Source organism: Psittacula echo (assembly GCF_963264785.1).
Source record: "Psittacula echo genome assembly, chromosome: 12".
Lineage (NCBI taxonomy): Eukaryota > Metazoa > Chordata > Aves > Psittaciformes > Psittacidae > Psittacula > Psittacula echo.
In genome coordinates, this window is record NC_137747.1 from 9,540,117 (window position 1) to 9,677,621 (window position 137,505).

Consider the following 137,505-nt stretch of genomic DNA (forward strand, 5'->3'; position numbering starts at 1 on the left):
TCCTGATTCTCCTCATGGCTCAGGATGTATTTCCTAATGGACACTTGGAATGTGCTTCCTGATGGACACAGTTCCAGGTAGGGCTGAGATGCTCCAAGTATTTTCTATGAGCAGGTAAGAGCTCACTGATCAGCCTCAGGAAATCAGTTGTGAATTGTGTATTTGGTGTTTCCAATGGGAGCAGCCTCAATAGCTCTAGACCTGCTGACAAGATACTTACAGGTTGTAAACTGCTGTGGAATGGACACTTGGAATCCACTTCCCAGCCTGAACACTTGGCATTAGCTCTAGTCTGCCACCTCCAGACATGCTGCTCCCTTTGCTGGCCTGGCCTTTCCCTGCACTGACCCATTGGTGAGGTTCTGCTGTTGGAATAGCTGGGAAAGCAAATCACACGTGCAAATAATAGCAAAATGAAATCCATTTATTCTTTGACAGACTACTGGTAGGAAAAAGCTGCCTGGCTCTAATTCAGCTACCTCTGCTAAAGGAATTCCAGTGCTGACATCTGTCAGGGTACAATGCAGGCACCAAGCAAGCGAGCTGGATGTTCCAGAACAGGGGAAGGTGTGTGGTGGCATTGCATAAATCTGGGACTCCTCCCTTGCAGGAAGGGATCAGTTCTCACCATTCATTACTTTACAAAAGAAAAATACTACTAATCCTCTGGCCCGGAGGCAGGCAGAAGGTTTGCATATATCTGGGAACAGTGTGGGACTCTTCACTTTGCAAAGAGAAAAGCAACAGGAGGCAGGCCTGAGGTATTCAGTGGTGGTAAACAGAAGACTGGTTGAAATGCCCCATTTACCTTTTCTGTTAGAGAACAAGAAGGCACTCGTTGAACTTCAAAGGCAACGTTTTCCAGTGGAGAGAAGGAAGTACTGCATTTGACTCGGGGGATCATTGCCACAGGATATTGCTGAGGTAAATAAATCTTATATTACATTTTGATACAAAAGTAGTATTTGCAGCATTGCTGGCTAACCTAACACACCTGCTGGATGGTTGGAGAGCAGTGGATCACTAAACAGTCATTCTGGGAAGAGTTACTAAGCTAAATTCAAAATAACATTCTGGAGCAGAAGGTGAGAAGCCAAGGGGCAGTCGGGGCACGGCCAACGTCCCACTGAGGGCTCCATGGCAGGGAGAAGGGATGTTCTCTGGGGTAGGCAGCATCAGCTTCACCCGAGGAGCTGAGAGACATAGCAGAGGTAGATTTTGCATTTTCTACATTTATAGAGAACAATAGTGACCGATTTCCTGGTTGATGTTGGCCTACAATGGTTCCTCCACGCTGAGGTGTGAAGATTTGCACTAATACATAGTGGGATCGACCTCTGTGTGTTACCATCTGCAGGAACTGTGCCCAGGGAAATGAGAGCAGGAGATGATGCAGATGCTGAATGGCACCAGCAGTGGGGCTGGCACTTTCCAGTGTAACTCTTGGCAGTAGGCAGGCCGTGGGAGAAGGTATGAAAAGGGGCAAGGAGCAGGGCTTTAACTTCAGAAGGCAAGGCTGGGGAGGGAGAGAACAAAAAGGCTGATGGAATCGAATCCTAAGTGAGAGGGTGGCTGACTGCAGCCAAACCCTCAGCCTTTGTTACAGTATTAGTGTTGGGGAGGATGCTTCAAATACACTGACAGAGCGTATGTGAAGTTGGGACCAATTTTTCCTCCTGATTCCTGGATGTTATCACCCTGGGACTGAGGTAAATCACACCTCGAGACTGCCTCATGGATAAGCCAAAAGGGTTCTGACCTCACTGAACTGCTGCGGTAAAAAGCCCACACAGAAACTCCTCCTCTGCTCCTCCTCTTGCGGGGCCCTGCAGCCTGTTCTCACTGACAATACTCAATGCCCCAAGCCCCAACCCAGCTTTCCCCCCCCCAGCTTTGGTTTCCAGAACAGATGCACCATCTGTCTGCCTGTGGGAGAGGTTTCAAGGGCTCTACCCACACCCCACGTGAACAAGCTCAGCTGCGAGCGCTGCTCCATCCCCTCGAGATGTGGACAGCCAGAGGGACACGCGGGAAGCGGCGGTGCAGGGGCTGCAGTGGTCCAGAAGCAGAGGGTTTCCCCATGGGGGAAGAACATGAGCAGTGAAGAGAAATCAGTGCAACCTGACTTCGTCGTGTAAACAGTGTTCTACTTCCACCAGGGATAATCCTGGTGTATTCTGGTGCCTCCTATTTTTGTAATGGCAGGAAGAGATCCGAGTTGTGTAAACAATGGCGCTGTGCTGAGTTTAACCTAAGGGCTCCGCGGAGGAGAATGAGGTGACGGCTCTGAAGTCACCGTGTAAACGGTCTCGTTGCTTAACACTGATGTGGAGTAAGCGGCATTGGGGGGAGTAAGCTGTTAGGTGATGGGTGAGAGGTAGTGGGGAAGGTTGGCCTCTTCCCCATGGCTTCATACAGGGCGGGTATCCTGACTTCTCTGTGTGGAGGTGCTGGCTTTTGGGCCAGAACTGCAGTGTGGGACCATGAAATGGAAGCTGGACTCTTCAGAAGTTTAGCCCCTGATGAAAGAGTCTCAACTCCTTCTCAGGGACAGTCCCTTCCCCAGGAGGAACACGGCAGCTCCGGGGGCTAGGGGAAGGTCAGTGCTAAGCGCGGCTCCTGATTCACAGATTAACAATTACATCAAATAGATCCAGTCTCTGAGCTGAAATCTTTTCACTGTACAGGACTGGGACTCGCAGGGGGGTATCTCCTGTTCCAGTCTACAAGTGCTTCCTCCAGAGATCAGAAACCTCCCGTCGGAAACAGCTTTGCAAAGCTTCCACACCCCAAAGGGGAGTAAGAGTTGTGCGTTTTTAAGGCTCTCCGCTGAAGGGTGACTGAAAGATCTGTTCTCCAGTGCTGTTTCCAGCTTATTGGAATGCCTGGTGGAAACGTGGCAGCGTGGTTGTGCTCAAGCTGGAGGTGAAGACAGGGGGCAGTGAATGAAGGGGCCCAAAGTTCAGTGAGGCTCCAGGAGATTCTTGAGGTTGGTGTTGCAAAGTGGTAAGCAGTGGCTGCGTCTCCCCCTGTGAGTAGCCCATGACCAATCCCCCTGAGGACACAGGTGGATTGCAAGGAGGAAGATTTAGGGGGAGGAAGCCAAGAAGATGAGAGAAGTCCATGTTAGCAGCACAGAGAGCCTCTGAAAGGTTCGCAGGGCTCTTGGAAAGCAAAGCCTCATCCAGAGGGGGTGGCTGAGGTGAAGAGGACTGAGGCTCACCAGATGAGAGAGACAGGCTGCCAGGGAAGTCTGACAAGAAGCTGTCCACCTCTACTTTGGGTAGTTTCTCAGGCAAATATGAGGTAGATCCAAGCTGATACTTTGGAGGAGGTTGCGGTGGGGAAGAGATGGGGGAAGACGACTCCAGAGGATAGCTCACTCCCATTGGAAGAGAGTTAGGAACCAAAGAATGGGGCATCCCTGAGCTCGGCATGGTTTGGAGATGAGTGCTGTACATGCCCACGGGCAGCATGCCTGGGAAGCTCTTACCACCTATCATGTCTCTGGATGCCATGCACAGGACAGGACTCAGCTCCTCTTTCACTGCAACAGAGGAGCTACAGCTCAGGAGACCCAACATGTCAACTGGCTCCGTCTTAATCTTCAGCAGTTCCTGGGAGTGGCTTTTCTTCATGTGCCTGGTGAGATGATCCTTCCTGCCAAACCTCTGGGCACAGTACTGGCACAAGAAGTCCTTCCGCCCTGTATGCACCACCAAGTGTCTCCGCACATCCTTGCGGGTGTAGAAGCGCCTGTCACAGTGGTCACACGGATGCTTCTTCTCCTTGGCTCCACCAGAAGCCCGCCTCGAATGTGCCTTGAGGTGCTCCAGCAGGACCTGGGTGCTCTCGAAGGTCTGGAGGCACACCTTGCAGCTGAGGTCCCCACTGGCCGCTGCATGCATGGCCAGGTGCCGCCTGAAGCCCAGCTTGGTGTTGTAGTTCTTGCCACACTCAGGGCAGTGAAGAGCCTCCTTGTTGGGGTCGTGGGTCTGGAGGTGGTTCCGGAGGTGATCCTTCCGGTGAAACATCTTCTCACAGTACATGCACTGATGAGGCTTCTGAGCAGAGTGCGTGGCCATGTGCCTTTAGGGGGAAAAGCAGGAAAGTTCAGGCCAGTGTCTGATCCCCAAGAGACCACGCGCTACATCCTCAACATATTACCTTGTTCTCTACACAAATCCCAAGCTGCTGCCACTGAACACTGTGCAGAGACACAGAACGTTGCAAGGAACAGGTACAGAGCCCCCCCCCCCCGCATCACCTCCACGCACAGACACTTCAGTCACCTGCTCAGCCCCTGTTCTCACTGCTGAGGCTGTCAAAGGGGGAAGGACAAAGGAAAACTTGGGAGTTTATGACAAGAATGCTCATCTGCTGCTGAGGCAGCCTCATGTCACCAGGAGGCATCAGACTGGTGGTGCCTGTGTCCACAGCCACTGTGGGCTGATTTCACTTTGGTATCTTGCCCTCTCTGACACTGTGGTTCATCTAGTTTCAAGTTCCTCATGATCACACAGTTGAATTATTCTACGCTGTATTTCAGTACAGAAATGAGAATTCTACTCTTCATGCTAGAATAACAGCTGCCACAGAAATATTCCTGCCATTAAAGGCAAGAGCTTATGAAAGTGCTGTTCTTGCTTTTCATCTTGTTTTTAATCTGGGCACTTCACTTCTGAAAACTTCACTTTCTGCTTCAATTTCCTCCTTAGTAAAACAGAAAACAGCTTGAGCTCAGGATAAAGTATTATCTGAGGTTCTCAGGAAGGCACTTAAAGAAATGCCAACTGCAGTAACATCTGGGACTCGGCTGCTTCTCAAGGTAACCAGGGCATTCCCCCTCCTCCTCCTTCTCAGAAATTCAAGCAAAGCCCATGATGGGGGGCTTTCCCCTGCTCTGGCAGGGCAGCGCAGTTCAGAGAGGCACCCAGCAGTCACCTACCTATAGAGCTTGTACTTGGAAGCAAAGGCTTTGCCACAGTGCAGCTGCGGGCAGTTGTACGGCCTCTGCTCGCTGTGAGGAAGCGTGTGAGTTCTCAGCTTGTCCACGGTCGTGAAGGAGGCCTCTGATATTTCACACTGGCATTTTCCCTGACTTTCCGTCTCTTCACCTCTTGGTCTGGGGACTAATTTCCAGCCTGTCTCTTCCTCCTCCTGCTTTGCATCTTGAATCCAGTTGGGAACACTGGGAAAAAATGCCGTCATGGCAGGTCTAGTAGAACATGGCCATGTCCAGCAGAACTCGAGCCTGCGGGTGTCTTGCTGTGATGTTGTCCCAGTGCAGTTTCCTGTTGGATCCCTCTGTGACCAAACACCCTTAATAGCAAAACATCTCCACCTGAAATCACAGAAGGGCTGGTGATAAGACTCTGCCTCCTTCACCCCTGCACACAAACAGGGGTGAGCATTCAGCAAGCACCATAAACGTATGGAGATGTGTGTTCAGAGACACGGCAACTCCCATCCCCTGAAAGCCTTTGGCTCTTTTCTCCCTTAACCTGTTACCTGAATAAATGACGTTAAACCTTTTCTGAATTACACTTCTGCAACTATTAAGAGCCAGTGTTACCTGTTACATGCATCTCCTCCTGAAATGTTGCAGATGGGTGTCTCTTTACAGCTCTAAATACCTCACCTTCCCCCCTTGTCTTTTGTGGATTGCTTCTCATTCCCTTTTTCATATTCACGAGTCTATTCTTACTCGTTCTTTATCTTTCCTTACATGGAATTTCCTTCTAGAGCTTCTCAGAGAAACCATGGTTCTCTTGTATGGGTTTTTTTCCACCCACTCTTCTACCAGCCCGACACACTGGTGAGACCATCTCTTAGCAAGCCAATCTGACCTACCACACGTGTGTCAGCGGGGCTGGGGAAGAAAACTTGCTGTTATCAGCAACTCTGCACCTCTTTCAGGAAGGCAACAGATGCTGCTTCTCTCCAGGGTGTGATTAGTCATTCTAGTCTCACTTGTCTGCTGTGGGGAAGAGGCATTACACTTTTCTACAGTAATAAGCCATTTTTACACTCACCCATTGCTAATGGAAGCTCAAATCGTTTCCTCTTCAACAGCACCTACCCCCTGTATCCTCTGCTGATGGCGGTCTATGTTAATCTCTCTTAGCAGGCTCTTCTTGAGCTGCGTTTGCCTTGCTGGTAAAGTACTGCAGTTCTAAAGGGTCCTACCAACACCTAACCCGGTAACCTCAGAGAAGAGCTCTGCCACTGAACCTAGCTGCCAGAGAAGCTCTTAAAATAGCATCAAACCCTTGAGCTCTTTCTCACTCCATGATTGCTTCAGAAGGAGGAACTTCCTGCCTGCATAGCAGCACGAGTGCCAGTTGTGGGCAGGATGTGCAACTGCGAGGGAACAAACCGACCCTGGTAGGAACCTGCACCACTGAACGTTGTGAGGAGCTGAAACGACAATGACTGTGACTGCACCATCCCTCGCAGTGCTGGGAGGGGTTCACTCGGGACAGAAACATGGGAAAACTGGATGACTCTGAGAAAATGCATCACTATGAGGTTTGGAAATATCCACTCAGAACAGAATTGGGTACAACAATGTGGGATGGGATGGGACTCCTGCCCCTCTGGTGCAGGAGTGTTGTGGCTCAAAACAGTCTTCTTCTGTAGGTGTCTACAGCTATGAATGTCACCTGTGTACAAGATGTGTGTTGGAAGAGATAACTGTTCTCTACCTCCTGCTTCAGAGCTGCACACACGTTCCAGGAGCCTCTGCTGCCTTCACCAGGTAGTTGCTGCTTCCCCTCTGAAAGAGCCCAGCCATCTGTGCCAGCTTCAAAACTACCTGGAAGAAGACAGAGTTTGAGTTTTGCTGTCTTGAATAGTGAGATGCATAAGCCAACGCCTTCAGAGCACAAACCCAAACACAAATGAGTTCAGATATGGTAATCTCTAACTGATTATTGTAAAGTTTCATCATCTTCCCTCTAAAACTGTAAGGGTCTAGCAACAGAAAGGACCTTCTCTACCTATTTAGGATCATTTCTAAGTCTAAATGCATGTCCTAGAACACCCTGACAGCTCCAGAATTAGAAAACCAAGGTGAGGGTCTTGCACCCTATCAGTGACATACAGTAGCTGCGGAAGGTTAACAACGTAATTCACACTTGGCTGGAAATCTCTCTGCCTGAGCTGTGTAGTTACAGTTGTAAGAAAGTCGATTTGTTTTCTTAGTAACCTTTTCCCAAAGAACATTTCCAATGTGCTCCTGTTCACTGGAACTCAGTAGCCACCAGAGAGGAACAATCACCAACACTTCACCCCCAAGCGTTCAAAGAACATCTTGTACCTCAGGAGACTGCTACCAGCAAACAGTTCAATCCACCTCAATTTATCTGCATGCCCACCGGCTGCCCACTTACATGAAATGTTTCTACAGTCATCAGGGTTATGCAAATTGCAGCTACAAGAGCTTGTATAGGCTGCTGGATTGTATGTATGAGATTCCAGCCACTTGTCATTGCACAGAAAGCAATGAGGTGACTGTGCTGGTACTTGGTACAAGAAAGCTCTCAGGTTCCAAAGCAAGTCCCTGGCACTGAGTCCTGCTTTCGCAGCTTGTCCCACAGTGTGGGTCAATGATAGAGCACTTCTGCACAGCTCCTGCCCCTCGGAGTCACTCTGGTGACACAGAGCAGCATTCCTCAGCTGCAGGGAAAACCTGGTGACCCAGGCTGGAACCAGAGCAGGGAACTGCCAGGTTAAAAATAACCAGGGGGAAAACTACAAAGGAGCCTGGATGAGCTCCTGAGCAAAGCGGGAACAGCAGCAGCAGGAGGCAGGGACACAGCCTGGCAGGGATCCTGCCCAGCCCCAGCATCACAGAGCTGTGTTTTCCCTTTCCTAAAGGGATCTCCTGTGCCTGACTTGGATTTGGCTGCCCCAGCTTCTACCTGCTGCGTCCTGCAGTCCCTTTGCCAGGAGCTGCTCCAGTGCTGTCACTTTTCTTCCTGCAGGGACAGAGTCTTGGCCTGGGGACTCCTGTGTTCCCTCAGCCCTCACTCCCACTTCTGTTCCGCACGGGCCCCACTGTTCTCCAGCTGCATGACTGTGGCTGAAGGAACCCACCCAGCTGAAAAGTTACTTCTTCTTCAGTTTTTCCTCTCCTAGGCAGGTCAGTGCCCCCTCAGGTTTGTTAGGCTTATTTTAAGTTGTTAAAGCAGCAATTTGCTCAAGCAGAAGGTACCAGTTCCAAGGCAGAGAGCAGAGCCTCAGACCCTGTCCCACCTCCATCCCAGCTTCTGCAGTGATCCCAGCTGTGGGCAGCACAGACTCCCTCATTCCTTACTTACATTACACACTGGCCGGTGACCACAACACCTTCAGCCACTGCAGCAGCAGCCCTTGGAGCAGGTCTTTCAAAGCAGCATTAACAAAACCACTCACTACATTCAAGGGAATTCTGACCGAGTCCAGCCCCAACCCGTGACATAAAGGCTCTGCTTCCACACCTCGGGGTCACTTGGTGGCTTTTCTGCATCTTCTGTCATTTTCCAATATAATTTCTTTTAATTAGAAGGGAGGGAAGTGGCCACCAGACCCAGACACACAGCACCAGCCTGGCCAATCCACACCTGATGGCAAACCCACTCTCCCACCACTCTGCACTTCTTGCAATGACCCTTTCATTACAGTTTTCCTACAAGCACAAACACTGACTCACCCGTTGTTACTATTCCCTGATTTTCCCTACTAAACCCACTATTTACTCGTTGAGCTGCTTGAGACCCGGTATCAGTTTCCACCACTCGATCACTTACAGATATAGGGAAAACTGTGTTTAACGTGCGTTTACTTGTAAAGCCCCGGAGCAGCCGCGGCACCTTCTCTATCGGTGTAACCGGCCGCAGCGGCCCCGCGGGGTCACTTTCGCACCTGACGGAGCCCCGCTTTCACCCCCCGCTTCCCTGACACGACAACAGCCCCGAGCCCTTCCCGCAGCACGGGCAGAGCCGCACACACCGGCACGGCTCGGGACGTTTTATCTGTGCTACAAAAACCCGCTTTTAGCACCCGCTCAGCCCCGAAGTGGCTGCAAAGGCATCAGCACAGAGCGCGGCCGTGCCGTGTGCACCGGGAGGGGAAAGGGAGCTCCCTCTGCCTCGGTGCCCCCCCCCCCCGCCTCGTTACCATGGCGCAGCCCTGAGGGGAGGGAGGGGAGAGGCGGGCCCGGCCTACGCCCCCCGCCACCTCCTCCTCCTCCTCCTCCCAGGCCGCCCTCTCCCTGTGGGGACCCCGCCGCCGCGGGCCGGGGCCGCCGTGACGCCGCCCCCCGCACGCCCCCCCCCCGCACTCACCCCGTTCCCCCGGGCCCCGCCAGGCGCGGCTCCGGCCCAGGCCCTGGCGGCCCCATTGTGCGGGGCATTGTGGGAGTGACGTCGCTCTCCCGCTTCCGCCTCGATGGCGGCCGCGGCGCGCTAGAGGGGCCATTCCGGCGGGCCCCGGGGCATGCCGGGACGGGGCCGCCCCTCGTTGGCCTCCGCCGAGCAGCCATGGCGGCGCTGCCGGTCGCTCTCCTCATCCTGCTCTTTCTCCCGGCGGTGATGGCGGCGGCGGCGGCGGGAGGCGGCGTGGCGCCCGCATGGGACGAGGCCGGTTACCTGCTCTACTGTCCCTGCATGGGTGAGGCCCTCCCGCCGCGGCGGGCCCGGTGGATACCCCGGTGAGCCCCGCTGGAGTCCCCGCTCAGCCCTGCTCTTGCTCCTCTTGCAGGCCGGTTCGGGAACCAGGCCGAGCACTTCCTCGGAGCCCTGGCCTTCGCTCGCGCCCTCAACCGGACCCTGGCCGTGCCGCCGTGGATCGAGTACCGCCACCACCGGCCGCCCTACACTAACGTGAGCCCCGTGGGGAGTGGGCGGGGGGGGGGCGCTGCGGCGGTATCCAGGGCGGGAGGGTGGGGGGTCCCCACCACTGCCCCGTGAGTGATCGGGGCCGTGTCTCTGCAGCTGCACGTTCCCTACGCGGAGCTGTTCCGGCTGGAGCCGCTGCGCCGGTACCACCGCGTCGTGGCCCTGGAGCAGTTCATGGCAGAGCTGGCGCCCGCGCACTGGCCGCCGGGCAGGCGGGTGGCCTATTGCTTCGAGGCAGCGGCGCAGAGGAGCGTGGACAAAGCCACTTGTCCCATGAAGGTGAGCACCTCCCCGGGCCCCTGCAGCCGCTGGGCCCAAGGGAAGGGCTGCCTCATCCGAGGCATTGTTGGCTGGGGAATTGAGGCAGTACTCCCCCAAACCTGTGCTGCATTCCTTGGCCGAGCCTTCCTGCTTTGCTTTGTCAGCAGCTCTGGCTGCATAAGTAGGTTTTATCGCCTGAGGCTTGACTGTGGCTGTAAGAACAGATCTGCAGCTTATCCCCTCCTCTCTGCCTGTTTCCCATCTATGGTCCAGCTCAGCTGGTTTTAAAGCACCTTTAAAACACAAGCTCGGGAACTGTGGTGGTCTCACTTTTTTGAGCAGCTTTTGCATTAGTTCTTGGTTAAGTTTCTTTAAGCTGTTCAAGTCCTTCCTGTGGGGCTGATTCGTGACAAACTGCAGCATTCCTCCCCTTCCCTCCTGTGACAGAACAGCTCTTCAGCTTGGTGCTCTTCCAGGCTCTGCTGAACAAACACTTGTCTTCTCCTTGCAGGATGGGAACCCGTTTGGCCCTTTCTGGGATCAGTTCCAAGTGGATTTCGATAAGTCTGAGCTCTTCAAGGGAATTTCCTTCAGTCCTGCGTACAAGGACCACTGGATCCAAAGGTAGTGAGAAGGTGGAAGAGTGCTCACAGGCCACTGAGCACCTCAGGAAAACAGTTGTGCTCATCATGGCAAAAAACCTCTGTGTTTTAGGGGAGAGACTGAAGTGGTTAGTGATATGATTAAATATCTTCATGTTTTTTCCAGTACATGGCATGCTCGTCCTGTGGGCAGTGCTCTCAGTAAGTTTAGGTGGAATTGCTCTGGGCTGGGGTGAAAACATAAGCTCAGCACTACGAGCTGTGTGAGAGTCTTTGCTTGTCAAAGATAAAGCCTGAGGTAAACTGTAGTACCTGTTTCCTTCAGTGGTATGTTCAGATGGCAGAACAGTTCAAATGGATCTAAATTTGGAGCAGGAGGTGCTACGTGTTCCAGGGGTTCACAGTTCCTGTCCAGCCATGACAGTAGTTGTGCTAGGGATGCAGGCAGGGTTATGTCATGGTTTGGGTTTTTTTCCTTAGGTTTCCCCCCTCTGAGCACCCTGTACTTGCCCTGCCTGGAGCTCCAGCTCAGTTCCCAGTCTTAGAGGAGCACCGGCCACTCCACAAGTACATGGTGTGGTCCGATGAGATGGCGAAGAAAGGAGACTCCTACATTCAGTCCCTGCTGCTCCGGCCCTACGTGGGAATTCACCTGAGGATCGGCTCGGACTGGGTACGGATCCTGTGCTGCTGTGACCACTGGGAACGCCCTGTGGGAATTGCTGCTTGAGGAGGATGTGCTCTGGGAGCCACAGCCTGAGCCTCGCTGCATTAATGCTCTGTGCATTAGCAAAGCCATTGGGATTCCTCCTTCCAGTGGGCTGTAGTGCTGCTGGTGGAGCTGGGGATGCAGCTTTCTCACATTTGCCATTCAAACGTGGTGTTTTCTCCTCTTCCCACAGAAAAACGCTTGCAATATGCTGAAGGATGGGACAGCCGGGCCACACTTCATGGCTTCCCCACAGTGTGTGGGCTATGACCGGAGCACTGCAGCACCTCTCACCATGGACATGTGCCTGCCTGACCTCACGGAGATCAAGCGTGCCCTCAAGCTCTGGGTGAAGAAGACAGAAGCTAAATCTGTTTATATTGCTACTGATTCAGAGCCCTACACAAGAGAAATAGAGCAGTTCTTCCAGGGAAAGGTGAGTCTGAACCCCCACAGCTGGAGGGCTTTAATAAACCCACCCTTGGATCCTGGCCCGTCACTGCTGTGGGCAGCAGGCAGGGGGTTGTGTGATGTGGTATTCCCAGGCACATACTGACATCTCAGAGTGAATTTTGTTCATAGCAATTAAAATCAGATTGTGAAACTTCCCTTCTTAAAGGTTGAAGAGCATTGTCCTGCATGTAGGAAATTTCTTCTTGTAAAAGACTTTGGTTAAATAAACCAAAGTAATTTTCAGAAATGTTTTGACATTTATCCATTCATAAATGAATTCTAGGTCAACTTAAGAGAGAATCCATTCTGTTGTATCTTCCCATTACTAATATTATGGCAAGGTGTTTTGGTTGTAATCATAGCTGACTGGAGTCCACTCTGTTCCTCCTTTCTCTGCAGGTCAAGGTTGTGAGCTTGCAGCCAGAGGTGCCTCAGGTTGATTTGTACATTCTTGGCCAGTCCGATCATTTCATTGGGAACTGCGTCTCCTCCTTTACAGCTTTTGTGAAAAGGGAGCGAGATGTGCATGGAAAACCCTCCTCGTTCTTTGGCATGGATCACCCACCGAGGTTACGGGATGAGTTCTGACTGGAATTGGAACGGGCTTCGTGGTTCTCGGGGTGCTGAGTTCGGTGCCTTGCCTGGATGCTGCAGGTGCTCTCCTGCGTGCAGGCCATGCTGCAGGGCTGCTGCACCCTCTGCTCCTCCTCACAGTTGCTTCCAGACTGTTCTGTCTGACTTCTCCTGGATTTCCAGTGTGAGGTCAGACAGAAAAGGGATTTTAAATCACATAGTTTGTAGGAAACTATCAATTTGATGTAGTTTTTATGATGTAGTTATAGAGCAATCTGTCCTTGCTCTTCAGGGCTCACCAGCACTCAGGTTGCTGCTGCTTCAGTATTTTATTCCGTTAATTTTTCCTGGAGATGTTGTGAAGCTCCTCTCCAAAAGGGACCAGAACTTCTTTTTAACTGCAGAGTATTGCCAGGCACATCCCAGTCCCTGGAAAGTGGGCACAGGACAAAGCTTAGGACTGGAGATGAGCTCTGGGTTTTACCAAGGACTGCGGTGGCCTCACTAGCCCCGTGTCACTGCAGTGCCTCTGTTTCCATTCCCCTGTCAAAGGGGACTTCACACCCATGCGTGCTGGTGCTGGGTGCACCTCTCTGCAGTCAGAGCAGGGTGTTTTGACATGATAGCTGTTCAGCCCACCTCTGTACTGAACTGGGGAGAAGGTGTTGGCAGAGACCTGGGTGGGAGAGCTTCCATAGCCAGCTGAGTGTTAGAGCTACAAGCCCCATGGGACCTCTGTAGCTGTTGTCAGGTGGAAATCCATGCTCAGAGTGAAGCTGGTTTTGAGCTGAGACTTGTAGTGTAGCTGTAGCGGGGTTGGTGAAGGTTGTATCTTGGTCTGTGGTAATGGTTTCTGTGGTCTTGGTTTTGTACTTTGTGAAGTAGCCCCCCGACACAGAGCCCTGTCTTGGAGGGCTGTGGGCAGTGTTCACTGATGGTGAACCCCTTGGTTTGGCCTGGTTATGTGTCAGTGTTGGTAGCACCCATGACCCCAATGTGGTGAGACTCAGCCAACACCTTTGGTGCGCCTGTAGCTTTATTTTCGGTCCAGAGGCTGAGCACAGACATTGCTGTTCCTTTCTAAATGCTGCTGAGGTGAGTCTGTGGTGCCGGTGCTCCTGTGCACTCACAGGGCTGCCACTGGGGGTGACCCTCGGTGTCCTTTGGGTATGGAGTTGTTTCCTCCTTGGGAATGGTTCCTGGGCTTTGCAGGGATCTGAAGGCACGAGGGGGCTGAACGAGGAGGTGTCGGAGGCAGCAGAGGCTCTTTTCACTTTGTCCTCTGTGCCGGCTCCTGGGAATGGTGGGATTCGGTGGGTTTGGGCACTGGGTGTTCAGTCCCTGCTGCTCCTTGGGGCTTCTCTCAGCTCGGTCATCTTGGTTGGTGCTTTCAGGGCTGCTTTGCCTCCTCACAGAGCCAGGGCCACCCTTCCATGTGCTGGGGGGGAAACCAAGGTTCCAAGGGAAAATATTTAGGGTTTTTTAGGTAAAAAAAAAAAAAAAAAAAAAAAGGGTATTTTTTGTACCAATAAAGCCTTGATTTTGTATTCACTGCTGTGCCCCGCACTTCCTCCATCCGCCAGGCTGGTGCCGAGGGTGATGTCAGTCCCTTTGTCCCGGTCCCTTTGTCCCGGCTCCATCCGGGCCCGGCGGGAGGCGGCGCCCGCGGCCGGTCGCTAGGGAAGGGGCGGCGTGGGGGCGGCCGCACCTGTTGACAAGGAAGTGCGTCAGAGCCGGGGGCGGGGCCGCGCCGCCGCTTCCGGCGCGGCGGGAGGAGGCGGCCGAGCGGCTCCATGGTGACGGCGCAGGTGAGTCCGGCCCGGCCCGTGTCGGGGAGCGGCGGGGCCCGCCCCGAGCAGCCGCCGTGTCCCGCTGTGACGCGGCTGTGACAGCCCCGCGCACCTGCTGCCGAGCGGCCGCCGCCGTGCGCTCGGCCTCGCCCGCGCGGGAGGCGGCGGGGCCTGCCCGTTGCTGGGCTGCCTGGGGCGAGGCCGCGGGCGGGTGGTCCCCGTTCCCTGCGCCCCGCCTGGGCTTGGCCCGCGATCCCCGACCCTCGGGTTGTGTGTCCGGGTGCCGTCGGGTCCTGCCCTGCTCTGCCCGCTGTGGCGGCGGTGGGCGATGCTCGGGTGAACCGGTAACCGGGCACGGACTCGGGGATCCAGTACCGCCCCCGCAGCCCCCCGGGGCAGGGCACACCCGTGGGTGCCGCACCGAGGTGACCGCGGGCACTGAGTGAAATCAGGGCTGCTCCAGCAGCAGCAGCCGGGGGTCTGGGGTGTGCTGGGCAGGGAGGGGAGAGGAGAACAGCAGCGGAAGAGGCGGCTGCTGGGGAAGGAGTAAGACACAAGCGGTGAAGCTAGGACATCGTGAACCCCAAATATGTGCAAGGTTTAAACTGCAAGAAGGCAACAGAGCTGTTGAAGTGGTACCTAGGGATGTGCAGGGATGGGAGGGGAGGGTTTAGGCACCGCACTGTGGAAATCTGCCAGGGATCTTTCCAGGAGGTTGAGTGAGGGGTGGCTGGGGTGAGTGCAGTGTGCCTGGGGCATGGCCAGTTCACCCAGACTTGACACAGTTACCCCTGCTTACCTCCGGGTGTGGCAGGGTTTGGTGTTCCAGGCACAACCTTGTGACTTGTGCTTTGATTTCTGTTCATCCTCTCTTGGTCATCTGGAGCACGTCTTCAGATGCATTCATCTCAGGCTTGACTTTGACTCATAGGGACCTGGTCCAGGTTGCTTTAGGCTGGAGTAATGTCCTGAGCAAAGTCCTCTCCCCATAGCAGAGGAGCAGATGGCCCAGGGGCCATCCCAACTCCACTGCCTGTTCCTGTCTGGCTGTGCCAGGCAGCTCCAACCTTGGAGTTTCTGGGGAATGCAAACACCACCGACTAATTGAGTTCATTTTCCAGTTACCCAGTTGGGTGAGTCTGAGAAGAAACAGCATTTGTTTCTTCCAGGAGACTTCTGAGTGGTAGCTACAATAATTGGAGGTGGTTCCTCATGGCTTGTTCTGAAACCAGCCAAAATCAGGGAAGATAAGTTCTTTGTGACTATAAAAAGATACTTACAAGTGCAATGGAGAAAGGAGTTAGAGGATTAGCAAGCTCATGTTGATGAGTTCTAATACCCAGAAGAACAGCAAATTCACAGTGTAAGTTTTATTCCCTGTACTCCTGTCCAAAACCAGTCTGGGTGAGGACTAGCTTGATTCTGATCATTTAGGGTTGGTCACAGTAGATTATGAAAGTGGTGCTGTTCATCAAAACTGTAGTTTGGATATTAATAACATAAAATAAATCAAGGCTCTGCTTTGCAGAATTGATGCCTAATTGAGTATTTGCCAATGCAGATAAATGAAGCAGGGTTGTTACAGGATCTTGTCCTATAAAATTGTCTCTTGTGCACCTGAGCTTCAGGAATATCTCCAGTAGATACGGAAGGAGAAATGTGTGTTTGTATGTTCAGCTGCTTGTGCTGAGTAGAGGGGGAGCTGCTCTTTGTGATTCTGTAAGACTTGTTCCTGTTCCACGTGTCCTTCCTGTGCTGGTGTTCTGGAATATGTATTCCTTGTGGGCCAGACAGCACAGTCACCCTTATTTGGGACTGGAAATTGGGGAGCAAATGTTTGTGTTCCATAGCAATCCAAAATTCCAGTAGTGGTTTGAATTCACTGGGCAGGTTGTGAAGTGCTGCTTCTAGAAGATTGTCCCATTTGGGCAGTTCAGTGCATGTGCCTCATCTTCCTCCTGATAGCTACTATGCTATTCCTGGGAATAGTGAGGAGCCAGGCGCTTCTGCTCACAAACCAGGGAAATTCCAAAGGCCCCAGTGAGGTTTCTGGACAATTCTGAAGTGTGTTTATGTGTTTTTCTCACATTGGTTTTTGTAGTACAGGCTGGCAGTCAGATCTTGGGCCAGAAATGTTACATTTCCTTTCCTAGTGCTCCAGCTCTGCTCCGGGAGTTCTCTGCTCTCTTCCTGGAGAAGCTCCTGAGATGTGCAATTACTGAGGAAAGAACAAGTAGACAAAATCTACGGGCAGTAGAATAGTGAGAATGTCCTGAGGAGGCCGGAGCTGATGCTTGCCTGGGGGTTTCAGGGTGTATTGGTCTCACATTTACTTCCACTTGTTAGAAGCATCTCGGAGCTCTCCCTGAAAGATAATTTTGAAAGGAATTAGAAATCCCGCGGCATTCCAGAAGCTGTGCCACTTGGATCTTCCTTGTAGTCGCTTTAGCAGGAACAGTCTTTGTGTTCTCTTGTAAATGGCAGCTGCTTGTGCTAATGGCTGGGGGAGGCAACAGCGTGTTTCTCCCTCTGTACAGAGAGTCAGGAGGGACTCAGATCTGTGAGCTGGGTTTATGCAACCTGAATTTAGATGGATGCTGAATCCTGTATACCTGATCCAGCGGGAACACTGGAGTAGGACCCTGGGGTGTTTCAGTAGGTGCTTGGACAGAGCTGGCTTTGGTGGGAAACCCTGGTAAAAGTATATTGCCAGAGGCAAAAATAACAGCAGAGATCTGTGAGGGGGGTTGTGCTTGAAATATCCAAAGCAGCCTTGGTTGTCTTGACTTCCTCTGTAACAATAGGAGCACAAGGAGGACTGAGAAGGACACTCATGCTCCATTGCAGGATCCTTTCACAGAGGGCAGCCCCATCCCTGAAAGAGGAATGTGAGCTCCAAGGCCTGAGGCTTTACAGAATTCTTATGAGAAGTGATATGAAAGGAGCTTAAACTCACCTTCAGAAGCCTGAGAAGGGCAAATCCTGGCAGGTGTCTGCCTCAAGATCCTCTGGTTACTTGAGCATTAGATGAGGCATAATGTAGATGACTCCACCTTCATAGCTTTTCCTCCTGCTCCCTGCTGAACACAGGCGGGAATGCTGCTCCCTGCTGAACACAGGCGGGAATGCTGCTGCCTGGAATAAGTGTCCAGGCGCTGCTGGAGAAAAAAATACAAATGAAAGGTCAGCATTGACTGGGAAGTTTGGAATTGGAACAGGCAGATGAGGAGTTCTGGGGCTGCAGGTGCACTGAGGGCAGCCATCCAGCGTTGGGGCACAGGGCCACAGTGATATCAGTGTCTCTGTTACAACTCTTTTCACTCGATTCTGCACAGAAAGGAAAGGTGCCGTCAGTTTTCCCAAGTGTGGAAGTGCAGAATATCCAGGGAATGTGATGCCTGGAAGTGGACAAACTATTTAATGGTTTTATCTTGGATCCTCACAGCTGCTGCATTAAAGATGTGCTATTCTGTAAGCAGCTCCTAGAAAGCAACTTTAAAGTGTAATGCACAAGAGGAAAAAGCATTTGAATGGCATCCCAGGAGCCACTGTCAGTTAAGAAAACCCAGGATGAGTTTAAACCTCCTGGGGCAGGATGGTCCCGGTGACACATCACACGTGAGGGGATTGTAGTATGAATGTCTCAAAATACGGGAAGGTTTTGTCAGTACCTGGGAGGTGTAAGAATTGGCAACTCCTCTGGAGTTTTGGCAGGTAGGTGAAGCAATGAAAGCACCTGACTGATCCCCTTCCAAGAGCCTGAGCAGTATGGACAGAGCAAGCCTGTACTAGATATTCAAAACAGCAGATTTAAACCAAGAAGCCTGACTGCAAAGCAAATGAACAGCAACGTATTATAGTATTTTTATAAGTAATAAATACGTTATTTTGAGAAATCATTTAAAAAGCATTATGACTATTTTTAAGGGTAACGGAAAGGATCTCTACCAACTGTGAAGGTGTGATTTGATGATTTTTTGCAGCAGAGCTTGTAGGAATGATGCCATTGGCTGGACAGGCTGTGGTAGAACAATTCTGTCTCAGTTCAGGGCTCGTTACAGTTTCCATGTTGTACATTGATTTTATTGTTCAAAATCCCTTCACAACCTAAGCATGCAAAATGCTGCTCAAATAGATGAGTTGAATCTTTTCCTTTGTGGAAAAATCAAAACTGCCCTCATGTATTCCCGCTTTGTTCCAGGTTTCTGGCCTGGGATCTTCTGCCAGTCAGGTCCCACCAGGCACAGCCCTGCTGCCATGTCGAAGCTGAAGAGCTCCGAGTCCGTGAGGGTGGTGGTGCGATGCCGGCCGATGAACAGCAAGGAGAAGACAGCCTCATATGAAAGAGTTGTTAACGTGGACGTCAAGCTAGGGCAGGTCTCGGTGAAGAATCCACGGGGAACAGCTCATGAACTGCCTAAAACCTTCACCTTCGATGCTGTATATGACTGGAATTCCAAACAGGTCGAGCTCTATGATGAGACCTTCAGACCTCTGGTGGACTCTGTCCTGCAAGGGTTTAATGGGACAATCTTTGCCTATGGGCAGACTGGGACAGGGAAAACGTACACGATGGAAGGGGTGCGGGGTGATCCTGAAAAAAGAGGGGTCATCCCCAACTCCTTCGATCACATCTTCACCCACATCTCTAGATCCCAAAATCAGCAATACCTAGTGAGAGCGTCTTACCTGGAGATCTACCAGGAAGAAATCAGAGACTTGTTATCAAAGGATCAGTCCAAGCGGCTGGAGTTAAAGGAGAGGCCAGACACGGGTGTGTACGTCAAGGACCTGTCCTCCTTTGTTACGAAAAGTGTCAAAGAGATCGAGCATGTGATGAACGTGGGGAACCAGAACCGCTCCGTGGGAGCCACCAACATGAACGAGCACAGCTCCCGCTCTCATGCCATTTTCGTCATCACCATCGAGTGCAGCGAGCTGGGACTTGATGGGGAGAACCACATCCGGGTGGGGAAGCTCAACCTGGTTGACCTCGCGGGCAGCGAGCGGCAAGCAAAGACCGGAGCCCAAGGGGAAAGGTTGAAGGAAGCTACCAAAATCAATCTCTCTCTCTCAGCTTTGGGCAATGTTATCTCTGCCCTAGTAGATGGCAAAAGCACACACATTCCGTACCGGGACTCGAAGCTGACGAGATTGCTTCAAGACTCCTTAGGTGGCAATGCCAAAACGGTGATGGTGGCCAATATAGGCCCTGCCTCTTACAATGTCGAGGAGACTCTGACGACACTGAGGTATGCCAATCGTGCCAAGAACATCAAGAACAAGCCACGAGTGAATGAGGATCCCAAGGATGCTCTGCTGCGAGAGTTCCAGGAAGAGATTGCTCGACTCAAGGCACAGTTGGAAAAACGGTCTATTGGCAAAAGAAAGAGGAGGGAGAGGAGGAGAGAAGGTGGGGAAGAGGAGGAGGACACCGAAGAGGGTGAAGATGAAGGTGATGACAAAGATGACTATTGGAGGGAGCAACAGGAAAAGCTGGAGATTGAGAAGAAAGCCATAGTTGAGGATCACAGCTTGGTGGCAGAGGAAAAGATGAAGCTGCTGAAAGAGAAGGAGAAGAAAATGGAGGACCTGAGGCGAGAGAAGGAAGCCACAGAAATGCTGAGTGCTAAAATCAAGGTGGAGTTCTCCCTTGTCACGCTTACTGAAAGCCATTTGTTTAGGCTGTGGGGAGGATGGAAGGTTTCCCAATTTGAAAAGATATTTCCTAAGTTTCCAGGGTAGAGATTTGTGTCTGGGTTGGAAGGTTTTAAAACAAACTATTTCTAGCCCGAAATTGAAAATTCCACCATTAATTACACATTTCCATATTCATGAGTCATTTCAATTGTTCTTCTGTGCTGATCTTGTAGGATCTTAAGCAGTCAGCAGGGTGGAATGAGATGATGCGCCTTTTCACAAGCTGTAGCATAAAAAATGCTTCAGTGTCACAGATCAGTAACAAGATCTTCACAGGAGAGCACAGGGTTTGGTTTTCCAGCCTTTGCTTTGCCACACGTTGCAGCAGTGCTCCATTCTGAGCAGTTACAGATTCCTTAATCCCCTAGTTTGATGGGAATTTTAAGCAATAGCGGTTGTTATAGCAGCTGCCTCGAAAGAGAACGTTAAAGGAGGGAGCTGCCCTGAGGAGCGGGTTACATTCTGTGGTCATGGAGAGCAGCCTCTGACCTTGGTTCTCCCTTTCAGGCCATGGAAAGCAAGCTTCTGGTGGGAGGGAAAAACATCGTGGATCACACAAACGAACAGCAGAAAATCCTGGAACAGAAACGACAGGAAATTGCAGAGCAGGTACGAGGAAGACCATTGGTTGTTTTGTATCAAAAGCCTTGGGCAGAGTTCCTCTAAGACGTTGTGTCAGGAGAAATGGTAAGAACATTTTCCCAGGGTGAACCCTAAAATCGATTCAATGGCAATAGTTTATCTCAAAGAAGGGGGAAGGCCTCGTGCCCTGTTTGTCATTGTATGAAAAGAAGATTTGTAATAGTTTCCTTCAAGTGCAATGACCAGTACAAATGGATAAAAATGAGAAAAGAATCTAAACATTATGTTTGATTCCTTTCATTGAAGCTTGAGCATTTATTCACCTGATTTTAGTAGCAAAATAAGGACAAAGGAGAGTTAATGCTTCTGGTATTTCTAAGGCAAGAGACAGGAAGAATCAGAAGCTAAAGCAAGAGCCCTGGAACCCAGGAAAGTAAAACCCAGTTTATTGCAGTGGTTTAGTGCTGGTTTCATGTGTGCCCCCCAGAGGTGACAGTGTGATTGTGGTGTTTAATGTCATGTGTCATGTTCTTAAGAAACGTCGGGAGCGAGAAATCCAGCAGCAGATGGAAAGCCGGGACGAGGAAACACTGGAGCTGAAGGAGACCTATAGTTCTCTTCAGCAAGAGGTGGACATAAAGACCAAAAAGCTCAAAAAGGTAAAAGAAAATGATTCCCTGGGTCAGGAATAAAGTCAGCTGGTGTGTGAAGGTGAAAGGAATGTTAACAAGTGATGACTTTGGCTGTTGTTGTCCATTGCAGTTGTTTTCCAAGCTGCAAGCTGTGAAGGCAGAGATCCATGATCTCCAAGAAGAGCACATCAAGGAGCGCCAGGAACTGGAACAGACCCAGAATGAACTTACCAGGGAACTGAAGCTTAAGTAAGTCCCTCATTGCCTGCTGTAACCTGTAACAGAGGTGGTTTCTTTGGGTGGGGAGTGGAGGGACTGTATTGCACGTGTTTGTGGAACAAGATTTAAATGAGAGAAACCTAAACCATTCCTCCTTTTCCAGGGCTGTATTAAGTCAGGGGGAGAGGAACAGTGGAGAAACTCATGTGCTAATCATGTTTCTTGTGCTCTACTTGTTTGTATGGCTGCATGCAGGCACCTCATTATTGAAAATTTTATTCCCTTGGAAGAAAAGAACAAGATCATGAACAGATCATTCTTTGATGAAGAGGAAGACCAGTGGAAACTGCATCCCATAACCCGGCTGGAGTGAGTGCACTTCTGGTCTTGCCTTGGGATGGAATTATAGGCCATAGAAAACCCTCTATCCATCAAGAACAAGGTACCCCAGTGGAGGGATCAAATTGGGGATTTAAAATGGCCCTCTAAACTTCCTAGCAGTGAATTCCCATCACATTTCTTTCCTGGTTTAGGCAGGAAAGCTCTCAAAAATAATCATAATTATTATGATGAGAGCTGTGGCTACATCCTGCCTCTCTACACAGCAAGTTCTCTACAGCAAATATAGAAAGCTGGGTGCAGCTGAGTGCACCTGCAGCCTGTGTAGTAAAAATACATAGAAATCCGCCCCTGGCATCAGATGACACAGGATGAGTACCTGACCTTGTTCTCTCTGTAGCGCTGTGCCTGCAAGTGCAGCCCAGGTTGTTTCTGCTCTCGAAACTAATTTCTGTGTGGAATTTGTAGATGTTTGAGCTCATAATCTCCAAGAGGAGCCTTTGGCTTTGGTGTATAATAGACTGAATATCTGGTTTTCTCTAGTAACCAGCAGATGATGAAAAGACCAGTATCTGCTGTAGGATACAAAAGGCCACTGAGCCAATATGCCAGAACATCCATGATGATTCGTCCTGAGGCACGGTACAGGGTAAGCCCAGATGTGGTCACAAAGTTCACGTGTTCACCTTCCTCATCAGGAGAATGGGAATGTCAGAGGATCGTTAGTTTTTATATGGGATGTGTATTTGTACAGTGTTGAAGTACTTCAGGGTAAGCTTCTGGAGGGAAAAGAAACAATTGGTCTGAAAACATGCAGACTTTGTGCTTTCACTGTCTCAGGCAGAGAACATCGTGTTGCTGGAACTGGACATGCCCAACCGAACAACGAGAGACTACGAGGGGCCAGCCATCGCTCCCAAAGTTCAGGCAGCTCTAGAAGCAGCTCTGCAGGATGAGGATGAGATACAGGTGGATGCTTCAACCTTTGAGAGCACTTCCAATAAAAAATCAAAACCCAGGTGAGTTGGACTCTCACAAGCAGGCTGACAGGAGCAGAACACAGGTACGGTTGCTGTTTGTCAGCACTGCCCATCAGTGAAGTGAAGGCTCAGGTGTAGAGCAGAGAAAGGGATGCAGGACAGAAGAGAAAGCTGAGGCTGATTAGAGAATAAATCCAGTAAAAAAGCAAATCAGCTTTTGGAAGACTTTTTTGACAAGTGACAGGTGACATTGTTGGGGCTTTTTGCTTATGTTTTCATTTTGATTTCTTCAGGCCTAAAACTGGAAGGAGATCGGGGGGACCCTCGTCAGCGGGGCCCCACAGTTCTCAGCTGTACCCACAGTCCCGGGGGCTGGTTCCCAAGTAAAACCAGCAGTTCCTCTCCAGGGCACGAACTGCCTTTGCCTTCTGAGAGCAGAGACAAGTACAGACTGCAGAGAACTCCCAGGCAGCCTCCAGCCCCCTCCCCTGGAGATGTCCTCTGCTGCTAAACTGACTTGTGCCAGTCCAGGGGCACTGAGCCCTGCAGGAAGATCTGTGCTTGCAATTCGGCTTTTGGCCTCTGTGGGAAACAGACTTTAGTTAGGAAATCAGAACTGCATGAGGTACGTTAAAGTGTATTAGAAGCAATGGGAAGCATGTGGATCACCTCACAGCATCACCATCTCTCCTCCTGCACTCGCCCTCTTGCTGCACTGGGCTTTTTTGCTGTTGGGCAATAAGAAGAGTTGAAAGTCATCTTAACAAGCACCAGAGCTCCGTAGTGAGAACCAAAGGAGGCTAAAAAGCAGAGGATCTGTTCAAATTTGACGAGGTGCTTAGTTTTTCCATTTTCCTGCTTGAAAGACTGGCATCAGCATTTGGGGTTAAGCAGCAGGTCTGGCCAGGGGGGTTGGCAGCGCTCAGCCTATGCTCACCACCAGATGGCTGTGCTTCCCTTAGAGCTGTACGACAAAAAAGGGGTCTTGAAAGCAACTTTGTGCTCTCTAGAAGGGAAGCAGTAGAAACTGAAGTCCCTTCCTTGTTTACAGACATAAGTAAGAGCTCCTCTAAACTGACCTCCTGCAGACCTCACCCCTACCAACAGGAACCACCTTGTCAGAGAACACATCTGCATACCAGTGCCAGCTTTGCAGCTCTTCCTCTCTCTTGCCTCCATCCATACCCCTGGCATTTGAAACCTGTGTCCATATGAAGTCTCTAAGCTGTGGGGTGGCAAACAGCCATTTTCTCACGTCTCCCACATGAAATATCTCTTCGTGGGAAATGTAGCATTGGCTCAGAGCTGGCTTCCAGCAGGCTCTTGGAGCTGACTCTGCTCTTCCCAGTGAGCTGGGCAGAGCACTGAGATGTGGAGCTGCCTTTGAGCGCACTCTCCTTGTAAGTACAGTCCCTTCTCTTGTGCCCAAGGAGGTTCAGCGTTCGGTACCTCTTGTGCCTCACCTATTCCATGTTAGCAGCTTTGCCTTTGCACCTCCCAGCCCATGCAGAGCCCACCGGGAGCAAAAGCACAAGTCTGGGTATTGGAATCTGGTACCAATTCCAGGGGTTTTACTTTGGAAACAAGGGAGGGAGAACTCCTGCTTTTGATGGTCTCTTTGCAAAGCTGCCCTATGAGTAAAGCAGGCTCCTGTGGTGCTGCAGGCTCGTGTGGCAGAGTCGAGGGAGATGCAGCTGCCACACTAAGGAGAGTTAAGGTGTCCCTGTCTAGTGTCTCACAGCTCATGTGTAAGTTTTAGTTCACTGTATATTGCGACTTGGGATGTTGCTTTTTCTGGTTGCTGTTGGCTGTCATTCTACAAACGCATTTACCCATTTCCTCTCCCTGACTGATGACTTCCTCCAGACTGACACGTGCGAGTGTACGAGGACTTGCCTGGTTTTAGACATGCTCTGAGGTGTGGGCTCTGTCTCGGGTGCTGGGTGTCTGCTGAGCCACTTCACCCAGGCTGCAGAGCCTCAGGGGCAGAAGGACCGAACACTTGGCACAGCTCACCTCGCATCCTGCGGGCATGGTGCCTCGGTGAGCTGCCCCCGTGTAACACTGCTTGGATTTGTGGAGTGCTTTTCTGGACCTCAAGATTAATATGTATATTAGTTTTGATGGAAGAAAGAGGAGTTTGCTTGTAATTGTGACAGCAGGCATCTGACAAATGTCTTTCAACATGGAAACCTGACATAATCTTCCTTTTTTATAAAGCACTGTTTAGGTACAGGGCCTTTTATTTGGCTCTTGTTGCATAATGTAATGTCACCTTCTTTTCCCTCTCCCCCCTCTTTCTCTCCAGCACATCCTTGTCTGTGCTTGGACATTTTAAAAGATGATTGTATGGTGTAAGTGCTCAGAGGATGAAACAAAAGGGTCCAAAACCTGAAATAGCAACAAAATACATAACCACGTACGTGTACATACCTGTGTACATGTATGTTTTATGTGACTCATGGATACCCAGGCAAATCTGTGCCTGCACATGCGCACACACTTCCTCAGTTGCTGCTTTTCCGTGGGGAATTCCATATTCAACTCACATGCTGGAAACTCCGCTTGTGGCAGGGCCGGGTCAGTGGAAATGGCAGTGCAAACCCCACTGGTCTGTTGTAGTGTTTAGCTGGTTGGTACATCAGACAGGCTCTGCTTTTAATTCTGTAGAAATTCATTAGCAAGGATGGGAAAAGAATAAACCTGGATATTTAGTCACTGTATTTAAACTGAGGCTGGGGCTGGAGGTTTGGTTAGTGTGTTCATAGGCAGATCCTCACATGAGCTTTTACTCTCACTCTGATGGGCTCGCCCTCAACCTTCTCTGTGTGGGTGCCCTCAGTGGCACTGACACCAAAATAGAGACATTGTCTTAAGCTGTAGGGAACATGCTGAGCTCTGGGTTGAAGTTTTTAGGAAGCATTCCTGAGCATTTGCCCCGCTCCGGGTGTTATCTGAACCATCTGGGCTTCCTGCAGCTTAACGGCCAAAGGCAGGAAATCAGCTGCCTCCTGGAAGGGGCCCTCGGACACTCTGTGCCCTCCATTTCTTCATAGGAATGTTTCACATCCTCCTCTTTGCTCTGATCTGTAGAATGGGATCTTTTTTAAACAGCACCATGGAGGAGTCAGCCTGTAGCTCTGGGCACAGGCACATCACGGTCAGGCATAGGAATTAAAGCACTTTCTTGAAGTCCTTTATGTAGCTCTAAAGCCTTTTTAAAACATTTGCATGCTGCTCGAACCCCCTAAACCACACACGTCCGTCCAGCAGCTTGGGCTGGCAGATCAGAGCTGTGCTCAGTGGGGTTTTAGGTGTCAGTCTGCCTTTGCTGAGCACTGAGTGCTGCAGGGTTTCAGTGAGACACCTGCAAACCTGGATCCGTCCTCTCCTCTATGTAATGGCTCAGAGCGACTCCTGTGGCTGTTTCTGCTGTGTTCAAGCACAGATTGGAACAGATAACCTGCAAACCGTGTGATTGATGTGGAAATAGAACTGCAATGAGAAAATGGGTCCTGCCTGTGCTGTGCCTGTGGTCCAGGTACCATCTCCAGCCCCTCTCAGCCTGAAGCAGGAGCCGCAGGCAGTGTCCATGTGAGAACTCCCAGCTCCTTGGAGATCTGCCCATCTCCACCTCCTTTAGGTGATCTGTAGACAACCTGTCAATAGTTCTGTCCATAGTTTTACAGCTTGTATTTATTTGTATCATCTCTTTTGTCTAGGAATGTAAAGTGAGCCTAAGATACAACGTGTAATAAAAGTCAATGAGATTTATCGCATCTATCAAAACGCAGCAGTTGTTCATTCTTAGTTTGTGAGCAATGGCAGAGCTCAGTGACTTACAGTCACTTCGGGATCTGACTTCATGGTTTACAAAGCCTGTGGTATTTTGCTTCAAAAAAGTAAATATTTGGGCAATCTGTATTATTATTAATGGCGCTGAAGGAACTCCCAGCAACCGGCGTCCTTTACCCCGGCAAGGCCGGCTCCGTGTGGAGAAGCAGCTGCAGGGCACAACCGGGGTCCTGAAAGGCGACCGGGGCCGACCCTGTCTCCCTCATCTACGCTCCTCGCGGCGGCAGGAGGCTGTTTGCGGGACAACCCCCGCTTTAACCGGAGCCCGCTCCGCGGGCCCGGGCGGTGCCGCTCCCTCTGCCACAGCCCAGGATATGGGGCCCCGGGGCTGTGAGGGGAGGCCGCGGCCGGTCCCAGCATGCCGCTCGGTGCGCGCGGCGCCCGCCGGGAGCTGTAGTCCGCAGGGAGACACAAAGCATGGGCTCTCGGAACCGCGGACTACAGCTCCCAGCAATCCTTGCGGTTTGTTTTCCTTCAAACGAGGCCCAGGCCCCTCCGCGCGCCTCGCGCTCCCGGCCCCTCCCCTTTCGGTCGCGGCGCGCGGGTCCCGCCGTGTCCCGCCGCGGCCACCGTCGCCGAGCCCCGCCTCCTTCCCCCCCGCTCCCAGCCCTTTGACCCCGGTGTTATGTCGGGCCCGAGCCGCCGCCGCCGCCTCTTCCTCCGGTAGCGCCCGGAGCCGCCCCTGCCTCGCGCCCCGCCCGCCCCGCCCGCGCGCGCCCCGCCCCGTCCCCCCCCTCCTCCGCCGCCGCCACCCGCCGCCCTCCCGCCTGCGCGCGCCTAACGGTCCGCGCCCGCCGCGCCGCCGCCCCGCGCGGGAGGAGGATGAAGGAGATGAAGCAGCGGAGGAAGAAGGAGCGCACGTGGGCCGAGGCCGCCCGCCTGGTGAGGGGCGGGGGGGCCGCCGGGGCCCAGGGGCCTGGGGCGGACCCGGGGTGGGAGTGCGGGCTCTGAGCCGGGCCTGAGGGGCCTCCTCCGCCCCGGGGCTCCGCTCGCCGCCGGCCCCTCCTAGAGTAACGGGGCGGGGGGGGGCAGGTCTTCCCTGCGGGCACGGGCTCTGCACCGGTGGCACCCCCCCCACAGCGGTTGTTTTCCTTCGCGAGCCGGCTGGGAGGGGGAGAGCCCCGGGGGGGCGGGGAAGAGGGTCCCGGGGCCGCCGGCTCCTACCGCGGGGCTGTGGCGGGTCCCGGGATTCGCTGCCCCGGGTGCTCCCCGCAGCCCGGCTGGGGCAGGGTGGGCGCCGCTCGCTGTGGGGACGGGTCATCCCCCTCTGTTCAGCCGCCGTTAAGGCTCGTTATGGGGAACTGGCGGCCCGGCCCGGCCCGACCTGCGGGCATTGCTGCCGGCAGCAGGTCCCGGTTTAATGCCCGGGGAGCGGGTTTTCCCTGCCCCAGCAGCGCCCTGGCCTCGGGCTGTGGGAGCGGTGCTGAGCCCGGGGCAGCTGCAGCACCGGGCAGCGTCCGGGCCCTCCAGCTTTGGGAGGTGCAGATCAGGGCCTGTCCTGGTCCTCTTGGCTTTGAGACTCTGCTTGCTGAAGGCTTCAGCTCCAGGGCTGGGACTGCTCCGGTTCCTGTGGCTCTGCTGGAACACTGCTGTGGTTTGACTGTTGCAGGAGGGGGCTGTTGCCCTCCATGGAGTGTTTTTGTGTCTTGACCCCCGCTTAGGAGCTAGGAGAAATAACTGAAGCATCTTGCAGGCAGTGAGTGTGAAGTTTGATGTGAGGGGTGCTCATGGAGGTGTCCAGCCTTGCTCTGTGCCAGTGGTCACCGCTGCCTGTGGCTGCTTGGAAGGAGCTCGCTCCCTTCACTCTCTGCCGTGGAGCTGGTTAATGACATGGACCTGTGCAGGTGCAGGAGGACCAGCACACAGAGCAAGGGGTGACCCAGGTCCCTGTGCTTGGCATGCACAGAGCCCTGCACATGGCTCTCAGCAGGAACAGGTTTGCGGGGCTCTAGAGTGTTTTGTTTCCCTGCTTTTCCTCTGTGTGTGTTTATTCTGGGTTTGCCTGGCCAGGTTGTGCAGTGGAGCACGTCAGCTTCAGCAGGAGCAGTGTGGTGACTCCAGCTGAGACTCGGGTCTGGTGCTGAGGGTGATCAGGATGGGTCTCGGTGCTCCTTCTGAGGAAGATTTGGTTGGCTCTCAGAGTGTTTTCTTACTGCATGCCAGGAGGAAACCTAAGCAGGGAAGCATCTCCTCCCAGCAGCCTGCACCAGCTTTTGTGTGTAAATGGTGATATCCTAGACCCACATGACTTTGCTTGAAGAACTGCAGAAGGTCAGAGCCAGGCACAGCGGGAATGGGGTGGCCGAGCACCTCACTGAGTGCTTCTCTTTGAGGTCCTGTCACTGCGGGTGACAGGGATGCTCCTGGTAGGTGACCTCAGGGGCAGAGGCAGCGTGAGGTGACCTTGCATAAAGTCACCTCATCCTAAAGGGCGCTAACAGGGGAAGAAAAGCAGTATTTAGTCTGCTCAAAGCAGGATGTGAGGCTGTGACTAAAGCAGATCCTTGTGGACCTCCTCACCTCCACATCGTGGGACAGGGATCTCTCCACACAGACCCTCTCACCTGCCTTTTGGCCAGAGCCTCAGGTGCATGAGATGTCTGAGCCTCAGCAGCATCTTAGAGCCATTGAGAACCAGAAATAGAACGGTCTCATGCTGGATTATCCACTTAGAGAGACCTACGGTTGTGTAGCTGCACTTCCAGCTCGCAGGACTGATTGTAAATCCACTAAAAATAGATCTTTATTTAACACTAGTCTTACACATGCTCCCTGTCAAAATGCTTTTAATTTTCCCCTCTGATGTGCACTATTGTTTCATATTCCTCTCGATGTTTCTGAGAACTGGAGGCAAAAGTGCTTTTCAGTGTTGGTGCTCCTGCAGAGCTAATGCACGTTCCATGCAGTAAGCCTTTAACGATTCATTTTAACACCCAGAGCCACAGGACTGTTCCACAAGTGCTGTCAGAGCTGGGTGACTAGTAAACTAGTATTGGGAAGTGCTGGCAGATTCCACAGTTAGGGGCGTAGGAGCCCTTGACCACCAGTGTTATAAATAGCAGAGATGTGGGGGAAGTCTTATTTGGGTTAAGGAGTAGCTAATGTCTGAGTTGTAGCTCCTGATGGGAGGTTGATACGGCACCAGGACTGTTGGGATGGGAGATCAGTGCTGGAGATGGGGTTTAGTGGCTAAACTGTGGGACTGAGATGAGCTCTTGGGCAGAAGCTCTTCCCTGTGAGGGTGCTGAGGCGCTGGCACAGGGTGCCCAGAGAAGCTGTGGCTGCCCCATCCCTGGCAGTGTTCAAGGCCAGGTTGGACACAGGGGCTTGGAGCAACCTGCTCCAGTGGAAGGGGTCCCTGCCTGTGGCAGGGGTTGGAGCTGGGTGAGCTTTAAGGTCCCTTCCAACCCAAACCAGTCTGGGATTCTATGATCTTCTCTCCCCAGTTCTCCCCTTAAGCAGTCTGTACACTTAATGTAGCTGTTGATTGGGAATTGTTCCCCTGAGTGTCGAGTCTTTTATCTTTATGTAAATGCTGCTTTGTGCTCAGTTTTGGGCTGTATTTCACCGGCTCTGACTGTCACAAGAGAGGCTTCAGAAGCTGTGAAGAATTCCTTGTTTTTCTGAGGAGGCATGTTCTATTTGGTGGCTCTTGCACTCGCCTCCAGTGATGTGTTCCCCTTGTCAGCGTCTGCTCCCTTTGACTGACAGGGTGACAGTTCATGAGGAAGGCACAGAAACCGCACAACCTGGGGAGGCTTTTTGATCACTGGAGGGAAAAGTGTGATGAAACTGTATTGACTGGGGGTTCAGATTGTTCATTCTCACTGATTAGGGTTTATCACTTTGATCTTTCAGCTCTTTGTGCTTTCGTTTTGTTTTATTTCAGGCTAGGTAGCTCTCAAGTTTCCGTCCCCATCCAGGTTGCACCACTCATGTTTGTGATCTTCAAGCATCTGAGAAGCCCTGTTGGGTGGATGTGATGTAGGACATTCCTTTTATCACCAAACTTAACTGAAGTGCAGAACCACAATGGCATGGGTTGGGTTTATCTCTGCCTGTGGAGGTTGGACGTGGTACGGAGATGCAAATGGTGCCCTGCACAACACTTGTTTTCTCACAAACATCCCGCTCATGCTGCTCCAGAAAGCAGAGTGCGGGGTTTGTGCCCTGCCACGGGGCTGCAGTGACTCAGTCCTAGATGTTGCTGATACAAATGGGGCATTTGGGTTCCTCCACCAGCTCCTCACACAAGTCAGACTGAAAGGCAGCATCGTGTTGCTCCTCTAAAGCATGGTGATGGATTTAGTCAGGGTGGTGCATTACTTTGGCTGTTACGTTAGGGGAACTTAAACTACAGTCACGATCTAAGTGCCCATTGCTGCTTGTCCTGGAGGCCTCAGGCCACGTCCTGTGCCCATGTCACAGCTTATTTGCTCCATCAGACCCAGAGTTTGAGCTCAGAGTCTTTTGCATTCAGAGAGCAGCGCTGTCTGCTTCAGCAGGAGGCGCGTGGTGAGCAGCTGTAGGGTAATCTGCTCCCACAGAAACGTCGTGGTTTACATCTACTGCAGCTTATTTTGGTTCATTGTTTCCTGTTTATGTGGGTAATCTTCTTGTCCACAGACATGTCCGGTCCTCTCTTTGAATCCTCGAGTTTGTGCTCCAAAATGTCCAGAAGCAAGAAGTTCCACAGGCTTTAAAAAAAGAAAGATTAAAAACTGTAATAGCCGCCTTAGTTCTTTGCACATAAGTGACAAATCTATTCATATCATACGTGAAAGGATGAGTTGGTACTGTATTGCGTTTCTAATATCTGATTTTGCTCATTTTCTGTCAAAGGCAAGCACTCCAAATCTCTAGCTGTATTTTCCCCACATCCTTTGCTGTTATTGTTGTCCTTCTCTGACAAGAATTCAGGCTCTTACCTGTGGTACCTCTCTTGAGATGGAGTGGAGATGGAATGAAAGCAGTCGCCCAAGGAGGGAGCGCTGTTGTGTTATACAGTTGTAGTTATACTTTTGTGGGCAGAAAAACAGTGGCTGCTTCACTGCAAGGTAGGAAAGTGTGTGTTAGGGAGAACATCTCACATCATTAAAGGTCACTGACCACTGCACAGTGTGGAAGGTTGCATGTGGCAGCAGCTTGGTCTAACATACATGGAAGTTGGTCAAAAAGCTTCCACTGGTTTCCTGCTGTGGGGTCAAGGCCAAATTCTGCTGCTTTTCCTCTCCTTTGTGTTTCAGTTAATCAGGGACCAGATGAAGATGAGCCCTTTGTGGTGTTTACTGTGATCTGACTGGGAGGTAGCCTGAAACTTTTAGTGTGGCTTTTGCAGATGAGTGGAGGTTTAAGGGGGATATTGCTGGATTTGAACAGTGGCTTCTGGAGTGGGTCTGTGGATGCAGAAGCACATTCTGTACGGACACGTGGTCTTTTTGTCTTTTCAGGTGCTGGAAAATTACTCTGATGCTCCTATGACCCCAAAACAGATTCTACAGGTCATCGAGGCTGAAGGACTAAAGGAAATGAGGTTAGTATTGATGATCTTGTCTAGAACACAGTGTGGAGCATGGGGGAGGCTGCGTATGAAGCCTTGTGTTGCTTTGTGCAATTCTCCCTCATCTCCAGCCCACTTTTCTTCTTCCATTTCTTCCTCTTTCCAGCACAGTCATTTCAGATGACACCACAGACACTTCCATACAGGTTGTGGGGTGGTTTTTCTTTGACAATAACTGGAAGCTGTACTTGGGGTTTTTTTGTAACATAGAGTCCCCTTTATCCATCTATTGTAAAATAGGTGCCTGTAGCAGGTCAGGCTCCTGTGTTGTGTTGTACTTAATGACTTGTATGGTTCTCTCATAAATACCTCCCAATAGTTTCTGCCATTGGGCCTAGTTTGAGAACAGTTTTTGTCTCCTCTGATGCTTCATTTCTAGAGCAGGCATCATGTTTTAGGAGACTCAAATAAGTCATCTTTATATTACTATACTGGTCTCTGCTCAGAGTTTCGGGCACCATGGTAGTGCAACTCGCCCTTTTGTGGCTCTTGACATTGTATGGAAGAGATGCCCATCTCAATGTGGGCTTCATATAGAAAAGAACCTGATAATGGAGCCTTGGAAATGAGAGGAGTGGGAGACTCTTCCTTGATTAACTTCCTGTGAGCACCCATCTGTTTCTGTGACAGTAGTAGAAGAGAAATACAGTGTCTTACAGATTGAAGAAAGTGGGTAACTGTGATAGTCCAAGTGTCTCAGTTAGTGCTGCATGGCAAAAAAAGACGGTAAAAGCAGTCTCTTGGCTGCTGCCCATTGATTGACTTCTGGGAGACCCAGATGCATGAACTGTTTCCAGTCTTGCTTTCCACTCACCTTGATTCTGTGCACTGTTTTCCACCCTGGTGTCTGCATCTCTGGAACCTGTGCTTTACCCAGCTCCAGAAGGTAAACTCATTTTTCTGGGACCTAACAGCTCAAAACATTGGCTTGTTTCTGCTCCTTACGTGTGTCTGAAATCAGGGTACAGCTGGGATTGTTTGAATCGTGAAAACTAGTGATGCCCACAGAGGTGTCATGTAGGAGCTGGTATTGTTTGGAGAGGGGTGATGCCGATGTGTGTTGCTGCATTAGTGGGGGAGCTGTTGGAACACTGGTGGTCCTTGCCCAGGAGATCCTCACTGGTTTGGATGTGGGTGGTGGTTTCACAGCTCTGAGCAGAATTCAGACAGGCTTTAATGCAGACCTCCGCAGAGCTTTGCTTCAGTGAGGCTCTGCACCTTTCCTGCATCAGTTCTGTTACTTCAGTGGATAGTTGAAGATCTACAAGCATAGGCTGTCCTCTGCTAAAGGTGATAGCAGGTCTCTTCTCACACACATAAATTACCTTGGTGCTCTCCCAGTTCTGACAAGTGGCCTGTCATAGTAAAGATCAGACTTTGGAGCATGTGTCAAGTTGAATCCCACAGAACTAAATCGCTCCTTTAAAGGTCAGTGGTTTTCCCTTGGGATATCTGCTTTTACTTCCCTGGTCATTAATTCTCTGCTTTAAGAAAAGACTGTTTTCTTCACAGCACAATTGTTCACAGGATAAAGGCAGTGATCCTGCCTAGCTAAACATGCTCAGGCTTCCCTGGGCCTTGTATAGAAACCCTTCCTGAAACTCCATTTCCTGAAGGAAATAGCTTGGTGGCTTGAGATGTTTCTCCCTTTGAATCAATACCGAGGCAGCATTCCGTGGTTGGGGGTCACACTGGTCTGTTGGGAAGGGGCTGTATTCCTTATAGGGGACACTGATGGTCCTGTGTGGCTGATGCTTGAGCCAGGACACTTGGGCCCAGCACCATTACTGAGTCCTGGCTCCGAGGAGAATATGAACTCTTTGGTTTTTCCTCATTTTGGGGAAAAGTCCTTGTTTTGCTATCTGAAGGAAGTGTGTTCTGGCTGGTTGCCGCGTGCTTGGAACGTCTGTTCAACACAGAAGGGAAAGCACTGTCTAACAGGACAGAAGGCTGGGAATTTTGTCCTAGTACCACAGATAGAGGGTATTTCTGTCTGCCGCCAAAGCTTGTGAAGAAACGTCCAAAACCCCAAGCACAGTCAGGGTGGGAACAGAAATTGTTGTAAGGGTTCGATTTGAGAATGATTTTCTTTGAAATAGGTTGTCTCAGGCCAGGGTTCAGTTTCACTTCTAATAACAACGGAATCGATACTGCTCTGATGGCTCTGCCAGGTGACTCTCTGCCTGTGTGTGATGTATTGGAAACCATGAGATTACAGAAGTTCCATCAGTGAGTGTAGGATGGTTGCTTTAATGAGGGCGTTACGCAGGACGTGACAAATTAGGGCATCAGACCTTTTATACCTAACTGGTAGCGCAGTTCTGTCTGTGGCTTGTCAGGGAGGATATACCAGAAACACGTCTGGGTACAACCCATGTGGGTTTGGGCTGAATAAATCTGGAGTTTTTGTAAAGTCAGTTGAAGCCTGAAAGTTTCAAGCAGAGGAAGGGAGGAAATGGGTCATGAACGTTGGAAACATCTAAAAATGGCTCAGAGTGACTTTAAACTGGCATCGTGCTTCCTGTTTGATTGCTTTGCTGTGCTCTCGGAGGCTGATGGTCACAAAGGAAGACATAATGCTGTTCTGGTTGGAGTGCCCATCCCCTGAAGTTAATCAGCATCATCTCTGTTAACCTTAAAGATGCCCATTTCAACAGATCCTTCAGGCTGTTTGCTTGCTAAGGCCATTTCTTGAAACTGAGCTGTTCTTTCTGTGTCCTAGTGGCACCTCTCCCCTGGCCTGCCTCAACGCCATGCTCCACTCCAACTCCCGAGGAGGTGATGGGCTCTTCTACAAGCTGCCTGGACGCATCAGCCTTTTCACCCTCAAGGTGAGTGCTCTTTACCCTGTGGAGTTCCTGCGCTTAACTGGGAGACAAGGTGTGAGTTGTGCTTGTTACATAGAGCTGAGTGTTAAGCTGTCACTGAGCATCATAGGAGCTGAATGTGCTGCATGTGAGCTCATCATGTGAGAGTGTCTGGAATTTGTTATTTCATTGGAGCTTGTACCTTTCAGCTATATTTATATGATAAATCCATTTTAAAATGAACTATTTCTTGAATTGCATAAGCAGGATAAATCCTCTTGTTCCAGTGTTTTGTGCCCACCTCAGGTAGGTGCTTATCAGAACAGCCCATGTGCTCTTTTTCTACCAGCCACAAGGGAACACACTCAACCAGTAACTTAAATTGGTCTGAGACCTTGTAGCTACAAGTAAGACCTTGATAGGAAAATGCATATTCATTCTTCTGGCGGCTTGTTTTGTGTTCAGCTGCATTCTGTGTGTATTTAGCATCACCGTTTTCCTCAGATCTTGAGGTAGATCTGAATCTGGAACATTTAATTTATTGTCCCAGTAATCTTAAATGTTGAAAACGTTTCTGGTCTTTCTTTGTATTGTTTTGTACTGTTGGATCCACTGATAAATATCAGCTTGACAGATAACAGGTACCTCAGCTATTTCATTGGCATCTTTTTTTCCTGCTGTCAGAAAATGTTGAATTGCCATATTTTGCTGAAAATAGATGGCATTGAAATGCCTTTGTTCTATACAGGTAGTAAATATCTCTCTTAAGCTTACTATTTCAATATTGGCTACTCTGATGCTCCCTGTTGTTTTATAGTAAGAATGAGATACTTCTCTTTAATAGAAACTGCTTGCTTGCAGAAAATTGTGATGAATTATTAACCCTGTGTATGTTGGCTATGTTCAAGTTATTTGTTGAGGAGGTGTCTATGAAGTGTTCTAGTAGTTCAGATGACTTCTGTTCCACTGTGAGCCCAAATACACTTTAAAATACCTTTCTGCATCAAGGATAAAAATAGGGAAGGTGAAAAAAATGAAGCTGAAGAACTATATCCGCTAAATATCCATCCCTGTTGGTTGGTGTATGCCTTGAGGCTGGCAGGGAGTGAAGCCATCCCTGTTCTGTTTGCCCCTTCAGAAGGATGCCTTGCAGTGGTCTCGGAATCTGTCTGTGCCGGAAGGAGAGGAGCTGGAGGATACAGCAGACGCAGAAAGTTGTGAGTCCAATGAAGCAAGCACTGTGAGTGGTGACAATGATGGTAAGTGTCGAAGGATGTTCATCTTAAACCATGGCATCTACTTCTGTGTCTGACTGAGGGCCCATCTCTTTCAGTATCTCTTGATGAAACCTCCTCTAATGCCTCGTGTTCCACCGAATCTCAGAGCAAGGGACCCGCTACAACCAGGGACAGCCACCGAACTGCATCCCAGGTAGGAGAAAGTGGAACTGACTGGAAGCACAGGGAGCTTTCAGTGCTGCCTGGTAGCTGGGTTAGTGTTACAGGGACTGGGTGGGCACAAGTGCCTCAATTATGGGGAACAGAAATTGTCCTTAGGTGAGGAGTTTGCAGTACAGGGAGGATCATTGGTCATTGCAGCCAAACTAGCTTCTGCAACCCGTGCTGAAGAGTCCACTAGCATGTAGCTAGTTATAGGACAAGGGGGAATGGTTTTAAACTGACAGAGGAGAGATTTAGATTGTACATTAGGCAGAAGCTTTTCCCTGTAAGGATGCTGAGGCGCTGGCACAGGGTGCCCAGAGAAGCTGTGGCTGCCCCATCCCTGGCAGGGGCTTGGAGCAAGCTGCTCTGGTGGAAGGTGTCCCTGGCTGTGGCAGGGAGTTGGAGCTGGATGAGCTTTAAGGTCCCTTCCAACCCAAACCAACCTGGGATTCTATGATACTATGGAAGGTAATTTTGAATTCTCTGCTATTCATAAATACACCTGGAGGTTTACCTAGGAGCTAGGTAGATCTTTAACTAAGGAACATTCTGTTTAGAAGTTTATTTTACCCCTCTATAACATCTTTGTTCCTTTGGTTTCTTTCTGGGCTGAAGACAACCAAGCAAAAGAAAAAGACTGGTGTAATGCTGCCACGTGTTGTCTTAACACCACTGAAAGTAAATGGGGCACACATGGAGTCTGCCTCCGGTAAGCATTGCTTTTGGGGGTGGTTTTCTCATGACTGCCCAGCAGGCTTTCAGTCAGTACTCCCTGCTTATCTGTAAGCTCGCCTGAGGGTTTCCTTAGTGCTTCATGAGAATGCATGTGACTGGAGAGAGCTGTGGATATGTTTAGCTCCATCAAAGTACTTGGTAACTGTGCAATACCCGGTAATAGGGGTAATCGCAGATAATTCTTGTATGTAAAACCATTCTCCAAGTTGGGCTTCTGCTGTTCTTTGCATGTCTTTATGAGATTGTTTTGCTTGTAGGCTTCACGGGGAGGCACGCTGACGGGGAGAGCAGCAGCACATCCAGCAGCAGCAGCAGCTCTCTGGCCCTGTGCAAAGCCACCTTGCGCAGTAGAACAGAAATAAACAGGGACCCTCCACAGCTTCTGAGGGGGATCAGGAAGCCCACGGCTGGTAAGTGCTTCTGATGGACCTTACAAGAACCATTGGCTGTAAAAACAGGCAATGCTGAAGTTGTGTATGTCTGAGAAAAGAAAGTGAAGCTTCTCCTTCAGAAAGCATCTGATGACCTTAAGGCTCTCAGCTGTTCCTCCCGGAACGTGAGTGAGATAATTGTTTAAAGTTTGTCTGGTGTGATGAGCAGCATGGAGAGTTCTACTTGAATATGACACAATTGTGACCTCCTATCAAACTTCCAGATGCAGATCTATTAATTAGTGTGATTGAGAGTCTTTCTTCACACTTGAATACCACAGTCTTTCCTCACATATCTTGCTCCTTTTGCTCTAGTAGTTTGACACGAATCTCTTGCCCACAATGCTGAAATCCTCTTGTACAACAATGGTTGTTTTATTTGCTTGTTTTTAAACTCCAGGGCAAATGAAACGCAACAGGGGAGAGGACATTGACTTTGAAACACCTGGGTCCATTCTTGTCAACACAAACCTGCGAGCTCTGATAAACTCCAGAACCTTCAATGCGCTCCCATCACACTTCCAGCAGCAGCTTCTCTACCTCCTTCCAGAAGTTGACAGACAGGTACAAGGGTGCAGCATGTGGGGGTCTCCCATCCACATTCATGTGCCCCTTGGCTGTGGAATTGCTGGAACAAGCATGTTCTGTGTATCCATTAGGTTGGGGCTGATGGGCTGATGCGGCTCAGCGGCAGCGCGCTCAACAACGAGTTCTTCACCCACGCGGCACAGAGCTGGAGGGAGCGCCTGGCTGATGGTGAGCGGCTCTGCTTGCCTGCAGGGTGGAGGAGAGGCACTCATCTAGTGGGATTTATGAGTTTTCTTTCACAGTTAATGACCAGTTTTGCCCAGCCTGGCAGTGTCTGCCCATGTTGCCCCCAACTTTTCTTCTTTTTTTCCCATTAAAATCAAAGATGTGATTTCCTTTGGTGCTTTGGGACCTTCAGAATGAAGTGGTGGGGCTGTAAAGTAGTGCCAGGGTTATCTCTTCCTCAGATGGTGCCCTCTGTCTGGTAAAGCATGGTATTTTTCAGGCTTGCTTGAGGCTGTGTGATCATTGCCCTTAAGGAGTTGCAGGCAGCTTGTGGACCCATGGCAGGGTGGAGAGCAGGGTGATGACAGCAAACCTGTCCTTCAGATATGTAGCTACTGTCTTGTGAAAACTCAGAAGGTTGCATTTGCAGAATTGGTTTTGTTTGCAACTCAATTTCAGCCTCTTGCTTCCTTGCAGGTGAATTCACCCATGAAATGCAAGTTCGAATTCGGCAGGAAATGGAAAAGGAAAAGAGAGTGGAGCAATGGAAAGAGAAGTTCTTTGAGGACTACTATGGACAAAAGTGAGAAACTACCTGATCTGTCCTGTTTTATCTGTTTATTATACAGGTAGCAGAGCTTGTTTCTGCTTTGCTGAGAAGGTGCAGCATAAAGTCCTTGAAAGATGCAGGTTTTATGTGGTGAATTGTTCAGGCCATTGCCCCAGGAAATCCTTATTGGCATTGGCTGAGACACAGCAGAAGTTTGTAGCCCATCTATTTTGTTTCCAAGTTAATTTTACTTGTTTTCCCTCACCAATCTTTACATTTTCTTATTATTCCCAGTAATAGTAATGTGGGATAGTGAGCATGTGGGTTATGTCGTTGCAGAGTGACATAATGAGATTTTGATGAGTCTCTGCTTTGTAATCTGTACATATACGAGTGGCCTAGAGTACAACTCTTCGTAAAGGATGGAATGCTTAAATCGGGACGGGCTTTAGGTTTTACCTCGGTTTTATGTTTACCTCATAGGTTGGGCTTGACGCAGGAGGAATCCCAGGAGCAGAGTCTGGTGCAGGAGGATGCTGAGAACAGGACAGGGCTCTCTGCTAAAGAGGAGGTGCGGCTGCCACGCAGGCCCTCGGCGCGGCAGAGGGACGGGCACTTCAGGAAGCGCTCCCGGGCTGACCTGCGGTGCCGGGCCAGGAGGAGCCTCTACAAACTGCGGGAGCCGGAGCAAATGGAGGCTTCCAAAGAGACTGCGGCTGTGGGACAGGAGCCCTCAGCCCAGAAAGAGACAAAGCCTGAGGTAAACCTGAAAAAAGACGAGAGGAGCCCTTCGCCTGCAGCGCTGAAGCCAGAGAGCTCCCAACTGCCCCTCTCTCCAGAGACTTCCAAGTTACAGAGTAAATCGGAAGATTCATCGTTGGCAGCTGCCAACAGAATTCCCACCTTGCCCCAGGAGAACTCTGCTCGGGAGCCCAAGGACCAGAAGAGGAAATGCTTTGAGGAGGCTGCCTCCGCGTCCTTCCCCGAAAAGAAGCCCCGGCTTGAAGATCGTCAGTCCTTTCGTAACACAATTGAAAGTGTTCACCCAGAAAAGCCACAGCCTACTAAAGAGGAGCCAAAGGTCCCACCCATCCGGGTAGGAAGGAGGGTTATAGCTGCTTGCTATCCCAGGGCTGTCATGCTCAGTACCATCAAAACATTATTAAAATGTCAAGTGTTGTCATCCTGGGAGGAGAAGTGGAAGGGTTTCATTGGTAGAGCTGCCTAAGTACCCCTGATTGCCACAGTCTGTTATCTTATTTAGACAGGCAAAGAATGGGAAATCGTTCCAAGGTCTTTGCACAAGAGCACAGTATAACCTTGACTTGCTCTGTTAGTTTGCGTTTCTGTGGATGCAGAAATTGCTTTTCCTGAAGCTAGCTGACTTGCTACAAGAGAGACCTTCAGATATGTTCTTTATCCTGCATAGTTCCTCTTCTTTGGGCAAAATCTTCATGTTCCCTCTGACTTCCCCTGTTCTGATTGGAGGTATCCATCTCCTTAGCCTCAGGGTCATCCTGATGTAGAAAGGACCGTTTTGATTCCTGAAGAATCACTTATTTGTCTGTGGGCTCTAGTAAAACAGTGTAGTACTGAGCTTTACACAGCACAGGGCAGAGCATACATGCAGAGATTATGGGGACTGTGGTGCTTCTCTCCCAAAATCAGTTTTTAAGCTGGAATTCTAAACTTTTATTGAATTCTTGCAGTAAGACTGATGACAAACAGGTGCTAATGAAATGCAGTTCAGTGAGTGGAGATGTGTGAGTGTTGGGGCTGACTGCTTTTCCCTTTCTTTCAGATTCAACTTTCACGTATTAAACCACCCTGGGTGGTTAAAGGTCAGCCCACTTACCAGATATGCCCCCGGATCATCCCCAGCACGGAGCCCTCCAGCCGCGGCAGGGCCGGGGCCCGGACACTCGCAGACATTAAAGCCCGGGCCCTGCACGCCCGAGCCCAGCGCGAAGCCGCCGCCGCCATCGGGGGTGGAGGGGGCCCCGGTGGGGGGAAAGGCCCCGATGAAGGAGGTGGAGGAGGAGAAGCCGGCGGCCGCGCCGGACACAGGAGGTCAAAGAGAACTCATGGAAAGCGCTCGGCAGATCTACAGCGAGCACAACTACTGCCGTCTGCCCGTGTGAGTGGGGAGAAGGCGGACCCTGGGGGGGCTGCTGCCGATCCCCTCCTCTCTTCAAGACAAGACTCCTTCTCCTCAGAGAGCGAGGGCAGTTGTGCTCGCTCAGGAGATGCTCAGCCTGGGGATGGTTCACCCAAGGGGCAGTTCTATGGTGCTTTGACTGGGTCATCCTTGAAGGAGGAAAGCCCAGAGCAGCCCCTCTGTGACCCACGGACCGAAACCCCATCTTGTGTTGCATCACAGGAGAGGCAGAGTGCAAAGTTGAAAAGCGTGGCTCCTCCAGTGAACGGTCTGTCCTGTTCTCAGGTGCAGGGAGCTGTGATCAGCCCTGCAGGAGATGGGGCTGTGTCAGGACTCGGGGGTGTTGCTGCCCCTGCCTTGCAGCTGGGTTATCATTCTGACGTAAAGGAAAATTACTCCAGTTGTCCTGCTCATCCGCCAGCATCATCCTCGGGCGGCAGCGAGCGCCATGAGCCAGGAATGGTCTCCACATTTAGATTTAATGGCTCTGAAACGTTTGTGAAGAAATGTATCACTGATCGAGCTAGCTCCAAAGCAGGGACTGCTGGAGTGGAGGAGGCCAGCCCTGCGCTGGGTGACTTGGCACATCTGCAGGCAGAGGAAGGCAGCGATGGCAAAGTGAGCAATGGAGAGCAGAATGCAGAGTCTGTGGTGAGAGCCTCTTTACACGGTGACTTTGTTTCTCAGAACAGGATAGACACCTCTGAAACACCTGAGCAGCCGAGAGAGAGGATCCCCCCAGCAGGACCAGAAAATGCACTTCAGCCATTGAGAGAGACCCAGCAGTTCAAGACAAGCGGAGATGAGGAAGTGCAGAGTACACACAGTGAAACAACAGACACTGCTTCAGACTTTGAAGGTGACGTAGCTGATGAGAGCGAGGAGATGGATGGATGCTTCAGAAGCACCAGCTGTAGGGAGGTGGCTGGGGAAGACTCCTCCTGCCATGGGGTTAGATCAAAATCGGGGGCAGAGAACCCGGCCTGTGTCGTGGACCTGCCGGCAGTGACAGCGATGGGCACTGCATCTCCATTCCAGAGAGAGGGACCACACACCCCACTGCCTCAGAAAGCAGCTTCTGCTCGGCCCGTGTCCTCTGTTGAAACCAACAACCCTTTGGTGACGCAGCTGCTTAAGGGGAACCTTCCTTTGGAGGAAGTTCTCCCAGTATCTCACACCAGTGTCAAGCTGGAAGCTGCACAGCCACCCCTGGACAAGCCATCAGAAGCCCTCTCCCTGAAGGTGGAGAGAGGTGGCAGTTGCTGTTTTGGAGCAGAATCTGCTCCAGATATAGAAATGAAGACGAGTGCCCTGAGCAGGAGCGATGACTTCTACTCAGTGAGATCTTCCATAGATCCCCAGGAGAACAACTGTGGATCAGGGGCACCAGTGCCTGGAGTAGAGGATGTGGAGGTTCAGTCTGTTCCAGAGAAACATTCCGAAGCTGGCTCAGCTTTAAGCTGCCAAGAGCAGCGGGCAACTGTGGGAAGTGCCTCTCAGAAGCCTGAAGATCTGGGCCCTCAGGAAAGAACCTTTTCTTCCTGTAGCTTTGAGGAGCAAAAGGAGTTGCCCAAGGTCCATCGGGTGGCACAGCACAGCCCATTAGCAAGCATCACTACAAGTCCGGAGGGGTTGAACACCTCCACCGAGCCTCGGTTTTTGTCTCCAACTGTAACTTCTCTGGGTCCAAATCAGACAGGAGGTGCCTTGGCCAATGCAAACTATGCTGGAGTTCAAGGCAAAAAGCTCTTTGGTTCTGGTTTCCCTTGCAACGCCAGTGTTCGACTGCACCATCCCAGGGCTTTGGATCAAGCTTCAGCCATAGGAACCTTGTCCCCCAGCAAACAGACTCTGGATAGGAGCTGTGCTCCAGGAGAGGAAATGCCAGGTGCAAGGGAGGAGTGGGCTTCAAAGCAGCAGCACCCCAGCACCCTGGGGGGAAGGAGGAATGAGAACGTGGTGGGTGGCAGCCCAGGCAAGGGGAACGCAGAGAACCAGAAGGAGCTGAGTGAGCCCTTGCCGAGTGTCCCGCTGGGAACAGACTTGCCGTTCTTCAGGTTTTCAAGGGAAGCAGGAAAAGGCCACAGTCACCCTTTGGAGCCTTCTTCCATCCCCTCCCAGCTCAATATCAAACAAGCATTTTATGGGAAGCTTTCTAAGCTGCAGCTCAATCCCACCAGCTTTAATTATTCATCCAACGCTCCAGCGTTTCCCAGAAGTCTCGCTGGAAGCGTGATGCAGCTGAGCCACAAAGCGAACTTTGCTGCGAGCCGGAACCCGGCCCTGTCCGTGCAGATGTTTGCTGACAGCAGCAGCGTTGACGAGATCTCCTTCAAGTGCTCCTGCAGCCTGAAAGCCATGATCATGTGCAAGGGCTGCGGCGCCTTCTGTCACGACGACTGTATAGGACCCTCTAAGCTGTGTGTATTGTGCCTTGTGGTGAGATAATGAATTATGGCCATGGGACAGATTGTATATTCAGTGTGTGTATTTTGATAACGACTGATGCTAAAGCCTGTACACAAAGTACTATTCTGTTTATAGTAGAAATGCTACTACACTTTGTTGCAGTGAGGAACGTTGACTTGCCTTCCCACGAAGATCTCCAGTGCAGAACCCTTTGGCTCATGGTTACACTCCGGTCTCGGTGGGCTGCGTCCCATTGGATCCATCCTCCTGCTTCCTGCTGTCGTGGAGATACCGACTGTGTCCTGATGCCCCTGTGCTGAGGCGAACACCCAAGTGAGAGGCAGTTTGCAGCAACCCGTGAGCCCTCCATTGAGGAACTCGTTGCATCCAGAGGAACTGGAACAGGATGTTTCTGTTTCGGGGCTGCGCCAGGTGAGGCCCTGCAGTCTTCTGTTGTCCCCTTCTGCCCTCTCCATTCTCAGTGTGCTGGGAAGCACCACTGGGCCCTTGGTGCAAGCAGAGCTGCTCTGCAGGGACAGTCCTCAGTGGTCTTTAGGTGCTACAGCAGAGCGTGGTGCCCACAAAAGGATGCTGCAGGCGGCTGCGCAGTAACCAAGCACTGCACGGAGCCCATGGAGGGTGCAAGAAGAGGGGGGAAAAGAAAGAAGTAAAAGCATTAGGCGCCAATTGAACGCCTCTGGTCTGCGGGGCTGAACTCGTGTCCTGGTGCTGTGGCTGTGCCCTGAACTGGTGTGAAGCCGTGGAGGTTCCCAGCAGCTCGGTCCTGCGGGCTCTGCGTTGAGGCCCTGAACATGTGAGCCCTTGCAGGCGCCCCCGTGATCTGTGTGAGCTCCATCAGCAAGGAAAGCAGTGGGGTTTCCTTGGTTTCCTTTTTTTATATATTTTCATTCTTGGATGTATAAAGTGAATTCTTTGGCTCCTGTAAGTACCCTCTATGCATCTGTTTGATCATGTATTTATATGTTGTACACAGTACTGGGCAACTCTGTAAATGGATGTAATGTACATAGAACATAAAAGGTTCTTTTTGTTTTCCTTGGATTTCCAGGCTCTCGGCAGTATTGCATTAAAGTGGTGTTAGTTATTAACCTGCCCCTGGAGTCGGAGCCGCTGTGTGCTGTCCCCTGGCGTGAGGCTCAACACGTGGAGGTGGCCCTGGGCTCTCTCTGGGCCAGGTGGCTGTGCTGTGCTGGGCCGTGCAGACAGACCACAGGGTGCCCGGTGCCGCCTCCAGCGCGGTGCTGGTTGTTGCTGTGACTGATCTGGAGCTTGGCTGTAGCTGAACAAAGGGGAACACCTCCTGTCCCCACTGAGAGCAGACCTGGGACTCTTCCTCTTTGGAGCACTTACCTATTAAGAGAGAATTGCCTCAGTGCAGGGAGCAGTCTCTTGTTCCGTTCAAGCAGTGTTATAGAAGAATTGTAGGGGGTTTCTTTTTCTTTTTCCTTCTGGTCCCTTTTCTAGCTCCGTGCTACCTCCCTTGACCATGCACTTGGGTTTGAACAGTGCAAGTCCCTGTATGAGATGCGAGCCAGAGGGATGCAACAAGTTCAGTCTCCAGAATGGTTTTATCAGCCTCATATTGTGGGATGGGGAGAGATGAAGGCTGGGGGATGGCCGGGAGCATGGAGGTGCTGAGGGCTTACCAAAGATGGGAGCAGAGCTGGGGCTGGCTCGGCTGTGTCCCCATGGCAGTGTCTGGTTTGCAGGGCCCTCGGGTCTGCTCATGTCTGTCCCTTGTGGTATGGAAAATAAACACTCTGTAAAAGCTGCTCTTGTGGTTTCAATCCTCTTCTTCTGCAGCCATCCCCTGCTCCCCGAGGCAGTCACTGCTGCTCCTCTCCTCTTCCTTAGCAGGGAGGCTGCAGAGCCCAGCTCAGGCACGGGGGGAGCTGCCTCAGCTTCATTGCATGGATGTTACACACTTGCAGGTGACCGAGGATGCTGCGGACACAGAGAGGCTCTTGAGAACCAGCTCCCCCGAAGGCTCCAGAAGCTGCAGAGGGGCCGTGGGATGCTGCAGGAGTGAAGGCTGTGGCTGCGGGAGCCCTCGCGGTGATGGGGTGGTGGTGATGAATGGTACTGGCCTGGCTGGGGAGGTGCCTGGGGGCAGCAGCACCGAGACCGGCCCAGTGTCACTGGGCAGCCCATGCTGCTGCTGTCACAGCTTTTGTGCTGCCATCGCACTCAGTTGCTGGATAAATAGGTCTGAAAAGGGTTTTGAAGGAGGATAACAATGTGACACTGATTACACTGTTGAAACTACCTGTAAGTGCACTGTATTGGTACGTCCCTTCTCTTTCTCTCTTTTCCAGGTAGTAAGAACAACGTGAATTACTACATTACACATCTGGGTTCTGATCTCATCGTCTGGATCTTGCATAAGGCAGAGGAGATCTGGTGGCTTGGGCAGCGGGGCTGGGCGAGTGGTTGGATCCATCTGATAATCTCTGACTTCCCTGTGCTCCGCAGTGCTGCAGCATGGCAGAACAGCAGCGATGGTCCCTCCCGGTCACTGATGCTGGCGGTGGTGCAGGAGTGCAGCAGCTTCAATTACTATTCATGGTAAGGGGTCAAAGCCAAGAACTGCTGCATCTGAGTGCAAAGGAAGCACTGGCCCAAGCGTGGCTTCATGGTTTTATGGCATCGCTCCCATGGGGAGTCAGGATTTATGTGTGTGTGAACGTCGGCCCTGGCTGCAGCCCCTGACTCTGGCAGGGCGTCTGCAAACAGGGGCTGGAGATGCCCAGGTCATCAAAACACACTAAAAATAAGGCATGCAAAAAGTGGAGTTGTTACTTAGGGAAGATTTAAACCTAAACAACCAACCCGTCTCTGTCTTATTGGGGTGCTGGAGGTGAGGTCAGGATCCGCTCCCTCTAGAGGGGGAGCTTGGAGCTCTCAAGAGTTAAACCCTGTTCACGTCCGAATTCCCCCCCAGAGAAACACAGTGATTTCCTCCCTGCTGTGGCTCTGACAAGCAGCAGCTCTGCTCTCTCAGAGGTTCTGCTCTTTGGATCCAGCTCCGTGGCAGAGCTGCCTGTGGATGGAGGAGACTGTCCAGGCGCCTGTGCCGTGGGGATGAGGCAGCAACACCAGGTAATTGCAAAGGAAGTGGTTCTGCGCTCTGCTGTGACCGCGCACCACCAATCCCCATGGCTTCCAGCTGCCATCTGAAATGGGATCGGAGCTCATCCGGAGGCTCGGCTGCTGCTGAACCCGGCTGCATCACAGACACACAGGAGATGCTGCACCCACGTGTGCTGCAGAGCCATCGCTTTGGGTCTGTACACCCGTAAGTTACTGAACATAAGAGAACAAAAGAAGGGCTTTGGACAAGGGCCTGTAGGGACAGGCCAAGGGGAATGGCTTTAACCTGCCAGAGGGGAGACTGAGATGAGCTCTTAGGCAGAAGCTCTTCCCTGTGAGGGTGCTGAGGCGCTGGCACAGGGTGCCCAGAGAAGCTGTGGCTGCCCCATCCCTGGCAGTGTTCAAGGCCAGGTTGGACACAGGGGCTTGGAGCAAGCTGCTCCAGTGGAAGGTGTCCCTGCCTGTGGCAGAGGTTGGGGCTGGAGGAGCTTTAAGTCTGGGATTCTGTGCTACTGTGGAAGGAGCGGGGCAGCCACTGCTCCAACCAGGGAGGTTTTATCTACACAGCGCTTTGAGATGAACATTTTATGGATGCAAAGGTTTATTACACTTGGTGAATAAAGCTGATAATGAAAACTCAGGTTTTCCCATGAGAGGGAGAAACTTTCCACAGACTTCAGTGAAAACTCCTTTTTTAACTCACCAAACCCAGACACTTCACAAATTAACTGTCAAAAGAGGAGTTACGCATCAAATCTGTGCCCGGCCCCATGGGTGAGTGCTGACGCTGCTCTGGTACCCGCACCGGCTTATGCCAAAAGTACCGACACGTGGAGCTGGTTTTTTACCTTTAACACCTAAATTTAGGCCCTGCTTTGGTGGCCGCTGCCACCGACGCCTCACACTGTGGGCCTGGGGCGCACCCGGTGCTGGCAGCACCCATGGGCTCGACAGTGGAGGAGAAAGCCCTTCTTGTTATACAGTGTTTATTAAGTAGATTCAGTCTTATATATGATATACAGATTCAAAAGAAAAAAAAAAAAAAGAAAGAAAAAAACCCCAAAACGGATTCCACATACTTATGAAATCAGTGCATTTAGCAAGTAATACCATGGAGATAACAGCTTGATTAACAGCTCATTGGTCTTTGTTAAGTGAGGGGAACAGGGAGTTGGCCTGTGCTAATCATTCCACGAACAGAACAGAATTCAGTTGCATCACATATATAATAGACACACATCCTAAGAATTAAAATATTAAGCCACATTTACTGGAAAAATCCACAGTATAGAACACAAATAACTCTTAGCAAGCTCGTCGAGGAGGAAGTGCTCATCTGCTTAAGAGCCACATTAAGTTGCATAGGTGCCTATCTGCAAAAATATCGTTTCAAAAGGAATCCATTGATTAAGCCATAAAGTGTCACCTTCAAAGCCGGGTTAAGTGCCATATGCTTCTACCCGAGCCTCGGGAAAGCGCCGGCTTTCCAAAGAGCCGCTTCCTTTGGGAGCCTCCCATGGGATGCGCTCCCCCCCTCACAACCCGAGCTCAGCTTGGCCGATCCCATGGTTTGGGAAAGGCTGTTCCCGATCCTGGGGGGGGGGGGGTTGATCCCTCCCGCTTCCCCGCGAGTCCCCCCCTGTGTAGTGGTGAGCCCTGCTCTGAGCTCGGCAGCTCTCGGATGGGGACAGGGAGCAGCGGGATCATCCTGAACCGATCCTGAACTGGCTCTGGGGGACAAGAGGACCCCTTGTGCAAACCCCACCGCTGCCGCCGGGGGGTTCAGGTTTGGGGGGGTCTTCCTCGGGGCGGGTGCGTGTTGGGGTGAGTGAGGCTGTGGCTGGGTTAAGCAGACGAACTGGGTGAGGTGCATCTTCCTCTTCACGAGCAGGGCTTGCGGAACACACAGGGGCCGGGAGTTCTGTACATGTAAACAGGACACTTTCACTGAGTCCAAAAGAGGAGCAAAATTACAAAGGTTCACATTGGTCTTAGGTAGATACAGGCGAAGAGCGGAGCCCTGCGGCTCCGACACAACCAAACAGAAGGTCCTAAAGCACCACTAAATGATATAAAAACCAGAGCAGGGGCAGGGCGTTGGGTCCGGGGGGGGCTACGCTACCTTGTAAAAACTCTTACAAAAACTTACAAAGGAAAAGTCTATCAACCCTCTGAGGTCAAAGCAGCAGCATCTGGTGGTCATGAACCGGTACGAGAGCCGACGGCCGCGCACGGGGTCGGGGAGGTCCGAGTTCCGTCTGCTCACAGCCCCACGGAGCAACCCGGCACGGGGCGCAGCCGGGACAGGGGTGGTCGAGGTTCAACTCAAATGCAAGAAATCAGAATCTATTTTCTCAAGCAGTGATAAGCTCCTAAGGAAAAGCCCAGCACATCCGGACCATTTGCTAACCCCGCATTCTCCTTCCACCTCTCAGATCTGCAGAGCCAGTGGGTTCTGCTCCCGCTCATTCCTTCGCCTTGGGAAACCCGGACAAGAGATTCCTGACCCCGTCCTGCCTGGTGGGAGTGCAGGAATGTGGCTGTGAAACAGTCCTGGAGCACGGAGGAGCCGCAACCGAGCTGAAGAGCACCAAGGTGTGTGTGGAGCTCGTGCCAAGAGGCTCGGAAGCCGCAGCTCCCCCCAAAGGAAACGAAAGAAGAAAGAAAGGAAAAGATCCCTGACAGGAATTCACAGTCAATCCCATTGGAGTCGGAACTCATCACAGACGAGGCTGTCACTGGGGCTTGGGGAATCTGAGCCTGTACCATTCAGCTCCAAATTCTGAGCATCAGTTGGCAGGACAGGACCGTCGGGTACCTTCCTATGGAACCACGAGCCTCGGCCGCCTTCTACAGCAGTGGAACAAAGTGTAAGAGCTACTTCACTACGTGCTAAGACAAGTTCAAAGGTGATCTGGGAACGCCAGCTAAACCGTGTCTAAATCAAACTTCAACCAGGCTGCAGCTGATGGAGGCCTCTCCGGGGTCCCCACGTGCAGGAAACGGGATGGCAAAGTTATGGCTAAAGGTTCCCGATGGCCTCTGCCAAGGGAGGCACCGGCTGGGGTGGGATGGGGCAGAGGGAGAATTCCGGGACAGCGATTGTCTCTGCCTCTGCTCCCCTGACGTTCAGCCTGTCCCAGGAGGCTGCGGGTTCACGTCTGCGTCAGAGCTTTGGGGCTTCGTGGCATTCACACAAGAATCACTATTTACATGGATGCCGAGGGGAGGATGTGGCGGCCACACCGGGCAGGGAAGTGATGGGGAGGAATGAGCCTGAGCCCGGGCTCAGGGGGCTGGGGACAGGCTCAGGTCTCACCAGGCCCCCCCATCCCTGCACGGACACGGGGGGCCGGTCCCTTTTCTCCAGGTGCTATGGGAAGTTTCAGGTTTGGGGAGAGCGGTCAAGGGGCAACAGGAGCTCCCTCCTGCTGCCCTGCAAGCGCAGCCTCAGCCCGGTGCTGCCCCTGCTGTGCTGAGGCTAAACCAGGGCAGAGGCTTTGCTTCTCTTCCAGTGTGTGGGGACTACGATCAGGTATAAAGGCTACAGAGTGAACGGGCCGGGTCCAGCTGCTGCCACCTGACTGCTCGAGCCTGTGCCAGCGGCATCAGCCCCGGAGCAGGAGAGAGGGGCCCCAAAAGACCAAAGCTGGCTCCAAAGAGAGAAAGCCTCAGCCTTTCGAATGGGGTTTGCACTTATGGAATGTCTGCCCCGGGGTGAGGACTCCTGCCCGGGCTGCAAGCAGGCGCTGCTCTCTCCATGGCTCCACAGCACATTGCATTGCTTGAGCTCGGCTCAGCACCCCCGGCCTGAGCGAAGTCCCTGGGTTTAGCAGCACTGGTAGTAGGTATTGCACTGAGCAAAACGAAGTGCATTATTGGGGGGGTAGGGAGGGGTGGTAATGGGGCAGAATGGTCATCGGATTATCGGGTTTCCACACTTTGGGCATTGTGGGCTTGTTCCAGGACTGTGAGCAGGGAGGGGGGAGGATCCTGGGCCCCAGAGAGGACTTTGTCAGTGCTGCTGCCGAGCGTTGCCTGTCTCCATCTTCCACCTGCGCTTGCTCCCCAGGCAGAGACCCGGCATCAGCTTTATTACACCCGTGCGGTTCCTAAGGGGTTCATGCTCCCGGTGCCACCCCAGGGCTGGGTTCAGGTGGGGCCGGGTGTGAGGAGCTGCCGCCCAGCAGCAGGGCCCCGGCCGCTTCCAGCCTCCTCGGCGCGATCCACGCAGCTGCGACACTCACCGTCCCCCCAGGACCGGCGCCGCCAGCCCTGGAAGAAGCCCACAACGGAGGCTGAGGTAGAGTACGGATGGTGCCCGCCAGACCGTGCTTCTCACGTTCTTTCCTTCCTTCCTTCTCTTATCTGCCATGACTTCAGTGAGTGCCAGACGTGCTTCCAGCCGGAGGCTGTGGAGCTTTGCCGAGTCTCTGCTACGGGGCCGCTCGGAGCAGAGGGCTAAGCAGGACGTTGCTCCGTGGGTCCGCTGCCAGCTCCATGCACTGGAGGCCGAGCAGCCTCGATGTCTAGGGCTGGATGGCAGCCGTGCTCCCTGCGAGGCAAGGGCTCCCCAGAGAAACAGGCAGAGCTGCCTGGGAATCAGTAGTGTGGTGATATGGAATGTGTTATTTCACAGGAATAAATCCCTTCTGATCGGACAGACAAAAACCTGGCAATCCGTACAAACTCAAAAAGAATCCATTTTCAGAAAAATAAATTACTAAGGGGAGAGGAGGGTCCATTTCTCAATAAATATGTGATTCAGCTCACCTAAGACTCGGAAATTATCTGGGGACGGGAATCTACCATTTGGGTCCACAAAGGTTATTCTAAATACATCTGCAGCCCCAGACCTCCCCAGGCTCCCTTCTGCCCTGGAATTCCCACATCCTCCCGAGCCGCGGGTTTGGCTGTTGGTACGGTTACAAACATGTCCTTGTGCCTCAAGTCCCAGGTGCTCGGAGTGTAAAAGAAAAGAGGTCTTTTGGATTCCACCTTCTAAAACTACAGGTACCCGGACGGGAGGGCGGTGGTGGTCCTGAGCAGGACGCGCCGGGAGCCTCTTGCCAGCAGGTCGGAATTGTCTTCTCGAGAGAGGAGCGCGCAGCCGCAGGAGTCAGTTCTGCTGTAAAATGAGGTTTTCCAGTTCGTCTGCCGAGCGGAGCAGGAAGGCCGCGGACTCCCGGTAGCCAGCGATGAGCTGCCGCACGGCGCTGATCTCCGTGGGGCTCAGCTGCGCAGCCTGCATTCCCCTGCTGGTGCTGTTGGACGGGGCTGTGCTCGAGGCCCCACCTTTCATGCTGAGATCCGTCGGACCTGCCGGGGGAAAGCAAGAGGCAAGCTCAGGCAGAGGAGCTTTGTCCGTGTCCATCCTGCCACGAGGAGATCCCCATGGGAAGCCCCTGCTCCCGGACCTCTCCCTGCAAAGTGTTGGGCTAAGAGCTGTGAGCTGGAGCGCTGCGGGCTGACCGAGCACCTGGTGATGCTGGAGAAAGGCTCCAGGAGGGCTGAGCTCCCGCTGAGTGGCCTGGCACTGCCATGGGACATGAGGGACACTGAGCAGGGACTGGGCTGCAGTGATTTGCAAACCACCAGGATGGAGGAGTTCAGCAGCCCCCCGAGACTGGGGGATCCCGCTGGTGACAGTGGCAGAGAGGGGAGCCCATTGCTGAGGGCAGGAGGGAAAGCATCCAGGGAACACTGCGCTGGAGCAGAAATGTTGTGGGAGGAGCAGCCCCAGCAGAGGACTTGCACACCAGGGTAATCAGCCTGCTAAGGGAGGAGGAGGAGGAGGAGGAGGAGGAGGAGGTGGCTCTCAAATGAAAGCAATTTCACTGGACAGAAAAGGCAGCAGTAAACGGAGCCATTTCCTGGCTCACCGAGGGGGAAGTTGCTCCGGTGGGGCCGTGGTTTGAGCAGGAATCGCCTCAGGTGGGGGATGGAGGGAGAAGACACTTATGGGCAGCAAACCCTGCAGGCTTCCTGCTCAGCGAGGGAGATGGGCAGCTCCCTGCAGCGCTCCTGCCATGGCAGCACAATCCTGCCTCTGAAGGGCTGGGCAGGAGCTTGGGCAAAGGGGAAGTTAATACGGGTGAAGCAGAGGTTTAGAATGCATTCAAAAGGAGCCCCGTGCTGCTGTGCTGAGCAGGGCCTGGCTGCTCCCTGGGGCTGCTCTGGGGTGGTCGGTGTCTCACCCCCAGGAGCCAGCGCAGGGCCAGGGGTGCTGGTGTTGCCCTGGGCAGGACCCATCGCTTCGGCTCCATGGATTAGGTCTCAGCAGCTGGAGGCCGGGGCGGGCTCTTTATTCAGGGTTAAGAAGCATTAGGAAGGGATGATAAGAGTTAATCCCAGACAGGCATCTCTCAGGGCTCCGGAAATCACATCCTTCCAAATCCTCACTCCTGTTGGGGTGGGCAGGGGCAGGGCAGGAGCACAGTGTGCACCAGGGCAAGCAAAAGCCTGGAGATTGCCACAGGACTGGCCAAGGACCAGCATGGGCTCTGTTCACCTGCTCCTAACCCAGTCAACCCCCTGTACCCTCCTCCTGCCTTCCTGCCCTGCAGCATCGGTCCTGTTTTCCCAGCCAGCCCCCAACCACCCTCCCGAGCTGCAGCAGGAGCCCCAACTGCACCAGCCCCGTCCTGGTCTCCCAGAGCCACCAAAGCAGGCTGGGGAAGGACGGGCTCGTACCAGCCCCAAGATGAGGGCAGTGATAGGCGCCCGCTCCTGTTAATCATTAACAGCTGGTGCAGATTCTCCTGTTATTTTGTGACGCTCCCTCCCTCCCAGTGCCACCTCCAGCGTCCCTCCACGTTCAGCTCAGCAGTTAGCACTTGCTGATGAGGCAAGCAGAGCAGCTGGGCAATGCAGGTCAGCTGCAGGAGCAGAGGAGGTTTGGGAGCAGCCCTGAACTCCTCTGCCCAGCTTGGCTGCCCAGCACCAGCTGCAGGGATCTGGAGCCTAGGATGGAGGCAATGCCGGGGGGCTCCCAGTGCAGTGTGTGGTCACTCACCGTTACTGTGGTTGCCCGTCTGGAGGGAGGCAGGCGGCTGCAGGCTGCCCCCCAGGGACCCGTAGCCACGGTAGCTGTAGTTGAGGCTTCCATTGATGTAGACTGGGTCTTGGGAGTAAGATGAAGCTGGCAGTGAGTAGGAGGAGTGGGTGATGGCTGTGGAGTCTCTGGAGTGCTGTTTATCAAGAGCGATCGGCTCGTCCTGTGTGGGGGAAACACAGACTGAGTCCAGTGAGGAGCCCAGCTCTCCTCTGCAGCACAGGGATGCCTGGTCCAGCTCCCCATCCCTGCTGGCCTGAGTCTCAGGACACACCACAGGGCCCTGCCCTGCAGCCCTCTCATTTCAGAAAGACTTTTAAAAAGCCTTGTCATCACTCAGAAATGTCTCTCCTTTTCCCCACCACCACAGGATGCTGCTGGCTCCATTCCCTCGCCCACCTCCAGCCGCCAGCACCGTACCTGGGAGGTCTGGTAGATCTCCAGCCGCATCCTCTTGGCTGCTTTCCGTGTCTCGCTCTCACAGGCAGCAGCCAGGATGTTCTCTGCCATGGCTGAGGTCAGGTGTGGTGGCGTGGGCCTGGTCTGCAGGGACACAAGCAGAGAAGACCCTCAGGAACCTGCTGCACCAGGAGCAGTGGTGCAGGGGGGGGAAGTGGGGTGGCCGCTCACCATCTCCATCCCGTTCTTCTTCATGCGGCGGCAGGACTTGAGGTAGGTGCGGATGCGCTTGCGTGCCCGCTCCTGGAACTCGGGGAACTGCCGGCTGCAGGACTCGATGATGGCCTGGATCTTCTCCTTGGGCTGCTTGGAGATGGGAACCATCCGGTCCAGGTTCTCATCCACGAAAAGGCGCACAAACATCTGCAAAGAAGAAGGGAGATGGTGGAACACCAAGATGGAGGCAGCAGGGCTCACCCTCCCCATGGAGCCCTCCTTACATTGAAGGCCTTTAGCCTCTCTGGGTCCATCCCCTCCGAGTCATTGATCTTATCGTTGTCTTCATGGTCGTCGTGGTCATCATCATCTTCGTCGGCCGTGGGGGCCCTGCCGACGGTCAGGTCCTCGGGGCAACCGCTGACCTCTGTCTTGATGGAGTCGTAGCTGCCAGAGCTGTATGGAGGGGACTGAGAGGACACAGGAATTACCATGAGCATCCCTTGCCTGCCTGCCTCTGCCTGGGGTCACAAGGAAAAACCCTTTCTCCTTGCTTCACTGCTTCTGCCCCCTTTCCTGATGTCCCTGCAACCTGGGAAGATGAACCCATGACTGGGCTTCCCCAAGCTCCAGCTCCTGCCTGCATGGGGCAGGAGGGGACATGGTGCCCTCAGGCAGCCTGTGATGGCCCAAAGTGCAGGCAGCGCGGCTCTGCCTGACCCTGTGGAAAACACTGCCTGGACCAAACAGGTTCCTCCTTGCACGGGCTGGGGTGAGATGAGCCCACTGCAGAGCCCCGGCTCTGGGGCAGCTGGGATGTGAGGGGTGCCCCCAGCTCTCTCAAACCCTCCCTCCTCCTCTCTGCCAACTGCTTGCTCAATGCCTGGGCTGAATTCTGCTGAGCAGCAGCAGCCCAGGGCTGGGGTTTGGCCAGGCACAGTTTGTGCATCCTTGTGTCCCTACAAGGGAAAGGCTCCCAACCCAGTTGCCCCCCTTTGTGCTATCCTGGTGCTGGGGAAGGAGCCACATCCCGGCCTGGTTGCTCCCAGTGTGCCATGCCCCGTGACCAGCCCTGGCCAGGGACACCAGGGCCATGGCCATCGTGTCCCATCCCATCTTCCCCAGCCACAGCAGCCCCAGCGCAGCCTGGCCGTACCTCTGCCGTGCTCTTCACGCCGTACTTGCCCCTGCTGCGCAGCCCCTCGGTGCTGCAGCCGTCCGCCTGGTAGGAGGGGGTGCCGTGTGCCGGGGCCAGCTTGTCACATAGGTTGATGGGCTGCTCGTCGGCCGCGGCCGTAAAGTCCATGGGTGCCGCGGGGCCATTCCCATTCATCTCGGGGAAGGCGCTGTCGCCCTGCGTGCTGCTCGAGGTCGAGGGGTTCAGGGTGGAGGAGCCATTCCCGCTGCAGCTCTCTGATGAGGAGTCATCTGCAAGGAAGGACGTGTGCTCACTCCATGGTGCCCCGAGACCACCTCCCGAGGCGGGCGAGCAGCTCTGCCACCACGGTGCCAACCTCCCCTGAGCCCACCAGCACATGCAGCATGGATGCGCCCCTGCTTTGGAAGCCCCAGGGCTGCCCTGGACTCACTTAGGATCATCACATGTGCTGCCAGGAACCAGGCCGGCAGGGCCGTGCTTCGGGCACCAGGATGCAGCAGCCGGGAGCACAGACACCATCATCACACGGCTCCGCTCCCTGGTCCCTCAGAGCACACCGGACCCTGCCATACCCTGACCAGGGCCGCCCGTCCCTCCCGCAGGGGACGGTCCCTCCGCCTCCACCCGGGGCTGCGGCGCCCGGGCTTGAATAAGAACTTTGGAATTTGGTCCTTTTCGGTTTCTGTTTGCATTGCAGGGAGGAGAAAGGGGCATTGCCGCTCCCCGCCAGGTCCTTCGCCTCCCCGCGCGTCCTCCTGGCCCCGTCTGGGGCTCTGGGAGGCGAGGAGCTCCAGCACCAGCAGCTCAGGGACAGGCTGCATCGCAGGGCGCTGGGGCAAGGGGACAGCACATGAGGACGGGCCCAACCGGGTGGGAAAGCTCTGAGCTGGTGCTGAATGGACACAGTGCTGGGAGCTCTGTTTGCAGTGGCCAGGCCGCCGGGCAAGGCTCCTCATCACGATGCTGCAGGAGGGGCAGGGGATGCACGATGTCCCTCCTGTCCCACCCAAAGCCCAAGTAACCTCCTGCACCCTGCATGGACACTCCTGCTCCCCTGTTTCCCCAGCGCCATCCCTTTCTCCCACCACCCAAACCAGGCAGACCCATGGCCTGGTGACAGCAAAGCACAGTCCAGCTCCTGCTTGCATTCACACCCCCAGCTCCTGGCACCATCCCTCTGCCCATGAACAGCTCCCACCATGGCAGCCTCCTGCTCCAAAGAGCAGCCCAACCGCAGCAGAGAGCCCAGCCCTGCCTGCACCCAGCCCTGCCTGCACTCGGCCGGGCAGCCCAGCCCTGGGGCCAGGCACGACATTTCCCAGGGCTCAGCCCGTTTCTTCCCCTGCCCCCCCGCTGCAGTCAATCCTTTATTTCATGAGGTGCCTCCGCGAGAGGAAAAGGGCGCACGAAGCACGTGGGGAGCCGCTTCCTGCGCCAGCCTGCGCCGAACAAAGAAGCCGCCGGCAGCGGGGAGCAGATGGCGGCTCCGAGCCCGGCCCGCGCCGCAGCACAATGGGGCCGGGCCGTGGGGCAGCCCCGGCGCACGGGCACCGGGGCCAAAGGGGCGCGGGGCCGGTGCCCGGCTGCTGCCGCCTCCTGCGCGCCACGCACCACAAACTGCACCGAGCGGCGCCGGGCGCGCTCCCGTGACCCTGCGGCTGCCCAGGACTTTGTGTCCCCTCGGACAAACGCACTTGAGGACACGAGGGACCCGACCCCACCGCGGGGCGGCGCCGCGCGTCCCCGGGCACCCCGGCCCCGCTGCCAGCACTCGCTGCCCGGCCTCATGCCCAGGCTGCTCCTCACCCCGTGAGCCTCTAAATGAGGAGGTCCCCACTCTGCAGGGCGCCGTCCCCCTCCTTTCCCTTGCACTGATGCAGTCACTTGTTTGAGCACTGACCAGAACTGACCCAGTCCCTGGGTTGGTGTCTGTGTGCCAGGCGCTTGGGCCAGCGGCAGCCATCACCTCCCCAGCATGGGGCTGGCTCCAGGCAGCAGCTCTTGCTCCCAGCATGGGGCTCGTGGGAGCCCAGCAGCCAGCACTACATGGGGCACCCCCCAGGCAACCCCCCAGGACCAGCTCTGGTCTCCTGCCATAGCTCTGCAGCCTGACCACAGCACAGGGCTGCTGCTGGCTCAGCCACAGCTCAGGTTAGGTTGAAACCTCTCCTGCCCCCGTGCACCGTGGGTGCTGCTCTCCAGCACGATGCGATGGCTCAGCCCTGCACCAGTGCGTGCTCCTCGGGGCTCTGCCCCACACGCGCCTTGCTGGGGCACAGAGCCAGCCCCCCCACTGGCACCCGGTGCCCTCAGCACGGGCGCAGGCGCAGTGGTGGCTCAGCCGTGTCCCCATGCAGGTGGCCAGGGGCACCGAGTGCACAGGATGGCGGCAGGTCCTGTCCCTCCCCCTGCTCTGCGCCAGGGTTGACGGGGCTCGTTGACGGGGCTCCCAGAGGGAGGCTCCAGCCGCATCCAGCGATGCCTCCCGCAAGGATTAAGGAGAATTATTCCCATGTTCGGAGGCACGAGCTGCACACCAGACCCAGCCATCAGCCCGGGCACAGCACAGCAACAGCGCAGCGCCAATCAGCACCCGTCCTGCAAGCCAATGGCAGCGACCTCCTGCCTGCTCTTTGGGGTGCAGGCAGCCCCCAGCACGGCCTCCCCCATACCACCAAAGCGCTGCCAGACAAGGGCACCAAGAGAGGCATCACCTAAGAGAAGACTGAGCATCCCCAACCTGCCCTGGGCATCCCTGCATTGCTCTGAGCATCCCCTCTGTACTCTTGCCCATCCACCTGCAGCCCCAAGCTCTGTCCCAGTCCCTGCAGCTCCCATCCCCATTGCAGTGCCAGTCCCACACCAGCAGGATGCTGGAGATGAGATCTGGGCCCCCGACTTCTCAAGATCTCAGCTTTTCTTCTGTGTTGCACAAAACACACACAAATCAGGTTTCTACCTGACCCTGCTGCATTTACTGATACTGGGTTTGCTACAGCCAAAAGGTATAGCTAACAAAGGAGATGTCTCTATCTGTCCAAGTGGAATAAGAAAACGAAATAGGAATCTAAAGTAAGGGACCAGCATCTACTAAAAGAACAGTTCAGTTCAATGCAAGGATGAACAAACAACAAGGTCTGCAAACTCACTCGCTACAGGTAATTGTCTTATTTCTATAGTTTTACAGCACACAAAGTGGTGGATTAATTCAGTCCTGTGTGAGCAGGGAAATGACCACAAATCCACCCTGCTGAGGTCCTTGGGTCTGAACGGAAATGGCCTCAGCAATCTGAGAGCACCGGTGTGCTCTGGTTGGTGCTGATGGGATGATGCCAGTGCTGCTGCTGCTCCCCAGGCAGCTTCACTGGGGTATCCAGCCCCCACCAGCCCTGAGCAGCGGCTGGGGCACCCCCCAGCAAAGCAGGACCTGGAGAGACGGAGCAGGAGCCCTCCTGCTTTGGATGCTGGGTTTCAGCTCCTGCTCTGCTGATGGCAGCATTGGCCACGCTCCCAGAGAATCCCATTGCAGTAAAACCCACCCAGCTTCCGAGCCCGGCGGGTTTCTGTGGAGTCCCAAACCCCACGTACGGAGCAGGGCTCCGGAGCAGCGGGGAGCGAGGCCAGGCTGTGCAGCCATCACTGTGTTCATTAGCAACCAGCACGAGCCCGGTGAGCTCCCTGCTCGCGGCTGGAGCTTGGCTGCACGAGGAGCCCCTCTAATGAGGATAATTGGGAGCCCCCCTGCTCCACCCCCGTGCCCTAATTGAAGCAGATGGAACTGTAAAAACAATGTCACTTCCCAACCGGTTTGATCTTTGCGTTGGAAAACGGAGTATTTCGTCCTTCCTTCTAATCCCCTCCATCGGCTGGAGGCAGAGGAGACCTCGGCACCGTGTGGGGGATGCTGGTGAGGCTGCAGAGCCCAATGGAGACTGCCTGGTCCCAAGGCCCCGAGCGCTGCCCTCCAAGGCCATGGCCGGGTGAGCAGCAAGGCTGGGAGGAGGCCACGGGGACACCACATCTGCATCAGCCTCAGCATTCCATCGGCATCCCCTCACCATCTCCTCAGCATCCCCTCGGCATCGCCGGCGGTGCCCGGCCCCAAGAGCAAGAAGCAAAATGGCTTCTTGGTCGTTGGCGCCGGGGAGGAGGGGATCAGTCACTTATTAAATGAATTAATCAGGGCTCAGCGTTTTCATTTTGAAGAGGCCGCGGGATTATCCTCGATTTCTGTGGTGCTGGATCCGAGGGGATCAGGAGGGGAAGGGGCGATTCCCAACACCTGCTCCCCAGGAGGTTTTCACGGCAGGGAAGTGGTGGGGTTTAACAGGCGAAGGCCACGGCCCGGCTCTCCAAAGGCAGGGTTCAAGATGAATGGGGCAAATTGTTCCTCCTCCTGTCACATCTCCAGAGCGGACACAAAACCTCTTTTGACTCACAAACAATGAGCTTGTGTAAGAGACCGCGGCCCACGGGAGCCTCGCCGCAGCCCCGCACCATGCGGTGGGCCGGGGGCTGCCCGGTCCTGCCCACGCCCTGCCAGTGTGGGACCCCCTGCCCAGCACCGCCATGGCACATCTTGGCCATTGCCAGCGTGTCCTTGGGTGCTGCAGCCACCACCGGGTCCCACCGGTGTCCCTTGGTCCCATGGACCACCACGGAGACACCAGCTCTGCTTGGCCTGCCCATGGCCAGTGGGGTGATGGCAGAGGCTGCTGCTCCCACCTGAGAGTCCCCATCACAGCCAGGAGGATCCTGCCCTGTTTCCACCCCGCCGTGGCACCGGCACGGGCTGGAGCATCCCACCACCGCCCGCCTGCAACAACAGCCAGGAAGACGAAAAGTGCCATAAATTATTCACTCACAAAAGAGATGAGAAAGGGGAAGAAGGGGAGGAGGAAAGCCTGCGAGGAAGGGACACTTGATACAAATTGGACAGACCAAGTGGGAATGGGAGCCCTGCGGGGGGCATGGCTGGGCCGCAGTGCTGCATTCACTGTGAGGGAGCAGCACCCCAGGGCTCCTGCACCCACAGCTGGGCAGTGAGCAGGAGAGGCCCCGGCTGTGCTGGCCACTGTGGCCGGGCATGGCTCACAGGGCTGGAGCATGGAGCCTGTTCCCTCCAGCCCGTGGCCTCCAAGATGCAGTCTGAAAGCAGCAGCAGTGCTGCCGGGGGCCGCGGGGCGGTGGGGCTGGCCGGTATCCAGTTAAGACGCTCTATTTCCTGTCTTCCTTCGTTAGTGCAAACCTCGTTATGTCCCAGACACAGCGCCCACCCTCTGCGCTCCCTCCCCGGCTCCCTGCCTTCGCCCATTGCCCGGGACCAGGCAGACATCTGGCCCCGCAAGACACAATGTGTGTGCTCGGCTGGACAAGGCAGCGCTGTGCGGCCGCCCCCCCTCCTCGCCATCAACGGTGCCCCCCGGTGCCGTCTCCCCCCAGCGCCGCTGCCCAGCCCGAGGGAGCCGCAGCTCCGGCCGGCCCCGGGACCTCACCACAGCCCCGCAATGGGCACCTTCTCCTGCACCAAAGCTCATCAGCCCCCGCTGCAGAAACAGCCCTGCCACAAACACGTGGTCACTTGGTTGTCCCCTGTCCTCCTGACCCCCATCCCTGCTGCCACCGCTCCTCTGGACACCTCGCTGCTCCAGCGGTGCCGGAGCCAGGACCCGGCCCTCACCTCGGTGAGGAAGGACAAGGTGCAGACCAAGCCCCTCCTTGTGCCACCGCGGCTGGCAGCCACCCGGATCCTGCCGCAGGGAGGGGACCGGCCACAGCCCTGCGCTGCCCGGGCACTGCCTCTCCCCACGCCAAGCAAACGGGTTTGGTGGCTTTGGGCAGGATCCACACGGAGCTGGTGCCTGCAGCACGGACCTGCCACCAGGGAGACCCTGCTGCCCACCCCGTCCTTCGGGCAGGGCAGAGCGGTTCTGTCACCAAGCCACTGGGCTCTGTAGCCCTCCCAGGCAAGGGACACGCTGTGGGGCTCACCCTGCTCTCTGCTTTAGATGGGGGTGCTTGATCTGGGGAGGAAAGTGGGGGCACAGGCACCGGCTGCCTGGTGATCCTCTCTGCCCCAGACTAAGGAAGAGCCCCCCTAGAACACGAACCAAGAGGGAGCCCAAGCCCCGTTCAGTGTGACAGACATCACATCCCTGCAGCGCCCGTGCTGCACCTCTCACCCTGCAGCTCTTCAAACGGCGCCAAGAGGAGAGTGTTTATCACTGGCCAAGGCCTTTGCTCGGGAGGAACAGATGTGCCTCTGAAGAGGCGGCGGAGAATGGAGCCACCAGCCCAGGGTGCACAGGCAAGGCAAGGACGCGCCTGCTGCCCTGTGTGGGGACAGCACAGTTGGGGGGCACCCGCAGAGAGGAGAAATACAGAACTAAGAAAAACAAGATAAGGTCACCCGTAGCTGTTGTAAGGCCTGGATGCTGGTCCATGACTTGTTTGGGCTCTGAGCTGGGGTGTCTGGGACAGGGAAATCCAGTGGTGGTGTCAGAAGCCCTGAAGCACTGTGGAACAGGGAGGATTCTGCAGTCTGGGCAAAGCAGGGGATGTGCAGCACATCATGAGCATCTCACCAAGTAACGGGGCTGTGACCCAGAGCTGCAGGACATGAGCCATGCCAGAGAGAGGACACTGTACTGGGGACAGCTCCATGCTGTCCCACTGTCCTCAGGGCAGGGTGTGATGTGTTCTACCTGCTCCCAGGACAGCATCCTGAGAACGCCTGCTTGTGTGTCCTTGAGGTCCCTCCTTGGAGCGCTCCTGAGGGACATCCCCAACACTCGGAGCCTTCCCAAGCAGCCGCCCCAAGGGATGCCCCCGAGGAGCGTGTGCCTGCACGGTTAAGTAGGTTAAGAAAGTCCTTTCTCCAAGGTCTGGATTAGCCACTGCTGCTCCAGGCAGAAGGGCTCAGCAGGATGCTGCCAGTCAAGTGAGGGCTGCACACAGGGACTCAGCTGGAAGGGACCTGTCCCAACACGGTGCCATGCAGCAATCCCATGCCCCCCATGCAGGGAAAGCAGATCTTACACCGGGGAGCTTACCCAGCTCTTTAGGAGGATGGGGAAGAACGGGCTGAGAGCAGCAACCCCTGTCCATGGGCTGAGCACTGCTCCTGGGTGATGGAGCTGGAGGCATAGCCAGGGATGAGGCAAGATGTATCCTATCAGCAGGACCAACTGGCTAGGAGCGGGCACAGGACACCTCCAGGGACAGTGACAGGCACAGGGGACAGTGAGATGGAGCAGCACTCAGCGTTCATCTGCTCTGAGTGCGTGCAGGCTCCTGCAGATGTGGCCTCCAGGATGTCCTGCACAATAGCTCCACTTGAGCAGCTAAGGGCTCGTGTTGATCTTGCTGTCGCTTTGGGTAGCTGCCGGCTTCCTGCGGGCCTGGGAGCTGTGAGCAACATCCGATGGGGAAGGGAGGTTGCAGGAGCTTCACGTTTTCCGTGCTGGGCCACAGGACGAGTAACAAAGGAAAATGGAAGGAGCAAGCATGTGCTCAGAGCTCGCCAGTGTGTCCTGCATCCCTTCATGCACCCGCCATCCCAGTGGGAACACGGCTGTGCTGCCAGTGCTCTCCAGTGGTGCCATCTCTGTCCCTTAACCACCGAAGCCATGAGGTCTAATCTGCTCTCTCTGCTGCTCCAAGGGCTGATGCTGGTTGCAGCATGGCTATCATGGGCCAAAGCTTACGAACAACGGGACAGAACAAGGTATTGGCTTCCATTCTAGCTGCTTTTTAGCTCTGAAGATTTAGCTGGTACCGCTGTATCAAAGCATGGGGTGATGGTTCCCCGCTCTCCTGCCTCTCTGGATTTCACACCACTCTGCTCACATGCCATAGGAGAGCACTGGCTCCTCCTCTGAAAGACCTGAGTTGGTGCTTGGTACTTTAAACAAGACCTTTTTAACAAGCCTGTCAGACGATCCTGCTCCCCTACAGGGCAGCTCTTCATTAAAACTTTATACCGTGTCTTACACTGCAGACACACTCCAGGCATCCCACCCATCAGGCAGCACTAGGCAGGAGCAATTTAGTAACTCAAGAGGACTTCCAGAGGTTGGAGAGTACCGAGTCCTGATCCAAAGGAGGTGATGTGTGACCCCTCCACAGTGCTGGGCTGCCTGGAGCTAAGCCTGGCTGCAGGGGAGGCTCAGGGCTCACTGCCACAGCCGTTGGAAGGAGGCTGTGGCTCTGTGGGGCTGCTGCTGTGCACAGTGGGCAGCCGTGAGCAGGAGATGCGGACACACACCCTGTTCTGGCAGGGAGTGCATTGACCACTCTGCGCAGGGCACCTCGGCCAGTTGGGCTCCACAGAGCACACAGGTCCCACAGGCTGGTTTAGATGATTTCCTTGGGAAAGTCTTGCACGTGCGTGGCCTTTAAGCCAGTGTAAACCCAGTAAAACACATCTGCTTCCAGAAAAAAGAGCTTTTATGGGCTGAGAGAAAAGGAAACCGAAGAGTGCTCGACACTTTGATCCATGCACATTCCCTTCCCATGTCAGTAATGTGCCTTCCTCCTGCAACGTGCTCCTCCATGACGTGCTCCTCTCCTCTCACCACCCGCTGCCCTCCTGGGTTGCTCCATTGCTCTCCCCTTCTCAGCCTCGTGTGCTTCAGTTCTGGGTGGGAGCCTCTGGCAGCGGAACTGGCATGAGGCCTCTCACCCCAGCAGAACTTGCCTGTATCTCAAAGCCCCAGTATGGGACATGGACATTCATCACAGTGACAGAACCTCTCTTCAGTACCTCCTGAAGCAGGATGGCCTGACGGAAATCCCAATCCCTGGTTTCTTCTTGATGGATCTTGTCAGTAACCCTGGGCTTGCCTTGCTTGCTCTTCAACTCCATCACTTCTGGTCTGCCAAAGCCCACCCAGTTATGCTGCTGCCACCCCTGAGGACACTGGCACTCCTCACATGTAGCAAGGGACTATTTGTGCTTTATTGCTCACCACTGAACCTTACAGAAGAAATTAAAGGAGCCAAGAAGGGCCCCGAAGAGGACACCTGCTTCTGAAGAAAAACCACAGGGCAGGAGAAATTGGAAGCATTTCCTAAGAGGGCAGAGAGAGGGGATTGAGAGAACATCTTCATTTGCCTAAATACGCAAGTCCCTTATTAAATTACTGTCCTGTGGAATAACAGTGCTCAGCAGAGGGAAGAAAACTGTGTCATACTAGATGGTAAATGAGACTTGGGAATTCAGTGGTGAGGAATAAGCCACAAGCCTGAAGCGTCCCAATGGGAGAACAGTGAAGTTCAGGGGTACATTGAGACCCAGCCAGGCTGTGGGTACGAGATGAGGCAGCTCTCGCTCGGGGCAGAGGCTGCAGCCTGGCCCCAAAGAGCCAAACACTGCTGATGTGAGCAGCTGGGCTCCCACCAGAGCATCCTTCCTCCTGTGCCGGGCACGGCCCCATGGCAGGGCCCTCACAAGCAGAAGTGCCCCTGGGTGCAGCGGAGGCAGGTTTCACATCCCCCCGAGGCTGCCTGGCTCCAGGGCTGCTGCTAAAACCAGCAGCTTCTCAAAACTGCAGCTCTGCCATAGGCTGAAGGGCCATGCGGCGCCGGACTGAGCAGAGCAGTGTCCCTGCTGTCCCTGCTGTCCCACTGCTGGCCACACAAGCAGCTTAAAGCCACCCCAGGGAGACCTGACAGCACAAAAGCCCTTTATGTCCCCTGGGGTGGTTTTCCAGTCCCCATTCTTAAAGCAGCACTGACCCAGCCTGGGTTGTCCCTTACCTCCTCCACTCCCTTCCCCTTCTCAGCAGCACCAGGCTGGGGACATGACGGATTCAATCTCTTGAGCAGAAGCTGGTAACAGCCCAAGCACTGAATCCTTCCAAGCATCATAGAGGTGAACTCTGACCCCAACTCGTACTTCTACCATTTATTTACTCGCTCTTTTACTTTCAACTAGCATGTTTCCCAGGAGTAACACACCACCTCTTGTCACCAGACACTGCCTCCCAGCCAGCCCACGTGTGCCCCCTTCTCCCCTTCCAACTGCCTGCCCTGAGAGAGGAGACACCCACATCCACCCCGCACTCCCATCACTGTTGGCTATTGCAGATCACACATTTCTTTCCTGGGGGATCCAAGACATTGTCTAAAGAGCAGCTTTCCAAGCACAGAAAGCTGTGACCTGCACTGTGCAGCCTTGGCACCTTTCCTGCAGCAGGTCAGCACCCACAGCCCAGGACTAACAGGGCCCTCCTCATCACACCCAGGGAACCACAATCTGATGCCTTAGGAAGGGATTTGGTGACCTTTCTGGAGGAGCTGGGATCTGGGTCCCTGCACAAGGACCATCAGCTCAGAGCAGGAGAGGGCCCTGGCTGAGCAGACACCCAGGGGCTAAATGGGAAGGACTGGGAGTCAGTGCTGCTTCGAAGCCTGCAGGGATATGAAATCCATCCTACAGGTGGGACACCTGATCAGAAAGGACTGGTTAATGTTTAATAGGCCACAAAGCATCCTGCTGGGGAGGCGCAGCGCGCTGACCGCCCGCCCCCGCACTCACCGTCCTCATGGCCGGGCAGGTTCTGCGGGCTGCGCATGCTCTCGTCCTGGCTGGGGCTCAGGCTGGAGTTCAGGTGCTGGTCAGCTGAGATCCATGTGGAGTCGTTCATATCAAAGTCCTCGCTGCTCACCGATGTCTCATCCTGGAGGCAAGCAGGAAAGGGTTAACAAACTGAGCTGATTTTTGTCCTCCCTTCTCTGCCTTTAACATCTCCTCACCCAGCTTCTTCCTAACACCAATCTGTCGGGCAGCTCCTGCCCCCAGGATTGCTTGCTGGCCCCTCGGCGCTCCCCATGGCCACACAGCCCTTCCCCGAGGTGGCTGGGACGGGCTCTGCTTCCTGCCTGAAGACGTGCCTGAGCAATGGCACTGTCTCTAATTGAGGACAATTAGAAAGAGCTCGCATCCTGTAGGAGCGGATGGCTGAGCCCTGGAGTTTACCCTTTAATCTCCCTCCACCCAGCTTGGTGCTGGTGAGGCAGTGGCGTGTGGGAGCTGAGGATGGAGGCAACTCCATTGAAACGGCTCCATAAACACCTCGGACTTTTCTGAGATCAAATCAGTGGCTGCAACGGGAATTCCCAGAGGATTGGCACCGGCAGGGAGCGGCCAATGGGGCAGGTCCAGAGAGCAGCACCCATCCCCATAGACCTGCACTGCCCAGTGCTGCAGAGGAGAGACAGCCCCAGCACCAAGGGACTGCTCCTCCAGCCCTCTCCAAAGGGATATCACCTCTGTATCTACGCCACAACGACAACACACACCTTGGGAAACAGCTGGGGGAGTGAGCGCCCTGGTGAGGCAAGGACACCCAGCCTGGACCAGCGCCTGCTCCCCGGCAGCATAGATGACATTCCTCTCTCCCACTCCTGCAGCTGAAAGGACATTTTCTCTCTCCCTCTCTCCCTCCTCGCTAACCTTTACAGTACTTCGAGACACAGCCCTTGGATTGCTTCCAGCGCCGGAAAGGTCAGCCACAGGATTTCAAAACCATCATCAGAAAGGCAGCACTGAGCTCCTGAATGAGAGGAGGGGCCGCAGGACCTCCCCGGCCTGAGCTCCGAGCATGCAGCTCGGGAGGAAGCAGATACGTGTTCCCGAATGAACACGGTCCTGCTGCTGATCCCTTTATCCGCCTTCCTCTCCCCGCTCCCCTCCCACAGCAGCGACCGCATCCCAAGCCCTGGGGTGCAGGGGAGCACCAAAAACGTTTCCAGAACTGCTTTCAACGGCACTTCCCTTTGATTGAAGCATTTCAAAGGCTTGTAAAGTCTCTGCTCTTCTAATTCCTCTTCCCTCCCCCTGGTCCTGAGATAAAATCCAACCTCCACTCCCTTTCCGTGTAAGAGGCAATTGGCAAGTGCCCCTCCAGCCTTCCCCTGTGCCTCACAAACACTGCCCCGGCTGCCCGCCGCTGCCTGCCAGCTCTTATTGTGAACCAACAAACGTGTTTAAAAGCCAGGTTTGTGCTCGCCTCCCGCTCCCCGTCCCTGCAGACATCTGCTGGCTCCCGGCTCGCACCCGCCCCCAGCCCGCTCCCTCCATGTGCCTCCCGGGGAGCTTCCTGGAATTTACAGCTTGGGAAGACCCGCACGCAGCAGCGGATGGAGGCACGGACGGGGCTCAGCCACCCCATGGGTGCCCACCAAGGGAACAGGGACACCTACACCCAGCCCTGCACCCAGGGCGAGCAGGGCAAAGGGGTGGTGGGAAACACGGTGTCCCCAGCTCAGCACAGCACCACTGCCACAGCGGCCACGGAGCAATCCTGCCTCTCCAGAAACTCCATCTTGTACATAGAGCTGCAAAGGTCTCCCCATTGCACACTATAAATAGTCTCTTTATTGTAAGCATTTGCAGGGAGGTAGCCACCCTAATATCTGGCCTTCTTCACAAGGCTTACTCAAGATTACTGTCAGAGCTTAAGAGACAAATGCAAATGCCAAGGTCCTTGCTGCCCACAGGCTCTCACCTGTCCGAGGAGGAGGAGCTCTGGAGCAACCTGTGATGTTTTCAGGAAGCGCCTGGCTCGGGCACAGAGTCTGCAGGGCTCAGTTACAGCCTCAGCACCCAGAGCAGAGCCTGGGAGGCACCAAGGTCTCCATGTGCTCGGGAATGGTGGTAGTGACAGGAAGGCCACCTCACATGCACACACTGTGCAAAGCGCTTCATAAAGGTGCATCCTCCTCTCGAGATACAACAACATTCGCCCACTATTGGAAATCCTCTGCCTATCAAACCACAAACTGATAAGCAATAAATGACTCAAGTCAAACACAGCTGTCACACATACAGCAGGCCAGGACCCAGCCACCAGCAGAGAGAGGAGGTGGTTACTGTGGGACCCTGCCAGGCGGCCCCATCCCCACATCCTCACTGTCACCCCCACTTCCCAGCCAGAGCTTTCCATTTTCCAGCACTGATACTCTCAGCCAGAATGCCAATGGGACAAACCTTCCAGCAGCACCCAGCTCCCACAGCACAGCCCATCCCAAGGGAATGCTGAGCAACCATGCAGGCAGTAGGTGAACCCTTCCAGCAGCAGAGAACAGCCAGAGCCAGCAGTGGGAAGTGCTGGAGAGAATCTGCTGCTTGCGGGCTTGGGGCAGCACCCGCAGCTCTGCCCATGCCATGGTGCCCCGGGAGCCCCTCACACCTTTGTGCCTCTTCCCTAGAGCAAGAGAAAGGCCCCGACCTCGAGCACAGCTCTGGCATCCTTGGCTGCATCCCTCAGCAGGAGACGAGGCCATCAGCAAGCTCCCTCCTCAGGACACATCTTGGAGACCAAAGGCTCAGCACTTGAACCTCCTCATGTCCCCCTCATGCCAGGACAATCCCAAGGACCTGAGTCCCCAGAGTGACACCCAGAGCACCAGCTCTCCAGCCATGGCCCAAGAGCACCATTCATGTCCCAGAATCAACATACAGAACACCAGAGTGGGATCAACATCTCTGGCTGGGTGGGCAGCTCTGAGTTTCCCCTGGATGCCAATACCCCGGCTGAAGGCTGAGCCTCAAAGCGCCTCCAGCATCCAGCCAAACAAGGAAGCGTTTCTCAACAGCAGCAACAGCTCTGACTCGGAGCAATACGGTAAATCTAATCTACCCTTCCACCCTCTTTTGGCTTGCAAGTCAGGCAGCTCATTCTTTTCCTCTCTGGGCTCTCAGGAGAATTCTCTCTGCTAATTTCTTCTTTCCTGTAAACAAACTTCAAATGAAACTTTCATTAGAAAACAGAACGCAATCCATTACCAGCACCAGGCTCGGGACCTGCCACCTTTTGCCCGCTTCCCCAGCACTCGTGGCAGGGATGGAAGCGACAGTGGCCGCCCCACTGGGCCAGCCCAGAGCTGAACCCCAAACCCCAGCCCTGCCGCTGCCGCCTTGCTCCTTCCTGCCTCCCCAGCTCTCCGGAGAGCTCTCCTCACCCCGCAGCACGGTCCCATCGCTTTGTTTCCAGCGGCCACGGGACTGAGCGATCAAGGGTCAGCAGCGTGCGTGCGGCTCCTCTCCTGCGAGGGGAAGTCGGATCCTGCTGGTGCATTCAGGCCACACCCAAGCACTGGAGCAGGGCTCCCGGCTCCGCGCAGAGTTTGGAAAACAACGTCCCTGCTCCTCTCCTTCTCTGCAGTCCAACATCGGCAGCTGCCCTGCAGGCACCCGCAGGAGCCAGTGTGTTCTCCCCGGCCACGCCATGAGCAGGACTCACACTCCGTGGGTCTGTCCCACTTCCCACTCCCCAGCCTTCGAGCACCGTGGGCAGGCGTCTGCGGAGCCTCAACTTCCCTCCGAGCCAGGACAGGGTGATTCTTCCTATTACAGAGCTGCCAACCCTGGGTCCCCACAGCCACCCGGCTGCGTCATGCACACAGAGCGTCACTGGCATATCCAGGACCACCAGCAGGACCTCCTGACTCCAGGGCTGTCATTGCCAGGCAGTGTTTCTTCTCCAGTGGCTCCTGCCTGGAGAACAAGCTCCTGTCATGCAGCTGGATCATGGCAGGGGGGAAGTGACTCCCAGAACCACAGCTCGCAGATGGATGCGAGGCTATCGGTGACCTGCTTATTTTACAGCAGGCTCAGTTTCTCAGGGACTGCCTTGCAAGCCTCCCTCCAGTCATTTACATGCTGTGCCTCACAGTATTCCAGGCTCTGCATCTCAGGACCATTTGTTTTCTCTCTTTGAGTCCTTTAATTTTAAAATGTGTCCTTTCAGGCCACAGCCTGCTATCCCGATGGGATTTCCTTCCACAGAGCGGGAACGGCGGCTGTGTGCGTGCAACCCCCCCAGCACACAGCCACGCTCAGCTTCCCACCAGAAGCTGCCGTGTTTTTAGAGTCAACAAAAGGCAACACGAGCATGCCAGCCCCGGCGCTGCTCCGGTGCCGTGCCCGTGCCCACCGGCCCTGCCCGGCACAGGCACCCTCAGACCTGCAGAGCACCCCGCGGCGCTGGGGGCCAAGCTCACAGGAAGGCAGCCTCATCTCTGCCTCAGCCACTGTTTAAACCCAGCCCTCTGAGCATGCCAAGAAGGTATTGAACCAGATTTGACCCTAACTTAACCAGTTCAGCGCAGAGAAAGGCTTACTAATAGAAGATAAACCACTCCAGGTCAAAGATTGATGCTGCAGCCACAAATACCGGGGTGCTCATTGCTTCAAAGAGCCCGAGGAGCCTTTAAAGCACACGGTGTTTGGTGGCTGAGGCGAGCGGTGCCGGCGGTGCTGCTCCTGTGTGCAGAGCACACCCCGAGCGGAACATCCCCGTGCTCTTTGTCAGGTCACTTACATCCTTATTTACTGAAATCCTGCTCATTTCTACGGGACGCGGCAAAACCGAGTATTTGGTAGTTCCCCAAAACGGGAAAAAGAGCCCATGTAAAAGGCGAGCGGCGAATGGAAGAGGAAGGGGAGATCATCACCCCCCTGCCCCCCTTCCCCGAGGTGTCCTACTGCCCCAAACAGAGGGTGCAGGGCAGGGGGTGCCTCCCCGCCGCTGCCCCGCGCTCCTGCTGTTCAGCGGGAAGGTGCTGAACCCGGGGCCGCCGGATCGGGGGCACCGAGAGCCCCTGCCCCGTGTCCTCCCCTTGTCCCCGGAGCCCCGTACCCGCCTCCCCGGCACCTGCACTCTCCCCGGCCGGGTCGGTGTTTGCTCTCCCGCTCGAGGCGGGGGGGGTGTCCTGACATCCACGGACCGCCAGGTGTTAAAGGGCACTTCGCTCTTCCAGGGTCACCCGGAAACAGGTACCGGGGGTGCCCCGCTTCGGAGAGGTTCGAGCGGGGCAGCTCTACGGGCTGAGCGCCCGGGGGTCTCCCCGCCGCCGGCGGGTCCCGCGGTGGGACGCGGTTCCCACGCGTGTCTCCCCGCAGCAGTAGCGGCAGCACCGAGGTGCCGGTCCCGGTGCCGGTCCCGTCCCGCCCCCCGCGCCCCTCCGGCCGCAGGTAAATAATACACCGCGATGGAGCCCTGCCCGCCGGGAGCGCGGAGCGGGGCTGGCGAGCGGGGCTCAGCGACCGGCGGGGATTGACACGTAAGTAGGGCTTTACCTCCCGGGAGGCGGCTATTTCCAGCACAATCCCCGCCCGGGGCCGGGCGGGCGGCGATGGCGGCGCGGGGCCGGTGCCCGGGAATTGATGGGGCCGGGGCGCTCCCGCCGCCTCCTCCCACTTTCTTCTGCGCTTTTGTGCTCTTCCGGGGAAGGGGGAGCGGCGCCGGGAAGGACGCGCCCCCCCTCCCCTTCCCCTCCCCTTCCCCCGCCGCCGCCGCCGGGCGACCCGCAACTTCCCGGGGACGCGGCGCGGCCGCTCCCCCCGGAGTTGGGGCTGGGCCCCGGCGCCGCCCCCCCCTCCCCGCCCCGCCCCGCATCTCCCCCCCCCCATCCTCCGCCCCGGGGGCCCCGGTGCCGGAGCCCCGCGGGCGGGCGCGTACCTGGAGCGGGGCGCGGGGCCTGCCGGCCTGCGCCAGCCCGGCGGCGCGGCGGGAGCGCGGGGCGGAGGGACGGAGGGAGGGGGCCCGGGCTGGCGGCGCTCCGAGAGGCTGACAACCAGCTGCTGCCCGGGGAGAGGGGCCGGCGCTGCGGAGCGCGTCACTCCCGGCTCCCGGGGGGGGGGAGAGGCGGAGGGGGGCGAGCGGGGCCCGGCCGCGGGCGGAGGAGGCGGGGGAAGGGGAGCGGGGCCGCGGGGGGCGGGCGCACCGGGCGGGGGGCGCGGGGAGCCGCGCCTGGAAGAGCACATTGTGGAGAGCCGGGGAGGGCCCTTCCTCCGGGAGGAAGAGACAATGTCCAGGGCCGGGCGCCTGCTGGAGAGCCGCGAGAATGCATGGCCGGAGGCACGGCGCGGCTCGGAACGGCGCAGCACGGATCGGTACGCGCGGCACGGCCGCACGCACGGGCATCCTCCGCTCCGCACGGCCCGCGGGGGTGCAGCCCACCCGCGGACCCGCTGCACGCCCGGCCCCGGCAGCGCGGTACTGGACGGCGGGTGTCAGTCCCCCGGGAGCTCCCGACCCCCGCTCGGTGGGTACCGCGGAGCCCGGGCCCCGATGCCGCCGCCGCTGAATCCTTTTGTCTCAGCCGGTTCTCCCGTGCAAGGTGGGAGCGGTGGGGGACCCTGCCCCGCCTGAACGGGGGAGCTCGGCCCGTGGGGAACGTGGCCGCGCCTCGGGCATCGTGCCCCGGATCCCGGGAGGGATGGGGATGCCCCAGCTCTGGGCAAGCAGCCATGGGGTCTCTGTGTACCCCAGGACGGTACCGGCTTCCGAGCAGGACCCCGAGGGCAACGGGTCAGTGACCCCCAACCGGTTGGGGATCCCACCATGGGCACCAGTACTTGACGTGTAGCAGCACCTTGATGTGCAGCAGCATCTCAATGGGCACCAGTATCTCAATAGGTGCTGGTACTTCAGTGCCCGCCTCCCCAGCCCATCTCATCTGTTGTTGTTCAATGCTTATGAAGGAGATTTTTAGGGAATAAAGCAAGTGTAAGGGACTGAGCGGCAGAGCCTGCAGCAGAGCCTGTGCCAGAGCTGGTGCCAGAGCTGAGGATGGGAACTGCCACATCGGTGTTTACGGCTTGTTAGTGCGGGTGTCCAATTATGATGTTATCTGCTCCCATTAACCACTTCCCTGCCAGGGAAAGCGTGCAAGGGAGGAGGAGCTGCTCGGGAAGATCCGAAGCCAGAGCTGAACATGGGGATCGCTCACTATTGTGTTTCCATGTTTCCATCTCCTCCAGGCTGCTCTATGGAGCCAGAGGCTGAAGGGTGAGAGCAGAGCCCCAGGATCTCCCGCAGGAAGTCCCAATGCGGGGCCTGCTCTGTGCTCACTTCCAGCTCAATGGCTGCTGCTCCTCCCTGGAGCTAAAATAAAATCCTGACCATTTAAGGTGAACAGGAGACTTGTGGACCTCGGTGGAGCGGGCTTTTAACCCCTTCCCATTGCTGGGCTTTGTTTTCTCTTTGAGCTCCCTTTGGCTTTGAGCTAGATCGACCAAAAGCCATTTAGGAGAGTGCATCCCCCTGGGAGCAAGGCTGGGACATGGACCGGCTGGGGTGCAAGCCTGAAGCACAGCCACTATCCTGTGCTGCCTCACCATGTGGACACTCTTATTTTATACTAAGTGCCTTTGTGGGAGTTAAGCTAATCCACTTTGGAAATGGATTAACCTAAATTTCACATCGGGGAAACTTGGTGCTGAGCAGCTGCATCCACACGGGATGCAAGGGAGGAACCGCACGGGGCAGCTGCTGCGGGGCAGGAGCTGGTCCTGGTGCCTGGAGGAGTCCTGACCCTTTGAGGGGGTCACCACTGCTATAAGTGGGGTCACAAGCCCCACAGAAACACGATTGTTGGTGCCCGGGCTCAGGGTCACGAAGGTGGCAGAGGCAGAGATGGGGCTCACCAGTGGGAGCCTCCAGGAGCAGCCAGGGAGCACTGGGAATGCCAGACATGGAGCTCCCTTCTAGAGAGTGCTTTTCAGATTCAAATTATCGAGGGGGAAATAGCTGGTAATTGAATACAGAATTGGAAACAATAATTTATCCAGTTGTCAGGAACAGGGGTAACTGCCCTACAAGATCACACGTTAAAAATCCCACACCACAATAAACCAGTACTACTGTTATGATATTATATATAAAACACACATCAAATATATTACAAGTCACTTCCTTCCCTCTCTCCTCAGGTGTTCATCACTAATCATCCCTGCAAACCCCTTCACTCAGGCACAGACCTGCCCATACAGAAATCTGGGGCTCCCTGTCAGACCTTGCTCCCGTTGGATGCCACCGGAGCAGCAGGTCCAGGATGAGCCATGCCCGGGCTGAGCAGCCCTGGCACCATGCAGCCTGCCTGTACCAGGCAGTGACACGTCCAAGGGCACTGCTTACGCTGCCCTGACCTCATATGCTGTCATTTCCTAAGGCAAGGCTCTGCAAGAATACCAGGGCTGCTGTCAAAGCCAGGAATAAACGACATTTAAGGCACTGCAGGAGTTTAATTGAATAGTGGTGCTGTTGCCGAGTGTGGGCACGGGGATCTAGTGGTGAGAGCATGGGACTGCAGGACGGCGGGATCTGGCCATCACGCCACAGGAGTCACTGACTCATGGGCGACCTTGTGCAAGTCACTTGATGTTCTTGTGCCTCTGGAAAGTAGGTTAAATAACAAATGGGAGCTCCTGCATTGGGTCCTCTGTGACCATCAAACCCCACTGGGCAATGAGCAGTAAAATGCAAATCTCCCAGGGGCAAGGCGAGTAGTGAATGGGGAGCGAGAGGGACAGCGCCGAAGGAGAGCCCCGGTTGCGTGGCACAAGGGGGATAAGTAGCTTTTATCACCATGTTTTAACTCATCTGCCAACCAGAGCAGAGTCAGGGACAAGAAGGAGAGTGAAGATTTGGGGAACTTTATCACGGAGCAGGTTTGTGGTGGGCTGAGGGCTCTACTCCCTCTTCATCTTGAGTGCTCCTTCTGTACAAGTAGTTGTTGTCAGCACCTGGCATAGGCACGAATAAAAGGGCTTTTCCCCCAGGAGCCAAGCCCAAGATATAGAGAGGAAATACAGCTCCACACTCCATGGGGAGCACCAGCCACTGCCAAGTGAAGGAGCAGGAAAGAAGTTTCTGTGGTTGGAATTTGCCTTCCTCTGGGGTGCAGGGAATGGGTGTTTGAAGGGACAGGTCAATTATCCCCTAACGTTCCTTGCCAAAGCCTGAACCTGCAGCATCAGCAGGAATGTCTGCATGGTCTTACGCCCTGGCAACCCTCACACCTCATCTCTCCACACCTGACCCAGAATCGAGTGAACATCAACAGAACCACCACTAACCCCATTTTAGCCATTCCCAAGCCACACCACGCGTGTCAGAATCCGTCTTTGTGAGGAAATCGGACCCCTGGGAGCTACCCAGGCTCCCTCCATGCACCCAGGGCTCACCACGTGGGTCTGGGGGGTGTGAGGCTGGGTGAGGTGTGAGCCTGCCTGCGCAGCTTGAACAGCAGCGGAAACAAAAGCGAGCATGGGAGTCAAGGTTAAGAAGCTGAACCACAGCTTCACCGTCTGTAATAACGGAAATCATTAATACCAGCTCGCTCGCAGCGCAGCTCCATCCACGCTCTCAAGGAGCTTTATTAGCGAGCGAAACCTCAGGAGCCTCTCTGAGGTATTCTGCCCTTTTTAAAGGGAGAAGGCAATTAAGGACCTGCCATTTGTGTGACTTGATCAAAGTCAACCCACAGCACGTCAGCACCCAAGCTCGGGATGCAATGCGAAACCTCCCTGTGCAAAGCTTGCCACAACTACGGGACAAATTTAACCGGATCCATGAGACTATTCCATGGATTCCACCCTGAGGTCCTTCCTTTTTCCCCCGGGAATGTGTCCCAGCTCCACTTTACAGGACCTGAACCAAACCTTTGTTCCTAGTTCTGCTGGGAAGAGCTGCCTCTGATGCTGTTACCGCCCAGGGCACAGGCAGCATCTCCCTTCCCAAGTAGGAGAGTTCTTGGAAGAAATGATGAATTAAAGACAGATACTGTGGTTTCTGGCCCTACTTGTTCAGTGCTCCAAGAACAGGCTCAAGCAGCTCAGCTTTAGCAGGCTGCCACTGCAGAACGTGCTCTGGGGGTAGATGTGTGTGTTGGAGGGCAATTAGTCCTAATTACCACGTATGGATCAGCCACATCACCAAAGAGCTTTGCTGCTCACACGAAAACCACAGCTCCACCAATAGCCAGAAAACTTCTCCAGGACCTTGGTAACTGCACAGCATCACAGGGAAGTGAATGGATAGTAGGAAAGGCACCAGCTTCTCTCCACCAGTGCACAAAACGGACCTGACCAGGCACACACAGCAACTGAATACACCTGAGCAGCTCAGAAGGATGCACTTGCCTCACACACTGGAGTCAGGCAATGCCACTTCCCTTCTTACAGAAAATAACAGGATTTCCCCCTAAAATGCCAGGAGTCAGGGCCTTGCACCACATCTCATCTGAAGATGAAAGCTCAGTGGCAGGATTTATCCCAGCTCACCCAAGTTGGGGTCTTGAGGTGTTTGCTGGCATTGAACAAGCCCAGAGCTCACCCATCCCACAGCTACACTGGGTTACACCACAGCAAGACCTACCCAGTGGGAAACAGAAGCTCTCAGGGTTTTCCTAGGTGGGAACATCAGAGTTAATGCCACTCACACCAATGAGCTGACCTTCACCGAAAGCAAAGCATCCACATGCATTTGAAGCCTGGCTGAACATGTCATCATCTGCCCGCCTGCATCGCGTGAGCACGGCCAAGGATGGAAGCTTTGCTGGACCATCTCTGCCACCAGCACCGGCTGGACCTGCCTCTGGCTCTGCCTGCCCAAAGCCTGTGTTTGGAGCAGGATTCCAACGTCTCCTGCCAGCAGAAGCTCATCCCCACTAGAGGGCTTTGCTGCTGCAGCTCCTCGAGCAGCCTCCTCGCAGGGATCGAATCCGTGTGTCAAACCACTACGGTCACGGTGCCTCCCTGGGTGTGCAGCCAAGGTTCCCTTTTCTGCCCTATGTAAGGGTGCATTTAGGGAACTTCTCCAGTGCTCCAAAATGTCCTAAAAAATAATAGCAGGAAACAAAGATCTGCCCAAGCCAAGGAAAGGCCTCTTGAATGAGAGTTCTCTTGTCAAGTTGATTTAGAGGTATTTATTCCTGGAGGTGTTTAACACCCTCTTTAATGGACTGGGAAGTATCTTATCATCTTATCATCCTCATGTGATGCAAATGCATCATCCCACTTCCTTCTAAATACTGACTGCGTGTTTCTGCCTTTGCTGCACCTCTATGAACACACAGAGACTTTCTTCAGGACCCCTCCACTCAGCACTCAAACAACTAAACCCAGGTCCTAGATAGCACCCAGCAGCTTTCAGCTCTGCCAGGTTTGGTTCTGGTCTCTGGACTATGTGAACTGCCATTCTCATTAGTGACCTTACAGACTGAAAACGCAATCCTTGTGTGCCCTGCTGCAGCTGCTTGCCCCACTCCCTGCCTCTGCTGCGGCCCCAGTGCCAGTTCTGCACCCTGGGATTAGCCTGCAGATGGATGTGAAGCAGAAGGAAGCAAGAGAGCTGCTGGGAGAAGATGCACCTCAGCTGTCCTGGTACTGCCAGAGCCTTCTGAGACACTGGAGTGCGCAAGCACAGCAACAGGGTACCAGGGAGAAAGGAGAGTGGAGGGAGGAGGCCTTAACACTACAAACAACGAGGCTCCATGAGCTTCCAAATCCTGCAGAGGAGGCTCAGTCCCCACCAGCACTGGACTCCTGGTACATCCGAGGGATCTGAAGCCCTGCATGGCCCCTCTCAGGGTCATCCTGCTCTCTGTGCTAAAACACTGCTTGAAATCGTGTTCTGAGAACCACTTCCCACACCCCATGTTTACAAGTAAGTGCCGGATGGATGGAGGTGGGATGATGCAGGACATGGCTCCGTCCTCTCAAGGATGGATGGAGGTGTGCTGATGCAGGACGTGGCTCTGTCCTCTCAAGGATGGATGGAGGTGGGACAATGCACGATGTAGCTCTGTCCTCTCAAGGACAGATGGAGGTGTGCTGATGCAGGACGTGGCTCCGTCCCCTCAAACACTACTCGGAGGAGCAAAGCCATAGCAACCAGAGAACTCCTCATGTTATTTCCCATCCGCAAGCAGCTCCTGCCATCCACTGATTGCGTGACCTGTCAGCAGCCTTTGAAGCAATCTTTGACAATGTTTCTGTATCATTTGAAAGTGGTTCCTCATCCTGGCCTGTGTCAGCCAAGGCAGCAGCAGCATCTCAGAGCAGAGGGACACCCTGGCCTTTCAGCACTGGGATTTGTTCTCGTACAATCCTCGTATTCCATCAGTGGAAATCCTGCCCAACAGCGTGGCATGAAAAAGAATTGCAAGGCTGAGTTTGAGTAAGACAGAAAAGATTGCCTGGAAAATGACTGCAATAAACTCAAATAACCAATCACTTACAAATGCTAATATTTAGTGCTTGAAAATGAGGAGGAAGGATCATTACAGACAAATATCAAATATCTTCTTTTCAATCCTTTGCTGCTAGATTGGGAAGGTTGGAAGTTCCGAGATGCTTCGATGCCTCAGAGGATACCCTGAGATGTGCCTGTCTCAGTGCTCTGTGGAAAGGGTCTGGATCTGATTTTTCTCCCACAGGTGAGAATTGGTGTCAAATGGGAGTGAAGGACAACTGACACCCAAGAAGCTCCTGCATTGTAGTGAACCCAACTTAAGCAACACAAGTCACAGTTGGTTTCCATCATGCCAGAATAAATGTACCGACTCCAAGAACTATATTGCAATATATCCTGCAGGAACTCTTCACGCTGGGAGCAGCCATGTAAGGAGCTCCTCTTCCGACTGCTTTTTGTCCCTGAGCAGAGATAAAATGCTTTCTCCAAGGTTCTTTTGGCTGTGCTTCCTTCTGGAGATGCTGCTGCCCTGGTACTAGTGTGCGGAGCAGCACTAATGTGTTACAGTTACATGCACATGGTTTTTTCCCTGAATAATGAAGTTAAAAGGCCACTTTGGCATAAATTCATGCATTGTTACCCCTCCTGGTACTGCCACACACAAATATTTGTTTTTGGCAAAAGCCAAGTTGAGTGTGAGTCTGTAGCTTGATTTGTTTCTGTTACCACCACCAAAGGCTGGTGAGTGGAAGGCAGTTGAGGGGACATGGCAGCAAGGCTGAGTGGGAGGGCAGCCAGCAGCAGTTTGGAAGCACTGATCTATGAATGTGTATTTGGGTGGTGCAAACCTGAAAAGCTTCAAACTTCTCCTCCTGCATCCTCTCCAGCCTGTCGGTACCTCCTGGGCTGAGGGAAAGCTTTAATGCTGCAGAAGTGGGAGCAATAAGACCCATCTTTGGTCATTCTGCTCTCAGGAACCAGTTTCAGGAACACACTGAGAAGCAAATTTTGCTTCTTCCACACAGTTTTCCCTGGGCTGGTACAGCTTGAAAAGCTGCGAAAGCTGCCCCACAGCACAGCAGTGAGAGCTCAGGCAAAGAAACACTTTTAGAGGCCAGCAGTAACATCAAGAGCTTGATTTATGATCTAAACCAACAACTGCTGGTTGCCTCAGCTGGTCCCTTTTCTGTTCCCATATGACATATGCTTCTGTCCTGGTCTCAGTGAGCTCCAGGAGTATCTGTATTAGCAGGATGCTCTATTTACCTACCCAGTGACAAACGGCTGAACCAAAACTCGGGGTTAAGACTCAAAAGCTCCAAAATACCAACCAAAGTTCTCCAAACCAGCATTTCCAAGCAGGCAGCTTCAAAACTCGAGGTTCACTGCTAAAGCCTGCAGCCTCTTGGGGGGTTTATGGTGGAAACAAGATCAAACTGCAAGTCTAGTTTTCTGCCTCTGACCCTTTTCAGCCCAGCTCAGCCCCTGGAGCTGTCCATAGTTCTACCACCCAACCCAGTCTGAGCACAAACCCCAGCACATCGCAGCCTTTCCCTTTCAAAAGCTGTAAGAGAACCTACTGCAAATGCAACCTTGAGCCCGCTGAGTGTCCAACATCAGCAAAGGAAAAAAGCTCCAAAACCCACCAGTGCTGCCCATCAGGTGCCATTCTGCGCTCCAGCAGGAAGGTTTCACTGTGGAAGAGATGGAGGAGCTCAATTCTGTCCAGCTCCTGCCACCAACCCACATCTGGCACGTTACCCCGCAGCAGTGGATGATCTAACCAACATCCTTTGAGGGTGCCTCTAGATAAAAGTACCCATCGGACACAGCCTTAGCATATTAATGTTAGCATTAGCATATTAATGTTAGCAGAAAACATTAGTAATGTTTTCTACCACTGCTCAATACAAACTCTTTCACTTCTTGCAACTGGTAGTAATGTGTGAGATCAGGGTCAGGTTTCAGTGGGCAGGAACAAAAATCCAGCACTGGCTTCCAGTGCAGATTGTGGGGAGCAAGTAAAACAGACTTGTCTTTTTATAGCCTGTTTCCATGGTGCAAAGAGGTTCCCGTAGCTAATCCTGCAGCTGCACAACTGCAGAGCACTGCACAGCCTGGGTACAATCCTGTGGCAGTCTGCCCCATCCGTTCCCAGATCAAATCCAGTGGCTTAACACCGGCATCAAACAACGGAGCCTTCTCCCACTCTGACACCAGAGCAGGGTGGCTGCGGTTGAACTTCCTCAAGTTACTGATCCATTTGGGAGAGCACCAGAGCAGCCAAAGCAAGGTCTGGGTTTCAGACCCCAACTGCCCAAGCCCCCAGGCAATTCAGAGGAGGTAAAGAAACAGGTTCCTATTTGCCATATTTACTTTTAAGACAATTTCTTGGGAGAACCGTACATGTAAAGGATGAGCAGTAACTGCATCAACCCCTCTGCTCCTCTCCACTGGCACAATGAAGTGGTGCTGTTTCTTTCTCAGAGGCACACCTCCCCTCCCCACCTCCACACACCAAAAGAGAGCCCGAGAGCATCCTCCAGAACCCAACATGCTGAGCACCAGTCACTCCCTCCCCTCCAAGCACGGTGACACCCGCTGTGTACCCGGAGCACAACTCACCTGCTCCTGGGAATTCATCACCCGCAGCTTCATTTGCTTCAGGTAAGTGGAGGTGAGGGGCATGTTGTAGTCAATGATCCCAGAAACCAAAGAGGAGGGTGGTTCACTCTCTGAAGAACAGAGGGAAAACTTTATTTAGCTATGGGGCTGTGGAAGCACAAACCTATGACGTGTTCTCGTAACACAGGGATTTAGAAGCAGTTAAAATCCTTAGCGAGAGCGGGTGCCCGCTGAGCTGAGGTTCCTCTAAGAACACGGCCCCACCAAGAACATAATTACAGAACAGATGTTGGTTTACAAGGAAAAGCTTGCAGCATTGCTGTCACCTGCAGAAGGGATGCACCTCATCCAGAATGTGCCATGCTCCCAGCCTGGGACACAGCAGAGGAAGAAACTGATGCCTCAGAAGCCCTTCCATGCAAATGGGACTGATGCAGAGGCTGATGAGCAGGAATAGATTTGCAGCTTGCTTTAGCATTGCAGAGTCTGGCCAATTTTGCTGGGATTCCCTCAGGTAGGTGTTAACATTAAGGCAACTTATTAAGTATCTCTATGTGGTGATGAAGATTATTTTTAACACCCTCATTAAAACACAAACTTCATTTTAAAGATCTTTAATTTAAATTGTTCTTGTTGATTCCTCTGGCTGCCTGAGATTGAGCTCACGAGGTCCCTCTGGATTCAGATCGCTCCTGCAGCTCAGGCCCCATAAAGCACTTCCTCAATGGTTTTCCTGAGCTCTCCAGGATTTGCCAGCTCTGCATCAGCACTGTGGGGCCTGAGCTCCCCCCAGGACATGAAGGCTGCTGGAGTTACCTGTGCTAATGCTGAATTTACAGCCTCGTGCCACGGGGCTGTTCAAGAGGAACACTGGTTCCTGCAGGGATGGCTGCCGGCTAGAGGGGAGATTTCTTTGCCCTCAGTGCGGGTAGATGCAAGTGCAGGGAATTAATCCGGCCTTCCAGAACACTCCAAAGGGATGTGTGGTGTCCACAGCTGATGGGGAAGAAGGAATTCCAGGAGCTGAAGGTGAACTGGTGGCAGGAGGTTTCCATTGCTGCCCCTGACTCCCCTTGGCTGTCTTGTGTCTTTGGGGGTCACTGGTTTCAGAGGCATCTCTGACACAGCAGCCCCTTCACAGAATGTTTCACAGCACCTTTGGAAACGCAGCAACCCAAACACAATGGGGCTGCTCCTCAGAAATGCCAAATATCCAAAAGTCCCAGTGGAAGCCAGCAGACCTGAGGCCGCTTCACACCTCGGGAAATACCAGCTCTGTCGTGTCTGGTTAGGAAATGACCTGATCCAAAACCTCCCTGTAACTGACTCAAACATCACATTGGTTTTTGCAGATCTTCTGTATCAAGACACTAACTGGGTTCACGGAAATGCTTTCTTCCCAGGTGCATCGGATTCACCCCTGGGCATCTGAAGCATTCCTACCTGAGGATGCAGGGCAGGGCAGCCAGAGCTACTCAGGCCAAATATGAAGGGGCAAAGCTTTAGGAAGCTTGTAAACTAAGCCCCCCTCCTTTCTTTCCTCATGGCTGTATGTCAGTGGTTCCTGTCACACTTTGAACTACAGATTAACTACGAGCACTTCTACATCTCTGTATTTACCCAAAATAACCCATTCCACTGTGCCAGGGTGTTACTTTGTGATGGAAAGATGCTGAAGCCCCAGTGCAAGAGGGCCTTGTGGCTGCCTGGGTCTGCAGTGAAAGGGGAACAGCTCCCAGGAACAAAACCTGCCACCTCCCCAGGCTGGCTGGGGCCAAGATTGGAGTCTTTAGGAGTTTAGAAAAGCACTTGCCAAGAGCAACAATGACAAAGCTGCTCCTTCCTTGAAGTGGAGGTGTGGGTGAGGTGAGCCCTGCAGACCTCTGAGGATATGTTGCCCTCCTGCCATCTCCCATGTAATAGTTCATCACTGCCGAAAAGAATGAGGCTCAGCAGAAGTGGCTCAGCATCCCCACAGGGGGAGGAAGAGTGAGGCAGATGACTTTTGGTGCTTAGATTCTGCCTGAAACTGTCCTGATGTAAAGCTGGAATAATCCCATTAACAGCCTCAAATTTACTGTGAATTCATGCAACTGCAACAGATCTGAGCTGAGCCTAAGAAACCAAAACCTTTATTCTTTATTAAACTGGCAAAGAAAGCAAACCTTTGTTTTAAAAGGCCTGGGGGACTCCACGGAAACAATCCTCGTACCCCACATGTCACAAGAGAGGGCTCCTGGAATCCTTGAGCTCATTTTTCATGAAGTTCTCTGGATCACATGCTGGACACACAGATGGAACAGGCAGAATGGTTTAAAGCAAAATGGGTTCAAGTCTAATTCCACACTTGTATAACCCCACTGGAATTAGTCCTAATTTAGTAAGAGTGGAAAGCGATACCAGTGGAGTCCAGTGATGCTCCAGGTTTCCCATGAGCAAGACAACTTGCTTTTATGAATGATGTGGGTACCCTGCAGGCAGCTTTGTGATCACAAATGAAATGCGTTGGGATTTGCTCAATGGACAAGAGAAGGATGAAGAGATGGGAATGACTCAGTTTTTCATCTTGCTGAGTTAACCTTTACCTGTGTGTGCCTGTGTGTGTGCATGTGCTCACACCCAGGTAATTCTTCTATGATCCCACTGGTTTTTTAGGTGATTTGCTCCTGATAAATTCCTGAACATGTATGAGAGAAATCAGAGACTCTTCCCCAGTAAAAGTTACCTTATCTAATCTGCTCTGTGCATTTTCACAGGTACTTAGTCACTATTTAGGTACTATTCAGGGCAAAAAGGCACTTCTGTCTTTCTGTTCCTGGTGGGGATCCTTTGTTTTCCTGTCTGATATATCTTTAAGGGAACAGCTAAGGGGGAAAGCTCTATTAAAATAACTTTGGAATCTGCTCAGGACAGACAGATCTCAGCCCTGATCGTGGTTTCCATGGCTGGAAGCGCTCTGGGGGCACACCCAGCACCTGGTGCTCCCTGAGGTGCCTCCAAGCCAGGACGGTGCTATGTCCCTGGAAGAACAGGGAGACATGGGGCTGGTGGGAGGGCAGGAGGGAGCCCCTGAAGGAACAATGCCCCTTTTCATCAGCTGCCTCCTGGAAAGGGATCCCGAGCTCTGGGGCTGACAGCTTGGCTAGAGCCAGGCACTTGGTGAAGTGTCTTGGTTTGGCTGACCCAATCCCTGCCTCATCCCACTGTCCTTCCCGGCCCTGAGCCGGCTGCTGCAGCCGCAGCACTTGGAACATCACCGTGATGGAGGCAGTGCAATCAGTGTAAAGGTCACGTTTGCTCCCAGCAAGGCCAAAGGCCAAAACTTCTCCTGACCTAATTGGAAGGAGGGATTGGGCCCTTTGCCAGCGGGGTGGGAAGTGCTGCAGGAACAGAGCTTGGGCTAATAAGTGTCACACACCATTATTTGGGAGGGTTTCTGAAACATACAACAAGCGCAGAGCCTTTCTGTGCATGGCTCTGCAGAGCTGGCACACGTAATCCACTTAACCAGAACTCCAGGCAGCCCATGCCCTGCGCCGAGCACTGAACAGCTGGGAATTCAGATTTCGGATTGGAAATTTTCTGTTGTTGGGCCCTTTGTTCTGCTCCTCTGCTTGGTGAGAGCTGCCAAGGGAGCCTGGTGGCCTCACCAGGGTAGAACCAGGCTCCCTGCAGCCTGCTCATGGGTCTTATAAAGAAGCAATTTGGGGTGAAACTCCCTGGGGCAGTTTGCTGGTTTGCACTTGAGCATGAAAACAAGTTTGTAATCCAGCGAAAAACAGGCAAACATCAACTTTAACCACCCCGGAAAAAAACCTGGTTCCATCTCATCCACCATTTATATTATAGCTGCAGATTGGTTCCATTTACAAAAGCACCATAAGGAGCCAACCACTGCAATGGCCATGCTAACTGCTGGGATACAAAGGCTTAATGCAACTTTGATTACCAAAACACTTTATCAAACATGGGATCATGATGTGCATATCTATTAATTACTGCAAATTAATTCTGTATCAGAAACTTCAGTTATTCAGATATATTCAGTCTGTTTGAGCACAAAATTAATAGTTTGAAGGAAAAACTTTAAGTCATGGTTTTGGTTGGGTTTTTTTCTCCAGAAACCAGGTTAAAGCAATTCTTTCAGCTTGGCTACAAAAATGCATGAAAAAATAACCCAGGTCAGGAAAACCATCAGGTTAAGGAGTATCTCATGGATGGGGCAGTGTCCTGACAGCTCTCAGGGCTATTGCACCGGTACAAAACGCTGTGTCAGCTCTGCTGGCAGAATTCATTCGTCTTTACCTTTGGGCTCCAGGCCGTTGGAGTTGAAATGCATCCTCTTCTGGCACTCGGTGCAGCTCATCAGGAACCTGGTCACGGCTTCTCTCGGCAGGAACGCGTAGGTCTCTGCGATCTGGGAAGGCAACGGGACAGCTCTGTGAGGGAGAACTGTGCCTGGCAGAGGGCACCAGTGACCACGGGCTCCTCCCACCTCGCCTGCTTAGCCTAGCCAAGGGCATCCTCAACCCACAGCAACCTGGGATCCCTGAATCCCTCCCTCCAGAGCAGCTGCTGATGGAGGAACACTTTGGGAAGCACTCAGCGTATCAAAGAGGTGCTGACACACACACAAACAAACAGACCTTTGGACTCCCAGCATGGAAAACCCTCCCAGAAACTCCCTCCATTCCCCCTCAGAGCCTGTGAAGAGCAAAGCCTCAAATACGTGAGAATCAGCTGAGAAAGGGAGGGCTCAGCTCTGTTTGCATTGTTAATTGCCATCAAACCAGTAACCTGAAGAATCCATTAATCTTTAGTAAGGGCAGGTCACTGTTTCCCACAATGACAATCAATTACTGGTAATACTTTGCACTTGTGTGACATAGTTTATCCAGGGAATTGAAAACATTTTTACAAACAGCACTGTTAAGTCTCCTGAACCTTCCTGGGATATTTGTATTCTACAGGTGAGGAAAAGCTAAGGATAAATATTTAAAACTTGGATGCTTGAAGTTAAACACTAGCTCCAGACCTTAGCACTCACAGAAGGTACCTGGCTATCATAGAGTTCTCCTGCTCCAATTAATCCCTGCCAGCAGCAATTCTACAGCACTTCTAAAGATCAAGACCAGGTTATGTGGAGCAGGAATGAGGCAGTTTTAATGTGCATTTCTGTAAGGCCATAAGACACCATCAAACCATGGAGCCTGACCTCCTGTGCAGCACGAGCTGGGGCACTTCACCTAGGTTGTGCAGCCTGTGGTTTGCCTAAACCCTCTTCCAGGAAGACATCTGGTCTTAATTGGAAGGCACTAAGAGGTGCAGAGCCCACCTCTTACTTTGGGCTGGTTCCTCCGGTTAATCACCCATCCTGTTTGGTCTAAGTGACTTGTCCCAGCACGGCGGTTCCCCAGGCAGGGGCCACGACCCCAGCAGGGGTCACAGCCCTTACAAGTGGGGTCATAGAGCAGACAGAAATTCAATTGTTCGTGCCGGTCCTCGGGGCTGGAGCACGGCAGAAGCGGGGCTCGGGACGGGAAGCGCGGCTGCAACCAGACACCTCGCTGGTGACAGGGCCAGGAGGGCAGCCCGGGCCGGCCTGACCCCTCCCCGGGCCGTGGGCTCCGTCCTCCCGCCCGCCTTTGTTAACGGAGGCCGAAAATACCCAAATTCCACGAATTTTTCTACCCCACAGGAAAGGGCGATGCTTGGGCTTGGAATAAACCCGTGTTCGTGAAGGAGCGCAGAGGGTTTGCTCGGTGATGGCCACAGGCGCCCCGCCGCTGCGGTGGGAGGAGAGACATCCATCTCCACTGAGCGGCAGCAGAGCCCGAGCTTTCACACGCCTGCTCCTGCCAGATGGGTGGAAAGTTCAGGCAGGGACCTTGTCCCAGCCGCTCAAATGGAGGAGGCAGTGCCTGGTCCTCGTGGGATTCTCCTCCTATTTAGCTACAGCCTCGCCTAGCTCTGCTGTGACCAGCGGATGCCCAGCTCAGCCTTTGCCTCTGTGCCATATTTATCAGTAAACAAGCACAAGGGACTCCCACAGAAACACTGAAATTAAGGGCCTGAAAATCACTGGTGGCAACTGGGGCATTGTGGCATAGGCAGGGTCCTGTCCCTCGGTGCTGTCTGCGGGGCTGAGCCCGGTTTCCTGCCTCCTTTGCTCCAGCAAGCCCATAGTCTCTGCTGCAAATGTTCAGCTAATTTTAGCGATCCAGTTGTTATTTCTCAGCTGATTTGATGCTCTGCAGAGCAGACAGCTCCCTTGATGAGTTATCTCCCATCCAAACTCCCTTTCTGATTGCCTCCCTCCGGAGGTCACGGACAAGGGCAAACTCTCCAGTGCCTCTAATCAGAACCGGTGGGGAAGAGGAGAGGGAGGGAAGCGCTGGGGACCCGGCAGCCTCCCGAGCTGACCGCCAGCAGCAGCCCTTTGTGCACCGAGCGGCGGCGCGGGGCGTGCTCTGCAGCATTCACCTTCCAGCCCCGGCTGCAAAGGCGCTTCCAGGGAGACGGGGCATGAGCGAGGCCAGCAGCGCAGCCAGCAGCGTCCTGCCAGGTCAGGAGGGGATACACGCTGCTAATGTGATGATCTCAGCTCAAGAGGGAGACGGGAGGGGTGGAGCGTGAAGCTCCCTGGCTGCTGCGAGCAGGCCTGGGAAAACAGACGGATCCAGCCTGCTCCCCCGGGGCTGTGCAGGGCACAGATTAGTCCTCCAGAGACCTGAATTGAAGGAATTAGGGGAGGCTCGGCGTGGTCTGCTGGGGAAATGAGCGGAAAGGCTTTGAATTGTGGTCACGCTGGTGGACTGCATCTCCCCACAATATAAAGGGGTCACTTACCCCTGGCCAGGAGGGGTCAGCGTGTGCCCCAACCCTGCTCTGCTGCAGGGACAGGGGTTGGGATGCAAGGCACAAGCGATGCCTCGAGCTCTGGGTTCAGAATGTGGCTCCCCGAGGGCTCCCAACACACATGGGGGGCTGCAGGGCACTGTGCTGCTCCTCCAGCACTGCCAGCACCGATAGCAGTGGATGGACCGTGGATGGACACAGGGACACAAGCAGGCAGGACAGGCTCCACCCCTGAGCCGGCTCCAGCAGCACACCAAGCCCTGTATAATCTCCAGCATCATCACAGGGAGCAAGGCAGCCCACACAGACCTCTCCAGGATGATGTATACACCAGAGACATGAGCTGCCAGCCAGCCACTTCTGTCTCTAAGCGACCTGGTCCTTAGGGCTGTGGGATGCAAGGGAGTAGCTTGGGTTTGGACAGTAAATTCAGCTCTTCATGTAAAAGGAGAGCCCAAATGTTTGCATGGAAGGGCTGTGCAGAGTCAGGAGAAACAGCAAGCTCCCTGGAGAAGCACACTTCAAGCTAAATTATTCCTGACCTAACTAGAGAGGTTTCAGGATAGATAGAGCTGGCTCTCAGCATCCGTGGAGCACCTGATGAGACTGAGCTCGGTGCCTGCCTCCATTTTGTAACGGAGGAAACCCAGGACGGGCTGGCGAGAGCATCCACCGGCTGGGGGAGAGGGGCGGGCTCCAGTCGGCCCCAGCCCCCCTTGCTGCCTGCTCCTGCCCTTTCCTGCCTGCTCCTGCCCTTCAAGGCCTACAAGACACATCTCCCTCTGGCCAAGGGAGACAGGGAGGCAGATGGCACAGAGCAGAGCATGCAGGGGACTGGGCAAACATCCCCTCGCCCATCAGTGATACCAAACGTTTCTCTTTTTTTGCCTCAGACACATACAGCTGTCTTTGTACAATTCACTTGGTCTTTCCCCCTCTCCAAGCCACCGCACTGCTGTGCAGCCGCTGCAGGCGGGTCTCCCAGCTCCCCAGCCCCGCTGCTCTGCCTTTAACCGATTCCCCTGCCTCCCTGCACAGGCATCAGGACTGCCCTTCACCTCTGCCTCCCACCAGCTCTGCTGGTACCTCCCCTTGTGGTCCCCATCCCCGTGGGACACCCCTGCTCCCATCCCCTAGCCCCCGGGGCACGTGGGGCAGGACTCTCACCGCTCGGTAGGTTTTCTTCTGCCCAGCATGTTTGGGTGCTTTGCCCGGCTCCGACGAGCTCTCCACATGCATCGAGTAGATGATGTCAAAGAAATCTTCCACCACAGCCACGCGCTTCAGAGAGATGCCCTCAGGCTCCGTCAGTCCATCTGCCCCCTACAACAGTGCAGGCAAGCTGAGTTAGTGTCAGCAGTGGGTGACAGGGGTGACAAGATGGGCCCGGGGCTAACTCGGTTGGAGGGGGCAGCGCCGCGGTGCTGCTGCCTTGGGCACAGGGGATGTGGGGGATGAATTAAACAGGGCTCCAGGGAGGATCCTGCTGTAGCCAGGGCAGTGGAAGCTGCTGCTGTGCTGCTAAAGCTGCCAGTGAAATTGGGCCAGGAACAAAAACAAGGGAAGAGTCCAGAGTGGAGCCAGAAATTGAATTTTCATAATGGGGGGTGATTTTGCTAAGCAGAAAACAGGCAGGGAAGCTCTTTGGACCTGCACATGGCACTAAACCACCCTGGGAAGCCCTGTGACATGCGGCTGCAGACCCCGCAGACACAGATCAGCTGCTGGCAGGACAAGGTTTCACTGTGATGCCAGGATACGGCCCCTAAAGGAAGGAGACAGCATCTCCCTCCTTCCCTGCACTGACCTTTCCAAGGCACCCTCCCTCTCTCACATACGCAGAGCAGCTGAGCGCTGGCAGCAGCAGCACAGCTCTTTGTGTGCTCGGATGTGCTGGAGAGCAGGAGGCAGTAATTCTGCCACACGGCAGTGGTGACAGACTGATGGGAGTGGGAAGTGTGGGGAGCAGTGCTCCTCCGAGCCGACTGGCACCACCGGTGTCAGCTCCCGCTGGCAGGGCGTGCCAGGGGAAGGGGAGGCAGCCGCTGGTACCCGCAGCTGCTACCAGTGCCCAGCACAAAGCAACGGCACGGGCAGGGCACTGGGAGGTAGCCGGTGGTGACTGAATGGCAGCAGGCACTGAGGAAGGGCCAGGCTTCAGGAGGTCACTCAGCTTGCTCCTTGAATTGATGCCATTGTTGCTCAGACAGCTGTATGCATACCAAAACCTATATATTATATATACATATCCATACAGATATATACACAGACCACGTCCCTTTGAGGCCTGCCCTCCTGAGGCATGCATCGATGCCATCCAGCTGGTGCACCCCAGGCTGCTGAGCAGCAACCTGCACATCTACATGACCTGCAAACTCTCTTTTTCATGTATATTCACACAGCAGGAGTGCAGGCAGAGCCTGGCAGAGGTCTGCATGCAAAGGGAACACCCAGCATCCTAACCTTGATTTTTGTTGTTACTGGTGGTTGGGCTCTGGGTGTTTTATATGGTCTATATGCTGAACAAATGCTGGTCTGAATCAATCATTTAGAGGGACAACCTTCTGCTAGAGACTACCCAACATCTTCCTGCAAAGTGCTGCCTATTAAAGCTGGCTGCTCACCCCAATTTGGGAACAGACACTGTGCCGGGCACAGACTGCAGTGGGCTGGGTCGGTGCAGCACAAACCACCTCAGCCTTCCCGGGGGAGTCCCGAGCCCTGCATGAAGGTGGCTGTAACAAAGAGAATCCAGAGAGCGAACACAAGGGGCAGGGTGGCAGCTCGGCCATGCTGGGGGTCGGGAAACTTGGCCCGCGGGACTGTCTGTAAGGAATACAGACCTAATTCCTTCTGTCACCGTTCGGGGAGTTTCACTTCAATCGAGGGCACGGGTATTCCCCTGCCAGAGAGGAGCGGGCATTAGGAGGCTTCCCACTGACCAATAATCCTCAGAGCAGGGTTGAAATGAGGATAATTACAGAAACAGGACAAAGGAAAATGAATGCATCGGGAGAAAAGCACAGTCAGATGCAACAAGCAGAGCCCTCAAAATTAAGGTTGTTACTAACCATGTATGCAAACCACTATTTCCAGGGCCATCCCAGGCAGCTAATACCCTCCTCCCTGCGCAGCCGGTGGTTCCCTGCTCCCTCCTCGGTTTCAAAATGAATGCAGTTAAGGTTTGGGCATCACCAGAGCCGCTCTGCTCATCCTTCATACAGCCTTCCTCTCCATCCTGGCCGGATGCCGGAGCTGTCTCCTCGACATCCCTCCCCTACCTCCTCGTGTCTCTCCATCCTCCCTCAGCCTTGTGACTTCTCTCTCTGCGATGATTATTTAGCTCTGGGAAGCAGGTGAGATGCAAGTGGGATACAAGCGGCTGTATCAAGCCAGTGCCTCCAGGATCACAAGGTTTCTATCTGCCAATATAACCCAGGGTTGACCTGAGGATGTAAGGGGACACAGGCTACACACTGGCTCTGAGAGGGGCCCACGCCCCCCTGGTTCCTCCTTCCACACCCAGCATTGCTCATGAGTATTCAAGATATGAGTCAGAGCCCACAATATCTCGGAGCAGCTTAAAACCCCCTTAGGTTTAAAAAGCAATAAAAATTCAGTCGGGAAGGATGGGAATAAGGGATGCTTTACCTCCTCCTGGTGTTGGGGCTCTATTGGAAGTCACCTTCCCCCAAAATGAGTACAAGATTTCAGGAGCGAAGCTCAGCCTCGACAGAAGCGCTTGGAACCAGGCAGCATTTCAGGTGCTGAGGGGAGGAATTCCCTTTGCCACCTTACAGGCATCCTCCTTTTCCCGACATTTGCCCAGCATTAGTCTGTCTCTCCCCCTTCCCAGTCTCTCCTTTTCCACCCTTGCATACCCCATCCACGGGGATGGATGGGCCTCACCCCCTTTCTCCCACCTCCTGCCCACCTTCCTGCAACTCTCCCAGGTTATCCATCGGGTCTTTTTCCTTCCCACTCTTCTTTGTTTTCCCTATCTCCTCCAGGCCCATCTCTTCACTTGCCTCCTCCTCACGTCCCTCTGACCTCGGCGGCAGCTCCCGGCAGCCACCCTCGGGCCTCTGCACCCGCATCTCCCCTGCATCCCCTCCGCCATCCTGCCCGCCCTGCCTGTCCCATCACACTCAGCTCCCGCCTGCTGCTCCGGCCCCTTTTATCCCCGGGAGCGGTGCCGGGAGGTGCCTCCCGGCCCGAGCCCAGCGTGGCCGGTGAAGAGCGACGGGAGGCGAAAGCTGTTTCAGGCAGCGGTGTCTCGGGTGAGGCACGATGGGCAGCGCTCCCCGCCGCGGCCCGGCCCCAGCACCTTTGTTCCCGGCCCTGCCCTGCGTTCCCTCCCGCCGCCGAGGGCACGCCAGGCCCCGGCCTCCAGGGCCCCGCCGCGGGCTACCCCTTCCCGCTCTCCCCGCTCCGTCCCCCACAGGCCCGTGCCCGGGGCCGGGCCCTTCACCCTCCCGCTCGGGGTGGGGGCTCGGCGGGAGGGGCGGGGGGTTCCGGGGCCGGGACATCTGCCGCTGCGGCGGGAGGGGAGGGCGAGCGCCCCCAGCCCGGGCCGGGCTGAGGCCCGCCGGCAGGTAGCGGGGTAACCATGGCAACCGGCGGGGCCGCGCTGCCGGCGGTAATCCGCTCCCCCGGGCAGGGCCGGGCCCGCCGCTGGCTCCTCCTCACGCCGGCCCCGGTGCCCCCGCAGGGCCCCGCCCGGCACGGACCGGCCGCAGGCAGGGCCCCCGCGGCAGGGCCTCGGGCTGTGGAGAGGCCTCGACAAGCCCGACCCTGGCTTGAGGGCAGCTCCGGGCCGCGGGCACCTGGGGTCCCGCACTGCAGACCCTGGTGCGGGCAGCCCCGGGTTCAGCGTAGCTCTTGCCCCTCCTCTTACCCCGCATAGCAGCCCCGCTGTGTCCCCATCATGGACCTGCCCTGCCTCGGAGCCCGGCAGCTGCATCCACACACACCCACGGTGGCCTCCTGCAGCCCGGCTCCCTCCGCTGTAGGCCCCTGCAGCCCTCCCTCGCTGCCCACTGTGCGTGTGGAAGCTGCCATCACGGGGCACCGGCAGCCGGACCGCGGCACTGAGCAGCACTCGGGCTCTCTGCAGGACAGCAGGGCTCAGGCCGGCAGCTGCCACCCGATCCCCTCCGCGGTGACCTCCACCCCGAGCCCCTGCGAGCCGCCACGGCCCCGTGCGAAACCAGACTCCGGCCGGGGTCAGCTCCGCAGGGAGGCCAGGGATGAGCAGCAGCCTGCCTGCAAAGCGCTCCCGTCCCTGCGAGCCCGGCCCCGCCTCGGACCCTGATCTGGGAAATGGGAGGGTTTAAGCTGAGCTGCGAGTCCAGGAGGCAGCGTGGTCCCGGCTCCTCTACAGGAGCATCCGGTACCTGCCCGGTTGGCCTCAGCAGCCTGGAGGGTCCTGGCTCTGCCCTGCACCGGCTGGCCGGGGCAATCTGCCCCCTCCAGCGGGGCTGGCAGCTCCCCGGGGGCCGGGGAAGCTGCCCCCGCCTCGCTGCTCCGCAGGAAAGCCTCCCTTTCCCTTTTCAGAGCGGGGTGCACTGAGAGGGCCATCGGGCAGGGAGCACGGGAGCAGCAGTGGGATGGGAGGGAGCGCCGACTGCTTCCCCATCTGCTGTGCTCAACAACAGATAAAGCGCTGCCCTGGCCTTCGCGCGAGGGGCTGATACCAGCCGAATTCAGCTTCCTGTGAGTCAAAAGCCGCTTCCTGCAGGCAGAGCCCTGCCTGATAATGGCTGCGCTCTGTTCTGTGCCCAGGGAGCAGACCCTCTGCCCGCGCCTCTCCTCGCGCTTCCCACATGAAAGCGTTCGTCTCTGTATCTCCCAGCCACAGCATCTCCCCTCCTGCCCCCGTGCAGGCTCTCAGCACGTCCAACGCTTACATTCCTGTGGCTGGCTGGAAGGGTCGCGGTCACCCTTATCCCTGGGACACCCGCACGGGAGGTTTGGGGCCGGCTCTATCGAGCTGCCCCTGAAGGTCACCTCCCTTGCAGGCAGGAACGAGGCAGTGGTGCTCATTGTGCCTGTGCTCCCTTCAGAGCAGGGCATGGCTGCAGGGTCCCAGCCGGGGGTTCCCTGGTCCCATACTGCAGTGGCTGCCCCCCAGCACGGCTGCAGGTTCCACAGCCCACACTGCAGCGCTATGTCAGCCGTCCCTCACCATCACTGCAAGCCCTTGGTGCTTCCCTCTGCTGCATCCACAAAGCTGCTATCACACGCCTGTTTCGAGATCAGCAAACCTGGGTTTGTGCTTTATCTGCTGCTCTTTTCTCTTGCAGGTGCTTTCCTAATTCCCTGCAAGTTGTGGTTTGTTCTAAGGAAATTTTTGTTCTGCAGACGATGATCAGCTGCAGCAGGGAGCGGATGGAGGAGAAAGCAGCTGGCACCTACAGAGGCCAGAAACCACGACACACAGCAAGGGAGGAAACCCTGCCAGAGACATCCCCAACCGGCGCTCCAGAGATGGAACCTCCGGTCCATCCTGCTGGGCAGCCGTGGCACCATCAGCAGCACACCCACCTCTGCCATTGCTCCTGCTCAGGCTTCAGCACCAAACCAGACTTTTTATTGCAATATGGACTCTTACAACTTTTGATCAAGAAACTGTTCCTGGTACTTCTCATCTCTGGGAAGTCAGCCCTTGATTGGCTTCTATATTTAGACTTCTCCAGGGCTTTAGGAAGTTCACTCCTCTTGGTATTTAGGTGTAGGATGAAAGCAGCTTTTGCGGGGGATATGTTAAACCACAGCAGGCTCCCTCTGCTAATGCTGTGAGGAGAAAGAAGAGCTAGATTCCTCGAACTTCCCTCTTCTTCGTGTCCCCCATGCCACGGGCACTGTGTGCGCCTCACAAACAGGCACTGGGGACAAGCCAGGTGGAGAACAATATCAGCTGCACAGCTCCTAATAAAAAGAGCCCACGAGGAGAAGATGGGAAATGCTCTCACTTATGGATTTTGCTCTTTTTTTCTCCTGAAAATATTTTGCTGGGAATTTTTTTCTGATCATTTCTGCTTGAAAAACAGGGGAAAAGAAGGGTTGCTAAAATGTTGATGGTGTTTCTCAGCGCTAAGCAATTATATGTTGTTCTGCATGAACCGCCAAGCCAACATGAGGCCCCATCCTGCACTGACAGCTACAGTCCCACTTACTGCAGCACCACCAGCCCTGGCCCTGCCCATGTGCTGAGCCTCATCCAGCCTGCGTTGGTGCATTCGCATTGTTCCTCTGCCCACAACTGTACACACAAGGTTTTTTCCTCCTTGCAAAGCAAACACTTCTATGTGAGGGGCAGCGGGGGCAGTGGGTTTAGACAGCAAACAAAGCTGAGGTGGATCTGTCAGTGGGACACCAGCGCCTTGCACGAGAGAGCTGCTCTTTCAGCAGCCACAGCTGAGCCGGCGAGGTGGGTCCAGGCCTTTGCTCCGACCTCGGCTTATTCCTCTCCCGGCTCCCAGGCCTGGGAATGAAAACACGGTGAGCCTGGAAAAGGCAGCCCTGCCTCCAGCTGTGGAGAGGGTGTGCTGCGGGTCTGCTCCCCCGGGAATGGGGCTGCCCTCCATCCCAGGCCTGCCTTGGACAGGGCAGGAGAAACCCATGGGCTTGCTCGGATGCAGGCTCCGAGGCTTGCTGGGATGCCTGCCGTGCCCAGGAGGCAGAGGGCATTTTGCACAGTGCAGGAGAGCAGAGCTGCCTCACTGCAAGCCCCGCGCTGCGCCGGCAGGGAGGCTGGAGGAGCCGCTGGATCTGGCACACAGTGCTCCCCAACAGACGTGACCCTGCTGCCCATGGGCCCGGAATGAGCAGGGAGCCGGCACTGCCCTGCCCTCAGGCAGGGTTACAGGGCAGGCCAGGCTGCTCGGAGGTAACAAAACACCGGGTGCATGGAGCAGGCTGAGCTGATGGGTGAGCACCGCGCCTTGGGCTTGGTGAGAGATGTTGCTGCTACCTGGTGAGCAGAGCACCCCATTGCCCTGCCCACAGCATCCCACTGCCCTGCCCAGGAGACAGCTCCCTGAGGCCCTGGTCATCCCACCCACTGACTGAGGACTGCGGCGTGCCATGACCCGTGCGGGGAAGCATCACGCCATGGCTCAAACAGGGAAGGTATCACAGACATTATTATTAGGGGATTATTATAATGTTGCAGCATCTCTTGCTATTTTTAAATGGGCAGAGTTAAAATGTGAGTTTGGGTGGGTTTTCTTTAATAAACCTGCAAAGATGGGTAGCAATTTCCTAATGTCATTTGGATCTTGGTTTAGGTGATGGGGAGACATGCTACCAGTGTGGAAAAAAGGGGGGAAATGGTAAACTGCATTTATAATGACAAGAGTGTTTATATTCCATAGCATCCTGAAAGAAAGCTAAAACTAGAAATCTATAAGAATCTGAAAATACATCAGTGTAACACACACGCAGGACGTGTTTAGAGTTGGCTCTTTCTTGAAGTTATCACCGTGAGCCATCTCCCCAGCACCGAGGCACTAATCTGATGGAGATCACCACCAAAGCAAAATCCTTCAGGTTGGATGGGGACGAGGCATGGTACGAGTGGTGAGGTTACCTGTCACAGCAAAGTGACACCTCTCTTCCTGGGAACAGGCCCAGCAGAACAGGGCAGCCAGGTGACATCATCGCATCTCCAGCGAGGACACGGTGATGTCAAAATGAAACTGAGGAGGAGGAGCAGAGCCGCAGGTTCAAGCAAAACTATGTAAACCAAACTACAGATGATGCTGCAGTGAGCCAAGGTCAGGCTGGGTTGAGGGGCTGAACCGGGGATGCACAGCATCCTGGTGTCAGCTCCCCACCCCTGGCAATTCTGAGTATGTGGGTCACAGGAACAGCAATATATGCCTCTAGGAACACGCTGACAGCTCAGCAGCCATCCGAGGGGGTGAAGCTGCTGCACAGCCTCTCCTCCCCTCCTAAAGCCCAGCCTCCTCGCCAGGGCTCAAGCCATGCCATGCCATGCTCTGCCATGCTGTGCCGCAGTGGCTTCAGCTACTATCCCGCTTTACACCTAAGCACCACCACGTTGCTTGCTGCCGCTCCCCCTGAGCACACACTGGGCTTAGGAACACTGCACTTCAAATGTGGATGGTGCTGAACCATGTTGGTCATACTGGACTCCATCACCCCCTTTCCCAGAACAGGAACCCAGCAAAAACAGCAGCTACCCTTATTCTAGGGCCACAAATGCCTCTGCAAGGGTGGAGGTGCTGTACATGGAGCTGGGGGCCAAGGGGAGAGATATTAATGAGTATCTGCTAGGTTTCTCCCTGCACTCAAGTAAACCTTCTCTGTATTGTGGCTCGTTTCCATCATAACCACACTAGGTGGATCCCAACCCTTCCAAAAGCCGAGCTCTGACGTGTAAATAATGCCCAGGAAAGATTCCTCAATAACCTGGGACAACCAAGTGGATCTTTTTGAGCTGGTGACTGAGAGCTGTTGACGTGGGGAGAGCAGAAGTCAAGCATGTTCTTTAACGCCCCATCACGGTAATCCCTCCTCAGAGACCCCTCTCCCGGGTCTGACACAGCCCAGCGACATCCCTTCACATCTGGTCTGACTGACACATCACCACAGGTTGGACACATGGGTCGTACGGAGCAGCCTCACATCTGGGTTCCCCCGCTTTCCTGTGGGTCTGCATCTCCACACAGGGCTGCTGCTGGGAGCAGAGAAAGGGAGGGCAAAGCCAACGGGGCAGGGAAGCCAGACAATTAATATAACCTGCCCTCTGCATGAGGAATAAATTGGCAGCTGACAGGTTATAATCTGTGCAAGCAGGATCTTCACGGGAGAGGTGAAGGCTCCATTGGGGGCCAATTGGATGGTTAATTAGGAGGCCAAAGCCGAGGATTCGTGAAAATGTTTATGAAACAGTGCCTGGCAAGGGAGCCTCTGAGAAGCGCTCACCAGAGAGGAGCTGCTTCTGGTTCGGAGGAGGAAACACGAGGGTGAAGCAGCAGAACCGAGCACGGGGAGGGAACAGCGCAATGCAAATGTCTGAGAGGGGGACGGGGATTCCCAAGAGCAGAGGAGTGCGGGGAAGGACCTTGTGACACCGAATTTTTCTAGAAACACACGGGCCAGGTCCTCCCTCTTCCTCCTCCCTCTCTGGTCCCCACCCCTGTGACCAAAAGCCAGGGCTGTGTGAGCAGCCTCGGAGGCAGCCACTGCAGCTCCAATCGCTGTGCAGAGCCGGGCACAGGGAAAGCAATTAAAGCAAAGCTTTGATGAGGACTCACAGATGCCTGCTCGTGTTAGAAATGCACGAGCTTCTCCAAGCACCTTGGTGGTGGCTGGAGCCGGCCTGACCCCCATCCCCTCCTCATCCCTCCTTGGCGTGTTGCTGCTGCAGCGGGAGCGTGACTGATGCTCTCTGTCCCACACACGGCTCTGAGAGCTCAGAGGTAGGAACCAGTTGCTAAGAGACAGGACTGTACTTTCCAGCCCACATCCAGACCTTTGTCACCAGCTCAAGGGCTTTCTGCTGGATCAAAACACCCGGCGCAGGTGAGCAGAGCGGGCAGGCCTGGTCCCAGCCCCCCACAGACGCATGGTCCCAGCTTGGGGGGGCTCGAGCATCCAAACCCACAATGGGAATGACAAGCCCAAAAGCAGCCCAAAAGCATCCCCAAAGGACCAGCTCCTCTGTGCTGGCTGCTTGTCTCAGTGCTGTGAGACCCCAAACCTGAACGCCCTGTTAGCGCAGATGAGTGGATGACTCAGGGTTTGCTTTGAGATCCCTCCTTCAATCGCAGCCAAGAGGAGTCCCGCACTTTATCCTCCTTTTATTTTTTTTGAGGGGTGTCTGATGAGCCTGGATTCATTTTTAGCCCAGAGACCCCCCTAACAGAGACCCATCCCCAAACCTGGCGGGAGGAAAGCCCAAACTCTGAGACACAAAGACTGAATTTCCCTGCCTTCCCCAGGACACCCCCTTCCCTGGTCCATTGGAGCCACTGCCATTGCCTCTGCTTGTGTGTCAGAGGAGAAACACATCCTCCTGGGCTGCTGAGCCAAAGCAGAGCAAGGGCAAGGAGAAACCACTCACATAGCATCTTGCTTTCTCAACTGTCACTCCATGAAGGGCCCTGGACCATGCTGGTGAGACACAACCGGCCTCTGCTTCACTCCCACTGACTGCTCACTGCCTTCATCTCAGATACGCAGCAAAGAAACCCTTAGACCAAGCCCCTGCTCTTACCGTCTGCTCCCCTACACACGCACATGGGCTGCAGCTATTCCTCCTCACATAAATTGCTGTTCTTTGGCACCAGCAACACAAATGGAAGTCAGAAGCATCTCAACAACGACGACAATTTTGGCCAGCAGGTACCTGCTCTCACTACAATCAGCTAACTAAACCAGACACCAAAACTCAGTGTGGCTTTGGCTCATCGGCTCATCTCGATGCAATTCTTTAGAGGTGGGCACAGCTAACATGAGATCAGGGGAAAGTAATTGCTAATTTGCACTAAAGAAAGAGATATGAATATGCATTCCCCTGCCACAGCAATGCAGAGCACCCGCGTGGGCCAGGGCAGCAGACACCCCAGCGATGCTCCCCTGCGCATCTGTAGTTTCCCCACCATTTGTGCATCCACAGCTGAGTTCACAAACTGCTCAGATCAGGACTGAGGTAGCAGCAAAACCAAACCTACAGAAATGATGTTAACGGGGTTATTGCTGAGACGGGTTTGGACAAATTGATTCTTGAGAAAGTTCTCACTGAAGAGCGTGGCCACCTCTTACTCAGCGACTGAATTCCCCTGCCCGCCTGTGGTCAGAACCAGCCTCTCCGAGCCATGGCGAGGTGAGAGCAGCCCAGAGTGATACCCACCAAGAACCCCAAATCTGAAAGGACTGCAGGGTGAGGGAGGTAATTCATGGATGAAAGCTTCAGCTGGCAGTGATCAAGGTCAGGCTGGACACAGGGGCTTGGAGCATCCTGCTCTAGGGGAAGGTGTCCCTGCCCATGCCAGAGGGCTGGAAGTGGATGAGCTTTAAGGTCCCTTCCAACTCAAACCAGGCTGGGATTCCATGAAAGCTATCCAAAAAATGCTGCTCCTCTCGGATCAGCAATGCCATCAGTGTTCCTGGAATCACGCAGGATGTGCAGTGTAGATGGTATAGAGATTATTCCTTTAGAAGCTGTTCAATCAGACACACCTGAAGGGAGTGGGACCAGCAGGAGCGGTGGGATGTGACTCCAGGTCTCCTGAGTGCTGGTGACCAAAGCCAGTGCCCAGGCTGAGGCTGTCTGGGGATGCTGGGATCTCCCTCTGGAGCTGCACCCCATGTGCCATACTGCAGTACTAACCACCACAGAGGGGCTGCCTTCTGATCAGGCTTGTATTCTTGGCAGAAAGAAAGCAGGGACCGAATTAGATGCCGGTTTTCCCCCCTTATCCCTAGAAGCAGCTTCAGCAGGCTGTCCCGCAGGGGTGGGAGTGGGCAGGAGCTGGGAATGGGCTCTGCTGCCAGATCTCCTGCTGCCGGCTGGGCGAGGAACTTCATTCTGCCAGTCTGTAACCGCAGATTGTCAGAGCTCTTTAAATTCACCTTGCCAAGGTACTGGGGGCTTCTGGCGCTGCCTGGTGAGCTCAGGCCAGATCCCAGACCCAGAGGACTGGGGTCACTGCTGTGACTCCTACCACGAGCAGCTTCAAGGAGGAAAAACCACAACTGATGTGCAAGCTGGGAGCTGAACCCCGGAGTGGTCTGGGTTGGAAGGGACCTTAAGGCTCACCCAGTTCCAACCCCTGCCACGGGCAGGGACACCTTCCACTGGAGCAGCTTGCTCCGAGCCCCTGTGTCCAACCTGGCCTTGAACACTGCCAGGGATGGGGCAGCCACAGCTTCTCTGGGCACCCTGTGCCAGCGCCTCAGCACCCTCACAGGGAAGAGCTTCCATAGCTGTTCCATAGCAGGTAAAGGCTCAGTATGCTCCAAGGAAGACTTGTGCTATGGAAGCCTTAGACAATTTCTCAGATAATACCCCCAGGCCCATTTGCTGTGTCTGAGGCTCTTTTGAATGGTCTTGGTTTATTTTTTGTCTCTCACTTGAAGTGCACACAAAGTCTCAGTGGTTATTCACATACTGAAAACCGTCTGTTGACATGTTCTTGGAGGTTATAGATGTGCAGCTTTTTGGGCACTGAATATGGGCATTGAAGGGTACTCGTACCAGAAAAATGTGCCCTCTATTAGCTGTGGGAGCAGCATCTTTCCAACACGCCTGGCCTCGCAGCTCAAGCGTTGTGCTGCTGTGCTGTGCTGTCCCAGGGCCTGGCACCGCAGCTTCCACAGCACAACGCTCCCTGTCTCTGGAGCTAAACCATATTCAGGGAGAGGCTGTATTGTGAGATTTATCCTGGGTCCCATGTGATGCTTTCCCTGCTGTTGGAGAAAGGCCTCCATCCATTTTGCTTCATGGTCTCACCAATTCTCACTGTAGGCTCCCCCCCAAAAGGACCTTTCCTTGGGATGAGCTTCACCAGGCACAACTGTAAAATCATTTCAAATGCCTGTCTCTGGGGGGGCAGCACCAGTGACCTGCGCTCATCCAACAGCAGCACCCACACAGCGTCCGCAGCCTTTTAGCCATGCCCACAAGACCCCCAGACCCTCGCCTTGGCTCTGCAGGGAACAAGGAGAGAGCAGGGAAGCAAACCCCAACGTGGGCAGTGCTGCAGAGCCTGCCCGAGCCCCACGCAGTCCCCGAAGGGCCGGGCTGACGCCAGGCTCCCCAGTCTCATCCCGCAGTCCTCCGCCTGCATCACGCCTGCCAGGGCAAATCTGTCCTGGGAGGCTGGAGTTGTGACGAGCTCCCACCACGCACGGCCAAGGACAGCACTGATTGAGGGAGCGTGTGTAACCCTCCTGCAGCGAGGGCCAGAACCCAAGTCCAGGGCTGAGCCCCCCTGCACACCCCACTGCTACAGCCAAAGCCAGGCGCATCGCTGGCTGTCACCAAAGCACTGCGCCACGTCTCCATCTCACTCTACATTTGTATGAGAAAGACTGTCTAAATGATGCTAAATGCTTAGGACAAGAGGGACACGAGATTATAATGAACTGCGTCTTAGCACCTTGTCACGAAGAAATTCTCCCACAGTTCATAGCAAATCCGGGGAGAAGGGAGCGCGTGGAGCATCCGGGGCCGGGCCGGCCACCGGGTAATGAGGGGTTTTATACCTTATCCCCATGGCAGATCTGAGCACTTTGGGCTGTATCCATTGTCTGTGCTGCTGCAGCACACAAAGATGCCCTCCTCCTCCTCCTCAGTACAGCCTGAACGCGTTTTTCCCAACTCCCTGACCTAAAGGATGCAGCATTGAGCCCGTACGTGAACAGGGCTGTCAGACAACAGTGTCCTGCACGGCAAAACCCCACGGGTTTATCTGCATAGGGTTTTTCAATTGTATGTGTTAAATGTCCAGCATCTTCGGGACATTCATCTGGGAAAAGGAAATGTGAGCGCTCCCGTGCCAGACATCCGCCCGCACTGCTGTTCCTATTCCCAGTGCATTCTTTGAGAAGACCACCATCTGCTCTGACCACCACCTAAGGCAGATGCCCCTCTCAGTGCAGTCCCAGCTCTCAAGCCACCCAAATCTGATTAGGCCTGTTCTGATGAGAGGCCTGGAGGAGGGCAAGGGAAAGTTACTCAGGAGAGAAAATAATAACCACATGTTAATTATGTTTTTGCTACAGATATGCAGAAAATACAGCAGCCAGCTCAGGATGTGTGAGCCAAAAGCAGCAGCAACACTGAGCTGCTGGAGGGGGGGATTATTTTGGGGGTTTGGGATTAGTATTTCTTTATCCCAGTAGAGGAGTGGCCCAGCCCTGTCAGGGAAAGGCAGGATCTTATCCCCACTGCTGCCCTCTATACGCTCCTTACACCACAGCTATTGCTCCCAGTACCTCGGGTTCCCAGTAGTGACCTGCAGACACGGCAGCACATCATGCACCCCCCTGCACCCTCTGAGACCCCCCTGCATCCCGGCTGCCTGTGCTTCACCCATCCCTCCAGCCACGGGACAGTCCCAGCACGGAGCTGCCCGAGCAGATGAGCTCGGAGAAGGACGAGCAGCCGGGATGGGACGTGTCAGGTTGCTGAGGAGCACAACCAGGAGAAAGCAACCGGAACGCTGCTCCAGAAGTGTTGGGAAAAGCAGCTGAACAGGCACTGAACCAGAACATACGCTTCACCGTCCAGCAAGAGGCTCCTATCAGCTTCCCTATTTGACTGCATGCGTGAGAGAAATGAAATACACCCACAGACCCAGCCCAAAGCACCGAGGACGAGGAGAGCGCTGAATTCTGAGAGCTGAAGGAAATCCCTGTCAAGTTATCTCTATATTTGAGAGCCCCTTCAGGCAAAACCCAAAATGCAGCAACTGCCTTAAAGGGTCCACAGGACTCCCAGCAGAGCGGGGTGGTGGGACCGGGATGGTGGGGTCTGGGGGCACCCACAGACCCTGTGCTGAAGGATTCGGGAAGCACAGTGCCTGGTCTTCCCTAACGCCAGTGGCTCTGGAAAGCACTCCCAGCCCTAACGTCCATCCGGTTGGGAATAAACCGTATTGCCCCTTGGAAAATGCAGTTGTCCCCTGAGGGCATGGCTGCTTTTTGTTGGGCTTAGGGAGCGGGGTGTATCTCCTGCCTGCAGCCTGCAGGGACTCTGCCTGGGAAGATGCGGGGCCTGGACACGCAGAAACTTCATCTGGGCAGAAGCCCTGGGGGACCCGCGGCCTCGCACCGGCCTCGCCAAGCCACCGGCCCTAGGGACCCTGCGGGACAAAGCGAGGGCCGGCGGGCGAGCAGCGGGGCCCGGCTCGGCCTCTCCGGGGTACCATGACTCGGCAGCATTCGGGAGATGTGGGATAGAGGCACCGGCTGGAGGGATGGAGAGGACCCGGGCAGGGCTGTATGTGCGGGAGCAGAGGGGTACAGCTCCGAATCCGCCCCGGCTGGGGCTCCTGGGGGGGGGGGGGGGGAATGGAGACTGCAAAGAGGTCTTCAAAAAAAATTGGAAAGAATTTTTTTGGGGCATGGCATGGGGGAGGGGGGCTGCGAGGGGAGAAAGAAAGGAGCCTCTGAGCACCACGGAGGGAAAGGGAGAAATAATGACCCTTCCCCCTCCCCCCAATAATAAGGCAGACCAGATGGGAGGTAAATAGTGCGTTTAGAAGCATTTGCCACAGATGGGCTGCCCTCAATGGAAGCATCCTCCAGCCACATCAATGCTGGAGTCTGTGTGTGCACAGAAAACACTGCACCCTTCAGAGCAGCGGCAGCAGCAGCAGCAGTGGGAGAGGCGGGGAGGGACGGGGGGGAGAGAAAAAAAATCCCTCCCGGAGCCCTGCGGAGCCGCCGGCCCGAGGAGCGGCCCCGGGGGGGCGGCGGGGCCGGGGCAGCACCAGGCGCACCCTGTGCCGGGGGCCGCTAAAGTTGCGCGTTTCCCTCCGCGCCGGGGAGCGCAGCGCGCTCGGGACGGGAACAATGGGGCGGCGGGGCAGCCCCGGGCGGCGGCGGGGCGGGGGGGCGGCGGGCAGCGGGCGGGCAGCGGGGAGGGAGGCGGCCGGTGCGCCCGGCGGGGCGCCGAACAATGAGGCTCCGGCGGGGGAGTTTCCCGGGACAGCGGCCCGAGGAGGGGAGGGGGAGGCGGGGGGGAGCTGCCCTAATCCGGGCTCTGCCGCTGCCCGCACCCCCCGGGGCACCGGCTGCAGCGGCCGCGCCGAGGCGGGCAGCGCCGCGGGACGCTGGGGCCGGGCGAGCCGCAGCGGGCCGGGTCCCTTCGCTCCCTCCGCTCGGCGCGGCGCGGCGGCCGGCCGGGCAGGGCGCGGCGGCGGCAGCGGCGGGGGGGGGGCACCGGCGCCCCCTCCCCGCCGCTCCCTGCCCTTGACTGCAGACCTGTCCCCGGCCGTGGGGCGGATGGGAAATGCCGGGCGAACGTGATCGGACGGGGAGCAGGGGGGGCGGCGGGGCCCGCGCCGGGCGGTGGCGAGGCCCCCCCGCGGGGGGCAGGTGCACGGCGGCGAGCGCGGAGCACCGCCGCCCCCCCACACCTCCCGCCGGCAGCGCCCGGGGACGGCGGCCGCACCGGATGGGACGGGGACGGGCACCGGGAGGGGAGGGGAGGGGGGGGGGCGGCGGAAGGTGCGAGGCTCCGGGCGGGCGCCTCTCGCCATCCGCATCCCGGGCGGGCCGGGGCGGCGGGGGCGCGGCGGCTGCCCCGCGAGCGGCGGGGGCTGCGGGAGCGGCCGGGCCCCGCGTCGCGCCCCGCATGGGGCATGCGCGCTCCCGGCGGCCGGCGGCGCGCCGGGGCTGGGCCGCCCGGTGCTGACGGGACAGGGCCGGCGCGGCGGTGGTGGGGACAGGGGACCCCGGGGGTGCCCACCCCCGCCCCGGGATACCCCCCCCACCCCTCCCGCCCGCACCCCCGGGGAGGACAGACAGACACGGACAGGCAGGCAGACAGACAGACACAGAGCCCCCGGGGCACGGAGCGCACTAACCGTTCCCGTTTTCACCGGCACATATACCACCACTTGACCCATCTTCGTCGCCTCCCTGGTGCCGTTTCCCAGGCGGAAGCCCTTGGACCGGACCCAGAACTGGAACTTGCCTTTCTCCCCCCCGCCGGAGCCGCCGCCGGAGCCGGATCCCCCCTGCAGCACCTCGGCGATGCGCTGGTACTTGCTCCGGGTCACCGTCTTGGTTTTAGCCGAGTCCCCGTAGGTGCGCAGGCACCAGTCCCGGAACTGCCGCCCCAGCTCGCTGTCCCCGGGGCGGCTCCCCCGTAGCAGCAACGGCGGTTTCGGCATCGCCCGGCCGGTAGCGGCGGCGGCGGCGGTAGCAGCAGCAGCAGCAGCAGCAACGGCGGTTCTCGGCCCCGCGCCCTGTCCCGGAGCGTGCGGAGGGGGGCGACCGGGGCGGCGCGGTGAGCCCGGCCGGTGCTTGCTCAGCTCGGGGCGGCCCGGGACGGGCTGCGGGGCCACCGTCCGGGATGGAGCGGGGATGGAAGAGGATGGAGAGGAGCGGGGGGGGATGGCCGGGGCTCGGACAGCGACCCGGCTCTCCGGGCGGAGGGAGGCACCGGCGGCGCCAGCAGCAGCAGCAGCCGCTCCTGTCACAGGATCACAGGCGGCTCCGGCTCGTCCCCCTCCCTCCCTCCCTCCGCCCGCCCGCCCGCCCGCCCGTCCTCCGCCCCCCTCCGGCCTCCTCCTCCTCCTCCTCTCAGCGGGATCCCACCTGTTAGAGCGGCCGCGACGACGGCGACGGGCCCCCCCCTCCCCCGGACGGGACCGCCCCGGGGACGCCGTTCCCCCCGGCCCGGGCCTCGTGTTCCGCGACGGTTGCCCCCCGGTGGGATGCGCTCCCCCGTCTCGGTCACCGCCCCCGTCCCCGCTCCCACGACCCGAACAGGGAGGGTTTACGGGGGGAGAGGGACTGAACCGGCGGGGGGGTCTGTCCACGGGTCCCGGTGCCGGTTCCAGACAAAGGGCCGGCGGGCGCACGTGTGCAGCGGGACGGGACCGGGGCGAAGGCGGGCACCTGCCGAGCCGCCGCAGAGCCGGGGAGGAGCCGCGGGGGTAGCGGAGGGGTCTCCGCCACCCGCCCTCCGGAGCGGCCTGGAATGGAGAACGGGACAGAGCAGGGAGCTCGCCCCGCAGCGCCCTCGGTCGGGGCTGACCGTAGAAGCGGCTGCGGCTTGTCCCGCCTGACCGAGAGAACCGCACCCCGCCCCGCAGAGGAGCGCCGGGGCAGCACCGGAGCCGGGAGACAAAGGCCGGACCCCGGCCCCGCTGCTTCGTTCTGCTCCCCTGCGGCGCTGCCCGGGCTGAGCATCCTCCCCGCGGGCCGGCGGCAGGGGGCTGAGCACCGGCACCGTCCCGCGGCGCTACCGAGCCCCGCAGCTGCGGGATAACGGTGGGGGCTCCGTCACAGGCGGCTCCGGGGGCGGCTCCGGGCCCTGTCCCGGGCGATAGCTGCGGCTCCCCGCTGCTCACACGTGTGTGCTGTGCTCCTGGTGGTGCCATATGTGTGCTCTCTGTCCTGCAGTGCCATGTATGTGCTGTGTGCCCACCCAGCAGTGCCATGCGTGTGCTCGTGGTCTGTCCACCAATGCCACACATATTCTCCCTGTCCTGCAGTGCCATGTATGTGCTGTGTGCCCACCCAGCAGTGCCATGCGTGTGCTCCTGGTGCATCTGTGGCTGCCACACGTGCTCCCTATCTGTCCACCAACGCCACACATGGTTCCAGCCTGTCCATCCATCCCACACATGTGCTCCCTTGTCATGCAATGCCATGTAGGTGCTTTGTGCCTACCCAGCAGTGCCATGCATGTGCTCCTGGTCCATCTGTGGGTGCCACAAGTGCTCCCTGTCTGTCCATCAATGCCATACATGTGGTCTTGGTCTGTCCAGTGCCATGTGTGTGCTCTGTGCTGGCTGGGTCACAGCAGTGGTGCATGCTGGGGGTTCCTATGCTGTCCACAGAGGTGGGGCTGGAATAAGGATGTAGCAGCAGGAGCCTGTGGGAACCTGGGAGAGGAATTGGATGTGTCAGGGAGTTGTCTGAGGCCAGGACTGGAGACAGGGTGAGGGTGAGGGCACTTCTGTGGCCAAAGGGCAGTTTTGTTCCCTGCCCCTCACCTGTGCCAGCTGCACTGTGCCCATCCAGCAGGTCCCCAAGGTGGGCATCAAATGCCGCAAGAGCTGATCCACAGGTTGGCCATGCCAGAGGGAGCACGGTGAAACCAGGGGTGTCTGTGACACCACTGCATTGAAATCAATTATTGAGATGCACCATTGTAAACCCTGTTGACCCTCTGTACCCCACTGGATGCCTGGACACCTGTCCAAAAATTCCCAGTGTCCTCATCCAGTTTGGGCCCAACACAGAGAGGGACTTAAGCATAGGTCTGCCCCAGGTTGGGTTTTCTACCCAAAGGCACATAGTACAGGATGCCTACAGGAACTTGCTAGTGCACTGCAATATTTTTGCTGACCACTAAAAATCAGATGGACATCCTTTCCAGCCTCAGTCAGCCATGGAAGCGCGGCTTCCTCGGAGAGCTGCCTGAGGATGCTGGGGGCTGGAAAGAGCAGAAAAGAGACTAATATTCTGCACTGTTGGGGCTTGCTGGGCAACTTGCTCAGCAAGACTTGGTAGATGAGTCCAGGCTCAGCTCGTAGCCTGCTACAGCACATGGGCACCCTGCCACTAGGCTGCAGAACTCTCTGGAACATGGGGTGGCCATGGCGGAAGGTGGAATTCCCTGTGCGAACGCTGTGAAGAGGCTTTCCAGGAGATGTTGTGTGAGGAAGGGAGTGACAGGACACTGCTTTTGCTGGGGAGCTGCTCCAGCCGGGGCTGCTGCCTCCTTCTTATGTCAGACCTCCCAGCTGAGGGAGTCACTGAACTCCACTCCTTGCAATTCAACCACTCAGGAGCCAAGAGAAAAGGGAGCAATATCTTCTAGGCAAGGACAAAAGTTTTCTACCTCTGCCCACCTATCTGAAGCTGAGGTAGGATATTTCATGTCCATTATAGTTGGATATTTTCACAGGAGCAGCACCAATTTGGGGTTTATCACTGCCAAATCATAGTGGCCATCAAAAGTCCTTAGCTCCATAGGTGCAAAGCAGAGTGATAAGCATTAAATGTTCTGTAATGACTTCTAGGTCTCTCACCCATCCTCCACCTGGTTTGGTTTGTTAATAGCTGCTGTTAAGTATCTTGACTACTCTTTGATAGTGAATCCCTCCAGATTTTCTGTTAAGAAGGTTCGGGTTCCCACCTGGAAAGCGATGCAGAGGTCACTCTCTTGAGAGCACAAACGTATTTGGGACTGCAAAGGCAGCCAGGCCACCAGCTGCTGTCCCTGCAAGAAGGCTTTGGGGAAGACCACTCATGCATGGACTGAGTGTTCAGATCAGTATTTTAAGTCCCAATCCAGCATGGATTCAACAAGGGTTTGACTTGCACTGCATCACCAGTCACAGAGAACCACAGAATCCCAGCCTAGTTTGGGTTGAAGGGACCTTAAAGCTCATCCGGTCCCAACCCCTGCCACGGGCAGGGACACCTTCCACTGGAGCAGCTTGCTCCAAGCCCCTGTGTCCAACCTGGCCTCGATCACTGCCAGGTAGAACACAGGATATTGAGGCCACTCTCGGTCTTAAAGATGGGGGAGGGAAAAGAGGTGGGAATGTTCGGTGGCACTGGCCCATCAGCTGTGGGTTCTAGGTGACAGAGACTGGATTCATTCAGCATAGGGTATCTGCTGCAGGCTTCCTTATAGATGAACACATGATAACTACAGGTCCATTGCTATTTATACTACATAAATAAAAGTTGTTCTTAGAAACTTCCAACAGATATAACCTGGACGTTGTTCTCTTTGTGACAGTTTTTTGGGTATGGGTACCCCAGAGCCTGGACTATTCTATTGGCTTGTGGTCATTCTTTCACGTACTTAAAACCAAGGAAATCAGGAATTAAGGATTGTAATACCTGGAAAATCATTAATTGGGAATAAGAGACCAGCTTCCCTGAGATGGGAACCGCTGATGGTGGAAGGCTCCGCTGCCTCATGGCATGGTGAGAGTCTGGAGAAGGTACCTGGTGTGTGCAGAGCTCCCTTCTCAAGGTGCAAGACAAAGAACAAATGCTCTGACAAAGGGACGATCAACACGAGTGTGAGTCATGCACAGTGATGAACCCAGATCATTTCATAACCAACCGGTGGGATTTATCACACACCGTTTGTGTATACAAGAGGACCCCTTGCCTCTGAGGAGGAGCAGTGCCCAGGAAGGCAAAGGTTTAAGAAAGAGAAGGGTGAGATAAGCACTTGTGCTTTAGGGGATAAGCCTGAAACCGATGGTCAGGAGTGAGAAAGATGCTTCCTTTGTGGATATTTCTTTCCCTGGTTTTCTCCAGCACCGGGGCCTTCCTTTGAAGTGCCTGATGCTTATCAGGGCAGGGGCAGGCAGTGGTCTGGAGGGACTGATTCAGCCTGGCCATATTCCTGTGTTCCCTGTGTTTCCCACAGTGCTTGGTCCTCACCAATGCTCTGCTCCCAACCTCTGCTCCGGGTCCCTGCTCCCTCCAGAAGAGCCGGGTTTGGGACTCGCTGGGCCGAGGGGAGCAGTGACCATGCTAGACCATGCCAGGACCCTCCAGATCCCACCCTGGCATCCCCCAGTTACATTTACAGCTTCCAGGGAAAAGTGATAACTGGGAAGTACCTTCTGCTGGAGCTGCTTTGAATGTGGTTCATCAGCTGGGCTGGTTCAGCCTGGAGAAGAGAAGGTTCCTTAAGGGGAGACCTTAGAGCAGCTCCAGTGCCTAAAGGGGCTGCAGGAAACCTGGAGAGGGGCTTTGGACAAGGGCCTGTAGGGACAGGCCAAGGGGAATGGCTTTAACCTGCCAGAGGGGAGACTGAGATGAGCTCTTAGGCAGAAGCTCTTCCCTGTGAGGGTGCTGAGGCGCTGGCACAGGGTGCCCAGAGAAGCTGTGGCTGCCCCATCCCTGGCAGTGTTCAAGGCCAGGCTGGACACAGGGGCTTGGAGCAAGCTGCTCCAGTGGAAGGTGTCCCTGCCCGTGGCAGGGGTTGGAGCTGGGTGAGCTTTAAGGTCCCTTCCAACCGAAACCATTCCATGGTTCTATCGCTGGAGCTGCTGTGTTCTTTCCATCAAACACAAAGGGAGCCTGAGCACCTCACACAGTGACTGAGACATTCACGTGCCTGTGGCTGGATGGGAGGCCTGTGATCCACCAACGGTACAGTTGTCACCCACCCTACCAGAGAGCGGTGATCCACCAAGGGGATGCAGCCAAGGAGAAGGAGAACGATCCCAAGTGGCCTGGAGAGATTCCTTTTAGGAGAGGTCCAGCAAAGCGTAGAGGCTCTGGAGAAGCTCGGGGCTGCTGCCGGGTTCTCCTCAGCCACACTGAGGGAATTTAGGCCGAAAGCGGTGCAGGGAGTTTGCTGGAGTGCAAAGGAGAAAGATGAGAGCCTCCCGAGGTGACTCAGCTCCCTGATCTCAGCCAAAGGGGCGCTGAGGGAAGGCACGTTTGTGGGCAACCAAGAGGCAGACACCAGGGAGGGACACGGCTTAAACCTCAGCACCTCCTTGGCACAGGCACGAGGAGGAATAAACAGGCTGGGTATAAACCCAGGCTTGAAACAAGGAGATGCTGACCCAGCATCAGAGACATTGGTCTCTACAGGAGGGATCTCGGTGGAGAATGGAGGAGAGAACCTGGCTGCTGGGTGAACGGGGCTCTGTCACTGTAGGGGGGACATGGCACCATCTGAGGACCCTTCAGGGTCTCTGTCCTCAAAGTGAGAAATCAGTTTGGATCCTCCTGTGGGTTTTGCTGTCTCTGACCCTAAACAATGAGGCTTTTCCAAGTTGAATTATTCTTGACTTGAATCAAAACCTCAGTTAGATCCGGGTCAGAAAAGTCCAGGCAGTGAAGGGGAGTCAGCAAATTGTGAATTCCTGCTGCAGCCTCTTGGCTGGCTCTCTGTGTCACAGCCCCAAACCAGGGTTTGGTGTGGCTTTCTCTTTGGAGCAGCCTGGGACCAGTGGGAGCGGAGGAGCAGGAGCTCTCCATTGAACAGGGATTTGTGGAAATCATGGACATTTTTCCCACCTTCTCGTTCTGCCTCCAGCTGGGGGGTGGGAATCGCACCGCGAGGGTGCCCCATTGATGTGCTTGGAGGAAAAATCCCAGGAGTGCCGGAGCCTGAGCGCTGTGGCAGGGACCGAAATACCCAGCAGCTGCCAGGGCTGTGTGGGAGCCCGGGACAGGAACGCCGGGAGCTGCAGATCAGGGCTGAGCTACATTTCCAGAGCTGCGTGGGGAGGGCTGATGGCACCTGCCCACATCCTCTGTGCCTGCACACGATGGATGCCACGTCTCCCTCAGCTTCAAGATCAGCAATTTTACCCTTCCCTGCTTTTTTCTCCTTCAGGGGAAAGCAGAAGAAGCCCACAGGGAAAGCACAGATCCCAGCGTGGGCCGTGCCACCGCGCTGCGAGCTGTCACCAGGCAGGATGCCCTCTGCAAGCTGGAGTCCTCTTCTGTGTGGCAGAGGACAAGGAGGGAAGTCCTCTGAACCAGGAATAGCCTCATGGTTTGGGAAGTGAAACCGTGTCCCTGTGACCCCTCACACTGTGCAGGGCAGTGGCTTGCCCTGCTCCAGGTGGAATCCGTCCGCTGCCCGCCCTGCTCCCACCACCCCCCTTTGGAATCCTCACCATGGGTGCTCTCTGGTAGCATCTGCAGCTGCAAACATCTGCACAGGGCTTTCCCATGCGCCCCTTTACGCTGCTCTGAGCTGGGGTTACATTTTTGGTGTGCTGGTGGGCGTGAGGACCCTTGTGACGACAGCTATTGGGGGGAAATGTGGAGAGGGGCTTTTGATAAGGGCAGATAGTGACAGGAGAAGGGAGAACGGTCTTCAACTGACAGGGGGAGATTGAGATTAGACATTAGGAAGAAATTATTTACTGTGAGGCTGCACCATCCCTGGCAGTGTTCAAGGCCAGGTTGGACGGGGCTTGGAGCAACCTGCTCTAGGGGAAGGTGTCCCTGCCCGTGGCAGGGAGTTGGGACTGGATGAGCTTTAAGGTCCCTTTCAACTCAAAGCAGTCTGGGATTCTGTGATTTAACAAACTTGGGCTGAATCCTGGAGACCTGTGCAGCAAAGTGCTTCTTCTGTCTGGCTGCATCCCACCCCTGAACTCTTCAAGGTCTGTTAACTTAGCACTGGACACTTGTCCACATGGCTCATCCATCCCCATTCCTGCCTGGTAGGTGCTCAGTGTGCTCTGTGCTGTGGGTGCTGACTGAACTGTGTGCTGCTCATCACCATCCCTGAAGAGGTTCCCTTGTGCTGAACATCTCCAAAGGCTCATTACCAGCAGACCTGGAGAGCTTTGTCTGCAGCATCACCCCGGAGACACCGAGCACGAGCAGGGCTCGTTTCCCATACGGAGACAAGGGGCACATGGCAGCACCAGGCCACCAGCCCGCAGCACGCTGCAGCTCTCCTTCAACTCCTGTTAGGCAGCGGCTGAGGCACTGGGGCGATTGCTGCTGATTTTGTTTCGGGGGGTGGTTGGTTCTTTGCCTCATCTCCTCCAATGTTCTCAGGGATGTTGAAGCCTGGTCTGGGCCCAGAATAAAGCAGATTCAGCATCGTCCGGGGCTGAATGGGTTAATTTTTGTGCTTCTCTCCCCAGCTCGCTGCGGACTCTGGCTGGGACAGAACATCTGTCTGTTGCTATGGCTGCGGTACACTTGAAGGGGATGACTGGATAATTATTGCAAACATCCATCCTGCCTGATGTGCTCCCGGCCCGGGCGCAGGGAGCGGCTCCGGCCCGGTCCTGCCTGGGGAGGGGGCCGTTGGCAGCACCTCTGCATTTCCATAATGAACGAGGCTGTGGCTGCAGCGCTCCCGGGAGATGCGGTGCAGAGCAGCACAGATTAAATGCACAGAGGGCTCCAGCCTCTGCTCATGGAAAACGCCCCGCGCAGAGCTGCAAGGGAGCTGTTCTCCCATTGCCATTAATTCACCACCCACTTCCATGTGAACAGATTGCTCCAGGCCCGATTCCATGACACCTCCTGCCAGGCACAGGCTGCAGGAGCAATCCCATGCCCTGGTGCATTCACATCTCCTGGTGCAGCCCCTGCAGCCCTCGGGAGCCTGGGTTGCTGCAGGGTCCTGGATCATGGCATGGACTTGGTCATTCTCCTGCTTCTTGCGCTGGCCAGGCTGCTGCCTGCAGTGCTGCCTGCACTCCCTGCCTGCGCTGCTGCTACCTGCAGCTCGGTGACTGCCTGGATCAAGCTGTGCCTGCTGTTTATCCCTGCAGTGCCTGGGCACCGTCTTGTGTGTGCAGCTGTGCCAGCACTGGGATAGGCATCACTGGGAAGAGATGGGCTGCTGCTCTGCAGGGCAAGCATCACCGCTGGTCCCTGCTGCCAGCCACTGCCTCGTGATCCCCTGGGATCTCCAGCCTCACCTTGCAGCTCCACGTGCTCATCTCTGGGCCACGACATGCCATAACCCCATATACAGCTCCTTCTCCAGCTCCTAGGAGTCAGGCTGCCCTAAACACCCACACATCCCCTTTGTTCCTGATGCTGCTGCTCTTCTTTTGCTTATCGAGATTTAACCCTGCCCTGGATCTAACCCTGGTGGTGTTCAAAACCCATCCAGCCCCTGTGTCCTGTGGATGGTCCCTGTCCCAGTCAGTCCCACCTCTGAATTAATGGAGCAAAAACTAACGCAGGAGTTCCCCCTCTGATCAGACACTGCTGTGCCCTGCTCAGCCATGAACCTCAATGCAGCCATTGTACCCTTTCCCCTGTTTACCAGCACGTGGTGGGGAAGGAAGTTCAAATGCAGCTGGGACCAGGATGAGCCCAGACCTCTGCCCCAACAAACAGCACCGCAGCCGGGACTCGGTTTGCTCTGCAGAAGTCCAGGTAGGACATGCAGGACAAGGCTGCTGCTTGCTTTCCCTATAACACTGGCAATACATAATGAGGTTTTCATGCAACACTTTGCATCTGCAGAGCACCCACAGGCACATGGTGCAGAGCATGTCCGAGGGCTGAGGACCTCGCTGGAGGCTTGGGGCAGGTAGGGACCAGGCCAGGTCGTGGGACTCTCCATCAGGCAGAGATGCCTCTTTAAAGAAGGCAGGAGGGTGGCACTGAGAGGGAGAGAACTGTGGGCTGCTCCGGGTCCTTTTTGATCCTCATCCTCCCTACACTTTAGTGTATGATTCAATAAACTCCTTTGCTTGCACAACTTACTTGACTCTCATTGGCATGACTCAGGTGCGAATGATGCGCTCACATTAGCAGGTGATAGAGTTGAGCCCCATGGCTACAAAAGCTTCCAGAGATCCCAATTTTGATTCAGTTGGCCTGGAGGGCAGAGCCAAGTGCTTCCCCTCTTAGGCTTTTGTAGAGGGAATGGGGCAAACAAGGGTGGCAGGGTGGGGAGGGACCATACTGGCTCTGGCAGGGTGGGGAGGGACCATACTGGCTCTGCCCAGGCTAGCATCTGCTTGCTCAACCTGCAGAATGTCTGTTAGAGTTTGGGGGTTCCTGGAGCCCTTCTTCCTCCAAGACTTCACCGTATCCTGCTGCTGAGGAAGCTCTGGGATCTTTGTCCCAGGTCCCAGTGCTCCCAGCGATGTACAACTGCTCTGCAGAGCTGACTGCAGGGGGATTGCGGGTGCACAGCACCTCTGAAAGCCCAGCCATTGGGATGCCCAGCTCTGCTTGGAGATATCTCCCTTCTACGTGTCTGTGTTTGGAGGTGACTTGCTTGAAAGCAAACTGGGCATCCATGAGCTGCACGTCTGTGGGAGGATCCAGGCAGGAGCATTTCTATGGCAGATGCCATAGAAAAACATAGAAAGGCAATGCCACTCTGCTCACAGCAGGGTCCTGTATCTGTGGTGTGCTGGAGCTGTGGGGCTGCAGGGGCTTTAGAGCACAAACTGGCTGCTGCTGCAGCTCCTGCTTGTGATCCTAGGGCGAGCACAGCAGGACACATGCTTGTCCTATGGGTGTTATCTCCTGACTGCCCCAGTGCTGCTCCAGCAGTGGCTCTAGTGTCCCCAGCCCTTAGAGGATGAAGCTGTGGTTTCCATGCTTCCAGCACTGCGGGCAGGGAGGAGGGCAAGTGAGTCACTGCACAGCCATGGCTGACACGCAGAGCTGTGCCCGGCAGCTCCGGGAGCAGGGCAGTGGCTGCAGGAGGAGGAGGAGTGGATGCTGAGGAGGGGATGCTCTGTTCCCCATGGCCAGGGCTGGCCTAGAGCTCGAGGTGGGTCTGGTGTGGGGCTGGAGGTTTGCCATCGCCCCTACCTCCTGGGCTTGGCCCCATTTCCAACGTGTCTTGGCACCATATGGCGCTTGCTTTATTTGTTCTGCTGCGACTTGGGAAGGAGGGCAGTGTTTCATTGTCTGGCAGAGGAGGTGGGACGCAGGCACAGGAACATGCCCACGTCCCATGGGATCACCGCCTGAGCCAGGCGCTCTGCATCTCTCCTGAGCTGAGGGTCAGTGTCCTCATCCCAGCACAGCCCTTTGCTCCAGCACGGATTCTCTGGAGCGTCACCCACCCACCCAGCACCGCGTGTGCGGGAGCATCCCGGTGCAGAGCACGACCGACCCACCACGGGACACTGCCTGGTAGGAGGAAAACGTGGCAGTGCTGCTCCTGACTCATCAGAGCACAGGCAGCAATCCTGCGACAGCGATGCCGGGCTTGCCCAGCACCAAAAAGTGACAGCACGCTCCACCCACCCTGCTTGCAGGAGCAGGAGCTGCTCTGCTTGCCGCTGTCTGGAGGAGCCGCTATCCCGCACCCATCTCCCCGTCCCGCGCCATCGTATCCCACATCTCAGGCTACAGCCTCCCTTGCCGCTCCTGCGCTCCCTCTGGCCCTGCCTTCCCCTTCCCGCTGCTGCCCAGGGCCCCATGAGCTGCAGCGCTGGGGCAGAGGCTGCCCCGGAGGCCCAGCCCTGCGTGGTTTGTACCAGCCCCTAAACAAGACATCTCCCGGGGGAAGCGAATGCATCATCTTCCGTGCCCGAGGGTGCTGTGTGCTGGGGCAGCAGCCGCCGCTCATGGAGGGCCCATGCTCTCGCACCCACCGCGGGCTCGCTGCAGGCTCTCCGCGCTGCGGGTTTCCCCAGGAAAAGCTGTTTTCTCAGTGTCTTTAAAATTCACGGGGTTCAACAGCACTGACCCAGGAGCAGGTCCTGTCCCTGCCCGCTCGCAGGCTCCTGGAGGCGGCCAGGCTGCAGCCGCCTGCACAGACCTGCATGGGTTTATTTTTTTCCCTAGGATTTCCAGCATCTCCCTCCTCCCGGGTATAATTCAGTCGCATGAAAAGAAGCCGGGAGGAGGAGGAGGAGGGGGAAAGAGGATGGGGAAACTTGCAAAGTCAGCCATGGAGCGGGAATCTGTGTCAGGGAGCGTTACAAAGGGAGCTGGGGACCGGCTCCCGTCGCCTGCTGCTTCGTGCCAGCCCCTCGGGAGCTCGCCCAGCTCCAGGCGCGGCTCTTTCTTCCCCGGCGCCCCTCTCCGTGCCTTCATGGCGCTGCGGCCCGGGCTGGGACAGCCCATCGCGGTTGCTATGGCTGCAGAGAGCGGAGAGGGGGGCTCACTCGGAGCAGCACCGGAGCGGCACCGGAGCCTTCCCCGCCCCGCGGCGCGGCGCAGCCCGCCCGAGGGCCCGCTCCGCTCCCCCAGCCGCAGAGCGGATTTTATTCCCGTGGGATTAGAGAAGGCTGCGCCCGCCCGAGGGAGAGGAGAAGGAGGAGGAGGAGGAGGAGAGCGGGGCAGCTCGGGCTGGGCGGCAGCCGGAGGCCGCGGGGAGGGCCGGGAGGGCGGCAGGCAGGTAGTGCGGGCAGCGGGCGCGGGGGAGCCGGGGCCGGGACCCCCCCGGGGAGCGGGGCGCAGCCGGGGCGGAGCGGGGCGCAGCTGAGCCCCGGCCGCAGCGCGCAGCTGATCCCCCCCCCGCCCCGTGCCGCAGCGCGGGGGCCGCCGAGGCGCAGCCGCGGTCCCGCGTGTCCCCGCCGGCACCGCGCACCCGGTGTCCCCGCGCCGTGCGGGGCCGAGCGAGCCCCAGCGGGCAGAGCCCGCTCCCTGCTCTCTGCCGGGCCGGGGGGGGGTGGAGCGCAGCGTGGGGGTCTGCGGTGCAGGCAGCGGCTCGGTGCCCACCCGCCGCGGGGCTGCTCGGTAGCAGCGGGGCTCTGCGGGGCCGGGGCTGCACCGCGCTGCTGCGGAGGTGGGGGCCGGTGCATCCCCCGAGCCGCGGCGCTGGGATGCAGGACAGCAGCAGCAGCATCGCACCAGCCCTGTCCCACGGGGTTTGGACCCCAAAGCCCTCGCGTGGGAGCCATCCGTGCTGCACACCCGAGGGGCTGCAGTGTGCCGGGCTGTGGGGTGACCCCCCCGAGGCTGCACCAGAGCTGTGATGCTGTCCCTGACATGGGTGCCCTGTGCCCACCTTCTCACTCCTCTGCAGCCCATCACCCAGGGCCCAGGAACAGGACAGAGGCAGAGCAGCTCCTGCAGGCCCTAAGCTCAGATGTGTGGGGTCAGGGGCATCAATCCCCAGCAGTGCTCAAGGGCAGGCTGGATGGGCTTTAAGTGACATGATCTAGTGTGAGGTGTCCCTGCCCATGACAGGGGGTTGGAACTGGATGATCTTAAGGTCCCTTCCAACCCAAACCATTCTATGATTCTATAAGGGGGCAGCAGGACTATTGCTCCCACTGGACCCTGCAGCCCTGCAGTGAAGGAGCCAGTGCCAAGGCCTCAGCGGTGCCATGGTGCAAACCTCAGCACTGCCCAGCAGCACCCATTGTGCAGGCACGGTGCAGACAGGGCACAGGCAGGGTGCAGGCAGGGTGTGGGCAGGGTGCCTCCTGCGCTCAGTATTACCATCTCCTTTGGAGCCGAGGCAGCGGCTGTAATCTGATGCTCTGAAGTTGGTGTTTACAAGGGACAGGCAGCCATCAGAGGGCTCTTCTTGTTCTCCCAGTGAAAGAATATTCCTCTCCCGGCAGCGTGCGGCCGCTCCGTGTGCCAAGCACTGCCTGGGCCACGCTGAGCATCTCGCAGGAACACCCTGTGGTCTCAGCACCTCTGGAGCCACCTCGGTGCCCATGGCTGGGACTGGGGACCTCACACTGGGGTATTTGATGGGACAGCGGGTACAGATCCTCTGCCATGGGTGCTTGCTGGGGCCCAGCCTGTTCTCGAGGCCCTGTGCCTGCGGGAGGTGGTGCTGGAGGCGGGTGAGCTCCCATAGGACTCATCAGCTCCCTGTTGACAAATCCTTTCAATCAGGAGCAAGTGGAGCGGGACGGAGCCCGGCACGAGGCTTCCCAGCGCTGCTCCAGCCCCACCACTGCTGTGTCCTCCCTGGGACACACTGGTGCTTTGCTCACTGCTGGGACACACACGGTGCCCACATCCCCAGGCTGCCCCCCACCCCCGAGCCCTGGCACCCCCCCCACTGCCCCTCAGCCCCAGCACCCACAGGGCTCATCTGCAGGGCCAGGGAAGGTGCTGCTGGCGTCCATCCACGCCCTCATCCTTTCACCAGGGCTGGGAACTGCATCGGTCACCGCACTCAAAGCCTGGCTCCCATGCGGGTGCCCCAGCAGGGTCTGGGCGCTTTGGCTTGGCTCCGGCAGCACAGCGTGACACGGGGCTGTGCCTGCAGAACAGATGGCACCAACCGCAGCCAGCGCTGCCGCCGCAGCCGGTTTTGGTGATGGAGGGGGACCCACTGCCCTCCGGCTGCTCTGTTGAGGGGAGCTGAGCCCTGGCCTGGCCGAGGGGCCCTCGGGAGGGTGGTTTGCCAAATACCGGCTGCAAGGGCAGCCCCTGCTCCAGGCAGGTCTGGGGGAGCGGCACAGGGATCAGCCGCAATAAAAGCCCTTCAAACCCTTTGTGCTGCTCGGTGTTTAGGCAGCGCTGCCTGTCACAGGACAGGAGATCCCCCAGCTGGGGGGTTTGTGCCCCCAGCTCACAGGGTCCTGCTGGGAGGAGGGTGAGCGGTAAAAGCCAAACCAGCTACAGGAAGGAGAAGCATTAATGTGGGAGCCTTTGGGTGGGAGGGATGGGGGATGGCCAGCACCTGGGCCAGGCAGGGCTGCAGGCAGGAAGCTATAAAGCAGGTTGGAAATAGGGGCACATCATGGCAGGGAGCAGCCTTGGGCAGGGCTGAGGCTGGAGCTGGAGGCAGAGCAGAAGCACAAGCACTAGTACAAGCACAAGCATGCGGCTGTGGTGAGTGAGCTGTGGTTATTCCTGGTGCCATTATTGCAGACACCCGCGGCAAGGCAGGAGTGTGATGTGCTCCAAGCAACTGCGGCTGCTGGTCCTGCCCCGTGGCCGGGTGCTTGCTGCAGATGGAGCTGGCAGAGCCTCTCTGCTGGGAGGGCCATGGCGGAGGGGAAGGCAGGGCTGGTCCTCGCTGATGTAGGCAGACACTGACACCATGGGAGATGGAGATGGTGACAGGGGGAGGACAGGCAGCCCCTGGGCGTTCCTTGCTGCATCCCTGTCCCAGCCAGGAGGGCTTTTTCCTCCTTCCCTGGAATGGAAGGGGCGATGAGGCGGACCTGCCCTTGGTGCTGTGCTTTCATCTGTGCATCTCACAGCCCCCTGAGCCTGGTGTGGGTCTGGGCTTAGCCTGGGTTTTCCCTCTGATCTCTGCTCCTGGCTGTGAGGTTGGCTTCTAGGCAGAGCCTTAAACCCAACATGCGTATGAGTACTAAAAAAAGCATAATTTTATTCAATAACTGCATTGTGTGCTCAGAATTCACTTATACATGAGCTGGATCAAGTAGGAAAGCTGGTGAGAAGGTGCCCGCTCCCCCTCTCTAACCAGCTTTGGCAGCATTCGGCACCCACAGCTTTGCATAGGGGGCTCTGGGTCCCCCTCCCCACACAGCTGGATCTCGGCTGGGCCAGCCTGGGGGACTCTGCCTGAGCACAGGGGTGCCCTGTGCTGCACCAGGGTGACTGCAGAGGGTCCAGCATCCCTCATCCTGCTGTCCTGCTGCCCTCCCCAAGGCCTGGCCCTGCAGAGGCCACTTGCAGCTGGGAGAGGGCACCTGCTGTCTCCCATGTGGTTCACATAGATGGTGAGGTGGTGATTTTTAGGTGTTTATATATATATGTATGCAGTCAGTTCCTTGGTAGTGGAAGCTAAAAATACCGGCCAGCCTGGCTGGGTGATGAGGTGGCCCCAAGAGGCAGTGGGTTGCCTTGTTGTTATCATTTTAATGTGCTCTTAGCAAAGCTGCCCTGGCTGATGACCTGACCCAGCGCATCACGGGGTGCGGGGTGGGATGGGACACATTCAGGTTCCATCCATAGGTGATGGCAGGGAGTGGGGACAATGGGGGCTGCAGTTTATTGTGATTTGACTAAATCTGGAATGTGGGGAGCAGGGGGGTGGGCCTGCAACGGCTCCTGTCCCCATGGCCTGGGCTGGTGTGGGGGGCTCTGCTTGGTGGGCAGGGGCAGGATATGGGGGTCCCTGGGCAGAATTGTGCAGCCCAGCCCGGCAGTGTCTGGGGGTGATGCTCGGCTTTGGGGGGTCCCGGGTGGCTCCCGGACTCCCGGCTGGGAAAGCGCGGTGGGGAATGCGGTGGAGATGGTACTGGGGGTGGGAGGAGGGATGGAGCAGGGAGGGAGGAAGGGATGCTCGGAGGGAAGGGGGTGGATAAGGCAAGGAGAGAAGGCGGGATGGGGGGGGAGGGATGCAGGGAGAGATCCCGGAGGATGGAGGGCGGGATGCCCCGGGGAGGGAGGACGGGAGATGCGGGAGCGGTGCTGGGGGGGAATCGGGGCGGGGGGGGGCGGGTTGCGCGGAGCTGCTGCGCGGTGCTTTGGCGCCCCCTGCTGCTGCGCGCTGCGCACCGCGGCGGGGGGGAGGGGGGCGGCAGTGCCTTGCCCCTGCGGTGCTGCGAGTTTGCCCGGGCTCAGCAATGATGTGAGCGGCGGAGGGAACGGGGAAGGGGGATCCGGGGGACTCCAAAGCTGCCCCGCGGGGATGCCGAGCAGGGCAAATGGAGCTGCCCCTGCCGGTGCCCCCTGAGGGGGCTGCCTGTGCCCACCCCAAGCACACACAGGGCTCTATGTAGAGGAACGTGCAGGGATAGTCCCCAGCCCGGGGGTGGCATGAGGCAGGGTCCCAGCACGGGAAGGGCCCTTGGCCTTGCTTGCAGCCCCCAGATTTCACGCAGAAGACTAAGTAGTGCTTGTGGGTACCCACATTCCAGCTGCCCTGATGGGTCTGCCCTGATGCCCTGATGCCCTGCGCAGGCTGACTGCACCCTGCTCATCATCCTCCATCCAACCGGCTGGCATGAAACCATGTTTAGGAAGGATTCAGGCTCAGCTGCTAATGGGGTCACATGGGCTGATGCCCCAAAACCTGTCCTGAGGGCACCATGCACGAGGGACACGGTGTTATGGGTATGGAGACACTCTGAGAGCAGGGATGCTGTTATGTTGGTGGCATGGGGTGGCAGGAGAGTCCTCACCTGGGTTCTGGGACTTGCTCAGAGCAAACTTTCAAACAGAGGTCCTCCCCAGTACTGGGCTGTGGCAGCAGCACAAGGGTTAATCCCACTTTCCTTCTCTTTCCATGGCGGATTCGTGGTTAGGGTTAAACCTCATTAGTGGCTGCGCTTGGCAGTGATGCCCCTGGGACTGAGCAGCCTGTACAGTGGAGCTGGGTGCTGGGAAATGGTACCCGAGGTGCCTGGGTGGGTGCTCCCCCTGTCACACGGGATGCTGCTTGGGGTGTCAGGGAGGGGAGCAGCCACACTGGGGTGCTGGGGACATGGCAGCCTGTCATGGCGGGGCCAGGAGCTGGTAGTGAAGCTGTGTCTGCCAGGGAAGGGGTTGCAGTTGGTGCTGGATAGGACTGTCCTGAGGGTGCTGGGTACACACAGGGGCCTCGGCACTGGCCATTGGGATACCAGTGTTGTGCCAACCACTGCAGTGGGGTGTGGGAAAGCCCAGAGATCCCCTCCTGGTTCTCCAATGGGCTGGTTGAGCTCCCACTGTCCTTCTCAGGGCTGGTTCTGGTGCTGGTGCCCAGGAATTGTTCTGCCTGTGCTGTTGTGCCACAGGCCCTGTTTCTGGTGGCCACCTCCCCGTGCTGCTGGAGAAGATGGGTTCCGTATGCTGAAGCATTCATTCGCTCGGCTGATCGACAGCCTGCGGTCTGGCTGAGCAACCCCAATTGTTCCCAGTGTGCCTGGACAAAGGAGTGCCTAGAGAGATGGCAAGGCTGAGGAGAGGAGGACATGCTAGGAATATTTCCTCTGCTTTGGACACCAGCAGCATTTCCCTTCCTTCCCATGTGAGAATGGGAGGCAGCAGCTCGGTTTCACAGGCAGAGTGGGATGGGATCCCTCCCTGTTTGCCCTAAGCAAGGAGAAGCCTGTCCCAAGGCAGGCTGAGAGCTCATTCCTGGGACATGGTGCTGCTCTGTGTGGAATTAATGCCATGATGGAGGCAAAGCCTTTTCCTTTCCCTCCAGGCTGGTGTTCTGCAGGGCCAGGCACAATGCTGGACCCTCACTGCAGTCTGTGGCTGGGCTGAGCTCAGGGCTGCTGCTGTGCCTACTGCCTGCAGCTCTTCTCCCTGCTTGTCTCACCTGCCATGGCTCATTCCCAGCTGGGAATGGCTCATTCCTGGCTCATTCCAAGGCTGGCCAACCCCAAGATATATTGCCCCCTTTTGCAAACAGGAAAGCTGGGACAGGGATAAAGATCAAACCTTCAAAGCATGGAGCAGCTCCCATTGAGGTCTGAACGCAGAGGGATCCTGTGGGAGCTCGGCTGCTTCCCACACGACCTGCTCAAGGTCAGGCAGAGCCAGCAGCAAGCCCTGATGCCTTCCTTCCCTGCCGGCCGTGGGCTCGCAGGCGGGAATGGAAGCGGAGCCTGTGTCTAAGCCTTTTGTTCTCGGGGCTCAGAGGGCTCCTTCACACGTGAAGGGAGCTGCAGCTGTGTTTCCAGCGGGGAAAAGATGCTGCATCCAAAACCACGCCATCTCCCTTGGTCATTAGCATCTGACACGGCTGAGAATCACAACAGCATCACATCAGTGCTGGGAAGTGACAGACCCTGTGAGCACAGCCCCTGTCTCCCTGCTCTTTGCAGGAGGCTGGCAGGGCTGCGTGCGATCACGCTGCTGCACCTCGGGCTGCTGAGCCCAGGGATGATGGCAGAGGGGTGCCTAAGAGCCGGGGTGCAGCGAACCCCGTGCTCCCTACTGCGGCAAACGGGACTGTGTGAGCATCTGAGCGTGCCGGGAGGTGCCTGTGCTGCTGCTCCGGCACCGCTGAGCAGCGGGGGCCCGGGCAGGGGTGGGGGGGCTGCTGCACAGCCGCCCCCGGAGGAAATGGGCTGAGGGAGCCCCCGGAGAGGCAAACCGCTGCAGGAGCACGGTTAGCATCACCCCGAGCCGGCAGGAGGCCCCGCTTCCCCCGCGCCCGCTGCCCCACCGAGATTAGAGCTCGCCTGGCTGGGCTTGACGGGCAGCCGGAAGCACCGAGCATTGCGGGGCCGCCCGGAAACCGGGGCAAAACGGGCACCGGGGCTCGGTCTCCACTCCCCTCGCTGCGGCTGTGCCAGGCTGCTCTCGCTGCATCCCGGCGCAGGGCTCTGGGTATCCGCCACCGCGCCGTGTGCTGGCAGCAAAGCCGTGGCTGTGCTCTGCAGGGGGGGCATGGCTGCCGTGGGGCTTCCCGGTGCTGTGCTTGCCCCTGGCCAGCGTGGTCGGGAGGGTGACCCAGTTCTCCCCTGGTTGGCGTCGCCCCATGCCAGCGCTGGCTCCATTCCTGTGTTCCTCCCCTGCGGGGCTGCCAGCTCAGCTCATGCACAGCCGAGCGTGTGGGATGAAAAGGCGCTCCTGGGTGCTGGGTGCGGTTGGGGGCAGCGTGAAGGTCAAGCCAGAGATGCCCATGGGGGTTGTGGAGCTGCATGGAGGTGACCCCTCCTCTTGGGGTCTGCGGGCTGCAGCATGCATCAACCTTGAGCCCGCGGCTTAATCCCAGAGGGCAGGAGGAGGAACATGGCAGCGGGTGGTGGAGTCCTCACTCACAACAGATCCTGGCAGCTTCTCCGGAACTGCTGTGGTCACCTTGTGCTGTGACTGGGCAGGGTTGAGTGGTGCTGCCCTGGCACCAGGTGGGCAAGGAGATATAATGGGAACAGGCAGCTGTAAACGTAAAGCAAAAATATTCCTTTTGTTCTGAGAAACCCTTTGGACCTCTTCTTCCTCACTGAAACAGCTTCTCCTGCAGCCCAAAAGGAGATGGAATATAGTGCAGGGCACTACTTCTGAGGATTTTTTGGGCTTGTGTGTTTAATTTTGACTGTAATCGTGTGCCAAAGCTCGAGATGCTTGCGAATGGCCTGATACGTGGGGGAATAACCACGCAGCCACTGTCCTGAGTTTGCCAGCAGGATTCCCTGAGCTGTTTTCCCAACACAGGGTTCAGGCTGTACCCATTCCTGGGGCTGGGCACTCACACAGGACTACAGAAACTGCTGGGTTTCTGCAAGCTGAGAACCTGTGGGTAGAGCTGAGTCACAGGGAGGACTTTGTGACGCCTTTCTCACCAGAGCTGTCTGTGAGTGGCTTTAACTGGAAGCAGATGTGGGCACAGTGGGCTGCAGAGCTCCTTGTCCCACAGCAGACCTGCAGGACAGGGCATTGCTTCAGGTGTAGGCTGGAAATGGAAAGCATCTCACCAGGATCTGCCCTAGTACTGCAGTTTATTCTCTCCTCTGTGACCACCGAGTGTGTCAGGATATGGAGGTGCCTTGGAAAGTGTCAGTGGTGGAAGGAACGTGCTGTAGGAGGGAGCTCGGTTCTGCTTTGTGCTGTGGGAGCAGGTGACAGCCAGTTCAGGCTGCTGAGAGGCGATGGGCATTGAATGTTCTGGACATGGGTGAACATAACAGCTTTCACTGCCTATGTCAGGTCAGGGGCACCCCTCTGCTTCTCGAGGGAGCTGGGAGACCGAGGGGTCGAGGTAATGGCCCTTCATGCAGTCTGGCTGTTACATCCATCAGGGAACAGGCTGGGTCTGCCTGTGTAGCATCACACAGGTTGCAAACTGAAGAGTGCTCGCTGCAGCTCAGCACAAACTGGATTTCATCGCCCCCGAGATGCTTTTCCCCCCTAAGCACAGAGGCAGTTTGGTTGTTTAAGATTTAAGATCTACCAGTGAGGTACTTTCCCATAACAAGGCATGATTGGGAAGAATGTAATCAACCCATTTCTCAACACAAGAGAAGTGAGAGGCCTGGGAGTGAGCACTAAGTGATGCATCAGGTTAGATGCTCTCCTTGCTTCCCTCGTCATAGCATCATAGAGCGTTTTGGGTTGGAAGGGTCATCTCTCCCTTAATTCTTCAAGTTTGAAAACGATTATCTGCTCCTCTTTCTCCTTTCCTCACAAGATCAGATTCTGATAGAAATGGAGTAGGATGGGAATGGGTTTATTTATTTGCTATTTTAATACAAGTTTCCACATATTTTGACCACAGTTTTCTCATAAGAGTATATAAAAAATAAGTGGATTGCAGCTGCTTGAAAACCCTTGCTAACGTTTCAGGTTCTGAGGGACTCATGGTCCCTCTAGGCCACAACAGCAGTGCTCCTCGCACAGCCTTGTCTCCTCTTATCGAGGTGTCAGGTCAGCTGGGAAAGGGCAGATCTGCCAGCCCACGAGGTGAATCCCACTGGATGGTGTCTGTCCAGGCCTGTGCTGCTTCAGCTGAAGCTCTCCAGACTGGTTTTGATCCGTTCCATTTCATGCAGAAAACTGTAGAACTGGGGCAAAGTCAACTCTGCAGGAAAACAACAGAGAGGCATCGAGTCTTGGATTTCAGGTTATGCTTCCAGCATGGGAAACGCTGCTCTGGTGCTACCTGCCTAAGCTGGGCAGGATTAGACACAGTGACCCTCGGCAGCTGTTTCTGCACACTGCAGCTGGGCTGTGTGGGGTTCCAGGCTGGGATTCTCCTAATGGTGACCAAACCCTGGGAATCGTTTCCTTCCTAACTCTCTGCTGCTGCTCTGGCTGCTTTCTGCAGCTCCCTGGCAGATGTAGGTTTATTCAGGATGCCTGGAATGCAGTGAGCATTCGCAAATATGGCCAGAGTGACTGCTAGGGGAGCAGCATTCTCCAGCCCTCCCCTGGCAGCGACCCATGCTGGGTTCTGCACCCAAAGCTCCCCCACCTCCAGCAACCCCCAAGCTGCTGCTTCCCCAGAGCCGTTAACTCACCCAGATACACGTTTTCCACTTGAGTCCCTTTTTTAATCACCAGCTTCAGCTTGGGGATAGAAAAAGCAGAGGTGTTAATTTGGAGTATGCTGTATTCTGAGCACCATGAAAAGGCAGAAGTACCAGGGCTATGCTGTGAGTTTCAGACTGCTGCAAAGCACACATGTATTTGACAGGCCTTTCAGGAAGTGCCACTGTAGGAACAGATTCCTTGGGCATCGGGAGGCTCTCTGGAAGTTCTTTCAAATGATCACACCCCCCCTCCCCAGATAACCTCTGCTGGACTGAGCTTTCTGAAGAGCCTTCCGCAGTGGGCTCTGCTGCTGTGACACAGGATGTCTTCAGAAGGGAAACAAACAGCAGCGTGCCTGCTATCTGCTGGCAGCTGCACTTGGAAGGTGAAGCAGAAGCCCGGTGGCAGGGCTTGTTCCATGAGACCCAGCTTTCCTCCAGCCCCAATCATAGCCAGTACTGCCCGCATGCCTGGTTGCTGCTTTTCCCTTAACTGCACACTACAACCTGAACTCTCTATGTAGATGTACCTGTAAGAAGATACTTCCCACTTTTTCCAGTTCACTGCTCCCAGCAGTCACTGTGAGGCAGAAAGAAGGGAGATAATCTGTTAGCTAAACAGTGGAATAAGAGGTTATTTAGCTGAGAGCTGCTGGTGGGTTTCCCACCCCATTCACTCCCTGATTTAGCTCTATTACCTCCAAACTTCCACTCCATATCTATCAGCTGGTTGATCATCAGCGTCTGACCAACAGCCAGGCGTGTCAGGGTGGGCGAATGCGCCTTCCACTGCAAAGGCAAAAGACACCCCAGCAGTCAACCCCCAGAGGTCTCTATTTATGTCACCTGCAAGTTCAACATCAGTCAGAAAGGAGGCAGAAGCTCAAAGTGGAGGTGTGCAAAGGGGCAAGCTCATGTGGTCGGAGGGGTTTTCACAGATGTGGAGTCCTGCCAGGGTTTCCCTCTGCAAATGAAACTCACTGGGTTTGTTTCTGTGCTGTTTTGCTGTAACAATATCTGCACAAAAAGCCATGTGTTCATGTAACTGCATGACCCTGGGGCTCAAAGCGTGCAAAGCCAAAACCAACCAAGTGAGAGGCACCCAGGAGTGCAGGAGCCACAGAATGGATGACGCAGAGGCCATGGCTAGAATTCTCATTAGGCAAAGTGCTCCTTCGCACTTATCTGAGGATCAGTCCAAATCCCTGAGCTGGTTTGGCAGAAAGCACCCCAAGTGCTGACACATCTCAGCAGCAGAGCAGGGTTTCACCAGCTCCCACTTGGAGACTGTCATTTTGTTAGCTCAGAAACCAGCAGAAACAGATGCATACCTGTTCTGCAAAGTAAGTGGCTTTCTCCTCACTGAGGCCTGTGGGAGAGAGCAGAGGAGATTACTCTATGTGATAAATATTAATTATCTTTTATTTAGGGGAAGCCAGGTGACCCACCTAGAGCAATGAAATCTGCTCGGACTTGTTCCGAAGACAAATTCCTCTTCAGGGCACCTGAACCAACAATGCAAAGAAGCAAAATCACTTTTCACTGAGCCAAACCAGTCTTTACTGAATCCCATAAACGCCAGGATGGAGGCGCTGCGCTGGAGAGCTTCTGCTCTCAGCCTGTGTTTTGAAACAAACCACAGCTCCTCGGGATAGGAAATGCAGTTGTGCCTGCCGCTATCTTTGCAGATGCCCGGTGCTTTAAAAGTCCAGGCTCTGGGAACGCCTGGGAGAGGGGGAGATTTCATTGCAGGTATCCATGGGAACTGTGGCAGTGGTTGTGTTTTGAAGCTGCTGCTTTCTCTCCTATAGAAGCTTTGCTTGTTAAAGGGGAGCTGTTAAGGCTGGCAGGCTACTAATTTGACCTACCTGCTGTGTTTTGGATTATGGGTGTGAACGTGTGCATATAACACTTTCCCCCGCTGTGCCTGCCTCCTTTGTTCTGGGGCACCGGCAGCACATGGAAGTTTATAAGGATTCTGTTCTCTGAAGCCAAGAGCAGGAATCTCATAAATTCAAAGAGACTGCTGGTCCCACGTGGCTTTCTGCTCTGTAGCACACAGGCACAGTTATCTGCTGGAATCCTTCCCAACACTGTCTGTGGCATCCCAGCACTAAGGAAGAGTTACATGGGATTGGAGCCAGTGCACAGAAATAGCAGTGACAAGACTTGAGTGCACCTAGGCCAGAAAATCCCACTTCCATGTTAAATATCCCCAAGACAGTTGTAGGAAAGGACATTATTCACTGCTACTCCTGGGTAGAAGAAATGGCTTGAAGTAGCATGATAAGTTTAGACCAAATGCAGGGAACAGTTGTGTGAGGCTTCAGTGCTGCAAAGAGAGCTATAGGGAAGCCAGGACTGCAGGATAATAGCAAGGGATTATTAATAACAGGAGGGATCAATGGGATGGACGTGCAGTGGAGGTGTTTGATGCATTATCATGTCAAACAGCAGCCACAGTATCACAGTAATCCCATAATGTGCTGGAGTCTGGGGTATTCAAGGGGAATCCCTCTGCCCCTCTTCCCCACTACTTATGATGTCTGCTTTACATGGCCTAGAACCAAACTGGTTTCCAGCCCACTTTAGAGGGGTGTTTACACTGTATCTTAAACAGCACTTGTCCTTGTAGGAATTACAGTACTGGGTTGCTTTATTACTGCTCTATTAGTCCACTAAATAAACTGGTGGAAGCTCCTGCAGAGACCTGGTGCCAACATAGGACTGGCTGGTCTGACAAACTGATTTTACAGGTACTGGTTAAACCAAGCACTGTCACAATATTGTGCTTGCATTTAACACACATATATGTGAGTTGAGTTGATCCAGAGAGCTGTGTCTGCAGGTGGGGTATAAAGAATACAAAGCCCAACTCACCAAACAGGGATATTTCAACAGGAGGATTTTTGATTCTTAAATACTAAGCCTTTTATTAGCTACTGTTCACAGTTATTGTGCAAACCAAGTGCACTGCAGTTCTGAAGACCCCCTTTGGCAGCATGCAGGAATGGACCCAAGAGTCTGGCCTCGGGGCAGCCTAAGCAAATGTCTCACTTACCGTTGGGTACCAGAAGAATACTTTTGACAATGTTTTTCAGAGGGCCCAAGCTGATTTTATTCATGGTGGCAAATTCAGACAGCTGAGTCAGAAACCTTTCCACCTGCACGAGAGACACAATCTTATCTCTGCGCGTTTCTCACCAGAGCTGCATTCACACTCGGTGTTCTGGACGTCTCTCACCTCCTTGGGCTCTGTCAGAAAGCGGAACAGCACTTCAGTCAGTGATGAGAATTGCTGTGGAGAAACAGGAGTGTGTTATGGAGTCAGGTATGAGCATCTCAGCATCTCGCCATCCCCATCACCACCACGACCTTGATGTAGCCCTATGTGACTCTGGTACATCGGTCTCAGAGTTCGACCTCCCATGCCGGGAAGTTACCCCCATTCTCAGCATTACAAGATGCCTGCGGATGGGGTTTACTCACAGATGCTTTTCAGAGACTCTCAGAGGGTTTGTGCAGCTGGCATTGCACAGGGCTTTTGTGACTTGTGGCTCATTGAAACTGCTGTTCTATCCTGTGTAGCCCAAAATGTGTGAGTGGAAAAAGATGTGACTGCCTACTCTTGTTTCATAAACCCCACGGGGTAACCAAGCTAACTCGGGAAAGGAAAAGAACTGGTTAAGGGTCTAGTAGCTGCCTTCACCGTGCAGTGTCAGGGCTGCAGAGCCTGCCTGTAGGGCAGAGCATCACTACCTCCCTCCTCTGCAGCACCAGCGCTGGCTGTGCCTCGGGTTCGCCTGGCTGCTCTGCTACTGCAGTGCCTCATCCTGTCCTCCCCTCGGGTAACAGCGGCTCTGGGCTGTACCCACGGTTCTGGCAGGCTGAGCTAAGAAAGCCTCAGCTTCTCCACCGGCTCCAGTACGAGTGGAGCGTGCAGCTGAGGCGCTGTATGCCCAGCGTGACCCAGAGGCAGATGCGTGCTGCTGAGCAGAGCACCGACCTGGGACAAGGGCAGTGGGGTGGCAATCACAGCCCGGCCGCTGTGCATTTCCACCGGGAAAAAACAGAGCTCGACAGGTCCCTGCTGCCCACATAGGGCACGGTGTGAGCCCCTTTGCCAGAACGCATTACAGCCCCAGCAACAGGCTCCTGCGGGGCTCGGGGTTTGGCTTGGCCCTGCCTCTGATACCGGAGAGCGCGGTGCCCTCCCGGAGCGGGCTGAGACCCGGCGGGAAGCCTGGCGCTGGGACCTGGAGGCCCAATGGGGCCCAGTACTGGGGCTGCTCTGGAGACTGGAGGCTTGACTGGGCTCGGTACCGGAGCTGCGGCCCCCGGAGACCCGATGGAACCCGGTACCGGGGCTGCTCCGGGACCCGCCGGGCCCGGCCCCCGGGTGCTGGCTCACCCCGGCCCGGCTGTGCCTGCCCTGCAGCCGTCGGCCCCGCGGGACCGCGGTCCGGGGCTGCTGCCGCGCCCGCCGCCGGCCCCACCTGCGCGCTGAGCTGGTTGAGGTTGTGCATGTCCCCGCTCACCGCCTCCGGCACTGGGTCCCGGGTGAAGTTCAGCAGCCCCATGGCGGCGGCCGCGGCTCCGCCCGCCCCGCCCGGCCCCGGCGCTGCTGCCGCCGCCTCAGCCTGAGCATTGGCGGCCGCACTTTCCGCACGGCCGCGGCCCCGCTCCGGTGCAGGCGGCGGCTGCCGGCACCCCTGCGGCTCCCCCTGCCCGGCCCGTGGTGCGCCCCGAGATGGCCCCTTCGTCTCTGCAGCAGCAGCCCGAGCGCCCGCCGCGGTGCTGGGGGAGCTGCTGGTGGGCACCAGGCACGTGGCCGGCAGGACTGGTGGCAGTGGGATGGGCGTCCGTTGTGGGTGATGCTCAGTGGGATGGGTGCCCAGTGTGGGTGATGCTCAGTGGGATGGGTGCCCAGTGTGGGTGATGCTCAGTGGGATGGGTGCCCAGTGTGGGTGATGCTCAGTGGGACGGGTGTCCAGTGTGGGTGATGCTTAGTGGGGTGGGTGTCCAGTGGGGTGGGTGTCCAGCAGGTCACTGTATCCAGTTGCCCACCCTGTGGCTCACATCAGTCTGGGCCACAAGCCCCCCAGGCCCCGTGGTCCATAGGCTGCACCCATGCAGGCATGAGAAGCACAGCTGGGTTCACCTCCCAGCACCCCTTCACATGCCATGAATTGCTCTTATAGAACAGTTAGTTTTGATGAGGAAGGATGGGACAGCCTTTTGCTTCCCTACCCGAAACTACTCGGTAGAACCCGCAAATCAGAGCTGCAGTACACGTGTGTGTCTGTGTGTTCTTTAAGCTTCATTCCACTAAGATCTCTGTCCTGCCGACGTTTGTTGTTAATTATTGTTATTAATTAATATTTCATTTTATCACTTCCATGAAATTACAGCGTGTGAATTGTGTTCAGCGTGCAGCCCAAACTACCGGCACAAAGGGAGAGAGTTGGGGGTACCCACTGTGTGGGAAGGCTTAAACTTCACCTGCAGGGTGGAGGTTTGGCTTACAGCTCAGGAGCTGTTTTCCTGTACAAAACCCTCAAATCAAAAGAAAATATCATAGTCTATAGGGTTGGGGGGCGGGTATTTTTGCCTGAAAATTCCACTTAGAACCCAAAACTCGGCTGTGATTTTCCTGCTCCGGCTGCTGCTCCCAGCGCTGCTGCTGTTGAGCCCGGCACAGACTCATGGTGACAGGGGCCGGTGGCCCAGCAGCCCATGTCCATGATCGGGCTCCCTGATGTGGATGGTGCCTGGTATGGAAGGAGCCGGGCCAGAGGCGGAAAGTGTCTGGATGTCAAAGGGGTCCGGAATTCACAGGGAGATTTAACTTGATTCTCACCATGACCCATCAGCGGGAGCTCTCCTTGCTTCACAGGCGTGAGAAGGGCAGGTGAGCTGTAAATCACCTTCCCACCCTCTGCTGCATGGCCTTGATTCTGTTTGTGCTGGGGAGGAAGGCCTTGATCCAAAGAATATTAGAACTGGATGTATTCCCGCAGAGGACAATGGAGCTGATCGCATCCTTAAAGACTCCTTTGCTTTGAGCTGCTATTCTGCAGCTTTCCAAGAGCAGGAAAATAATCCCTCCCGCAGTTTTTCACTATCGGTGTGAATGTGTCTGATCTATTTTATCTGGGAAGGTGTTCGCTGGCTGCCAGGGCGGGCGGACAGTGTGTAAAAACCTTTGTGGAAGGTGAAACTGCGGCAGCCCACAAAGCTGAGCTGTTTTATTACCGACACTTTCAATTGCAAATGAGAGCGTAGAAATGTTATAGCGCCTTTCATTGTGAAGATATCCCAGCAGTGGTTTATAAACAAGGAGTTAAGCAGCAAAATACCACTAATGATGAGGAGTTAAGAGATATTTACTGGTGGTCTGCCTGGAAATAGCAGCCAGGCGTCCTTTTCCTCTCCCAGCTGGGAGGTTTCACATACACAGGCGTGAACCGTGATCCTCGGTTGGCTGGGATTGTGGAGCTGAAACACTGCAGGTGGAGGCGTTTGCGCGACTTCACCCTCAATATTTAGGACACCTTAAACCAAGGTACAGATTTGGAACAATTGGTCAGGTTCTGCGGTGAACTGGCCCCGTCGGCAGGTTTAGAACCACAGGATGAGCTTGTTGCTAGAAAAGCGTTAATGTGAACTAAAGCTTGTTCAGAGAGATGCAAGGGTTGGTGCCGCTGTCTGTGACCGCGATTCTCCTCTGGCTTTGAAATGTCGCATGCAGGTTTATGTAAGTTCTCGTAAGTGTACATGAACGGTTGCAGCTGATTATTGCACGTTTGATACTCACCAAAATTCCTTCACCTTTCCTGCGTGGCTGAAAACTGAAACAAAGAACGAGGTGATTTTCTGCCTGGTTTGTGTGGTGGGATGAGCTGTGCAGGAGCAGCCTGTGCCTCATCTTTACTTCCCGGTGTCTTTCTAGGGAGATGCTTTAGGAACTAATTAAGGATGCTCCCAGTGCTTGTGTGAGCACGCAGGAGGCACGGCAGGCGGATGAAGCTAACGTTGTTAAACCGTGTCCCAGGCAGCAAACCAAATTCTTGGGGAAAGTTGAGTGACAGAATCCAAGAAGCTGAGCTTAAGCCGAGGTTCGTGCTCATAACATCCTGTTCAAACAATCACCAGGAAATTCGGCATCCTGGGATGCCGGTTTGGCTGCAGTATGTGAGTGTCACCAGCCTTGGTATGGCCTGTGCTGGCTGGCTTGGTCCTTTGGGAAGCATTGACTCAAATAAAAGAGAAGGTTGCAGGGTAGGTTTGGGATAACTGGGTGAGGTTTAGATTAGTCCCAGGGGTGCCAGGTGGAGGATGGTCCCCAGAGCCCCCAGGGTGCCCTGCCTGGTGCCTGGCATCTTCACCCCTGGGTACCTCCTGCCAGGCCATTCTCATGCAGAATGTGTCACTGATTGACTCATTAGAGCTGAGGAGGAGCTGGACAGCAGTTCCAGGGATGTGCAGGTATCCAGAGTTGCAGTCATGTGCTTGTTCACCACAAATACCTGAGTAAAAGCAGCAGCAGAAAGCAATGGGGACACAAACATATGGAAGTAGGGTATTTAAAATGGTGCACTCCAAAAGGAGCTGGAGGATCAGTGTGCCCCCCGTTGGGTATGTTGTTCAGCTTCATTGGGCTGGTTCAGCCTGGAGAAGAGAAGGTTCTGGGGAGACCTTAGAGCAGCTGCCAGTGCCTAAAAGGGGTACAAGAAAACTGGAGAGGGGCTTTGGAGGAGGGCCTGTAGGAAGAGGACAAGGGGAATGGCTTTAACCTGCCAGAGGGGAGATGGAGATGAGCTCTTAAGCAGGAGCTCTTCCCTGTGCGGGTGCTGAGGCCCTGGCACAGGGTGCCCAGAGAAGCTGTGGCTGCCTCATCCCTGGCAGTGTTCAAAGCCAGGTTGGATGGGCGTTGAGTTTCGTGCCCTTTCTTCTCCCCCATCACACTCCGCACCATTTGCTCCAGGGCAAACATTGCTACAGGAGCAAATTATTGCAAGCTGTGTGCAAAGGTTGCGGTGGAGCTGGCAGCACCATTGCAGGTGTGCGCCTGCCTTGTGAGCACGGCAAACCTTTCCTCTGCCTGCATGGAGGGGGCTCTGCCTGCATCTGCCCCCCCCCCAGGAGCTGTATCTCTCCCCATAGCAGTCTATGCACTCTGGAGGGTGGCTTGGGGAGGCCTCACCACTGCAGATTAAGCAGGAGCAGCCGTATCCTGTTTTCTAGGAAAAAGAGGATTTTGTGGCCAGCTTTTTTAGAGCCATTGAAGACTTTTCTTTGTGTGCCTTTGCGTTTGAAGTTCGCAGGCTGGTGGCTGCAGACTTGCTGGATGTTCTGGTTACACAGATGACATTTTTAACCTTAGAGGTTTGTACCATGTGGTCTGGGCCAGCCCACAGGAAGAGCCAGAAACTTCATGTAGGAGGGATAACACTTCCTACCTCTGTGTAAACAGCAGCTCCCCTCAGATGGGAAAAGCCATCCCAGCTGTGCAGGAGGCAGGGGCCGTATTCCTACATGTGGCAGCAGGATGAGGATTTCCCACAGACCTTGCTTTCAGCAGGCAAAGCCCTGCTGCTGCTCTGTTGGGTAGCATGGCTCTCCCTGGCACAGAAGGGATGCTGAGGGCAGGAATGCTTCTGCAGGGAGCAGCGGTGTGTAAAGGCTTGTCACTGGGAGCTGTGATGGAGCTGATGGAGAGGAAGGTGCCTGGTGTGGAGCTCAGGCCACGAATCTGCTCATGGAAAAGGAGGGGACATCCCACGGGATGTGTTCCAATGGGCTGTAGCACTGAAGAATGCCAGAAGATGGTTGTTCCTGCAAGCTGGAAAAGAGCTGCTGTGCTATGTGTTCACTGCCATGGGGAGCCCCAGAGCATTGCCACCAGATTCAGAGAAAGAAAAAGCTCCTCCTGCTCCCTGGGTCACTGGAGCAGCTCACAACTGTGATGACTGTGATGCTCAGCGGATGTTGCCAGTCCCAACTCAGTTGTAATGGTGACAAGAGGATGGCTTTGGTCACCAGCCCCGTGGATTGAAAGGCTGTCTGAGGGTGGCCGGCTGGTGGTGATAACGGCTCTTGCTGGAATGACTTTTTGCAGAAACATTGGACATTGGACACCCCTATCCAAGTCCTGCTGCCCGTTGGTGCTGGAGAGCCTGGGGGACGATGGGGAGGGTAGCGGGTTGCTCTGGTCCCTGCCTGGCAGAGGCTGCCACCACCAGCCCTTGTTAACGGCACTGGGAATGTCTGTCAGGAGCCCACATACAAAATCCTTTTTAGAGGCACCTTTTTCCCACGAGATGACACACAGACTCCCTTGACCATTAAGAAATGAACTCACAGCATCAATCTGTGGTCATGTGTAGCTGAAACAGGGAGAAGGGTCGGGATTTGTCTCATAATCTGCCCGGACCTGCTTTGTTTGGTACCAGGCCCTTTTCACAACCAGTGTGTGCAGTTGTGCTCTCCTGAATTAGATGATAACTGAGAGGAAGAGAGAGAAAGAGGCGTTTCAGTGGCGGGAGATTGATGGCAGGTCAGCGGGGCCAGCAGAGGCAGGAAGGTTTCCGTAGAAAGGGAGAGGAGCTGCGGATGCTTGGAGCAAGGGCTAATTCCACCCTAACTGTGCCCTGGCAACTCTGAGGAGCACAGCCCGCAAACTCATTGTGCTTTCCAGGTTTGGAAAACCAAACAGGAGTGAAATCTATTTGCCCTGCTTTAATCCACATGACAGAGTTGCAAATTAGCTTCAGGCTTCCATGGGGTGTGTTTATGTGAGCCGTAATCTCCAATGCTCCCCAAGGCGTACCCAGGCCACATTTCTCAGCTCCTCTTGTTCACTTGCAGGGTTATTTTTGCACGTGCAGCCACATTTTCATGCTGGGATGCTGCAGGGATGGAGGGGTGGGGTGGGGGGAACCTGCTGTACAGGGCTGGGGCTGGCCCCAGGCGCATCCCGCAGGTTTCAGATACTTTGGCTAACTCACTCCTTTTCCCTCCTGACACTGAGAGCTTATTTCCATCACACAGGGGCAATCATATTCCTTTTCTTACTGTTAGACGGTTTTCTGCTGGTTCTAGAAGTAATAACAAGCGAGCAGAGAAGGTTATACCCCACGTGGAGCCCTGCTGCTTTGTCTTGGGCAGAGAGGTGCAGGCCTTTCCCCATCCCCAGCACAGCCCTCCAAAGGTCTTGCTTCCGTATGGGAAAGTGGAAGAACCACCTGAAACTGCCTGTAGAACTTGTGAGGCTTTGTCTGCCTGCACCACGCTGCGAGGGGCACAGGCCACTGAAAATCTGGTCGGTAGAGGGGTAGCTCGGGCTCTGCGCGCTCTGAGTGTCCCTTCGTCCCCATGGGAGCTCTGAGGGGTAAGCCCCGGGGTAAGCTGGTCACTGGGGGTGACACCGGGTGCCGGTGGGTACCAGGGGATGAGGAACTCCGGGAGGCTGTGAGACACTGGGGTGTGTGGAGCGCCGGGATGCTGAGCCCCGGGGAGGGGATGCGGGGTCCCGGGGGGGTGATGCGGGGTACTGGACAATGCGGGGTCCGGGCCGTGCGGAGCAGCGGGGCAATGCAGGGGCGCCAGGGATGCGGAGTCCGGGGGGGGATGCTGAGCCCCGGGGGTGCGGACCCGAGGGAAGGGGGGCCGGCGGTGCGATGCGGGCCCCGCGCTCCCCTCC

The 137,505-nt window shown here is 55.5% G+C and overlaps 6 protein-coding genes across 16 annotated transcripts; 3 read left to right on the forward strand and 3 right to left on the reverse strand.

Moving 5' to 3' along the window:
• Positions 1-403: 403 nt before the first annotated feature.
• PLAGL2 (PLAG1 like zinc finger 2) lies at positions 404-9,449 on the reverse strand. Of its 5 annotated transcripts, none has more exons than XM_080627891.1 (4): positions 9,330-9,449; positions 6,708-6,817; positions 4,949-5,344; positions 404-4,089 (listed from the first exon to the last, which is right to left on the reverse strand). In XM_080627891.1, exons 3-4 carry the CDS (start codon positions 5,209-5,211, stop codon positions 2,874-2,876), a joined length of 1,479 nt encoding a protein of 492 aa, XP_080484017.1. In that variant the 5' UTR covers positions 5,212-5,344; positions 6,708-6,817; positions 9,330-9,449; the 3' UTR covers positions 404-2,873. The 5 variants fall into 5 exon arrangements, with proteins under 5 accessions (XP_080484017.1, XP_080484019.1, XP_080484020.1 ...); XM_080627893.1 differs by having other exon boundaries at positions 6,708-6,813; positions 9,330-9,390; XM_080627894.1 differs by lacking the exon at positions 9,330-9,449 and adding an exon at positions 7,926-8,016.
• On the forward strand, positions 9,390-18,579 carry POFUT1 (protein O-fucosyltransferase 1). The gene is made up of 8 exons (XM_080627897.1): positions 9,390-9,654; positions 9,745-9,866; positions 9,978-10,160; positions 10,654-10,766; positions 11,225-11,417; positions 11,647-11,889; positions 12,306-12,560; positions 18,471-18,579. The coding sequence occupies exons 1-7, from the start codon at positions 9,525-9,527 to the stop codon at positions 12,492-12,494; spliced, it is 1,173 nt and encodes a 390-aa protein (XP_080484023.1). The 5' UTR covers positions 9,390-9,524; the 3' UTR covers positions 12,495-12,560; positions 18,471-18,579.
• KIF3B (kinesin family member 3B) lies at positions 12,465-25,149 on the forward strand. Of its 6 annotated transcripts, none has more exons than XM_080627890.1 (9): positions 12,465-12,560; positions 18,471-19,909; positions 20,477-20,578; positions 21,088-21,210; positions 21,314-21,432; positions 21,658-21,771; positions 22,285-22,390; positions 22,582-22,760; positions 23,015-25,149. In XM_080627890.1, exons 2-9 carry the CDS (start codon positions 18,527-18,529, stop codon positions 23,106-23,108), a joined length of 2,220 nt encoding a protein of 739 aa, XP_080484016.1. In that variant the 5' UTR covers positions 12,465-12,560; positions 18,471-18,526; the 3' UTR covers positions 23,109-25,149. The 6 variants fall into 6 exon arrangements, 3 of the variants coding, with proteins under 3 accessions (XP_080484016.1, XP_080484015.1, XP_080484014.1); XM_080627889.1 differs by lacking the exon at positions 12,465-12,560 and adding an exon at positions 14,162-14,287; XM_080627888.1 differs by lacking the exon at positions 12,465-12,560 and adding an exon at positions 15,675-17,983.
• Positions 25,150-27,120: 1,971 nt separating this feature from the next.
• On the forward strand, positions 27,121-51,265 carry ASXL1 (ASXL transcriptional regulator 1). Of its 2 annotated transcripts, XM_080628225.1 has the most exons (16): positions 27,121-27,458; positions 32,027-32,109; positions 34,859-34,967; positions 36,082-36,202; positions 36,277-36,374; positions 37,001-37,094; positions 37,378-37,530; positions 37,952-38,115; positions 38,211-38,307; positions 38,782-38,887; positions 39,338-39,950; positions 40,656-43,432; positions 43,584-46,007; positions 46,384-46,737; positions 48,968-50,380; positions 50,605-51,265. In XM_080628225.1, the coding sequence occupies exons 1-13, from the start codon at positions 27,399-27,401 to the stop codon at positions 43,594-43,596; spliced, it is 4,488 nt and encodes a 1,495-aa protein (XP_080484351.1). In that variant the 5' UTR covers positions 27,121-27,398; the 3' UTR covers positions 43,597-46,007; positions 46,384-46,737; positions 48,968-50,380; positions 50,605-51,265. The 2 variants fall into 2 exon arrangements, with proteins under 2 accessions (XP_080484351.1, XP_080484350.1); XM_080628224.1 differs by having other exon boundaries at positions 40,656-46,007.
• Positions 51,266-51,651: 386 nt separating this feature from the next.
• On the reverse strand, positions 51,652-105,710 carry NOL4L (nucleolar protein 4 like; the record flags this gene model as incomplete). The annotated part of the gene is made up of 11 exons (XM_080627999.1): positions 51,652-51,851; positions 53,548-53,749; positions 54,007-54,129; positions 54,217-54,408; positions 54,486-54,671; positions 55,358-55,629; positions 65,901-66,042; positions 80,974-81,083; positions 85,279-85,390; positions 88,999-89,154; positions 105,402-105,710. The coding sequence occupies 11 exons, from the start codon at positions 105,708-105,710 to the stop codon at positions 51,652-51,654; spliced, it is 2,004 nt and encodes a 667-aa protein (XP_080484125.1).
• A 20,518-nt stretch (positions 105,711-126,228) lies between these two features.
• On the reverse strand, positions 126,229-131,429 carry COMMD7 (COMM domain containing 7). Its single transcript, XM_080628017.1, has 9 exons — positions 131,297-131,429; positions 130,045-130,098; positions 129,862-129,964; positions 128,249-128,305; positions 128,132-128,169; positions 127,499-127,589; positions 127,331-127,380; positions 126,789-126,837; positions 126,229-126,349 (listed from the first exon to the last, which is right to left on the reverse strand). The coding sequence occupies exons 1-9, from the start codon at positions 131,378-131,380 to the stop codon at positions 126,273-126,275; spliced, it is 603 nt and encodes a 200-aa protein (XP_080484143.1). The 5' UTR covers positions 131,381-131,429; the 3' UTR covers positions 126,229-126,272.
• Positions 131,430-137,505: the final 6,076 nt, after the last annotated feature.

What these genes read in the sequence shown, in the direction of transcription:
- PLAGL2 (XM_080627891.1), bottom strand. Translation starts at nt 5,211, where the DNA reads ATGACGGCATTTTTTCCCAGTGTTCCCAACTGGATTCAAGATGCAAAG. An exon ending in TCCAAGTACAAGCTCTATAG is followed by an intron (nt 4,090 to 4,948) that starts GTAGGTGACTGC and finishes TTCCCCCTAAAG; the next exon opens with GCACATGGCCACGCACTCTG.
- POFUT1 (XM_080627897.1), top strand. Translation starts at nt 9,525, where the DNA reads ATGGCGGCGCTGCCGGTCGCTCTCCTCATCCTGCTCTTTCTCCCGGCG. An exon ending in GCTCTACTGTCCCTGCATGG is followed by an intron (nt 9,655 to 9,744) that starts GTGAGGCCCTCC and finishes CTCCTCTTGCAG; the next exon opens with GCCGGTTCGGGAACCAGGCC. An exon ending in AAGGACCACTGGATCCAAAG is followed by an intron (nt 10,767 to 11,224) that starts GTAGTGAGAAGG and finishes TTTTTTCCTTAG; the next exon opens with GTTTCCCCCCTCTGAGCACC.
- KIF3B (XM_080627888.1), top strand. Translation starts at nt 17,908, where the DNA reads ATGTCTCAAAATACGGGAAGGTTTTGTCAGTACCTGGGAGGTGTAAGA. An exon ending in ACCAGGGAACTGAAGCTTAA is followed by an intron (nt 21,433 to 21,657) that starts GTAAGTCCCTCA and finishes GGCTGCATGCAG; the next exon opens with GCACCTCATTATTGAAAATT. An exon ending in GTCCTGAGGCACGGTACAGG is followed by an intron (nt 22,391 to 22,581) that starts GTAAGCCCAGAT and finishes TCACTGTCTCAG; the next exon opens with GCAGAGAACATCGTGTTGCT.
- ASXL1 (XM_080628224.1), top strand. Translation starts at nt 27,399, where the DNA reads ATGAAGGAGATGAAGCAGCGGAGGAAGAAGGAGCGCACGTGGGCCGAG. An exon ending in GATCAGGAAGCCCACGGCTG is followed by an intron (nt 37,531 to 37,951) that starts GTAAGTGCTTCT and finishes TTTAAACTCCAG; the next exon opens with GGCAAATGAAACGCAACAGG. An exon ending in TTCCAGAAGTTGACAGACAG is followed by an intron (nt 38,116 to 38,210) that starts GTACAAGGGTGC and finishes TGTATCCATTAG; the next exon opens with GTTGGGGCTGATGGGCTGAT.
- COMMD7 (XM_080628017.1), bottom strand. Translation starts at nt 131,380, where the DNA reads ATGGGGCTGCTGAACTTCACCCGGGACCCAGTGCCGGAGGCGGTGAGC. An exon ending in TCAACCAGCTCAGCGCGCAG is followed by an intron (nt 130,099 to 131,296) that starts GTGGGGCCGGCG and finishes GTTTCTCCACAG; the next exon opens with CAATTCTCATCACTGACTGA. An exon ending in TTCTGACAGAGCCCAAGGAG is followed by an intron (nt 129,965 to 130,044) that starts GTGAGAGACGTC and finishes TCTCTCGTGCAG; the next exon opens with GTGGAAAGGTTTCTGACTCA.